General features: G+C 49.5%; 5 protein-coding genes across 19 annotated transcripts; 1 reads left to right on the forward strand and 4 right to left on the reverse strand.

The window, feature by feature from the left end:
- Window positions 1–19,737: 19,737 nt before the first annotated feature.
- Window positions 19,738–30,813, reverse strand: Atet (ABC transporter expressed in trachea). 3 transcript variants are annotated; one of them, XM_033379591.1, is made up of 7 exons: window positions 30,452–30,813; window positions 27,934–28,570; window positions 22,499–22,801; window positions 21,164–22,428; window positions 20,969–21,069; window positions 20,607–20,895; window positions 19,738–20,542 (listed from the first exon to the last, which is right to left on the reverse strand). In XM_033379591.1, exons 2-7 carry the CDS (start codon window positions 28,248–28,250, stop codon window positions 20,331–20,333), a joined length of 2,487 nt encoding a protein of 828 aa, XP_033235482.1. In that variant the 5' UTR covers window positions 28,251–28,570; window positions 30,452–30,813; the 3' UTR covers window positions 19,738–20,330. The 3 variants fall into 3 exon arrangements, with proteins under 3 accessions (XP_033235482.1, XP_001357116.3, XP_033235481.1); XM_001357080.4 differs by having other exon boundaries at window positions 30,335–30,813; XM_033379590.1 differs by lacking the exons at window positions 27,934–28,570; window positions 30,452–30,813 and adding an exon at window positions 22,879–23,294.
- A 1,974-nt stretch (window positions 30,814–32,787) lies between these two features.
- bdl (borderless) lies at window positions 32,788–39,541 on the reverse strand. Of its 2 annotated transcripts, none has more exons than XM_015180172.2 (6): window positions 38,884–39,541; window positions 34,929–35,436; window positions 34,415–34,824; window positions 33,974–34,202; window positions 33,703–33,915; window positions 32,788–33,637 (listed from the first exon to the last, which is right to left on the reverse strand). In XM_015180172.2, exons 1-6 carry the CDS (start codon window positions 39,232–39,234, stop codon window positions 33,063–33,065), a joined length of 2,286 nt encoding a protein of 761 aa, XP_015035658.2. In that variant the 5' UTR covers window positions 39,235–39,541; the 3' UTR covers window positions 32,788–33,062. The 2 variants fall into 2 exon arrangements, with proteins under 2 accessions (XP_015035658.2, XP_001357115.4); XM_001357079.4 differs by having other exon boundaries at window positions 33,703–33,909; window positions 38,884–39,540.
- A 3,390-nt stretch (window positions 39,542–42,931) lies between these two features.
- On the reverse strand, window positions 42,932–85,051 carry tutl (immunoglobulin superfamily member turtle). Of its 12 annotated transcripts, none has more exons than XM_033381071.1 (14): window positions 84,903–85,051; window positions 82,477–83,000; window positions 70,613–71,118; window positions 67,049–67,170; window positions 61,824–62,106; window positions 60,503–60,744; window positions 60,162–60,236; window positions 57,978–58,248; window positions 57,040–57,903; window positions 53,217–53,300; window positions 50,310–50,723; window positions 45,938–46,067; window positions 45,713–45,783; window positions 45,409–45,523 (listed from the first exon to the last, which is right to left on the reverse strand). In XM_033381071.1, exons 3-14 carry the CDS (start codon window positions 71,046–71,048, stop codon window positions 45,495–45,497), a joined length of 3,021 nt encoding a protein of 1,006 aa, XP_033236962.1. In that variant the 5' UTR covers window positions 71,049–71,118; window positions 82,477–83,000; window positions 84,903–85,051; the 3' UTR covers window positions 45,409–45,494. The 12 variants fall into 12 exon arrangements, 9 of the variants coding, with proteins under 9 accessions (XP_015035652.2, XP_015035645.2, XP_015035653.2 ...); XM_015180163.2 differs by lacking the exon at window positions 53,217–53,300 and adding an exon at window positions 56,468–56,551 and having other exon boundaries at window positions 45,713–45,742; XM_015180165.2 differs by lacking the exon at window positions 53,217–53,300 and adding an exon at window positions 56,468–56,551.
- A 3,687-nt stretch (window positions 85,052–88,738) lies between these two features.
- On the forward strand, window positions 88,739–90,209 carry Art2 (Arginine methyltransferase 2). The gene is made up of 3 exons (XM_001357077.4): window positions 88,739–89,003; window positions 89,070–89,299; window positions 89,366–90,209. Exons 1-3 carry the CDS (start codon window positions 88,782–88,784, stop codon window positions 90,012–90,014), a joined length of 1,101 nt encoding a protein of 366 aa, XP_001357113.2. The 5' UTR covers window positions 88,739–88,781; the 3' UTR covers window positions 90,015–90,209.
- Window positions 90,210–109,849: 19,640 nt separating this feature from the next.
- LOC4817760 (uncharacterized) lies at window positions 109,850–110,903 on the reverse strand. Its single transcript, XM_001357076.4, has 2 exons — window positions 110,183–110,903; window positions 109,850–110,128 (listed from the first exon to the last, which is right to left on the reverse strand). Exons 1-2 carry the CDS (start codon window positions 110,794–110,796, stop codon window positions 110,038–110,040), a joined length of 705 nt encoding a protein of 234 aa, XP_001357112.3. The 5' UTR covers window positions 110,797–110,903; the 3' UTR covers window positions 109,850–110,037.
- Between the last annotated feature and the right edge of the window lie 21,261 nt (window positions 110,904–132,164).

Genomic DNA, 132,164 nt, shown 5'->3' on the forward strand with positions numbered 1-132,164 from the left:
TCCAGCAAAAAAAAAACCAAAAATATATATTTATAATAGAACTATTACGTACCCAATTATCATCACCTTATTTAAATATTCCTTGTGCCCTTGCGAAAAGGCAGAATTCGGCTTACTCTCTTCCACTCTCACGCTCTCTTTCCCTTACGTCGCAGGCCTCTCTTAACTTTTTTCCCGCTCGCTCGTACGAGCATAGTATTTTTTTCCAAGATTTGTTTACGCGCGTTTACTATGTTGTTTTATTCCAATATTTAATATCATCGCACCAGAACCGCACTCTTCTGAACCACCAAAAACAAAACAAAACACAATATGCAATCCTCAACAGAACGCACTTCGGCATTTTTGCACTTGCAACAACACAGAATTAGCTTTCTCTCTTCCACTCTCATGCTCTCTTTCCCTTGCATCGAAGGCCTCTCTTAACTTTTTTCCCGCTTAATTCGCACAAGTATATTTTTTTCCATGATTTGCTTACGCGCGTTTACTATTTTGTTGTTATTCCAATATTTAATATCATTGCACCAGCACCGCACTCTTCGGAACCACCAAAAACAAAACAAAAAGCTATAAATACATATAAATAATTATATGTGTATGCAATCCTCAACAGAACGCGCTTGGGCAATTTTGCACTTGCAAAAACGCAGAAATCGGCTTTCTCTCTTTCACTCTCACACTCTCTTTCGCTAATATCGCAGGCTTAATCGCTCAATTTTTTCCGCTCAACGCGTACGAGTATAGTATTGTTAAATATTTTACTTTCCACCAATTAGATTTTTTCAAGTATTTGTTCGCGCGTGTTTACTCCTTTGTTGTTATTGCCAATATTCAATATCGCTGCACCCGCACTATCGATATGCGGCCTTTCGGCCTTTCGTATCGATGTATCTGTATAAGGTATCGGCATTACTGATCTCGTCAGCTGAGCATTTCAATCAAATGAACGCAAAAAGAAAAGTGAACAAAAGTGGAATAAAACGCGTAAAATTATATAGTTTGTTGTCAGTGCATGTGTCCGGTTAAAGTGTCTAATATTCATGGCAGTTTCGAACGAGACGATACAAGTAAATACCTGCAAACAACTCGCAAAAAATACGCGCCCGAAACATTTTTTTTGGTGAATGAAAAGGATTGCCTGTTGGTTAAAATAAAGTGAAAGTGAAAGGAAAGTGTTAAGTGATTGTGATTGATGTGAATGGAAATGCTATGCCCAATCAAGGCCTCAATCAAGAAGCCGGCCGCAAAGTCGCCGCCGACAAATGACCGACGGCACTTGCCACGCACCCACGCACCAACGCACACCTTGTGGCAGGCAAGCAAAGAAGGTGAGTGGAAAGGAAAAAACACAGAAACAGAAACAGAAAAGAGATAAACAGACAGCTTCTTATAAATAAGAGCGGAGAGGGGGTGGGAGAGAGAGAGGGCACATCAACAAGTAGCAGCTAATCTGACAGCAAAACAAATAACTGTGATTTTTATATGAAGAGAGAATGGAAAGGGAAAGGGAAAGGGAAGGGGGAGGGATAGAGTGCTAGCGAATGCGAGCGAAAGGGAGAGACTAATGATGATGGGAAATAAAATGAAACAAAATAACGGGGGAATCGGGTTAGTAAGTCAGGCCATCGCCGCCCCCCCCTGATCCGGGATCAGGACAAGTCAGGTCATGTCGAGTCGTGTCGAGTGGAAGTCGTGCTGGAAGAATGGAAGGATGGATGGATGGCTGGAAGAATGGGCGGTCGCAAGGGGGCGGGTGACGACACGCTCTAATCAAAATGTGTTTATTAATTAAACAAAATAACGAAATCAGCAATGGGGGAGCGGAAAGGGGACAAAGAAAAGAGAGCGGGAAAGAGAGAAACGCCAACTAAGTTTTTCGGCCTGTTAGCAAAGCTTACTCTTCGGTGAGCTCCTCAGTGGCACACAGTGCAGGACATGCAACAAGGCTGCCGCCCAGCCCACCGCGTTGCTGCAGCAGTAATTTGTGTGTACACAAAACCCGTCGAGTGGCAAAACGCAACAACACATGCGAGCGCGTGAGGCAAGGAGTGGCCGAGGAGAGGGGGCGACCCCTCAGAAGCGCCCGTGCAGGTCGCCGATTTCTAATTTATTCACTTGCCCCGACACCGGACCCCGCCACCGGACTGGCTCCTCGTTCTTGTTATGTTGCAGCCTGACGCCGCTGCTACCCCTCGCCCCTCGCCCATCGAGGCCAGCAACAATTAGAAATTCTCGCATGTTGCATGCAAAACATCAAGGGATGGTGTGAGGAGGGGTGCAGGGGTGCAGGGGGGTTGCTGCACGAGGAGGCGCTCGAGCGCAAGCTGACAGAAAAATTAAAACGGCAACAAATTTGTTGCATACTCCGCGGCAACGCGCTTCAAGTGGCACAGGTCCCGTCCGTCCGTTCGTCCGTCTTTCCGTCTGTCCGCCCGTCAACTGTGCCTGGCGACTCTCGACTCTCGAGACTCCCGCGACTCGACTCTTGCGACTCTCGAGGCTCATGACTGCGGCAAATTAACACAATATCTTAGAGCCTGCTGCTCCGAGGGGGGTTTGAGTGTGTGGCAGGCAGAGTGGGGCACACATGTGGGGCAGGGACTGGATTTTAATAAATTGTCGCTGTTAATTGGCCTCGAGCCTGGAGCCCTATGGCGGGGGTCTGGGGCAGAGCCGAAATCAGCTTAAATTGCATTGTTTATCGCATTTGTGGAGCATTTTTCAGCTTACAGGCGGATAAGCGCCCCTCCTTCGATAATAACTTTATAGCGAGGGTGTATCGGGGGACTATGGTCGAAAGGAATCTTCAGGCATCCATCCCCCTAACGAGGAGGAGGAGCCAACGACTTAGTCGATATATTTACAGCTAGATCATCTATATCTTTATATCAATACATACATATTTACCTACTATATATAACTATATCTTTAAGGAATTGTTTGAAAAATCTTGGGTGGAAAAATATTTGTAATAATAATCTTTTCTACTGGATGTACATGTATGCATTTTGTTTTACACATTTTAAGGAAGCGTTTCGATCCTCTTGCATTGGGAATATTTCATCTACATCTTCCCGTCGAGGGGTTAGAGTATCTATACAGTCCCATTGCTGCCGCTGCGAGGGTCGTATGCTCAGTTTGTGACCATTATTTCGATGATATTTCCATTACACATTCTGACATTGAATCGTGGCATCGGTGACTGCAACAGAATTTCTGACTTGCGGGTGCCGTAATTTTTACCGCACACAATGGCGTGGATTGGGAGGGGGAGGCAAACATTTCAGTGGCGCACACACACACGCACGCACACACAACACATGTGTGTGTGTGCCCCTCTCTCACTCAGCCCCCTGTTCACCCACACCAGTCCGCAAATAAACTGATAAACTGATTGCAACCGCATCGTGGTGTGACATGAAGAGAGGGAGGGGTGAGGGGGGGTGCGGGATGCAACGCGCATTCAACCGAAACCGAAACAGTAGCGAAATTTATAACCAAAAAGGGAATTACAAAATCGCGTATAAATTTATGTACGACGAACGAGTGCAGGGGGGGGGGGGGGGCGACTCCACTTTCCGACCGCTATCCTTTAACCCCTCTGTAACCCTGTGCATGCACCCGCCGGAACAGAGCAACAAAAGCAATAACGCAACGCTGATAAAACAGATTTCGATATCAGCGACAAGCGACAAGGAGAAGGCGGTGAGGGGGGGGTTGAAAGAAGGGGAAGGGAAGGGTATCGCGACAGTGATGCGATTCGATGCGATGTGAATGCAGGATTGTGGATGCGGATGCGGTGGCAGGGAATGGGGATGGGGATGGGGATGTTGAATGGAGTGCCAATATGATGCGGGGGTCTTTTTGCATAAAGTAGTACTCGTATTGTGTGTGTGTGTGTGTGTGGGGGGTGTGGGGTGTGGGTGGGGCTAGATCAATTCTTCGATTACAACTGAATATTGTTTGGAAATTTTCGATCGCTATTGAGTAAGAAATATGAAAGATCGATGGATGGGAGATACAATTATTATTACACAAGGATTATATTTTTCGGTTTTCGTCTGAAAAATTCTGAGAATGGGAGAACTCAATCGTTTTCAATCGATCGAGTAGATCCGCTGCTCTGCTCCGTTCAAGACTCCGTCCCCCCCCCCCCCCCCCCCCCCCCCTGTGGTGCTACGAAAAACTCTAGCCACCCATAATTTACTCGCTTTTCGGAAAATTCGCCCTTTGGGATACACCAGATACAAAGATACTCACCCCGCGACGCGCACTCCTCCTGGCTGCCACATGCCACATGGATACCCATATAAAAATATCAATTCCACCGAAAATGCAAATTCTGAGAGACAGAGAGAGAGCGGATAGAAATGCTGCTAGATAGAGGGGGAGGGAAGGGGAGGGGGAGTCCTGTTTATGGCTGCTGCCTCGACGCGTACCCAGCAGATTGTTTCCGCTGCTGTAGATTTTTTGGCATTCAGACACATACTAGAGAAGGAGAAAGAGAGAAAGTGATAGAGATAGAGGGGGAAAGAGAGAGAGGCAGCTCCAATGACTCGGAAGTAAGTACGAGAATGTCTATGCATCGCATCTCTTCCTCCCACACACTCCCACTTCGACTCTCTCTCTCTCTCTTTCTCTCTTAGTGAGTTTCACAGCTCAGTTCCTTCTGTGGCGCCTCCAACGGCCGAAGTGTTAATTTACGAAATTGCAGGAGAATTCATTGAGTTAAGAAGTTCTGGGTCTCTGGGTCTCTGGGTCTCTGGGTATCGTCTCCTACTGCCTCCTCTCGCTTATTTATGCATGTAAATGTGTGTGTGTGTGTGTGTGTGGGTGTGTGTGTGTGTGGGAGGGTGTATCCCCCTGTCTCGCACCACCCGCGTGCACACAACACGTTTATTTCCACCTCTAAATATTCTTTAGCCCAAAATGCCTTTGAACCTTTCCTCACCACTAGTTTTATTTAGTGCAAAACTCTCTTTCTCTCACTCTCTTTACCCTACTCTTTCCCACACACCCTACTGACCCTGCCCTGCCACCCACCCACTCCTGCCGCCCTGCCCCACGCCCACTGCATGTTTATAGTGTCTGCCGCTGCCGCTGCCGTTGCCGCTGCCGTTGCCGCTGCTGCTGCTGCTATCAGAGCGCTTCGATCTTGGTAAATGGAAATTTACACGTTAACACTTTTGGCCGCTTGTAAGTGATTTGGTTTTAATTCGCTTGATGGCGTCTGTTGGCTTTCTGTCTGCCCCTCCGCCTCTCCGCCTCTCCGTCCCTCTGGCCCACTCTGGCTCTGGGCCTGGTTATTCCGAAACATTTGTGGCAGCAACATGGTACGGCCCTCGTCCTCCGGGACTCTGGGACCCCTCTGGGGGCATGTGTGTTCCGTACCGTACCAAACCGTGTTGCAAATGCTCGTAGGCGTGCCACACACCGACGAGTCTTTAGTCTATGTTAATTTTTGCTTCTATTCTCATGTTCTCCTTCTCTTTGCCTCTCCCCACTCCCCACTCTCCTCTCCTCTCCTCGCCCTCCCTCTGGATTCTCTCTCTTTTGCTGTTGTTTATGATGCAAAAGAATGGTAGATAAAAATTCCAGATTGAGGCATCTGCTTAGAAGTGTAGTCCACTTGCAACTGCAACTCTGCTTCCTCCGGCTGCAACCTAATCCTTTCGGCTGCCTCGAAGCGCCGTCGAAAAAAGAAACCCAACCGAAACATGGCCCACATTTGAAATTCACATTTGAGGCTCCTACGTACCGTAATGCCTGTGGATGCCACATGAAGGAGCTGCACTAATTTGCATATGCCTGGATAGGCCGGGGGGACAGAGTCGGAGACGGAGACTCCATCTGCGGCCACGCCCCCTGCTATCCACAGTTGCGGTTATCCTGGCAGGCCATCAAAGGAGCTCTACGTACTGCCACCCTAGAGTCATTTTCGCGCGCCCAACACCCGCTGCTGCCCCTCCCACTGCCCCTCCCACTGCCGCTGCCACCCCCACTCCCACCGCCACTCGAATGTCCTGTCGAATCCCTGCTCTGCTCCAATTCCAATCGCAGTCGCTTATCTGACGGACGGAACGGGTCCTTCTACGGGTATTTGCTGTGCCCCGTGGGCCTTCGTTTGTTTGTTTGTTTTCACAGCATAAGGCGACAATCATGCGAATTTCATTGCCCCAAAGGGCATGCCACTGCCACACTGTCACACTGCCACACAGGCACAGCCATCGACGGACCATCGAAGAGACATTTCAACGTTTAACTAAATCAAATCGATATCGAATTTAGTTGTCAACACGGCACAGCACAGCACAGCAGAGTAGCAGCACAGAAGCAGCAGCAGCAGAAGTTTTTGCTTCTTTTTCAGTATGTTGGAAATTGGAAGCGAGAAAGGGGAGCAATGGGGGGGTGGTGGAGGAGGGAGGTGGAGGTGGAGGTGTAGATGGAGTGGAGGGGCTTTGGGTTTCAATTTGGCCTGAACTCGTGGCCTAAACCTCAAAGTTGGCAATGAAATGTGAAGCAGAGAAACAGAGCGACCCGAAGACGGAACAACAGAGCGACAGAGCGACAGAGAAAAGACACTGTAACCGAAACCGAAGGCGAAGGCGAAGGCAAAGCTAAAGGCAAGGGCAGAGGGAAAAGGAAAACTTCTCCGTGTGGCAGCAGCGTCTCCTCGCCGTTTGGCAAAGCTTCAACTTTCGACGATTCCTGGGGGTTGCGTGTCCTTTCCGTGTGTCCTTTCCGTGTGTCCCGTCCCGTCCCGTCTGTCTCCGAGGCTGTCTGGTGCGTGTGACCGCATGACAAAAAGCCACAGGTTATGAGTTTTTCATTACATTCGTGGCATGCACCCTTCCATGGCCCATTCCCAGTCCATCCCTTATTCCGCATTACTTTTATGCGACTTTTGTTTCAGTTTTCGGGGTTCTATTCCCTTGGCAGGCCACCAATTCGTAATTGCACGAATTAGTCGTGCAGTTTATGGAAAGTGTCCGATTTGATGAACTTTATGCTGCGAATGGGCACAAGATACGATTGTTTTCCTGCTTCGAATGGGGGCAACCTATGGGGAGAATTCATTTCGAGTCCCCAAGAAAACCTCAGGCTTCGAATGCTTAATGCTGTTCAGAGAATATCTCTTATTTCTAGTATGTATTTATTCTCGAGCATTTTGTGGTACGAAAGGAATGTCATGGCGCGCCACACAGCCACAACGGAACGACTATTGGCATACCTGAGGCATGCGACTGGCAGAAGATACGACTTACGGATGGGTGCCGCCTCCTCCCGTGGCAGCGCCTGCTATCCCTGGACCCCCCCCTGGAAGAGTCATAATTCTGTTTAGATTTCGGGGACAGTTTCGATCGGTTGGGGTGGAGTGGGGTGGGGTGGGGTGGGATGGGGTGGGGCTAGGTGCTCTGCACTCCAAAATCCTGGGCCACAACTCATTTTCCATGCTATTGCCTCTGTTTGGATGCGCAATTAAAAGCGCTGCCGGAATTACCGTTAATGGCCGCAGTTGCAGTTGCAGCAGCGCCAGCGGAGGCATCCATGATTGTTTTTTCGTGCCGGGGCGCCCCGTTGCCCCGTTGCCCCGTCGCAGTCTCCGTTCGTTGTTTATCCATTGTTGTTGTTGTTGTTTCTATTGTTGCTGCGCTCCCTAGGACCCAAATGCCGATTTCTGGCGATTCGAGCGATTTCGTTGATTACATTGTGGATCTGCAGCAGCCTCCTGCCTCCTGCCTCCTGCCCCTGCAGCAGGATGGGGCATGCATTTGTGGGGTGGGGGGCATGCAGCCTCGTGTGTGTGTGCGTGCCTAATGAACAAAATTCGACGGGGAGGCTGCTGCAACAGCGGCAACAGCGGCAACAGCGGCTGCCATGTGCATGACCAGAAAATTGAACTTCGGCCAAAAACTGAAGAACGACAAATGACCGACGGGGGGCAAGAGTGGACTGTGGGGGGAGTGGGGGGGCGGGGGACAAGGGGCCGCTGACCATTCACTGTGTGCGCGCAGTGTCCTGCGTCCTGGGCCTGTGTCCTGGCGGTTGTGTCCGGCGGATGAAGGGGGTCCTTCCCTGCGTCCTGCGTCCTGCGTCCTGTATCCAGTGCGTGGCTTTGCGGCCCTGTCACTTCTAATGACCAAAACCGGCCATGCAACTCGGGCAGAGAGCAGGAGAAGATGCAAGGAAACGGATGGAGCGGCAAACGCCGTTAATTTTGTTTAGTTTTCTTTTTGGGTTTTTTTCTCCTGTTTTTTTACTGCTTTTCATGCAACACGCATTCCTTTGTCGGATGCAACCGCAGCAGTGGGGCGCCTCCGCGCGGGGCCCCAGTGGAATTTCAATATACCCCAAGCCTCCTCCATCGACATATCCGGGGAATCGGGGGCATCGGAATCCGGAATGCGGAATCCGGTATTCGAAATCGCCGGCAATTGATCAGACGAGCAGAAGAGCAGAAGAGTGTGTGCTGATTGCTAATTCCAGACGGGAGCAGAGCCGACTTAAAGCCGCACCTTAAAGTGGATGCCACACTTGGGGCAGGCACCAGGAAGCAGGCGCTGGGGGCGGCCACTCAAGTCGATGGCCATCCAGCGGCAGCAGCAGGTGCCGCACAACAGACCACAAAACACAGGCATCGAAGGCAAATGAAATCAAATAGAGAATGGTGAATGGTGAGTGGGGCTCCGGCTGCATGCTCCACGGCTCCTGCCTGGCTCTTGGCAATTCATTTTTTATATAATTCGGATGTTTGTGAATGCAAATGCCGCACTCCACTCGATGGCTGCCCCAATCGATGCATTCTGGCTGTCAGGAGGAGATGCTGCCTCTGGCATGGCCAACAACTAATAACACTTTGAGTGTGCGGCTGCTGGTCCCCTGGCTGGCTGTCTGCTGGCTGGCTGTCTGCTGGCTGGCATATTTGGAAAAATTGTAAGCACCTTCGGATAACTAATGATGTGGGGCATGCGGCAGCTCAGCTGGAAGGGGGGAGGGATGGATGGGACCTGCAGTTGCAGATGGAAATGATGTGGAATATAGCGATGAATGGAATGTTCGAAGGGAGAAAAGTTGAAGAAAGTTTCGGAGCCTTGGACAGCCATTGATACGCTACTCAAAATCCAGAGACAGCTCGTTAAATGTCCTTTCCGCAGGACCAGAGATGGAGAGAGAGAGAGAGAGAGAGAGAGAGCAGAGAAAGCCGCGGCAAATCCAAAAAGTTTCCCCGTAATTGTGTTTGAAATGCTGGGAACAATTAACTGTGGATGCAGCTCCATTTGCAATCTGCAGTCTGCAGTCTGCAATCCACTCTGCCGCGATTCAGCGCAGATGCAATGCTGCAACGCCGGGGAAATCACGACCGTGCCACAAACACAAAACTTTTCCACCTGCCTTCTTCCACCAGAAGAGAGGGGGAGGGGGAGGGCGAGCAGGGAGGGGCGGCGAGTGGTCGCTAAGCCGCGACCGCTGCAACAATTACAGCAGCAAATGCCGCAGCATCTGCAGCGCTGACCAGCCACTGGGTTTTGGGGCAAGGACGGACTTCTAACAAGCGGCATGCGGCATGCGGCGTGCGTCGTGCAACCTCCAAACTTGAGCAACCGGAAACACGTGAATTGGCGCAAATCGCAATGCGGCAGCGAGAATTGAGAAGCAGTCAACTGCAGCGCCGCGACGCGTCGCCAAGCCATCTGCGGCTTAAACTTGTCCAAAACTACGCTTGGGGATGTGCCCCATCCGCGCTGGGGCAGTGGCTGGGTCTAGAACTAGGATTTGGTGGCAAGCAGCAGCTGCGTAAAGCTCATTAAAGGAAGCCAACACGAAGCCACTGGCTGGAGCCGGAGCCGGAGCCAGAGCCCGAGCCGGCGCTGGAGCCGGAGTTTCTTTTGCTCCTCGAGAGGTTTTCATATTTCAGGCCCCTCCCCCACCCCTCTGAGTACGCGCCAACACGGAACAGACGTCGCTTGATCCCCTGCTGCATGCCCCTGCTGCATGCCCCTGCTTCCTGCCACTTGCTTTCTTTCTGCTTTCTGCTAAACTCCGAGGAGTCTCGGGAAAGTTTTTCGGCTTCAGTTCAGGAGACGCATAACTCTTGCGCTGTCCCATCCGGCGGGGCACACGCACCGCCCCGCCTGGCGGTAGGTAGGATGTGGCAGGGTGTTGTTGCACGTTGATCTGGTTGTACGGTTGGATGTATGGGCCAGGCCACGGAGTCGCATGTAAAACATTCGGCCAAGTGATACGCACCATAAACTCCACAATTTATAGCGGAAGTGCAAAATACGAAAATAGTTTTGTGCACCGCCCCGCCTTGCCCCCGCCCCCGCCCCTGCCACGCCCCGACAAAAGGCGGCAAAAAGTTGCAGTAAGACGGTGGTGCCAGCTTTTTGCTGCTTCTCCGCTCTCCGCTCTCCGCCCTCCTCTCTCGCCCCTCCGCTCGATTCCCATTTGATAAATGCGGTTAATTTCAACAGCTATTCGGGTGGCAATTATGCAAATGATGGGCGCTGCAGCAGGGGCTTTCGAGGGTTAAGCCTTGAGCAAACAATTCATGAAAATCAATTTAATGCCCCCACCCCCCACGAAAATGTCACTGGAAAAAAAACTAAATATTTGCAAGCAGAAAAAAAAAAAACATTTTAAAAATGTTTGAATTAAAAGGAATACCCTTACTATTTGCTAAGAAAAAACTTGGGATGAAATATGGATCTGTTTTGCATCGAAATAGGGTATCAGGTATCTCAATGTCGAGCCACGTGTGCCTCGACACGGAGAAGTGCCATGGGATTTTATTTCTCTATTTTTTCGATTTTTTGATAGTTCTAGGATGGATTTTGGGAGTATCGTTGGGTGAAAAATACCGACCGAGGGGACCAGTCGCACGACGCGTGGAGGTTTTCCGATAGCTGGACTACCCTTTGATTCGAAGGTACATTTTGAATGGTTCCACGAAAGATCTGGGGAATGCATATGGAATTTCGATCCATCTAGATCTCTCCCGATCGATTAGTTCGTTCCGTAGAGCATTCCGCTTGTGGATGATTCGGAACTTTATTTGTTTTAAATTGGATTTTCATGGAATGTGCGGCTAAGCGCCCGCCGATGGGTAATTGCATTTCCATAACGAGGAACTTGTGCCATGCCCCCAAAGAGCGCAGGGAGGGGCTGTTCTCGGCTCCAGGCGGCGGCTCTTGGGTTTCATGTATTTACTCAATTTATTTATGGCTGCATTTCTATAATAAATGTTTAATTTATTTAAATATGATTAATAACGCGTAGTCGCGGTGTAAATCAAAACGTTTTTGCGCATTTATTATTCCACGCGAAACGAAACAGAGCAGGGTGGAGTGGAGTGGGGCGGAGGGGAGGGGAGGGGAGAGGAGAGGATCCCCTTCTGTGGAATAAACATAAAGTATTAAGTGCGAATGTGTACGCACATATAGGAAATATCGGGTGAGAATTTATGTGCGGTCAGATTACTGCATTCGGAGCAGGGTCCTGGGATGAGCGGCTCGGCTGGGTCCGGCTCGGCTCGGAGAGGGTCTCATCTCTGGAAAACTACGAAAACAACTTGAAAATGAATTTGCCTTTGGTTGGGCTTCGGCTTCGACTGCTGCTTTTCAGCCGGCAGCACTCCAAAAAGTATGCTACACAAATGCGCAGCGACAGGACATGGAAACGCGTGAGGGGGAAAGGGAAGGGAAAGACGGAGAAGGATGGATGGGGAGGCAGCCACAGCAGCAGCAGCAGAAGTAGCGTTGCGGTTTGCAGCATATCGTTGTGGTTGAGTGCATCAAACATCAATCAATTCAATGGTACTTGAAGCACACACAGATATTCGCACACACACACACATAGACACGTAGACACATAGACACAGAGACACAGAGATGCGCATGTAGATACAGATACTATGATGAAACCTTGAGCCATTGAAATTTAAGAGAGAGACGAGAGACGAGAGCTCGTAATGAAAAGTGGAAGACACATGCAAGCCACAATATTTAGTACATGACAGAATACACACAGATACCCATGAGCCATGAGATACAGATACACACACACACACACAGATACAGATACAGACCCCTGGGAATACCACAGACACAGTGCCACCAGACAGACGCATCAACAACTTTTGTTCGTCGGCCTTCCATCATAGCAAATCCATAATGACAGCTTCTCGATGGCTTTATCGTTCGGTTCGTCCTGCTGTTCGTTCAGTGGGAAACAACACGGTAGAAAAATTCCACTCTCCTCGTGTGGACCAGGACCAAGAGCAGGGGGAGAGCAGGCGAAGAGCAGGCGAAGAGCAGGGCAGCAGGAGGTTGCATGTCAAGCAGCCGGTTGACCGGTGGAGTCTGAACTCTGTGGAAGAGGGGCACGGGACTGGGACTCGTCCCGTGTACAGCTTCTGATAAATGTTGTAAATATGCAAGTGGCCTCTGGGGAGGAGGAGGAGGAGGAGGAGGCGGAGGAGCAGTGGCATCCACAACACATCTTTTATAATAAAACGTTCCATGATTGCCGTGTGCTTTCCTAGTTTTCCTTCGATTCGACAGCAACTTGAGAGATGGTCAGGCATTGGGGGATATGGGGGGGGGGCACAGGCAGGGGTAGTGTGGATAAGTGGTCTCCTGAATGATGGGAATATTGTGTTTTGATGAGCTGTTAAACAGCGCCTTGCACTGGCCCCACCTCCCCCTCCTCTCTGGCTGCTGCCCCAGAAATCACGCGGCTAATCAGCGAGGCGTTGCAGCGCCCTGCCCTGCCCTGCCCTGCCCTGCCCTGCCACTTGAGTCGCTTCTTGGGGCGGTTGACAATAAATCTACCCCATTACGTTGCTTGCAACACAATAAATTTCCGCCATTGTCTCATAAACGAAACGAAATGGGCCCGCCGCAAATCTCAACGAGCCACCGCACGGCCTTTGGTTTCTCGGGATCTCCCAACAATTTGTTTGCAAATAAAATTGTGGCGCAAATTAAGCGTATAAATAAGGCCACATAGAGCCCTGCCCCAAGACGCACATCCGGTCGCCCAGTGGTCGCCCCCAATCCACCGGATTTCCTACGACATGGCACCGTCGCTCATCATCAGCATCATGTCGGCTCTGTTGCCATGGCATCCTTCGAGCATCCTTGGATCCTTTGGAACTTTGGCAATTGATGCCACGGCGTGGCCGCCATTCCCATTCCCACTGCTATTCCCATTGCCATTCCCATTCCGGCCGGGGTGGGCTGGGCGGGGGCTGTGGACTACTCGTAGAAATGGACCCAGAAATCGGCCGCAAGGTCGAGCTGCGCCTGCCGCTTGTCGTTATTAATTTATTATGAAAATCTAAACGACTTAAGTGGAATAATATGGGATAAATTATTAAAATTTATGTGCTTTCGAAGGAGCAGGAGCGAGAGCGGGAGCGCTGTCTACTAGTGCTCGACGGAGCGCCATCCGGTGGAGCGATGGAGCGATGGAGCGATGGAGACACCATTTGAAAGGCAGCCAAAAGTTTTTCCTGGGGGGCATACTTCACTTTAATTTCTTTTGGCTGCGACGAGGCCTCTTCCGTTCCCCAATGGAGCCGCCGATGGAGCCACCGATGGAGCCGCCGGTGGAGTCGCCGGTGGAGCAGCGGAAACAAGAAGTTGAGTGATTAAGTGGGCCGCTTTTTGCACTTATGCTTTTTGCATAATTTGTCGGGGAGCCTAATTTCGGGCTGGGAGTCGCTCGAAGGTGGAGTCGCAGCAGAAGCGCAGAAGGATTTCCCCCAGAGACGCCTCGCGGAGGCACAGAGTACCTGTCGTAAAACTTGTGTCTGACTGCCTGCCCCATCGAGTGGCAACTTTTAATTAAAGGCCCACGGACGGGGAGAGATTTAGTGTCACATTCGGGGCACAAAGCAGTTTGTTGCTGCGACAAGGACTTTTTATGTGTGTGCCAGGGAGCCCCGCCCCGCCTCCCCTCCTTTTCCTTTGGGGCGGAGCACTTGAAATTTTCGATTCGTTTTATTGAAATTAATCGAATAATGGGCCAAATGCCACACGGAGGCGCGGACGGAGGGCTCCCTCTGACAAAAACAAAAGGGAACGGATCCCGAGACGAGACTCTGTGACTTTTATGGGGCACTTGTTTCGCGTTAATCGCAAATCGTAAACTAAGCATTTTTACGGCACCTGCGGTAATGGATTACCACGGTGGAGGAGGAGGGGGAGGGATGCATGGGGGGTGTACGCACTCGTCATTGGTTGGAAAATTAATAAAGCTAAGTGTGGAGCAACAATAAAAATGGAATTTCAGTGGAGCCTCGAGGCGGCTGCTCTCCGGCTTTGCTTTCTCTGCTTTCCATCTGTCACTCTGTGAATGTGTGTGTGTGTGTGTGTGTGTGTGTGTGGGAGTGTGGCAGAGTGGGGCCAACAAGTTAGCGAGGCGTGAAACATTCGCCCCGAGGCAATGTCAAGCACATGGGTGCCGTTCCGTTCCGTTCCGTTCCGTTCCGTGCCGTGCCGTGCCGTGCCCCAAAGGCGGGCTCTGGGATGGGGTCCGGTTATGGCTTTGGTTTGCAATAATTGCAAAAGTGCAATAAATTTCTTTTATTTCTCGGTTTAAACTCAAAATGGAAGTACAGGCAGTAAAAACGAGGCCTAAGAGCCAGGAAGGAGAGCTTCCAGAGCATCAGAGGTGGGGGTATCTTTCCACACCGCCACGATCTGCCTCTGATCTGCCTCAAACACAGGGCGTGGCAGGCCAGGGCAGGGCGTATGCGTAATCGTCGGTTGCATGCTGATTGACAGTCGCTGTAATCGCGGAGGCAGTGGCCGGAGCGGCCCTCTGATTGCGATTTATGGCACGTTCCCGAGTCGATTGTTGCTGCCACATAATGCAGATGCATGCAAGATGCAGGGGCACATTAGCGGGCACCCCGCCGCCTCGCCGTCTCGCCGCTCCATATCAATGACTTCACACACGTGCGCCTTCCGCTGTCAATTACCGGGACAAGCCCGTGCCGCCAGACACCAGACACCCGACACCCGACACCGACACCACGGAGACCCCGGACTCCCGACATGGACTCGGACACGGACACGGACACGGACATGGCCATGGTTCCTCCGCGAGAAGTTGTGCGGAGGAATTAAATAAGTAAAACACGGTCGTTCGTCGTTGGTCGTTGGTCGTCCGTCGTCGTGGATGTGGCGGTTGCACTCTCCGGCAATAAAAACCGAAGGCAATAAAAAAACTTGCCCCACACCCATACCAACGCATTGAATGTCCCTGCATACGTGTGTGGTGTGTGTGTGTGTGTGTGTGAGACTTAACACGCAGTCGATGGACACATTTCCGGCGTAAAAATCTCCACTCGCCGCAACGAAAAGTCGTTCCGCTGCTCTTTTCCGTCCGCCTCCGCCCTCCGTCTCCGTCTCCTCGGCGCGGCGCGTCTCGCGTTGCAAGTTGCGTGCGGCGTTGGCCATTCGTTGGTCATTCAGCGAGCGATGCATAAATCACACAATAAAACCCATAAATTTCGTATGCAGCGAGAAGTCGGGCAAGAGCGACAAAAACTTGAGCGCAAACTGTAGCCCGTGGAACCGAAGCCGTGAAGCCGAAGCTGGAGCTGGAGCTGGAGCTGCAGCTGCAGCCTGAACACTGAGGGAAAGGGGGAACAGAAGCTAGCGAAGGGAAGGCCCTATTCGTATCTCGCTGGGACATGTGGATGTGCCACAAATCAGAGATACTGCGGGGCATATAGTAATCCCCATTAAGGCAGATACTTTTAAGGGAGACAGCCCCACATCTGCAGCCATTACTCGTGGATCTAGGGGAGTATCCTTAAAGAGCAGATGCTTTAACTAAGGTGGCCCAAGCGACACCAAGTCGATGCTTTCTGCGATCGGCGGGCAGACAGGAACGCAGTCCAACTGACCGAGGGGCAAGCCGATCCGCTCAGTGGCCAAGTCCAGAGAGATCTGTAGCTTACCATCGATCCGCTAGCTCCCAAGGATACATCCTGAATGCAGAGTGTGCCGTAGCTGCCTCTACCTATGCCACACGGACACTGCAGCTGCTTAAAGTTTAAGTTGCAATTGCAATTAATACCCGAGGAGTGGAGTCCCCGAGCAACAGGAGGAGCTTGTGCTGGCCCAGATACTTGGCCATGCATTGCATGCATTTCATTTGATTTACTTGTCCTCGTCACCGTCTCAGCGGCCGAGGGGTGGAGGAGGGGAGCCTGCGCCAGAGCAGGTGGAGGGGCCTCGGATGCAACTGCCGTCGGAGCTGCAGTTACTGGTGTTGCTGCCACTAAACACATTGTGCGCAAATCCCAAGCCAAATCCCAGACGTGCTGTTGCCTGTTGGGCAGCAACGGAATGGATGCGAGTGGCTGCTGGAGAGGATCGAGGGGGAATGGGGGATGGGTATGGGGCCGGGGCATGGGGCATGGGGCATGTGAATGGAATTGCATTGGCATCTGAACTGCATTGACAGCATTTTAGAGTGGGCGGCGGAGGCCGAGGCGGATGCGGAGGCGGGATGGCTCTGAGCTCTGAGCTCTGAGTGGAAGGAAGCCTTTAGGGGACGGTGGGCGTGCCATTGCACATTTTAGTGGCATGTTTGTGCTAATTTATTACGCCTGCGAAGCATAATGCCTGCCGCCTGCTGCCTGCCACCGATGCCATCCGGTGCTGGTGCTGCTGCTGCTGCTGCTGCTGTCCAGCGCCGAGGGTACCGAGTGCCGCCGTTGCATGCCACATTACAAATGGACAAACACACAGAGACGGAGAGACACAGAGACACACAGGACAAACAGAGAGAGGGATAGCGATGGAGTGTTAAGCAGAGACTGCGACAGAGACAGGCCTCGGGGGCATGCTGCAAATGAATGTCTAATTAATTAAAGTGCGAACTGCTCGTTGGCGCTCGTTGGCTCTCGATTTTGGCAGCGGGCATTAATTGCCGGGGCACCGGGTACGGGCACCGGGCACCGGGCACCGGGCACCCGAGCAGTAAACATATTTAGCATTCTATATCCTTCGTCCTTCTGCAGTCCCGTCCCCCCACAGTCCCCCTGCCACAGATCCAAATGATTTGTTTGATTTATAGATACTGTTGTGCTCTCCCGTGTGCCCCGTGCTGCATGGTGCATGCTGCATGCTGCAACAATTTTCTGTGCACACACATTTTTGTATTTGTATGGAAAATGCAATTTTCCATGGCGGCTGGTCTGATATTTTTACCCAAAAATATTATCATTTGCCTTTGGGGCACAACCGAACGATGCCCCGCTCCTCTGCCCAGCGCCCGGCGTTGTGGCGCATCTGCAGTGCTCCCCACGCAGTGGGGGTTCTGCCTCCCCCTTCTGCCCCTATACCCCTCTGCCGCTCTGCCCCTCTTCATCTATGCGCACAAAGCTTAGCGGCATATAAATAATATATTTGCAACGTTACATTTTCCCCCATCATTCTATCAGTGTATTCTATATGTGTGTGTATCTATGCCTGCCTCCTCTATGGATGTGTGTGCGTGTGTGTGTGTGGGGAACATTAACAATTTATCAGTGAATCGAAAAAGCAACAAGCCAATAAAAATCACTCCGTTTGACCGGTGACATTGCAACATTGCAGCATTGCCCCAGCCACTCGCCGATTCGCAATCGTAGCCCGCATTCCCTCGTGCCCCCATTCGTTATCCACACCCCTCCCCCCCACAAATGTATATGCCGCACGCGGGTAGTTTTTTGCTGCCTCCAACATCATTTTTGCGCCCGTTTGGCGTTGCAAATGTCAAATGGCATTGCAATATTGATGTTAGAATACATGGAGCGACATGCGAGTGTGTTTCGTGGGTAAATTCTAGCGTTCTAATGGAGGGGAGGCGCAGGATGGAGCTGAAGATGGAGAGGGAGTGCACTGCAATAAACGGTTGAAGGATATGGGCGTATAGAGATGGATTGCAATCGATCCCAACGTCATGAAATATGAGCTTTAGACGCAGTTTTTCTCAGGGACCCAGAGTAAAATGCAATTCAAACAAAAACCTAATCTGGAAACGCGATTCAGTGGGTGTACCAAGAAATCTCATTATTTTACAAACTATCTACGATATCTATCTGATTACCAGTTTTTCTCTGATTAGGTTGAGCTTAGTCGGTATATCGGGACTATCAGATGCATCTTATAACTAATTACCGAAACATGAATCATAGCAGAACACGATCCTTTTTAGAATAAATGGAGCGTATCAGACCAACTGCGAACAAAAGCTAAAATGTATTAAACTATAAAGTTCAGACTATCACATAATGGAGCGCCACTGCGCCGCCATATCGGTTCTATAGTTCTCAAATAAGGCGAAATGTGATGGTCTGGCGCCAGTTACCAATTTGCCGCGTCATCTATCGTGGAATTCTGCAGCAGCGCCACCTTTGGCAGATGCGACATCTAGCGTAATATCCAGTTTTTCAACTGATGAAAAAGATACTCTAGTTGTCTCTCTCTAACAAAATGTTAAATAACATTATGTTGTAGCATTTAGTGCTGCTAAGCGCATCCCAGTTACATAAAGGTAGTCTGGCAAAAGCTCGCTGCTATTCAACTAGAAATTGGGCGCGAAGTTCTAATTGTGATAGAGTTCCTGCTCTATCACCTGCAGCGCGCACATCCCGGTAAGCAGCAGAGGTCCCACTTGTGGAGGTGTGGTCACACATCTTCCCTCTTTCTTATTTATAATGGAATTGGTTACGCCGGGCGCCACTGCGGGAGGAGCACCCAGGTTACTCACGGCCACGGCTCCAGTGGTTCGGGCCCTACTGGTCCGTTGTAATGGAAAACTGAGTTAAATTACCTTCTCCGATAGGTGTATGATGATATTTTTGGATTCTTTATTTATAAAAATCTACAGGATCGACGGTCTTGAATGCACTGTTGTATGTGGTACAGTAGTGGTAGTGTCTGTTGTTGCACATTAATTGATAATATCGCTACGAACAGCGAAAACTCATATGTATGTACATATACCTGTATATCTGTATATACAGGGCTTATTTAACCAATTGCTTACGATATAGATGCGCTCCTCTGAGAGGAGGCTGAATATGTTGCCACAGATTTCCGTTTATACAAGTTTCAGTTTCGTTTTTGCCTTTGCTTTTCTTCAAATATCACACCAGTAGCCAGCACCCCACAAATCTCTGGATCGAAAGAAAACATAAAAGCAGAACTGCGACTAAAAGAGAGCAAGGAGAGAGCAAGGAAAGAGTAAGGAGAGAGTGCGGAGAGCGGGTGAAATGATAATTGCATTTATTTTGGCATTGATAAATGTAGTCGGTATAAAATTAAACTAAACAATTACTAAATTAAAATGTAATAATCACAAATACGCCGTAAACTGTACAACAAATTCTGATCTGTTACTGATCTGTCCCGATCCCCCCGATCTGGTGCCCCGTAATATTGCTCTATATGCCCCCAGAAATCCCCCCCCCCCCCCCAACCCATGCCCACACCCATACACTTTACTGCACTGCAATGCACTCTTTTGTATCACAAGGGAATGATAATGTATCCGTTTGTTTCTTGTATCCGTTTGAGGGGACAACTTCTGTCCAAGAACTTAGTTTCTAAAAGTAGCCAAAGGGGGTTCCCGGAAGGAGGAGAGGAGGGATACAACGTAGGGAAGGACGGAGTGAAGAACGTTGGGAGTAGGTTCGGTTTCTGCTCTGAAAGTATCTGTATCTATCTATCGGGTTTCTACAAGAGGTGTGTTTTTCAATCTACACTTAAGTTCAGACTCTTTTCAGCTTTTGGTCACAAGAATACTCTGCTTTCAATGCAGGAGGAGAGGGTTTCCGTGCTCGTGCACGTGTACGTGTACGTGTACGGGGGGAACCACTACGTGGGCAAGCCTATATATAGATCGGTATGTAGAATATAGTATCTATATCTACGCCTATGTCTCTATGTAAATTTAAATTCCGTTTTGTTTTCCTTTCTGTGTAGTTCTGAATGTTTTGGTATGCAGAACAGAGCTACAGCTACACTATCTATGTATCTATCGGGTGTCTCATCTATAGATATATAATTAGAACCGTGTTGTAGTTGTAGTTGTTTTTGTATAATACCCTCTGGCGGTAAATGTATCTATCTATGTATCTGTCTGTGTGTGTGTGTGTGTGTGTGTGGTGTATAAACGTACAAAGCCTGAAGGGAGGAGAGAAATTGAATATCTACAATGATCCCTGATCACTTTACGCCTTTTTACATACAGTCCTGGGCTCGTCAATAGTTGGTATCTAACAGATGAACTAGAGATACGGGCCACAGGTGCAGATCCGCTTAGCGGATCATGTGCAGCTTCCACCGCAGCACGAAGTATGCGATGATGCGGAGGGCAAAGAATATCCCCGTCAGGGCCACGGCATCCACCCAGAAGTGGGCATTGTCCATGGACATCTCCTCGAGGAACTTCTTGGGCACTCGGTAATGGCAGTACATTTGGTTGCACTGCAGCTTGGCGCGGTCCATGCCATAGATGGCCACCATGGCGCCTGAAAGGAGATTTTCCTCTATTATAGGCGACTCTCGACAGGAGGGCGTGGGGTCACTGCTTACCCTCAAATCCGTAGCGCACATAACTGACGTACGTGACCCACTGCAGGTAGCCCGGGATGGTGTCGAAGTTGACGAAGAACCCGGAGAACAGTATCGTGGGGATGGTGGTGACGGGCCCGAGGAACACCCCCGTCTCGATGTTCATCCCGGCGCCGATGAGCAGCCCCAGCGACTGGGCCACGAGGGAATTGAGCACCTGGATGAGGACGAACATGGAGACGCGGTTCCACTCCATCGGCTGGGATGTCAGGTAGTACACCACCAGGACATAGACGCTTGAAAAGACTATCTGGCAATGGAACGGGAGAGATGGATCTTTTTGAAAACTGCGAACCGAAGAGGACTGTAGATTGAAGACTCACCTGGAAGGGCATGTCCGCTATCGTCTTGGCAAAGTAGAACGCCTTGAGAGAGTACCAATAGTTGAGATGCTCCCGCACGAACACGGACATTTCAGTGGGAACTGGGGATCGGAGAACATAAATAATACGTCAGCATTGCGGTCATTGCAGTGCATTGCAGTGCATTGCAGGAGCCTCGAGGATATGGACACTTACATGTCAAAATGGTGGGCATCATGGCCGTGAAGGTGGTAAACAGAGACACGAAGAAGATGCATCCAGCATTGCTCATGATCTTGGAGGCCTCGTTCCCCACATCGTAGTAGATCATCCCGATTATGGCCCCCACAATCACGTGCGAGAAGAGGCGCATGTGCGTCAGCATTCTGTCTCGTAGGATGGTGCGGAAGGAGCGCTTCAGGAGGATCCAGAACTGCGTCCAGCCGCTGGTGGGGAACCCCGTCTTGTTCGGGAGGGTCACCACGCTCTCGTGCGAGTCCAGGAGCGAGGTCATGCATCCGACGACGCCGCCACTGGGCGGCCCCCCGACTGCATTGTGGGCGCCGCCGCCCTTGGAGGAGCTGAAGCTGCAGCTGTCGTCGTTGGATTGGGGCATAAGAATGACGGCGCTGCAGTCGGAGTTCTGCGACTGTTGCGCCTCCAGCTTCGGTGGTTTTAGATCCGCATCGGCTTCGGCCTCGGCTTCCGCATCCAAAGGATTAGAATCTCCTGAGAGGAGGGGGGGCTTCTCATCCTCCAGGTGGAGGGTGGCACTCTCCGCGGCCTTGGTGGGCAGGAGCGTGAGGCAGTAGTCCTTGTGGGCGTACTTCTTGCACGCCCCGCCCTTGACGGCCTGCACGAGCTTCGGCACCGCATCCCCGTACTCCCCGGAGGCCACTTCCAGGACGTAGTCCGCGGGATTGTGGTACGAGGGGCACTCGAACCCGAGGGAGGACAGATACGGCACCAGGCCCCGCACACGGCCCTCGTAGACGCACTGCCCCTGGGCCAGCAGGTACAGATGGTCGAACTTCTCGAAGAGACGCGCCGACGGCTGGTGGATGGTGCAGACGATGGTGCGCCCGCCGCGGGCCAGCGATCGGAGCAGCGAGATCAGCTGGAAGCAGGTGGAGCTGTCCAGCCCGGAGGTGGGTTCGTCGAAGAACATCACCGGGGGATTGTTGACGAGCTCCAGAGCGATGGAAAGCCGCTTCCTCTGCCCTCCCGACAGGTTGCAGGTGAGCGTATGCACCGACTCCTTGAGGCCGATGGTCTCGAGGATCTCCTCCACGACCACCCGCTTGGCGTAGGATATCATGTGCTTCCCGAGCTTGAGATTTGCGGCCACCATCATGGCCTCGCCCACCGTCAGATTGGCGATCAGGACATCGTCCTGCATGATGTAGCAGGAGAGCTTGCGGAATCTGCGGAGGTTCCTCTCCTTGCTGTTGATCAGCACCGATCCGGAGAGTTGGGCAGTCCTTGAAGGAGGAGGAAACACGGAAGGAATTAATAAATGTATCTTCCAGGAGCGATGTATCTCAGACTTACTTGTAGCCCGCCAGGATATTCATCAGCGTGCTTTTCCCTGCCCCCGAGGGACCCATGATCGCGGTGATCTCTCCATTGCGGAACTTTCCCGAGACGCTCTTCAGGATGGTCTTGCAGCCGCGCCTATGGCCGACGGCCACCGAGTAGGATATATCACAGAACTCAATGTCCACGGGAGGCCGCTGGGGCAGGTGGGAGAGCGAGATGGTGCCCTTCTTCTGGTCGTTGGAGCTGCTGCTGCCATTGTTCATTACCTTGGGGGCCAGTGCCACGCCCACGCCATTGCACAGGTTGTTCTGCGACCTAGAAAACAGTTCAAGCAAAAGGATGGACCAGGATTAGTGGGGGGTTCCATTCAGAGGTCCTTTGGGGTGGGTTACTTAAGCCAGCAGGGAGCTCCGTCCTCGCACCGCTGCAGGGCGCTCACGCAGCTGCCATTTTTCGTGAGCTTCGTCTGCACAAAGGACATGGAACGCTGCCGCTGCATCTCCTCGAGCGCCCCCAAGTGGGCGGACCTTCGACGTTCCTCCGGCTTCGCCTCGAAGCTGGAGTTCTGTATGCCACCGCCGCTATCCGCGCTGCTGCAGCGCGTCAGTGTCATTTCCATGTTCATGTCTCTCTCTTTTGTTCCCTTTCTCTGCCCGTAGACCCTTAGATATGTGCCTCGTTTAGTGGCACATGATGTGGCACCTTCCCTAACGACCTGAATGGGGGCAGTCAATCGATCAATCAGCAGCATTTGGCGGCAAGCCACAAGGGGAAATGGAAAGCCCCCACAACCGACGCTGCAAAGGCCAGAGTTCGCCACTCGCGTGGGTTTCATTCATGAAACCATCCCCATCCCCATCCCCACAGCTCGGACGAGGGGAGGGGAGGGGGCAGTGGTCTCCGAGCCGAGTGCGTTTTCATTAGTGTGGGGCTGATGGGCCGACGGCCGATGGCCATTCGATCCGAGTGCAGCGCGGGGGCCAATGCCAATTAACATTACATATCTTTCGGGTGCAAATTCGTTTAGCCAAACGGGGGGCTGATTGATGGATTGATTGATTGGATTCGGTTAGTAGGATCCCGCCAACAACAGCCAGATACATTCTCCCAGAGACGTGTGCGAAAGGTGCACAAAATATTTGTATCTGTATCTGGAAATAGCTGCTTATCACCTCAGCAGCTGCGGAACGAGTACAAAGAACAATAGACGTATCTCACAGATACGCACGCACGACAACGTCCGCGGCAATCCATCGGGGTGGGGGGGGGGGGGGGGGTCACATAATTCAGGGAATGGCATCCCAGCAATTTGTCTCTAATTTCGTTGCCGTAAGCGGATTCGAGTCGGTTCAGGCATTAAAATTGAAATGGAAATTGGTTGATCGGCACGGGCGGGAGCGGTTTCCCAATCAGCTGTTTGGCTGTGAGCCATGCGAGCCCGCTCTCTCTGCTAACTGAGTAAAGATACAGACACAGCCGCGCGAGCGAACACAGCCACAGATACGGATACACGGGGACAGCTACCACTACCAATAAATAATAAACAATTTCATCGTCATCAACGTTACGACGGGGCTCTTTACTCCGTGCTTTGGCGAATGGTCAATACACTTGCCAGCTCAGGGCTATATTGCTTTCATTGCTCCCATTGTTTCCAAATGAAGCAGCACAAGCGAATGCTTCAATGGAAATGCCCGTGGAAGCAGTTGGTGATCGTTTGCCAGAATCCAGTAACAAAACTCGCAGTGATTGGCGCCTGCGCACACAGTAGACTGCTTGAAACTCGAGACCTATCGTATATCAATAAACCATATACATTGCGTGTGCATGACGCAGAAAATGAATGACGAAACCCACAAACCAGGCACAATTTACATCTCGACTCAAGCACCGCTTCTAAGGGCTATTTCCTGTTGTTCTATGGATCCCAAAAGACTACTGAATATTTGATTCTCAATAGATACGATCGGATTACCATATACATATGTATGTGTGTGTGTATCTGCCAGCTTGGATCCCCTGAAGAACACCTTTTCTTGTTTTTCCCGATCTTGTCCCAAGAAAACATTGGAAATTCGATAAAGCTGCCATGTGGCAAGAGTATCTACAGCTCGCCTTTGAATCTATATTTTCTTGATTGTTTGGCCTCTTTCGAAGTACGATAAATATGAAGACCCTCCCCCTGCTTGCCGCCCTCTCCTATTCCGCATTTCCCATCCGCCCATTTCCGAAGCCGAAGCAACTTCAGCTGTATCTGTATCTGTAGCTGTAGCTGTGTCTGCGGTTGTGTATCCATGCGAATGGTTTCCCGCGAATATCTCGGTGCTCGTGCACCCAAAGTTGGGTACATTTTAGGTGCGCATGCACTCGCTTGCACTCACTCGTGAGGCGGCGATTCGAGTGAACGAACCCAACGAAACGAGCGAGCGAGCAGCTAAAAACTGAACGAAGAACGAAGCAGTTTCTGTGCCTGGGGGAACGGGGGCGCAGGGAGGTGGTGGGAACGCCTTTGCTTGGTCTTTGGCTTGCGAAATGCACGCGATACTTGCACTTGCAATCGCATTCGAAGAATAAAGAAATAAAGAAAGAGAATGGCAGCCCCTGGGGGTGCATCATGAGGGTGCATGGAACATGGCAACTTCCAGGCAGAGACAGAGACAGTGGCAGAGGTGCATGCACCAGCAATGGATATGGATATGCCAGTGCACCAGTGCAGCCACAGGTCACAGTTCAGAGTCCTCCCAGGCAATTAAGTCGCTCAATTGGATTCGAAATTCAAGAAAGTCACGCAATCCTCCAGCCGGCAACTTGGGAACTACACGTATTATCAATCTTAATGCGAGGTAATTGTAACATCGATTGTTGGCCCCCTACTTTAATTGATTGATTGCTGTTCGTAGAGTCCATAAAAGCACTACCGCTGCGGCAGCTACTGTTGCCTGCCACAGTTCACATGGTTTTCCGCACGAGTCTCGCATGAACCTTGGTACCATGGAAGAACGCGAGTATGGGAGAATGGGAATGGGGAGAAGTTACATTGTTTTGTCCGCGCACTGATTAAAGCTGCTAACCGGAAATATCAGCACTTGACTGAGGGATTAGATCATCCATCGCTTAACGACAATTAAACAGCTCATAAATGCCACACACAGGAAAGACAGAGGCAGACGCAGAGGCAGAGGCAGACTCAGAGGCTACACTGCGGAACACAGCCTGTGAGAGCGGTTAATCAACGAGAGTCAACGCATTCATTGTGGCTAATAAAAGCATTAATCCCCCGGGGAATCGGTGAATCGGGGAATGAGAGCTGAAAGCTGATGTCTACCTAAAGATGAGACCACTTGCGGGGCAGCAATGGGTCCCATGGACAACTATTAAGGATATTCGTGGCTGTAGATAGCTGTAAAGGACACTGTCGAGGAGAAGGCCAATCCAATAGGCAAGCGGATGTGGGCGGCAGGACTGCTTTCCGTTGCCCTCGAAGCGTAGGAGAAGGTCAGTCAATGTATTCCTTGAGTAGATTCACAGGTTGTAGGGCGTCCCACAGTCTGTCTGACTGGCACACAGTTCCACCAGGCACACTTGCCGCACTTGCCGCACCGTTCCCTCCGCTCTCTCCATTTCAGTTTTGGCCGCAACTTCGCATTACATAACTGGCGGCAGGGCACAGGTTCACTTGCCAAAAACAAAACAAAAAGTGGCACACACGTAAAAAGCGACTGCGGAAACACGACTCCACTCCTCCCAGTCCTTCTGCTCCTGCTCCTCCTATTGGGGGCGCATTTTTTTTTTTGTTTTGTCTAATATTCCTATCAATATTTAAAGCGAAAATCGGAGACAGCCGGCGCCCCACACAGAGGCAATGTTGCCACAGAACTAAATGCCGCACGGCGTCCGACTGCAGACTACGGCACAACTCTGGACAGAAGGCTGTCGTGGCGCGGCGTGGCGTGGCGTGGCGTGGTGTGGTGTGGCGTGGGGGCTTGTTCGATTTTTCCACCAGACCCAAAGGCACGCGGCGCCGCGAGGACCGATGTTCTGTTTCTGTTTTCTGCCCTAACATCCGGAATGAGTACTTTTCTAGGGGGAAGAAGTTTGGGAGTTGTGGGAGCGGAAAGAGGGGATTGTTTGAGGGAAACTCCATCAGAGAAAAGCAGGAATAAGGAACATTTCTTTCGAGAATATCATTCGTAGAGAGTGTCCTTTGTTCGGTATTCCAGAGCACACCCAGAAGGACGGGACCCCTTTGTGTATGGCTTTTGCTCTTTAGCGGCATTTCATTCACTGCTGTTGCTGCTGGCGCTGCTGTTGCTGCTGCTGCCACTTGCCCCTTCGCAGCCCATTCACGGCCCTTCCCCCTGCAGGGCCTGTCCCTCCCTTCCCGTGTGGACACATTTGTGCGTTTGTTTGTGGCTTATTATTTATGGGGCAGCTAGGAAGGGGCGGGCACTGGGTGCCTCGCATTTAAAGCCCTTTCTCTCTATGGTTTTCCCTAGTCACTTGATTGCTCCGATTGTGCCACACATATGGAGGCTGCTGGCGTGTCCTGGAGACAGGACTGGGGACAGGTTGACCTTCCATTTTAATTACATTGTGCAGGGCATTGATTTCCACGTGGAAGGTGGCTAGTGGGTCGTGCCTGGGGCTGTGGCTGTGGCTGTGGGTGCATTTTCCACTAGATCTCCTATTAGCATTTTAATTACGCTTCTGCTTCTGTGCGACGACAGCTCAAGGCTGCTGCTCGTGCAGCTCGTGCAGCTCCCTCCTGCTCAAAGCCTGCTTGCCACCTGCTCGAATGACTTCTGAAGGATTCACTCCGCTCCCCCAATCCCCACTTGAGCACAGTCTAAGGAAATGTCTAAGGAATGAATTTTTAAATGAATTTCCACATTTGTGCATAATTCTGTGGCAATGCTCCACTTGGGTGGGGTGGGGGCGTGGTTGCCACTATTACCTTGCCGACACGCGATTTGTGGAGCCCCGGATGTCGGATGTCGAGGAGGAGCCATCGATTTTTGAGGCGCTTCCTTCCCTCCTCGCGGCGCACCTTGAATGGCGTGTCTGTTGCCTGTCGCGTGGGTGCGTGGCAAATAGGGATATTACGGAATGTCCCCAGTCCCAGATCCAGTCAAAGCCAATTTTGAGTCGTGTCCCATAAATGGAGCTCTCTCTCCCCCTAAGGATCATTGCTTCCTGCCCTCTGATTTGTGATTTGGCTGGACAGCGGTGGGGTCGGTGTGGAGGCGTTATAAATGACCTGTGGCTATGTGATTAAGTTGGACAATGCCATTGTTTCCCCCCCTATGTATCTCGTGCATTGTTTGTGTTGCATAAAGAGAAGGAATTCCCCCTCGTAATCCTTGGGGAGCACAACCCCCGACTCAAGCATAATCCCAGATAATGCCATTAGAGGGAATAGAACGAAAAGAGGATAGCTCAGGACTCACCCGTGGTTCGCATTGGTATTGCACTGCTTCAGGTCGTTGGTCATCTTCTGCAGCGGCGTCAGGAGGGGCACGGGCTCTGCCCTCGGAGTGGAATTGGGATTAGGATTAGTTGTGGGACTCAGGGAGAGCGTTGACAGCGTGGCACTGTTGTTGCTGCTCTTGTAGAGCACGGCATTTGGCTGTGATGCTGCTGCTGCTGTTGCTGTTGCGGTGATGTCTGTGTCTGTGACTTTCGCTGCTGTTGCTGGCAGTATGACTGCCTTCGTGGCGGAGCATTTGTCCACCAGGGGCACAATGGAGGCCTGCAGGTCGTCCATTGTGTGTGTGTGTGTGTGTGTCTGTGTGTTTCAGAACTGAGTATCCGTTCAGTTCGTGCAACTGCAATTGGCATTCGGTTGCGTCAGCATTTGGCTTTCTTTCTTTCGTGTTTCTATGTGAATATTGATTTGTGATTCCGGATTTGGTTTTACTTTTTGGTTTTTTGGTTTGTGACTCTCTGGGATTCTCTTGGAATTCTCCTGCCTGCTATTCACGCATCACATTCGTTGCTCGGAATTGGCATCTGCTGGGAAGTACTACGAATAGGTATCTATTCTCGGGTCCGCTGTGGGCTTCTGTGGCTCTGGCGCTGCGGCAGCTGTAAAGAAAGGGAAATTACTGTAGTCACCTCTGGCGCTGATCTCTGTGGCACATAATTTGTGTTGATTGATTGAGCATACACTCAAGCCCAGACAGAGCGGAGGTCCATTCAGTCTTCAGACTCGAGTGGGCGATTATTACATCACAATTGGGGGACGGACTGGGAGCTGACATTCTTTGGGCACTGGAGGGATGGAGGTCTCTTACAATACGTTTCTCAATAGCAGCTATTCAGCATGGGTCTATCTCTAATTGCCACACAATGGGGCACAGGCACACGAATAAGAGGAGGCCACAACATGTAAACGATAGGCGATAAATTCAATGTCAAGCTTTGAGTACACTCTTCTGCCTGCCCCTGCCCCTGCCCCTGCCGCTGGCCCCTAGGGCAGATCAGCTGCTAAAACAGCTGTAGCTGTAGCTGGACTGTGGGACGTTGCAAGTGGAAATGCACTGCAAACTAGAACTGAAGGCCATCAGACCATTCCACACCACACCACCCGTAAAGCGTGAGCTCGGTTTACCTGCACCCAAGACAGAAGCAGGAGCCGAGGAGGATTGTGCAGGTGGCCGGTAGTCCGATAAGATTTCATGCGGCTAACGATGAGTATTCAGCGTGCTGGGAGCAGCGTATTCGCGTATTCTGGGAGCACTTTGTACGAGCGTGTAGTACGAGGTTTTATTACAGATTTGTTTGGAGCTCGATGGGCTGCGATAAGATAGGCTTTCTTTGGCTCCCTTACGCGTTAATCGGCGATGTAAGGGACCGGACCGGACCCCTAATCTGCCAATTATTGCTATATATGCTTTACCATCTGTCGACGGATGAAGGCGGCGGCTTATCGGCGAAAGGCGCCGGCATTTTGCTCAGGCCACGCCGCACAGCTGCAAAAGTTGTCTAATCGGGCAATCGACGGAATCAGCGGAAGGAGGACCGATGGACTGATGGACTGATGGGTTGATGGACTGACGGGTTGGGGAATTTCGCGGGGTCCAAGAACTCGCAGAAGAGTTCTAGAGAAGTGCGGATGGCATGTAGTGTGGAGTGGCGGCGGCGGTTGGATGACCTACGCGAAGAGGTCCTACCCTAACGCCAGTCGATGTAGGTCATGACTGGCAGCCGAAGAATCTGCTAGCTGCTGCTGTGACCTATCTTTCGAATGCTCCACTTTGCTCCACTGCGAAAGACACATTCGACCCGCTTTTGCTCCACGGCTGCTCGTTTTATTCGTGTGTTAACGAATCGCGGGCGATGGAAACATTTAAAAACATTCATCGCCAGAGAGCAGATTGCGATTCGCAGCACGAGGTCTGTCGGGGGCGCGAGGGGAGTGCTGCGGGAGCAAGAGAGAGCGCACGCGCTCTCGCCAGATAAAGATAGAGGCGGCAGGAAAACATTAAAAGATACATATGACTTTTCCCCGTAGAGCGGACTGCTGTGGTTCTGTGGGGCGGTGGTGCGGCGGTGCGGGCGTGTGGAAGGGGAAGCGGTACGACAGCTAACGGCGTGCTATTATTTACCGCCTCCGGAGTCTACAGAGTTTCGGGGTGGCTTCGACGACAGCGGGAAAGTGCGACTGCAAGAGTTTTGAGGGTTCGGCTCGGAAGAACGGAAGCTAGAGACCTAAGCCACAATGAGTACCATTCGTTCTCGTATGAGTATGTATATTCAATCACCAGCGACGCAATTTCCGCACCATAAACGCGCACTAGTACTTCAATTTCTATTCGAATTTAAATGTAATTCTTGATGTGGCTTCACCTTTGGATGATGGCGAATGTTTTTTCCGAGAACATCAGCGGCAGCAGGGGCACGGGCACGGGCACGGGCACGGGCACAGCACAAAACTTGTTTTCGGTTTTATTAGCATTATACTACCTATATGTTTTTTTTTGGCCACTGCCAGAGATATTTATTTCGTTGCCGCCTCTCTTTTGGGCTTGAGGAACACTCGATCGCGCGTTTTATATGTATTTTATATATTACGCGTCTGGCTCTCAAACAAACAACGCCCGATATTCACGGATCTCACGGATACGTTTATGTTTGTTGTCTTTTATTCTCAGGAGGGGGAAGGAGGAGGTTCTGAAATACAGCTGAGACTCGGGCTCCAAGGTGGTATGAAACGTGTTTTTTTTCTTCTTCAGCAGCGCGAGTGGAGTCCGATCCGCCCCAATCTGAGGCAACAACCAGCGCGAACGACGAAGAACTGTGAAATGCGGGAGCTGCTGTTTGGCTGCGAGACGAAAACGACCCCAACAGCAGCACCAGCGGCAGCAGCGGCAGCAGCAGCAGCAGAAGCAGCTGAGAAACAGTTGCCTCTCTTTCGATATCTCTCTCTGTCTCTCTCTCCTATGTCTGTGTGTGTGTGTGTGTGTGTGTGAGTGCGGCATAGAGCGGGTACGATACTACTTGGGTTTCGTCAATGGGCAAGTCGTCGTCGCATGTTCTCTCTCTCTCTTCGTCTTTGTCTAGCGTTCAATTGTAATGTTGCCATACAATTTACTTGCTCTGAGCTCTCTGGGAGTGTGAGTGTGTGTGTGCGTGTGCGTGTGCATGTGTGCTTATCTGTGTGAGTGGTAGCTGCGCATGTGAGGCATGTGCGTTGGTGTGGCAAACAGCTGACTGTAAACAGACAAAGCAGTCAGCCCCGTGGCCAATGCAGCAGCACCAACGAGTGAGTGACTGAGTGCAGATGCACTTCGCAGTCGCCACATTCCCACTCCCCCTGCTGCTGCTGCTTGCAGTTTTGCTTGGAATTATCAAACGGAGGGGCCTGGGCAGGGACGGTGTATACGGGGAGGAGGATCAGTAGCAGTTCTGCTTGTTTTCCTTCCCGTCTGGAATAATTGTGACCTTTGAACCGACACGATCACACAGAACAAAGCAGAACAATTCAGATTTCTGAGTAGCCCGAGGAGCAGTAATATCTGCGAGTGAGCAATATGCCCCACCCCTGAGAGACACATCCCGTCCCCCGAAAAAGGCGGGCGGGGGGCCTTTCGCCATTCAACTTTTGCAATCAGAGAACAAAGCTCAAGTCGGAACGTGAGCTTGTGCTGTGTTTTCCTCCATCTCCCTCTCCACCTCCCCCTCCACTCCTCCCTCTCGTCCGTGGAAATGCGCAGTGCAGGGGACTAATCGTCTAATCGCAATGACCTTAATATAATATAAGCCACTAAATAGTTTACACTCATATCAGCACCAGAAGCAGAACCAGTGGCAGCAGCAGTGGCTGTACATTGTTTTATTTTCATGGGTTTCGCCTTCCTTATTATTGTTTTTGTTCTTGTGCTTGTTTTGGCTTTAAATCGGCGCAAATTCGATTCCACATTATTCGACGTCAACGGACGATAGGCGATGCCGAACCCCCGATATCATTTCTGACGCCTCATTAGGCCGATGTGTCTCATCGAGTTTGTTGACTCGTTTCGCTTTCGTCTCGTTTCGTTTCAGGTGCAAATTCTAATTCGTGCCACACGACCTCCTGAAAATTGGGTCGTCTCATGGGGCAGGCACTGCTGAATGGCATCAAAGCGGTGCGAGTGCAAAGTAGTTGGCGGCGGCGGTGGCGGCTTTACGCGGGTTATATCAATTGAACCATAGGAACGTCTTAATGGGATCCAAGTACGATGCAAGTTTCTTTTGGGTGCATTCCAGGTGTTTTCCCCTCGATTCCTAATCGGCCAAACGAATGAATGAATTGTCGGAACGACAGTTGTTCTGGCTTCGTTCTGGCTGCACCGACGGATGCACTCGACGAACGCCATTTCGGATGCAGCCATATCGGATACGTACGGCCGTATCGGATACGAGCTTGTCAATTGCCCATTAAACGATGTGACGCACAAGCTCTGCCGATTGCGTGTTCGATGGAGCGATGGAGTGATGGAGCGATGGAGTGATGGAGCGATGGAGTGATGGAGCGATGGAGTGATGGAGCGATGGAGTGGGAGGACAGCTGTCCTTGGCGGACCTCGTAGGGTCGTTTGAATTTTGAATGCAGCCAACCGTAACGTAACGTTCAAACCTTTTAACGCTGAAAGCTCGTCCCAGCTCGAGAGCAACATGTTTTCCCGCCAACATTTGAACGGCGAAAGCTCTTTCAACCGGAATGAGCTTTCATGCGTGCATACTGCTGTCCTGCTTGCACGCGCCAGAGAGGGATAGATAGCGCTTGAAAAGTGCTACCCATCGGGCGGGCTTTTTGAAAGTTTGATTCTTTTTGTTGATTTATTTATTTTATTTCGAATTTCGGCTCGGATTCGAACCGCATTTACAATTAGTAGAATTTATAGTACAGATAGCAGCTAGACATAAATTAAAAAGTCAGTATTTTATGGGGTAATGCATTATTGGGGCAACGGCAACGTCAACGTCAACTGGCAACTGGCAATCGGAATACGAAACGGAGCACGGCGCTCACGGAACATCACTGGGAGGAACCCTCGCTGGCAATCGCATCGAAGCGCCAGCGGATCTGTAGCATTCAGGAGGCCTGGCGGATCTTGACGCTGTCCTGCTCGTCGCTGTCGCAGTCCCCGCTCTCGGCAGTGTCCTCATCGCAGGCGGCTGCTCCGTCGCTGTCCCGGGCAAACAGGTGCCGCAGGCAGCTCCTTTTCACGTATAAAAAAGCGCACAGGGCGCAGAGTAGAAAGAGAATGCCGACGGACGATCCGATGATCAGGGCCCGCACCTTCCGCTGCGATGGCACATCGATGAGCAGCTCGGGGCTGGGGACCTGCTGCTGGCTGCTGGCGCCCACAGCCACCACCTGCACCTTGAAGGTGGTGTCCTCCTTGAGGTGCCGCAGCTGGTAGAAGTTGTCGAAGGTCTCCGCCTGGCCGATGAGATAGTGCTCCGGCTCCTTCCACCACCGCACCGTGTACAGCCGCAGGCCATCGAGTCCCTGAGTCGGGTGCTCCCAGTGGAGCAGCCAGCCCTGCTGGTTGCTGATGGCGCTGAGGTTCGTCGGCGCTCCCAATCCCCCGCTAAAGGTCGGCAGCTGTCCCAGCTCGTTCTCCAGCTGCTGGTCATCAAAATCCTCCGCTCGAATAGGAGACGCTGCAAGAGAAGGCAACGGCATTATGGCATAGCTATCCCTCGGGAGGAAGCCGGGATGGACTCACGCTGGGTCTGGAAGCGGAACTGCTTGCTGAACATCCCGTCACCGTATTTGTCCTGGCTGAGGACCATGAACTCGTACTCCTTGCCCGGCACCAGGTGCTGGATGGTCGCCTCCATCACGTTCTTGTCCAGCACGCGCATCGTCCGCCACTCGGGAGCCTCCGTCAGACGATACCACACCGTGTACTCGAGGTTGGGCCGCAGGTAGCCTGCAACTGCATCCATTAGACCCCTTCTGCCACATTACCAGTATCGAGTGCTGTAATCTCTCACCTGGCTGCCAGCGTATGGTGATGCAGGTCTCCGTGCTGTTGGCCGTGAGGTTGTACGGCGGCCGGGGGGCAATGTTCTCAATCATTAATTCGGCCTCCGTCGTTATGGTTGCCGCTTCATTGGTCGCCGCGCACTCGTACATGCCACGGTCCGATTCGATTAAACTCGTGATTGTGAGATTCCCGCCGCTTAGGCTGTGGCGATCCGGCGGCAACGGCTGCCCGTCTTTCTGCATGGCAAAAACCCACAAAGAGAGAGAGAGAGAGAGTCATGTACAGGTAGAGGTAGAGGTAGAGGTAGATCCATGCATAATTAAAAATGCAATCAACCAAAACTGCAGCCAGACTCCACTGTACAGTGTTCCAGTGTTCCGTTCTATGCCATTTCTGGTCGTGGAAATGGAAACAGTGGACACTGCCGGAGCTCTCCCTCTCCACTCACCCGACTCCAGACAATGGAGGGCCGATTGTTTCCGTCCCGGTCGATGGCTTCGCAGGGCAGGTCGGCCGCCTCGCCCAGCTTCTGTATGTAAATGGCCTTGGGGGTGACGCTGAAAATGGGCGGCCGCAGCACAATTACACTAATGATGGGCGAGGGCCCGTCCGTGCCGAGGTCGTTATAGGGTGTGCACGTGTAGCTGCCCGCATGGTTCTCGTCCACCTTGGCGAAGAAGAGGCTGCCATTCATCTTGTAGAACACGCCGGGCACATTGTACGAGTCGAACAGGAGCCCATCCTTCTCCCAGCGCAGGTTCTTCAGCGGCGGATTAGCCCTGAAGTGGCAGTCGAGTACGGCCGGCTGGCCGTACGGCAGATAGACCTCGGGCGGGGCATAAATCACCTTGGCCTTATCTGTTTCGGATACCAAAGGGGAAGAATTTGCCAATTACAGGGATTGCATGATTTTTGTACCCCGAGTGTCTTGATGTCGAGCCTCTTCCTCGGCATCTACTCACATTGAATATTGAGAAAGGCCTTGGCCGTCTGCAGTTCGCCCTCGTTGTTGCGCACCTTGCACTCGTACTCCCCCAGATCGCTCATCATCGTGGGATCGATGCTGAGGCTGCCGTCGGGGCCCATGAAGGAGCGCCTCACCAGATCCTGCACCTCCTGGAGCAGCACGCCATCCTTGTACCAAGCCGCCTGCGAGTTGTCCGGGTACTTCATGACGCAGTGGAAGAAGGCGGTCTGCCCCTCCTGGATGGTCTGATTCACGGGTGGAATGCGGATGAGGGAGCCGCCCTGCACCGCCAAGTGGTAGCGGGTGCCATTGTTGCGGATGCTGGGCGATCGATTGGGGAAGATCACCTGGCAGTGGTACCAGCCCTGGTCCGACTCCCGTATGGCCGTGAGGTTCACGGAGGCCCTGCCATACTCCGGATGCTCTTCGACGAGATGCAGGCGCCCATTGAAGAGCTCGTTCGTGGAGGTCTCCTTCTCGAACCACGTGAAGATTTTCTTGTTCTGGAAAAAGGCATTCGAATGGCATTAATGGAGGTGGAGGTATCTGTATCTTTATCTGTGATTATGATTATGATTGCGAGGGTCACCTATCTTCTATCTTCTATCCACATGGCAAATGCAGTAAATCCATTTGTCAGACACGCAGATACACAGCCTTTGCCAGAGCCTTGGCTGTGCGAATGTCGGTGTGTCTTTCTCTCTGTACGCTCCATTATAATTTTCGCATACTCCCGCTGAGCCTGTGACATCGCCTCCTCTCTCTCTGCCCCTGCCCCTGCCCCTGCCCCTGCCAGTGCCACTGCCACTGCAGCTGTGTGGCCCTGATGTGACGTGGCACAGCGGTGGCCAAGGCCCCCGCTTACTCATGCCCCAAGAGTAACAATAACCAAAGAGGAGCATTGGGGGAGGAGCAGGGGCTGCCCTGCCGCTACTTTGTTGACAAATTTAAATGGACTCACGTGGCGCACGCGGCGCACTTGAAGTGCCACCAATGCCACCAGCCACCGCCCGTTGAAAGATGGAAGCCGACGGGGAACAGTACCCTGTAGACCGTGCCCCAAAACGGGGATGGCTGCAGCAGCATCTGAGGCCCAGAGGAGGTGCAGCACCATCTGAGGCAGGCAATAGATTGTCGCAATAATTCAGCTCGGTGGCGGCTGAAGCACACATTAAATTATTTCTGTTTTAATTAATGCTGAATATATTTGTCAATATTTATTAAATATATGGCCTGGCAAATTATATCTGCTGCATAGGCAAAAAACCAACAGAAAGAAACAAAAAACCATATTAATAATCGCCGGAGAGTAAACAGTGTCGTCTGTTTTGTTTGTGTTGCATCATGTGCACGGAGCCATGGAGGCACAGCAAAAAGCTGCGGCAACACGCGTTAAACTTAAATTATTTAAATGCAATTGAATCGGCAGCGGCATCAGCAGCGCCATCGCCATCGGCATCGGCATCGCGGCTGCGGTTGCATCCTCTCTAATTGCTTTGGCATTAAACAAACGCAGGCATTTTTATGCTCGTTTTGTTTTTGTTTGTGCACTTGACTTTTTATCCGTCGGTGGACTGGTGGGTTTTAGTGGGTGGCACACACCAACGCACACCATTGAACAGTGAGGCACTAGGAAAAACCGCATGCTACGGATTTAGTTCGCTCGGTTATTGATAGCCGGTGACCGCAAAAGTGGCAGTGCCAAGCTGCTGCTGCTCCTGCTGCTGCTGCAGCTGATGCCGATGCCGATGCCGATGCAATGGAATACGTTTAATTGTGTGCCCCACCGCTTGAGACTTATGACTGCCAGTGGTGTTAGTTGATCTATTGACATTCGCTTTGTGCCTTAATTGAGATCGGGAAATAGTCATCAAGACGCAAACATCAGAGCCCAGTCGCTGGTGGCTGGTGGCTGCTGGCTGGTTCTGTTGCTGTGACCGAAGTGGGCGTCAATGTCACACACCGACCAATCACAATCTATACATCCAGACTGTGCGAACGTGCGATGCCGCCTTGCCTTGCGATGCATTATGCGATGCACTCAAGAGAGCCCACCCCACCCCACCATTCCACAGCGCAGGCAATCCCATCCCATGCCTAATACCATCCGATTATGTACACCCAACTGTGTGGTGTGTCTGCCACAGACACACCACATTTATCAGCATTATCCAACAAATTACAAACGTAACTTGATTTATCCGGTAATTTTTTTGTGGACAACGTGCGCGAAAATTGTGCAAAACGGCCTCGCGACGGCCGTGAAAGTCACGCTCTCTCGCTATCTCTTTCTCTCGACGGGACAGCGGTACAGCGGTACAGCGGGAAAGAGCTCTCTCGTAGACAATCCTCATGGATTATGCATATTATTACTGGATGGACTTTGACCTTGTCTACGATTTTTTTTTAATTACTTAGCCGCCGAAATACGAGCTTATTTTCCTTCCGCTGAGATACAGAAACTATACGAGTAGATACACAGAATTTGAAGCGCAATTAAAGTGAATCTATCAAAATGACATCATGACCCGCTGACCGAGTGGAATTTTCTGCAATAATACAATGCGAGGGCCCCAGCAAAAACACAGAGACACACACAGAGAGAGAGAGAGAGGGAGGGAGGGAGAGAATGGCAAATTAAGCAAGCGGCTAAATAGTTAAAAACATAAGCTGGGCAGCCCCACGACCGCGCCCACGCCTGTGCCCCTCGCTTGAGGGTGGATGGAGACTGGGTATTGGGCATTGGGTATTGGGGGTGCGATGACGAGCGTGGGCGATGAATTGTAATTCACTTTGATTTAAATACAAACGCGCGAATATTTAACTGACGGATTGACTGATTGACTGATTGACTGACTGAATGACGGACTGTCTGGCTGGTCGGCTGGCTGCGAGCCTTGCGTTTGCTGCAATGAATTTGCAATTGAATTAAATTGCATTACTCACAGTTGTCAACAAAATGCCAGCCATTCAATTCGATTGAATCCAATTGAAATTGATTTCAACTCTGCCGCTGGATCTGCGTCCCCCACTCTGTCTCTGCCCCCCTCTGTGGCCCGTGTGTCTTTGATGTCACACTTCACTCTGACACTCTGCCACTCTGACACTCTCCCTGCTTTTCTTCTTTTATTTTCAGCTTTGTTTTCTCCCATGATGTTGGTAATTTAAAGTGTTTGTGATACTGAAATCAGTTTTTCGCTTCAAATTAAATTTAAATGCCGCGCAGCGGATGGCAGGAAGGAAGGAAGGAAGGACATAGGACAGGAGCCAGGATGCCAGGATGCCAGGACGCCAGGATGCAGCCTCGATCGACTGCATGTGGTTGCGCTTTAATTAGTAGCCAGGGGTCGGGTCACCCTGCCACCCTCCCTCGCCGCCCTTCTGTGTGTGCATTTAACGTGATGCAATCGCTGCTGCTGCCGCTGCTGCTGCTGCTGCTGCACTGGCAGAAAGCCCCCTGACCCACCCAAATATTTTCTTCCCTTTCTTCTGGCTGGCGCTTCCGCGTTTCTCCCAGTGCGACGGCCATAAAGTCCGGGGTCGCGTAGCCCTTTTAATGAATGTGAGAGTCTCGTTTCACGCTGTGCCCCGGACCAGAGTCGGCGGCTGCATGCAGCATCCCAGCATCCCAGCACCCAGCAGCAGCAGACGCAATTAAGGCTAACCAAGCTTACATATGTATGCTGGCCCCTGCGTGCCAACCACCCAGCCACCCACAGGAGCTGGTCATTCGTCGGTCAGTCTGCTGGAATGTCAGTCGTTCGGGCCAGTAGAGGCCAGTCAGTCCAGGCCACCTACGTGTCCGATAAATTAATAATTTGGACAATTTCATTTAAGAATTGCGTGCGCGTTGGCGTGAGCCATGAATAAGTGAGTGAGTGAGTGAGTGAGTGAGTGAACGAATGAGCGAATGAGCGAATGGATGACTGCTGGAAGGGCAAGTGACTTACATCCTTGCTCCAGTGCACAACATACGGAATGGGGGAGTCGAATGGGAAATCGATGTAGCAGCTGAAAACCACGTGGGAGCCCACTTTGGCCTCCAGGTTCGTCTGTCGGCGGTGATCGCGGGCGCCCCCCGTACAGGATACACTCATTAAGAATGCCAGCCAAGCGACGATCAGCGAACCGCACGCGGCTTCCAAAGTTCTTCTTGTGCCTGACGATGGCATTTCTCCGTCTGTCTGGTGTCTGTCGTGCCTCGTGTCTGGGGATTGCACTTGGGGCAGTTGCACGAACACTAACTCACACACACACGCACGCACACGCACACACGCACACACGAACGCACGAACACTCATTCACTCGTAATATTCATTGCATAATATTTCCGCGTTGTGGCAGTGGCAGCAAAAACAAAGAATGAAAATCAAATTAAAATCTATGCCCCGAAATCAGGTCAATTGTCGTCGCGTCTGCTCTTCTTTTCTTTGCACGGACTTCTATAGCATATCTCGTATCTCGTATTTCTATCCGCACCAGAGAATATCTATTGTATTGTGCGCAATTCCCTCCACCGAATCGACCGCGAGTGTCTCTTCTATCTGCGGACTGTTTTTGAGGGTCGCGTACTGCACAGAACGACTGGAGAAGCGCTACTGAAAAATGAAATGCGATCAGACTGCAGAACGAGATCGCAAACTGGGGCTCAGTCAGAGCTTTGTGTCTGACTCTGCTGTCTCTGACGGGAATGATGATGATTTCTATGCTTCTTATCTGTCTCTCTCTCTCTCTCTCTCTCTCTCTCTCTCTCTCTCTCTCTCTCCCTCTCTTTCCCTCTATCTGGCTTGTCAAAGCAAGACTCTCCCCTTCTTTTGAAAATTTGACATTTGACACACGCCCACGCCGCCGTCCATCCATTCATCCATCTATCCATCCATCCATCTGTACAATGCTTACGAATACGAGCATGGGGTCTCCTCTGTCTCCCCCACAATTCGTTTTCGCAGACGTTTATCCACTTAAATAATTAGGCGATCGCCAAAGTGTTGCAGAAATCATTTATTTGGAGTCCATGAAAGGGGATACCCTCTGTCAATGATCGAGTCGATTCTCCATTGGAATCACTTCAAGAAACTTCCATAATTTCTAGCCTGCTCACTGCAGGGTGTCACCTATTCGATTGCATTCTCGTGCTGAAAATTAAGCTATTTTTATAGCATTTTCTGGTAAATTTCATTAGTTTAATTGCCCCGAGATCAGGCGGCCATCGCCTTCACAGTGGCCGCGCAGGCGTATGAGTGATATTTTTGTGGATGTGAGAAAATAGCCATTTTTCAATTAATGGCTTCCCGTGGCTTTCCTTGCGGATTCGGATCCCGATTCCGATTTAGAGCTAAATGAATGAAAGAAAGAATCCCATTTTCTTCGTTTTATTTGATCAATTTCAAGTTTTTTATTTTTATTCGTTTTTTGTTTGTTTTTGGTTTTTGTTTGTTTTTTTTGCTTTTGCTTTCGTTTTTGTAAGTTTTATTTGTTTAAAAATTTTGTTCATTTTGCTAATTTCTCATTATAATTGTGTGTGTGTGTGTCGTGTGTATCGGGTGTGTGTGTGTCGTGTGTGTGTGTATGTGTCGTGTGTCGTGTTAATTACAATATATTTCGTTCTAAACTGATTTATCCTTGTACGATTTATATATATGCTGAATTGGAAATTGCAATCAGTGTGGGGGAAATGCATTGCGGAAATAGGGGAAAGTGAAAGGTGTTCGGAGGAAACGTGAAGCGAACGTGAAAGATGGTCTCGTGTGTGGGCTGGAGGGGGAGGGAAATGTTGCTGTCTCGAAGTAGAAACAGAAGTAGAAGTAGAAGTAGGAAGTGCAAAAGTATCTCGTTTGTTTTCGTTTTGATAGTTCCTAGTTGTGTTCCTATTTGTGTTCTTCTTTCATTCCCATCGAAAGTCGATTCGAAAAGTGAACGTTAAAGACTGACGGTCTGTCGCACCTTGTCCAAAAATCAAAGTGGCAGACGACTAAAGCGTTAGATTTACTTAACTTAGTTTTGTTTTAATCGGTATTCCCTTTACTTAATGTACATGCCGTTAAATCCGGTAATCCCATAATCCAGTTATCCAGTAATCCAGTATCTATATCCATAAATATATAGAGAGAGCATGTACATAATCATATATCATATATCATATATCATGTGTATATGCCTTAAAGTCCTTCATCGGTCCTTCTATTCCCTCTATCATCTTCTCCTTCTCCTTCCATCAATTAAAATTCAATTTATTCTGCCATTCTCTGTAATTACTCTCGATTCGCACTTGGCTTTTCCTTGCTTTCCATTCCATTTCATTCCGCTTGTGCTTTCGTTTCGTTAATGCGTCAATTAATTAAATTATTTATTTTCATTTCTAGTTAAACCTTTAAGTGTGTGTGTTTTCTCAGTTGTGTGTGTGTGTGGGTGTGGGTGTGGGTGTGGGTGTCTGTCTATATGCAATACAAAAAAACCAACTTAATTACTTGAATACCCTCAACATTCACAAAGTACACAAGTAGGCATCGACTATGCAACATTCTTGATTCCGTCCCATCCCATCCAATCCCTTGCTATCGCTTCAATCATCCCAGCCTTTGATTTTTGTAATCCTAACCTTTAATGCAAATACAATACTTTTACTCTGGGGTATCTGGGGAAAGGTCAGAAGGTCGGGGAAGTGAAGTCCGGAAACAAAACGGGGAATATATGCTCGTACATACAATATACATATATAGAAATTCTTGAGATCATTCGAGTAGTTCTTCTTGGCTGATTCGTAGTTGATTTGCTTTTCTTTCTCGCTCTCTATCGAACCCTCCCCCTTCAAATCTTTATCGTTATCGTTATTCGTATTACCTTTATGGATAGTATTATTATTATTATTATAGTATTTTTTGTTATTCTTCTTTGTAATTTACATACGTTATACACACACACATCTTCTATACGCTTCTCTCGCTCTGGCAGTGTTTTGGCGTCAAGTTGTGTCAAACCATCATTCCGTACAATTTGATCGTTTATCATTTATCGTTTATCGTTTATCATTAACAAGTACCTAAAAAAAAACAGAAACGCAGCTGTATCTTCGGGATCTATGCACAACTGTGACCCTAGGCCCCATTTCTCTCCTCTCTATCTTGTATCTTGTATCTTGTACATATAGATATTGTATCTGTATCTTTCACCTTACCAACTTATTCAACTGTCGAGTGGCGTCGCAATTGACCAAGTCTTGGGCTGTGTGTGTGTGTCGTGTGTCGGGTGTAGTGTGTGTCAAACTTTGAATATACTATATCGTACCGGAAAGAATCGATTGGTTTTTGTTTTTGTTACTTAGTTTTCGTTTTGTGTTTTGCGTTTAATAAATATTCTTGTTCGAGATAATTATCGTGTGTGTTTGTGTGTGTGTGTGAGTAACAGTAAACATATATGCAGCTGTTATATTTCATTTAATTCGTTCGTTAAACTGTTTTTTCTTTCGTTTCGATTCATTTTGTTTTGCTTTGTTTGGGTTTTTCTGTAGGTTCTCTTTGTCGTTAAATAATTTAATTATGAAACAATTTCTCTATATGTGGTTTTTAAATACGTTGTAGCATTTGTTTTTGTTTTGTTTTTATTTTTAACTTCGTATCATCGTCTCTCGTCGTCGCTCAGCTATCGATAGTCGATAATTTTAACAACTAAATGCTTAACAGCTAGCATATTCCGTATTCCGTATTGATTTTACTCGTACTTTTAGTGTTTTGTTTTTTAATTGTAACATAATTTAGGCTTACGCTTGTGGGGTTTGTTGGGATTGTGGTAGTGTTTAATGTTTAATGCTCTCCCTCTCCCTCTTAATCTCTCTCTCTTTCTCTGAATGTTTAACATATCAATCAGTGTGTGTGTGTGTGTGTGTGTGTGTGTGTGTGTGTCGTTAAATATTCAAATATCTAATACACTTGTAAATAATAATATTTAATTGTAATTTGTTCTTCTTTACTTTGTTATTTTTCTTTTAATATCAATTCTTTATCTTGTATCTTTTATCGATTATAATTGCTATAGGTTTTAAATATTATACTTAAACTTTCGGCTCCTCTCTGCATCTGCATCCCCCTCTCTATCCCTATCTCTATCTCCATTTCCTGCTCCTCCTCCTTCTCAAAGTATTTACAAATCTCGCGTGGAATTCACTTGGCTTCTCTCTCTCCCTCTCTCCCTCTCTCTCTCTCTCTCTGTCTTCCCGTAAAATCTACTAATTGTTTCATTGCTTGGGTTCTCTTTGGGGGTAGGTAACTTTTAAAGTTCATATCTGAGGGATCTCTATGATGAGGGTGGGGGGGAGGGGCATGTGTGGCAAGGGCATGGCTGTACGCGTGCACAGATGTGTGGCCTGATCCGATGTTCATCTATGTATCATGTATCATGTATCATCTACGTATGCGGTTGAATGTTGATTGCAATGGCATGCTGCTTGCGGCTGCTCATCCGTCTCCCGTATCCCCTGCGACTTGCATATGATGGGTCTGTCTCTGATGGGATGGATGCATCGTAGTTGCGGTGCTTGCCGTTGCATTGTCATTGAGGCGCATTTCATGGGTATGTGCATGTGGGGATGTGTTGATGCCATGTGGGACTTAATTAAATGCTTGACTGGACTGGACTGGAGTCTGGACTCTGGAGTCTGGGGCCGTCACTCAGCAAACGCTCTCCATTTCGGGCGGCACTCCCGCCTGCTGCATGGCCTGTCGCTTGCGGTACGCGTAGAACTCTTCTCGCATCGCCTGCAGGCGCACCTCCACGTTGTCGTAGCGCGCCGGTAGCTGGTGTTGCAGGGGCAGGGTGCGCAGCTTGCGATTCCCGGAACCCCCGCTATATCCAGAGGGGGCGTGGGCGTGCAGCAGGCTGCCACTCAGAGGCCCCAAGGTGTGGTGATGATGCAGATGTGGATGGAACGAGTGCGGATGCGATTGCGTATCGATGTGCAGATGGTTGAGATCTTCGCGCAGCATTCCCATGCCCGTGGGCGTAGAGGCGCTAGGCGTGGGTGTGGCGGGGTCGAATTCGTAGTGGCCATCGACGCTGCCGACGTCCACGGGGCACGGTGCCTTGGGGGCAGGCAGGTTGCTGTCCGTGGCCGCGTTCAGTCTTGAGATCATTTCCAGCCAGTGGGCCATTGTGTACGGCGGGGTGTTGGTCCGCGGATAGGACGAGTAGGCGGAGTGCGGCGTCTGGCCCTGGGCCTGCTGGCTGCCCTCCAATCCTCCCGCCCCAAAGTACCCCAAGTGCTTGGGCGGCGAGGGTGGGGCACGGTACGGTGGCAGCAGCCGCCACTCGCTGGTACTGCCCGGGTGATTGGAGGTGTTCTTCGAGCCAAAGCCACTCGAGCTGCTGCGGGACTCGGGCGAGGCCTCCAGTCCTGCACTCCCCCCCACGCCCACGCTGTTGCGCAGGGAGAGATTCAGATCGGGGAGGGGCGAAAGCAGCTCGTGCTGCTGGCGGCTGAAGAGGCGGGAGTAGTGACGCGGATACCAGCGCGTGCGCGGCCTGTAGCTGTGATACGGCAGCTGTCCGTGGTAGTAGCTCCTCCATGACGGCGGCGACGGGAGCTGCAGCGGCACGAAGTGCTCCTCCAGCGGATGCTGTGGCTGCTGCTGCTGGTGTTGCTGTTGTTGCTGTTGCTGTTGCTGCTGCTGCTGGCGGCGGGTCTCCTCCTGGATGGTTCTCAACGAAGGCAGCTCCTGCGAGTAGTAGCGATAGCGACTGCTGAGATTTCCTCCCACTCCGCTGTTGTGGGATCGCTCCGCGGAGTTCGGCGGATAGACGGTGCTGAGGTCGCTGAAGTGCGTCGGGTAGCCGCTGCTGCCGCCGCTCAGCAGCAACTGCTGCTGGTGGTGCAGGTGGCTCATCGCCGGGGAGCTGGAGAAGATGCGCGAGATCCTAGAGGGGGTGTAGTGGTGCGGCGAGAGGAGGTGTTGCTGCTGGCCCAGGCCCAAGGCCCCACTGATGGTGTTGATGTGCAGCGGACGGCTCCTGTCCGCATTCCCGTACAGATTGTGGCTGCCACTGCTGTTGTATGCAGGCCGCAGCACGTTCTGGTAGCGGGCACCGCTGATGGCGTCCTCAAAGTGCGCTGGCTGGTGCTGTGGCTTGCCCCCGATCTTGAGCAGACCGCCCAAGCCCTGGAGGAAGCCGCGCGCCGAGTCCGCCGCCGACTGCAGGCTCAGCTGGCTGGAGGAGGCCACGAGGGGACGACGCCAGGAGGCCCGTGCTGTGATGAAGTTGCGCCGCGAGAGGAAGCCGCCATCGTCGCTGGAGGACTTCTGGGAGACGTTGCTGTTGCGGCGCTCAAAGAGCGCTCCATCCACTACGTCGATGTTGTTGTTGTCCAGCGTGTAGCCCTGTATCTTGGATCCATCCACATCCAAGACAAAGCGGCCATCGAGGCTGCGCTGAATGCGGCTCACAGAGCGCCTCCCAGTGGCAGTTCCTGTGTCGCAGTCGTCGAGGGTCGTGGGGGAGCTGTAGATGGAGTGGCAGTTGGTGCAGCGATCGGGTGGCCAGATCCAGTGGAGAATGGCAATCAGTATGGCGGTTAGACTTGATATTCGGGTTTGTTTGTACCTAAGGCGTGGATTGATAGAGAGATTGTCAGATTGTTAGATGCAGATACTCGTAAAAGACGAACAAAATATGCAAAACGCAGATACACAACTAAAGGTAAACTCTGAACAAAAATGGGAAATAAACATTGAATGAACGGAAGGTGGAACCAAAAAGAGAGAACTTTTAGTTAGAGAAATGTTTGCTTACGATTTTGATTATGACAGGATGGACCTGGAACTATAAAAACGCTTTCATAATCACGGTAATGTTCAGTATTGCTGGGAATGGTGCATTCCAATCAGAGAGAGTGTAGATACAAATAGATACAGATACACGCACACAGTTGCAGGAGGGAACAATTTAGATTGAGATTGAGATTCAGATAGAGGGCAATACTCCTCTCTTCGGTCGATGGATGCGGGGGATACTCACTTTTTTAAAGGCACTTGACCAGAGGAAATTGAGCCCGTACTGCGATTGTGATGCAAATGATGATGATTATTGGCTGCATTGGCTGCAATGTTACGAGCGTCCGTTATCCTGCAAGCTACCATGTTGAACTCTGTAAACGTATAATTTCTACAATTAATTTTGGCGTGCAGCGTGAGCCGTCCTATCCCGGGCAAATAAAATACAGTACACGACACACAGGACACATGGCACAGGACACATACACAGATATAGATGTATCTATACTACAGTGCACTCTACATATAGACGTATACACATATATATGTATGTATATGGCAGATTCATCCGCTTATACTCGTATCGAGGAAATGGACTCATTTGCATGCACTCCCCTGCTGTCTGCCGTCTGCTGTCTGCCGTCTGCTGTCGATGCTAATAAGTTGAGATTGTTTAAATTTTTAGCCAGCTACTAGATTATTAACTAGGGGTAACAGAGGCAGAACAGAAAGCGTTTACCACCAGCTATATGCTGGCCACCATTTAGTAGTTAGAGCAGTCACCAGCTACCAGTTACCAGTTACCAGTTACCAGCTACCAGTTAGTGCTATGACTATCGCTATGACTAAACTAAGTTGTTGTTAGTTGTTCGGGCTGATGTTGATTATAGTGTGTGGCAATTACATGTAGCAGAACACAAGGAGGCGCCAATTAGTGGAGGCAGTAGGCAGGGGCAGGAGGCAGGGGGCAGGGGGCAGGGGGCAGGGGGATAATTTTGCAGTCAGAGTAAACGGTAATTGGAACGAGAGTCACTACATGGAATACTTGGAATAAATGGCATATCTAATGCCCAACTAAATCGAAACTTAATTCTCCCCGAGGCCCCCGAGGATGGGATTTCCGAGAAGGGGTGGGGGGCTGGAAGGTGGAAGGCGGAAGGCGGAAGGCCATTGACATTCGATGTCAATGACAAACTAATTCGAGACGCGGACCCGGGGCATATCCTGGCACGCACACACACTCGTGGAGAGACACATGGACTCATGGAGGACCCTCACATACAATTACAATATACACACACACATATACGCCTATATGTAAATGCAAAAAGTATATACACAAGTATATACACATATATGTACAGCCATGTGCTCTCTCTTCGCAGTATTTTATTTGGGATATGGCTTCGAATGGTTGGAAAAAAACAATGACACGTGAAATGGCTTTTGAGAGAATGGTCAAGATACGAATTGAATTGTGCCACAACAGAAAACAGAAGAGAGACAGACAAGTGGATGAGGAGTAGGATGAGGAGGATGATGAGGAGCGCATTCATGAAACGAAACAAAACAAAACAGAACAGAAGAGAGAAACAGAGAACAGAGTGAGCAGAGAGGAGGATAAGTTTAATGAAAATCGAAAACCAAATATTGCTGATTATGGGACGACAACGGAAGCGGAAACAAAAAGTTGGGCGACACAAAAGTTAGTCCGCCCGGAGAACACTCTCTCCTTCGAGGGCGGGAGCGAGAAAACGTAAAAAACGAACAAGTGATTCAAGATTCAGATACAAAAACGGAGAAACGAGAAACAAGAAACGAGAAGTGGTATTGGTTTTGTGGTGTGTGGTGTGTGGATGTGTGAAGTGTGGCCTTTGAGTAATTATGAAATCTGTGTGTGAAATGAGCTTGCGCCGCAGCGGCTGATTGAGTGAGTGAGTGCTCGGGTGCTTGAGATACTTTTCAGAGAGAGTGTGGAGCTGCGGCGGGCACTTGATCTGCCTATGCATAACCGACATAACAGATGGCTAGATAGATGGATAGATTGTATGCATATGTATGGATTGTTAATCGATGACACTGTATGTATGTATGTATGTATGCATGGTGGATTCAGTACAGTTGTGTCAGTGTGATCTAGTGGTTGATTGATTGATTGACTGTTTGATTGTTTGATTGATTGATTGATTGATTGGTTGTTAGATTGGTTGTTAGTTTGGTTAAGTTGGCGAGGGACTGGACGCGTCTGAAAATAACCTTTTAGTTTTGTTGTCAGTAACTTCAGGATCGGTGGTTGCACACGACATCGATTTTTAATATGATAACAAAAACTTACCCTTGCGCGCTGTGTCGTTGTTTTTATTTCTTTTTTGTTTTTTGCGAGGGTCTTGGGGTTCGGGTGGGGCCTTTTCTGAGTGCATTGCGTCCACATGTTGTATGGAGACATGGCCCTGCCACATACCTGCACAACGAGGGGGAGGATCTTGGGCAGGCATGTGGCAGGACACAAGGCAATCTGCACAGGGCGGACCGATCATCAGTGACTTTTGTCGGAGCGATCATTTTATGCTTGGAAGAGGCCTTTTGAGCTTTCGACCTTTCGGTCTTCCGGCTTTTGGCCATGTTCAATTTCTACGTGGGATTGCGGGCCTTTTTTACCATCTTTGTGCGTGAATTGTTTACAAAAAACGTCTGCCCAGTATTGTGCCCTATATAAATGAGCGCCTGTGCGCCATGTACATAGATGTAGATTGTATTTTGTACATCTCTGAAATACCTTTATCCAGCATGAACTCAGCCCTGGGCAGAAACAACGACGATTTGGCCAAGAACATGCTTTTGTCAATATAATTCGCGGATAAAGGTATTTTGTGGTATTATTTTTTTTATCAGATTCAACGTTAATTCTGTATATATGTACGTATGTATCTCTGAGAGAACTCACTCTCACTCTGTCTGTGGCTAGTGTGTGTGTGTGTGTGTGTGCGTGTGTGGGTGTGTGGGTTGCCACAGCGTTAAAAGAACAAAAGAATAAATCAAAAAACAATGTGTTTTCTATAGTGGAATACGAGTGTATTCGTATGTATCGCACATACATAATATTTCACAGCTAATGGGGCTGCGAAATTGTCCTGTTTTTCTGTCTTTTCCGTCTTTTTTTGTGTGTAAGTGTGTGGTGGCTCCGAAAAGAATACATAAATAATTGATTTAAACAACGCAACATTAATTAATCCACTTAAAATACAGATTAAAGCAAAAACCAATGACAAAGGCAGAGAGACAGACGAGGAGCGAGGGCTTGGTCGGTTCCATATTCCATATGCACACACGTACGGCACGAGGCTCGATTCGTTTCGATTCGATTACATTAAACGCGTATATCCAGCGAATATCGAACATAATGAAGGCCCTGGCATATTCAATTTCCGCTTCAAGAGGGGACACGGGAGAGAGAATAGCCCGGGGGTCTGTTGGGGCCTTGGCCGTGGGGCGTGGGCCGTGGGTGGAGCTTAATCGATTTATCGTCTTTCTGCTGGCGGCTGAATCCTCCTTAATGCTTAACTAAAGTTGCAATAACTATTTATATGTACATGCGTTGAATTTCAGAAATAAAATGCACTATGAAGTCAGAACAGAAGAAAAGATACTCAGGTACTCCCGAACAGAAGATCCGCCAATGATGCGAAACTAAAACATAATTTAATGGAATGCAAACGTAAATGGATAACTTGAGGATTGATGCGATGGCCAATTTCGAACTAAGAGCTGGGGGAATGCATCTTTTTTTGTCTACACTCTGTACGGGCGGGAGTCCTGGACCAGCGGACCAGTGTTTCGTCTTGGGTTCGTCTTGGATTGTAGGGGAGGACAGGGGAAGGACCCAGACAGAACTCAAGATAACAACCAAAGAAAACCAAAAACCAAACAGGAAAAGCAAACATAAAACCAAAATCCAATTAGTATGTAAATATTATATACAGAAATTTTGCAGTAACGCTCTTTTTTTTGCCAAATTTTGCCAAATTGCAACTGAATTTTACTTGCAACAAACTACAACGAAAATATGTACGAAAATATTCGCTCAGACACAGGCATAATTTATGGAGAATTTCCGATTGTTTTGCCACAAATAATTTACTTTTACTTTTACGATTACTCTTCAGCAAAACAGAACAGAACAGAATGGAACATTGGTCTCAAATGCAAGTCTCAAATGTGTTTTTGTTGTCGAATAAACCGAGTAACCCGAATGCCGATTACTGGAAGGGGCGCTTCCATACTCCAAAACTGTCGGCGTCGGTGAAAAACTCAAAAGGCAGAACTGATAAAAGGCAATGCACTGCACTGTACGGCTGTTGGCCATGTTAGTGGCTGTATTTAGTGGGTTCATTAGACAACAACAAGAACACATCATCAATCACTATTCTGGTTATTACTGGTATTAGAGAGTATATCGTAGGGATCAGATCATCAGTAAGTATCATCTTAGTAGTATCATTAGCAGTAGGCAGTATCATATCATTATCATTTATCAGTTATCAGTTATCAAAAGTTATCGGAGAATGTCATCAAAAACCATTTCAAGTGTGTGTGTTAGCTCTGGGCCTCAGTGTTACCTTTTTCCTGTTTTCGTCGTTTACGTTTATTGCAAATTTTTACGGCACAAACCGATAAAATGATCGCAACAATAAAAAACAGGATGCCCCCAACGACGCCGGCGGTTATAGCTTTATGCTTGACACGTGCCGGCACGGGGAACTTCACCTCGTCGCTGGACTCGTACGATTTCTCCGAGTTGGCCAGCACCCGGAAGTAGTAGGTCCGTCCGCCCACCAGGTTCTTCACTAGATACTGCGTCTCCTCCGGCCGTATCTGTCCGCGGTTCAACGTCTTCCACTGGGCGTCCGTGCGGTACTTAATCGTGTAGAACTTGACGATGTGCGCCCGCTCCAGCGGCGACTGCCACGTGATGAGGAATCCGTTGGACACCTCCGTGACGGACACGTTCCGTGGGGGGCCGGGCTTTGGACCTGCAACGACATTTTGGGTTCGGAAGAGACACAGGGGAGGGGAGAGGACGGGAGAGAGAAAAAGAGAGAATTAGTATGTTACAGGAAGTGGAAGTGTTGAAGGGAATTCCCATCCCGTGTATACCAGACCAGACCCCATTTTCAATTTCAAAATCCAACACACTCGTACACCTTTCCGAGGGGGGGTGGCTAAATCGTTTGCATTATTTTTGATTTATTTGCATTTCATTTTATGCTTTGTTTATTTACGCGAGGAATTTTCCGAGTTTCCGCGGAGTCCGCGTTGCCCTTTTATTACCTTTCCGCATTGCCTTCGCCGCTTGGCTGGGTTTTCCCTCAGAGAAAGTACATTCATTCGGATCGAAAGCTTGAGTCCCGCACTAACCTTCTTCGGGCGATAGATCTAATAGCTATTTAATTCCCTTCTGAAAATATTATCATCCAACTAATTCCGAAGGATGTGTCCTGCACCGGCTCATCCCCGGGTCTTGCTTTGTTTTAGATTCTTTTATTTATTTTATTACATTTACTTTTTTTCCTCTTTCGTTTCGCTTAAAAGCTTTATGAAATTTCCATTTGGCTTTTTGCAACTCTTGCCAGCGCACAGACAACCCTTTTACTTTTTTTTTGCGTCTTTTTACTTTCTTTTTGCACCATGCATTTATTCATGACGAGGAAAGCGGCAACAAGAACAAGAATGAGGAGGAGGAGGAGGAGGAGAAGGAGTCATGGGAATGGGATTTACTGGGCGAAAAGGGATTGACAAAAACACATTTTAATTAGCATACACACATAAAACTTTCCATTTTCGTATTTGAATACTTGTCCCCAAACCCAAACATCCGTTCGGCATCACAACGGAAAAATGATAAAAATATACGAGTACATGTCCATGCAACAGCAACAGCAACAACAGGAACAACAACAACAACAACAACAACGGACGAGGACTACACGGACATGGAGACGAACACTCTGGTGTCTGTCTGTCTGTCTGGCTAGAGCCTAGGCCATGGCCAGATACAGATACAAATTACGGGCCTAGACGGACAGGCCATGGATAACCTGAATTCTCAGTGAGTTCTCTCTCTCACTCTCTGTCTCTCGGGTGGCAGGACCTCCTCTCGCTGGTGATTTGTGAGAACTCGTGCTCGATGCAATTAACTGCCGGTCGGTCGGTCGATCTCCAGGGTATCGGATCGGGTGGGGGATGTCGCACATGCAAATGCAAATTAAAACAGCTTGGAGAAATAAGAGACACAATACGATATGTCATGTAAAATGTCCCCCAGGTTACAGCTGCTCCTCCTCTTCAGCGTCCTCCTTCCGACGGAGGCTCCCAACGGCGCTTATGAAATTTTCAACAGCATAAACCGATGTGTGCCATGCATCTGTGTGTGCGTTTGCTTGTATCGGTGTGTGCTAGCTCGTATCAGTCTGTCATTGTGTGCGTGTGTTGGTGTGGGGATGGCTGCTTAGATGAACGCTGACGCTGACGGTGCAAATGCGAGGGAATTTCGTTTGAATTTTTTGGGGTAAAGCGCAGCAGCACAAGCGGAACAACAGCAGGAACGGGATGGGGGCTCCCCCAAAAAGCTGCAGGATAACAGATGAGGTGGAAGGGGGGAACGGGGGAATGGGAAAACGGGAAAACGGGGGATTTGTGAACGTGTGGCAATAAGTGCAAGCCATTTATTATGAAACGCTAACGAAAAATGCCACGCTCATTATATATGTATGTATTCTAATTAAAAATGCTTTTAAAGAGCTCTCTCGGGAGATTTGAAAGCGCATATACACTCTACACTCTGTCTTGCATATATCAAAAGTTGATTATGCGAATGGCGGCAGAAAGAGCAGTAGCTGGAGGTGGATCCTTGGAGTGGGGGAGGTGGGGCGCAACGACAACCCTTTGGCCCATGGCCCATGGCCCGTATAAAAAATGTGCGCAGATTTGACATAACATAAACGAGACAAGTGACAAACATAAAAAGACATAAAATGGGGACGGCGTACGGCAGGGAAAGGCGCACGGACCAAGGAAAGGCCTAAATGAGATGGGTAGACACAGCAGACGGCCGGACGTACAAACGTACAAACGGACTGACGGACGGAGACACTGTAAAAATGTCAAGGGTAGACACGACAGGGTACACAAAGGGTACGGGACTGGGCATCGCGACCCTGTGAGGCGCCGCACGGTTAAATGTTATTTATGACTGCAGCAGTGGCAGTGGCAGTGGCACTGTGGCACTGTGGCACACACTGTGTGCTGTGGATGGTAGGTGTGGCACCCGCAGAGGCAGTAAATCTGCAGCTGCAGGAATTGTGGAATTACAGGCTGTGCCGCAAGACAGAGACATTACTTAAGAGGGACCTGCAACATGTTGGCCAGGGGAGGGGGAAATGCTGTAAAATTATTGACGGGTATATATGCGGGGTATAGTGCGCGATATGGGATATGGGATATGTGATATGTTTTAATACGAGTACCTTTCACTCTCAATCTGGGTGGCGAATAAACTAGCTTGCCCCGCGAATCGGTGTGAAAGAAAATGTCAAAATATGCTAAAAGGTCTGCAAATAAAACGGAAACAGAACAGAAAACAGAACGAAAATGATCACAAATCAAATCGAAAAATCCAGTAAGATGTTTTAAAGATTAATTACAGAGAGTGCAGCCCGAAATGAGGAAAAGTGCAATAATAGAAAAGTGCAATCCAAGAACCGAAATACTAAACTACTAAAGCCCTCTGTTGTGGGGTGTACAGTGGGTGTGTATTGGGGGGTCAGGAGCTCCAAAAGGTCGGGCCACACCGGCTTGCGGGTGAGAGGCAATCACTCAAGATCCAGCAGTCAATTGGTTTACCTTGACGGAATGCAAATCAGAGACCGAGACCAGAGGTCGACCTCCAAGAAGGAGGCACATACCGAGCCCCAGCTGCAATTATGACAGTGAAATGCATTGAATATTCATAAATGCTCAACGTACGTACATATGTATGTACATCTGTACATATGTGTGTTTCAGTCAGAGAGCGTGTGTGTGCGTGTGTGTGTGTGGTTGTGTGTAATCAGCCTTGACATGCATTTGCTGCATGCTTCAAGCTCCAACTTTTGCCGCTGCTTTAGGAAGGGTATGCCTAGTCCGCACTCAGAAGAGAGTTCTGCACACTGCTGCTGGGTATCGTCTAGTCGAGCAGGCGATAGCTGCTCCACTTGGTTTATTTTGTCGAATGTCAGTGGCGGAAATTTGCAACTGTTCAAGTAGCGTGCTGCTGCTTCTGCTGTTGCTTCTGCTGCTGCCTCGCATTGTTGTTATTAATTTTTAAGCGCTGCGGCGCAAGGATAAAACAACAAGCCCAACAAGCCCTGCCAGCAGCAGCAGCACGCACCGAACACTGAACACCGAACTGTTCCACATGCCACCGTGCCACCGTGCCACCGTGCCATCGTGCCAGCGTGCCAGCGTCAGGGTCTACATGGCGTATGAAAATTGCTTGACATAAACAAATGCGGCACGGACACACACACTGACATTCACGTGCACGCACGTCCTTCCGTTTGAAAGGAGGGTATGGGAGTGGGTGTGGGTGTGGGTGTGGCGGAGGGCGGTGGCAAATGGTTTACCGTTGATGTTTTATGCATGGTTTAAAAAAAAAAAAAGAGGAAAAATATTATAAGAAAAATAAAGCACAAAAAAACGAAAATAAAAGCCAAAAAGAAATACAATTTCTGCTGCTGCTGCTAGTTGTATTTGTTTGTGTGTGTGTGAGGGCGGCTGAGAATGAGGATGAGGCGGGGGTGGGGTGGGGATGGGGCGCGTGGTGTTGGTGTTGTGTCTGTAGAGTAGTGGGTGGCTGAATCTGAATGGGCGGGCGTTGCGTTTGCGGATGATGGTTGTTTCTGAAGGTGTTTCGTTACAAGCGCCAAAAAAAGGTACACACGTACACGAAATCCAGGGTTGCATTACACAACACAGCGCACATTTGCCGCTAGAGTTGCCACCGCCAGAGTTTCTACTGTTCGTTCGTTCGTTCGTTGTTGTTGTTGTAGTTTTTTTTTGTTATTTTGTTGTTTCTGGCGTTTTTCTGTTGTTGTTATTTTGTTGCTGCTGCTGCTGCTGCTGCTTCTGGCTCTGCTTCTGCTGCTGTTTCCCTTATTTTTTGAACATACGCGTGCGCCAAAACACGCACTGATACACACACATATGCTACGAACACACACATCTATACCCATAAACACACACACAGATACACACAGATACTAATGCAAGTAAATTAAATACGCTAAATGGGGGGAAAACATTTATTTGTGTGTGTGTGTGTGTGTGTGTGTGTGTGTCTGTTCTTATATACAGCAGGCGGGGAGGGTACAACTAGGGGGTGTATGTAGGGGATAAACTACAGACCAAGAGAGTGAGGGAGAGCGAGAGACTGCTACTGAGCGGGTGGGGGAGGGGGCAGGTATGGGGGGGGAGTATAAAATTAACTATTATCGCAAAGCGGTTGGAAAAACACGCGGCAACGTCGACAAAGGCATTCAAATTGCCGCACCTACTGCGCCCGCAATGGGCGGCCAGGACAGAGAAGAGGGGGAGCAGGAGGTCGGAGGTATCCTTGTTAAATGTGCCTCGGCATTTGGTAATATGGTTGTTTAAATTATACCACCCTCATGGGGCATGCGGCGTGGGGCGTGGGGCATGGGGCGTGGGCGTTGTCATATCGACCGCACGACCTGCAAGACACGAAACACGACAACGAAGGCAGCTCCACGGCTACCCGCCTCGGTCGGGGCACAGTTGTAAAAACAGTTCAATTAATTTAAATAATTAAATGTGGGACAAACTGTTTTAATTACGCTGCGAACGGTTCGCTCGAACGCATACACACATAGACACACGTTGTGTGTGTGTTTGTGTGTGCGTGCGTGAAATGTAATATTCACAGCCAGAGCAGAGTCCGGACATCGCATCCTCCACAGCACAGCACAGCACAGCACAAAACAAGCCGTGCCCCTGCCCTCTGCATCGCACATGTGGCAGAAATTATGCCCCGTGGGAAATGGCGCGAATTTGGGGCGTGCTTTGGCAGCCAATAAAACCGTGGAGCAGGGCTCCACTGAGCAGATTGAGGGCAGATCATCCCCTAATCCCCCAATCCCCAATCCCCTATCCACTATCCCCATTTCCTACTTTCCTGCGTTGTATAATTGGTTTGAATATTTAATTGTTCCCGAAATGAATATTGAATATTTTTTGGGACTCTGCGTGGGCGGGAGGGGGAGGGGGTCTGTGGTCTAGCCTTATCCCTTTTGTACTTAGTTCTCGATAATTTAAAAATATACGCGTATATTTAGACACTACACTCCACTCATCAGTTCAGTCAGGCAAGGAAGGAAGGAAGGAGGGAAGGCAGATACACTGCACCACACATGAATGCCACTTTTGCGGTCTCCCCGAGGGCTCTTTCATCGCATTGTCTGCCTCTTGTTATCAGCAAAAGCATTCCGTTATCAAAAGCATTCGTCATTAAGTTCATTCATAGTTTTAATCCTTGTAATTGTGGTTGGGGTCCTCGTGTTTTGTTTCTTATTTACATCTACAATGCATACGCATACGCATACGCATTCGCATTTACTTGACTAAGGATTTTGGTTTTTGGTTTTCGGTTTTTAGTTTTTGGTTTTTGCTTGTTGGGTGTTTTGGTTTGTTGATTTTGGTTTTTGTTGGTTGATTCTCTTACCAGCTTCGTCTGGCATTAGCTGAAAGAATGAGTCGGGCGGTTGTGTTGCAGCCTTGACATTACGTGGCGCTGCCGGAGCGTCTTCTATTGGATTGAATTCGAATTTTTCAATGGTGGCATCCAACGTCAGCAAGAAAAATTCGAGATTCAATGCGCGAGTGAGAGTCGATGTTGAGTTTTGGCATTGCATTTTTTGGTATTGCATTTGATTGCGGCGCATGATTAGTATGAGAAAGTTAGAGATCGAGTAGCGGTTTGGTTTTGGTTGGAGATCGATGGAGATCGTGAGAAAAAGAGAAGAAAACGAGAGAAAAACAAGAGCGTTATGTTAGAGCCAATCCAAAGTAGAGAGGGCCTCGACCCCGAAGCCCCAACTGTGGACTTGTGGGCTGGCGGGCTTGTGGATCGAGTCTCCTCTAGTGCATAGGTTTTTCATGATAGAACAATGTGCATACGATGCTGGGACGATTGCAGCAAAAGGAACCCAAAACGAGCAAAAGGAGCAAAAGGAAAATAGCCAAAGCAAAAAGTACTAAATGCAAAGGAGGATCTGAGGAACAAGCAAAACTCACCCAGCGTCCGCACGGTCATCACTTTGCTCATCATCCCGTCGCCGAGGACGTTGCGACCCACCACCTGGAACTCGTAGGTGGTGCCGGAGGCCAGGCCGTTGATGGTCACCTGGGTACTGCCCGAGGGCGTCACCGAGATGGTCTGCCAGTCGTTGACGCCCGCTTCGCGGAACCAGATCGTGTAGTCCTGCTTGTACTCGGAGCCCCCGCTGTAGCCGGGCAGCCACTGGAGCGTGATGGAGGACTCGGTGGCCTTGCCGGTGATGTTGTAGGGGGCATGCGGCTGGGTGCCCTCGATCACCAGCTGCGTGACGGCCATCAAGGTGGCCACCTCGTTGGACACGACGCACTGGTAGTAGCCAAAGTCCTCGCGCCGCAGGTTCTCGATGGTCATGTTGCCGCCGGAGATCTTGATGCGGTTGCGCTGCGAGTCGGCCAGCTGCTCGCCCTCCTGGCGCTGCCACTTGATGGTGGGCCGCTCGGTGCCCTCCGCCTCGACGGCGTCGCAGTGCATCTCGACGCTGTCGCCGACCTTGCGCTGGTAGAGCGTATCAGGCTCCACAGTGAAGGCCGGCGGCTTGCGGACCAGCACGTCCATGAAGCCGGAGGCGCCGTGCGTGCCCTGGGCATTGTAGGGCGTGCAGGAGTACTGGCCTTGGTGCTCCTCGTTGACGCGCGTGAAGAGCAGCGACCCGTTGGCCATCACCACGATGTCCTTCATCTGGTAGGGCTCCAGCAGGCGCTTGTCCTTCGTCCAGGTCACGTACTGCAGCTGGGGACTCGACTTGATGTAGCACTGGACGACTCCTGCCAGCCGGAAGGGCAGATATTGCACCGTTGGCGTGAACGTGACCTTGGCAGGATCTGTGGAGGGTGGAGTGTGTGAAGGAAAATTGATAATGGCCGGAATCGAGGAGCAATGCGATGGCTGCACTCACATTCGACGCTGAGGTAGGCGGAGGCACTCTGCGGATCGCCGATGCCGTTGGTCACCTCGCACAGGTACTGGCCCGAGTCGTCCGGCTTGATGGGGTTGATGATGAGGGATCCGTCCTTGCGAATGGTGACACGGGTCTCCAGCGACGCGACCTCGCGCACCGGCGATCCCTCGCGGAACCAGCGGACGGTCACGTTGCCGGGCATCGCCTTAGCCTCGCATGAGAATATCACTTTTTCGCCCTCGAGCTTCGTTTGGTTGGTGGGCGGCACCTGTCGGTCGATTGAAAGGAAAGAGAGACAAAAAAGAATCCCTTTAGACAAATCTGAACCGTGGGATGACCTGCAAACTTATGACGGTTGACTGTTGACTGTTTTTTGTGGACTGTTTGACTAATTCAGATCATGAGCGCCGTAACTTTAACCCTAAATCCCCTCTTCGATGGAACAGAATGAGTTCTGGAACTTGTCATGGAGCTTGACAGCTAATTTTTGGCTGTCGCCGTCATCGATATCCTTTGTGTGTGCAGTCGCTTTTTCACTCCACTCCACGTTTCGCTTCGACTCATGAGAAATAACATTTCTGCTGTCACAACTATGAAATGCTCCCCTTTTCTCCACGGCTCCACTGCCCCACTGCTCCTCCACTGCTGACTGCCATTGACAACTTGTCAGTCAAATGTCAGAAGCGAACATTAGGAACCCTCTTTTCCCTCTCTCCCCTCTATTCCCACCATTCCCCCACTATTCGATCCGTGATGTCCTGGCTCCCAGCCCTACTCTGGGTCTGGCTATTGCTCTGGCTCTGGGTAATTGCATGAGTGCATTCTCTGCCTGTTGTTCGTCCTTTCGGTTATTTAATGGGCACATTTGCGTTTGCTTTGGATTTTGATTTTGCTTTTGGGCAATTTGCTTACAGAATGTTTCATTTGAATTAGTTTTAGTTATGGCAGAACTGCTGTGATGTGGGGCTGATGTGGGTTGACTGCGGGCCGGAATAGGCTCGTAAATTGAATTGAAACCCCCCATATAAGTGTGTGTGTGTGTTGGCCATCTATAAACTGTCCACCCGGCCTGTGGCCACAGATACAGATAAATGTTATTGCAATATTTATGCGAAGATTGCCTCACAAAATGCGGCAATTGCAGTAATTGAAGTTTGCTTTCGAGGTATGTCCTCGTCTTGGTCTTCGTCTGCCTCTAAGCTCCAAGTGCCCCCCAATAGGTCACAAAAGGTCAAAGTTCAAGCCAACGCGAACGAAGGCAGCAAGAAATATGAGTGGGAGTAGTGCAAGTAGTGGAAGAAGTGGCAGTGGCCTCGGAGTAGCGTATGGCCAACTGTAAATAACCCGAAATGCAAATGCATTAGCGGGGAGCGCACAAAAGTATGCTATGGTCGTACGTACCACTGCCGACTAGTACCCACACACGCGAGAAGGGGAGAAAGAAGAGTGTGCCAACGTAGAGGAGGGCATGTTGTGTGCTCCATTGTAAATAGGGGGATCTGCGGAAGGGTAGCCGGCAATGAGAGATGGGCTGGGGATGCGAGACCAGACCAGGCGAATGACCATGTTAAGAGTATGCCTGGCGCACACGGAGCTCTCTGTTCGAGGAGTTGCTACTCTCCTGGTGCTTGCAACTATGCCGTTCCGTTGGGGTCACAGTTTTGCGCGGACTCCCTTTTTCGCTTGTAAATGGAGAGACGACGGAATGGAGATGTTGCATACGGGGCACGAAGCATCCATCCACTGCGTTTTAGGGCCACGAAGGCACAAAAAAAGTTTCACGCTCGTTACAATTTTTTTCTTCCCGTTTCTGGGGCTCACGCTTTTAGCCGCGTTTTCGGTTGCCGCGTTTTCTGGGTTCTAGGAATCAGATCTCAGAATCGGACTGGAGTGGGGGAGTGCTGGGGGGCTCTTCACGTCCTGGACAGGGTTTGGTCTGGTGATTTTTGAAGCCCTAGCCCTGCTGCTGGTTGCAGCCGCAAAGCCTTTGGAGTGATTAGTTTGCTTTGAATTTGAATTTCGTTGAGGATGGGATAGGGATGGACTGCGAGGACGCAGAGGAGAGTCTTCGGCTACGGTTAATGGAAAAGCGTTGAACAGATTATATGCAGTATATGCCGTATATGCAGTATATGCGGAATGCAAACAGAAGATGAGAGTAGAATAGAGTTCAGCACTTACTCTTATAGCAAATCTCTCATTGATGGCATTCGCCTGGGACTTGGTGCGTGCGTGCTTGTCGGGCGCGGCCTTATCCTTTTATCGCGGAATATCGGGGAAATCAAGAATTGGGGTGGCGGGAATGTGGTGGGGAGGCGGGAAGTGGTGGGTGGAGAGAATATACATAGAGACTATTAGCAAACCTCAAAGCGAGACTCATGGCCAATGACTCCCCAGTGCACGGGCTCCCTCTACCCTGCTCTTCTTTTGCATACGAATTTTGTTGTACTCAAGAGTGTACGACTTTCAATTCAATTCAATTATGTATCTCAAAAGTAATTCATTTGTATTTAGGTTTTTACCATGATTACAGCGCCGCCCGCGATTATAACACGGGCCGTATGGGAGACTTGCCCCTCACCATTGCGTGCAATGCAAGTGTACTCTCCGATGTCCTCGTGCCGTATGGTCGAGATCCGGAGCTCGGTGCCGTCGTTGAAGATGCCCACCGTGGGCGAGGGGTCGACGGGATTGGCATCCTTGTACCAGAGTATTTCCGGGGTCGGTGTGCCATCAGCCTGGCAATTGAGTATAATTGAATCACCTGCAAGGAAACGCCAGGATCAGGACCATGCCATCCATTGAGAGAGAGAGGCAGAATGAGAAAGAGAACGAGAACGAGAAATTAATAAGGTAAGTGGTGGCAATTGTTACGCTTTTTGGTTTCATTTGATGCGAAATGTGGCTAAATGTGGGGTATGGGGTAAGGGGTAAGGGGTAAAGGAGCAGTGCATGTGCATAGCTCCCTGCCTCCTTCCGGTTAACTGTGGCACACGGCTTTGTCTCTGTGCCTCGGCTAACGGTGATAGCTGCTGCCGCTGCCGCCATTTGCAGCAGACAATGGGATACCCGGTCGAGGCTCTTTGTTGCAGTTCGTCCTCGTCCTCATCCTCGTACTTTGTGCCGCCTCACTGGGCTCGTTGTTATTCCTGCCTCTCCGTTGTGTGTTGTGTGCTTGTGTCTGATTTATGCGCTGCAGCGCCATTTTCTCTCGACGCATTTCCGGCAACGTCTTTTGTTTCGCTTTCGCTGGTGCGGGGGTAGCCTCGGGGACTTGGACTGCCACTTGGACTTGTAAACATTTTAACTTTGATTAAGCGACGGAAATTTGATTTGATGCGATTGCGAACATAAAGAGCTTATCGATTTTCATGCTCTTCGGGCGAGCGGTGACCGGCAAGCTGCGAGCAGCAAGCAGCAAGCAGCGGACCTTGCCCATTCAGAAGATGACAAATGGCGGCACATAACTCCTTGGGGGCCGCCCCGAAAGTATGGCCTGGCATGGCACACTTTTTACGACGCATGGGGACTGGGACCGGGACTGGGACTCGTAATTCATTCTTGGGAATGGAATGGCATTTCCAAGGTGACAAACTCATTCGGGCCCTGCAACAAATTGCCGGCCATTTGACACAGTCAAAAGTACAGACTAGGAGGAGGGTGGGCTCACTCCACACTCCACTTAATCTGTGGCACGTTGACAGCGGGGAAAATAGGAGAGCGGCCAAATATGAGAAGTTGATGTTCGGCTGCTTTTCGAGAGGAATGATTTACTGTATAGAGGTGGCTGGGTGGTAGGTGGACAGGGGGACAGGGGGACAGGGGGGGCAGGCATTTACTTACCTAAATTAACGTATATAATATCCTCGGGCGTAACACTAAAGCGCGGCGGTGCATGTACGTCTAAGTGGAACCATGTACCGTTCTTGTGCTGCTTGGGATCGCGGTTCAGGAAGACGACCTTGCACTCGTACCAGCCCTGATCGGACTCCCGGATGTTGGTGAGGTTGAGCGAGGCGCTGCCGAAGGGCGAGTCCTGCGAGACGCGCGACACCCGTCCCTTGTAGCCCTCCTCGATGTGCTCCGGATAGCTCTCATACCAGATGTATATGGGCAGATCGGAGCCCTGTGTTTTGGATTGTGAGAATGAGAGAACCATTAGCCTTCATCAGATTCGATTCGATGCGCGGGGTTTGGTTTGATTCGATCTTCGACTGTAACGACGAATGCATATGCATTGAATGGTGCTATATGGCATCTGTACATACGATACAAACGGAGTCTGAAGAACAGTTTTTACATACACTCGTACACTGGGACATGTTACGGGATAAACGGGTCTCACGGGATACAGAGGATAGAAGGGATACACGGGATTCACGGGATTCACGGGATACAAGGGGAATGGGGATTGCAGACAGTTTTTGTTTAACCTAAGGTTATGGATTTGGGATGAGATTGAGGCTGAAGCTATAAAGCGGCTATCTACAAACAGATGCGAACTGGAGCATGCATTATGTATGGTATTTGTCTCTATATTCTATATATGTTCTCTGTAAGTGGCAAGCAGGTGGGAAAGCTCATAGTACAATATACGAAAAACGAAAAGAAAAACCTGCGTACGCTAATCGGAAATTCAAGTTTCTCTCAACGCAAACAACTAAGCAACTGTCAGAAATAAATTGAGTTGCGACACATAAACACACAGATACGAACAGTTACATATACAGATACAATGACATAGCTGGGTCCCCGTACTCTGTCTGTGTCTGTGCCTGTGGAGGAACGGTTGTGAAAGTAAAATCTACAAACAGTCAAAACAAAAACTCATCACGTTAACGTGGAGAAATTGCGCTGCCGCATGGTAAACATTCCACTACACACACAAACACACGCACCGAACACACACAGATACTCGCTCGTACACAGACATGGCCACACGTTTTCACTGTCAACACGAACACTCCCCAGTCTCTGCGCTCAGCGCAGCGCTTCCTTGCCTGTCCCTTGCTTCCGTGCCTCGTCGCCAGCAGTTTGCATGCTCATCAACAGCCCCCCAAAGGCAGGGGCACACACAGTGTTCCAGGGACACGGTGGCAACAATAAATCATCTGTCTGTGTGTGTGTTGGTGTGTGTGTGTGTGTGTGTGGCGGCAACTAAAACAACGACGGGGCCAAAAGAGAGATACATTTGAAATTCTAGCTTGTGCAGATAAAAAAAATGTGCATGTAAAATATTTTGAGGCGAGGAGCAAAAATTGGGGTTAACCTGCACTCGCCCCCAATCCTCGAAAAGGCAGCCTTCAGCCCTCAGCCCTAGTCCCCCCTGGCTTGCAGCATGTCCTTTGTTTATTTTATTCGTTGGCTCCACAGGCCACAGGGGCAGGGGTGGAGGTTACGTTGGGGAAAAACGAATGCATTGAACCGAATGCATTTTCGATTCGAATTCTTTCGCATGACCAGAAGTTGGCCAAAACCCGGCCAAGCATTAACACTTGGTAGAAAAAAGGATTCTTTACTGTCTCTTTCCCTCTGTCTCTCTCTCGCTCTCTCTGTTACTCAAATATGAAGAGGTGCCATTAGCACGAGAGAGTGACGGAGACAGAGAGATAATTGCGTATACATAAATAATTGGTAAGTAAATTGCTCATACGCCATGTTATCACCAGGCCGAGCTTAATCGATTTATTTCCGTAATTAGACCGAGGCCTGCTCCTGCCTGCCATCTGGCAAGGATAGATAGGAGGCGGGTTTCCAGCTCTCCAGCTCTCCGTCTCTCGCTTATTAAAACTTATAGACGTTGTAATAATTTCCTAGGCTGACGTATGAAATAATTTGCTTTGGCATCCGAGGCACACGAGCATAGCTGAGCAGAGGGACTCTGTCATGTTACATTCAGGGACTGGGACATACACACAGACAGAGAGACAGACAGACAACAAACGAGGTCCTGTTCCCTGGTCCCTGGTCCCTGGTCCCTGGTCGTGGGCCCAAAATTAATATTCGCACTCGCAGAAGCGTCATAAGTTGGCTTGGCAAACATTTTTCCGCTTAATTTATTCAGTAGCAATTAATTTAGATTGCAACTAAGGCAACGCCAGACTCTGACGCCTCTTCTCTGTGCCGTCTCTTTCTACTACTTTCTCCCTCTGTCCCTCTTTCTCCCTCTAGGGCCATTTTCTTTCTTTAAAGAGAGAGAGAGCGCACAAAAGTAGGCAACATTTAATGAATTGCCACACGAAGCAGATGTAGAGCGACTGTCGAAAGCGGGGGGAAATTCTTCTATTTTTTCCACTTTTATGGTCCAGCAATGCATGTAATTATATGTGGGGGAAAAAAAGGTACAGAGCGAGTGCGAGTGCGAGAGAGAGAGTGGGAGATATACGAGCGCATAAATTAAAAGCTAAAGCCATGTTAATCCATTTAATTCGGCCATTTACTGTTTTCTTTTCCCTCGTTTTCCCCTCCCCCCCTCCCATTCGATGGCGAATGTGTGCGCGTGTGTGCATTTTTATCGCGACAAAACATAAACATACTTTTTGCAGTACTTATAACTTTGTTTGGCATTAAAATTGCTTGTAAAACTTTTAACTTGGGCAAAAAAGGCAGAAGCAATAGCAGGAGCAGGATCAGGGCAGGAGACGTTATCTGCCACACACACATAGACAGAACTTTTTGCACTGCATTCTCCGCGTGACTTTGACGCCCATCCCCATCGCATTCTTATCCTGGCCACAGCGTCGGCATTTCCACTTTATTATCCTTGCGGTTTTTCTTAGTTTTTGCTTGGCTTGAGCTTCGCTATCAAGCGGCAGCAACAATCGCCCTAGAACTAGAGCAGCAGAAGCCCCTGTCCCAGTCCCAGTCCCAGTCCCAGTCCCAGTCCCATCCCCTAAGAAAGTTAGTTTCCTAGGCTTAGGCGTGCTTGAAATTATGGAAAGTAAGCTGTTTGAGGTTGAGGTTGAGGTTTAGGTTAAAGTTGAAGTTGAGCTTGAGCTGGGGTTGCCCACGTTAGTTGGCTTCATCAAAGTTTACACTGCAGACTGCAGCTACAGCTGCAGCTGCAGCTGCAATGTCTCCCGAGAAAGAGCAGAGATAAACGAGAAACAAAATACTTGGTTTTCCACTCACTAGAGGCATGCAAATAATTACACAATATATTACAAAAATTCCAAATGAAAATGAAAATTCATCAGAGTATGAAAAGAATGAGGCATGACAAAGTGTATTGCTGTGGGTGGTGGGTTGTGTTTTGGTGCTGGCTATTTCGAGGACTAATACGAGGATTGGATTGCCTCGTTTGCTGATTTGATTGGAATACAATTTGCTTATCCTACAGGAATTTGCATTGGTGGCAAAGTTTGGCAGTGGCAAAGGCAACGGCAAAGGCAGAGTCAGAGTTAGTAATATGCTAGAGATGCTGGGAAAGTCCTGCCACCAATCCGTCACTAACTGATTGTCCTGATGGCCAGTGGCAGAGTAGCAGAGCGGCAGAGCGGGAGAGTTGAAAAGTTTTCGCATTCATCCTCATGGAATTCGGAATAAATCTTCCGTCTGTTTATCTACGGCTCAACTTTCCCAAACATTAGCATATTCCTGCAAAACTCCGTCAAGCATTTCTCCGACTGCGACTGCGACTGCGACAGTGCCGCCCGCCTGTGAGGGTGGTCTGTGCGGGTTAAGAGTGCAATAGGTGATGGTTTCCGAGTGGAGAAAATCTTGAAAATTTGTGACTAATTCGCTTTCAATGCGAGTACGAATGCGAATACGAATGCGAATACGAATACGAGTACGTGGACTAGTATTTTGCTCAGTTATGAATAGTTGTGGCTTATTGTTTTGGATTTTTGGATTTTTGCATAGATGAGAGAGGAGAATAACAAGAGCGGAAAATGCGGAAAATGCTGGAAAATTGTTTGGTTGTGTGTTTTCGTTGCAGTGAGCCGCTAAGCTAAGGCTAAATTTCTGTGTGTACATATGTTTCGAGTCGAACGATTTGCGAACGAATTTCGATACGATTTTTGATTTTGATTTTGGTTTTGGTTTGCAAATGGAATTTGATATTTTCGGTTTTTGGTGGTTTGTGAATTTTTTTGATATATTTTGATCGAGTTTCTTCTCTTTCGCTCTCTTTGGGGTCCGGGTGCTGTGAAGCCCGTTCAATGCCCTTCAATTGACAAATAATTTCATTAAAATTTCATTCGAATGCCGCAAAAATAATCATTTCAGAGTGTGTGTGTGTGTGTGTTCAGAGTGTGTGTGTGTGTGTCTGTTGTGTGGGTAAACTTTAAGAATGAGAGTCCGATCCCAAGCAGAATATTCGCTTGCGAAGCTGAAAGAAAGCCTGCTGCTTAATACGATCACCATATGGCGTGTAGGTGTGTCTGTGGGTGAAAGGTCAAGCCAGAGAGGCAGATGGAAGATATAAACTGAACTGAAATCGGAACAGAAAACGGATAACGGAAAGCTGAACGGAAACCAAAATACGATATGCAAAATACGAGTACCAATCGGGCAACACATAAACACTTATATCATACATGATCAATACACGATAGTAATCTCAAGCATGGGACTATGGACTGGCGTATGCATTCGAATACATCGGATCACAAATTTCTGTTATTGGTCTGCAGCACTGTTAGCCGAAAGCCGAAAGCCGTTAGCCGGAGGGAAGCTTTATGGCTAGCAAAGGGAACAGAAAGGATGCCAGAACAGAACAGAAGAGAAACACAAAACGAGAACTAAAGAATGAAGACAAATGCTGATTCGAGAAGGGATGTTCTCATACGAGTACGTGTACGGGTACGAGTAGTATAATGGTATGTTTTTTGTACGTATTGGTATTAAAGAAACACACACTGAAGAGTAGAGTATTCATTAGGAGTAGTAGTAGGAGAGTAGTATTCATTTAATTCGTTTACTGTGTCGCCTCTTACGTGCGTGGTACGGGTACGGGTGGTCTGTCTTTTCTGACTGTTTCTTACTTTTTCTTGCTTTTTGCGTATCAGAACAACGTAATGTAAAAAAGAGAGTTTAGAGAAGAAATGTTATCTGTGATATCGTACCGTTTCGCTCACCTTCTTGTCCCACTGGAGGACATATGGCACCGGATGGTCGTTGGGGAACTCCACATGGCAGTTGAAGATGACGCCTTCGCCGAGTATGGCCGTGATGTGCACAGCATCTTCTGCAATTGGACAAAAAAATAGATACGGATATTGCATTACTTGTTGCGAGTATTTGTTACAGGAATTCCCTTCCATTGCATTCCATTCCATTCCCGAGGGGCACTCCGGCCGAGCCTCGACGTGATGCGCCCATAATACGGCCAATTCGATAAAGCCGCAGTCGATGGCCTCCGCCCCGACTACTGCGAGTCGTTATTGCTTTCTATTTAGACGTGACATTCAGCACGATTTCCCATTCCCATTCCCGTTCCCATTCCCATTCGCCAGTGCTGACATTCCGTGTGATGTGATGTGATGACAGGAAGAATAAGGACGAACACTAACATGACCCGGGGGTTACTTTTAAATGGATTTGTTGATGGCTACGTCGGTCACATGTCAAGAGCTGGTCAATGACTGATGTGTGTCCCCAACCCAGGAGGGAGAGCCTTGTTCCAAGGCGACGGCCATGGAATCAGTTATCCCATTGAACTCCAGTGAATGTGCCCGGCCCCGTAATATGCAAAGGAATGCAACGTCGACCACTCGACCACAAAAGTTATTGGACATACGGATACGGAACTCTCGTGGGCGGACACTCGACTCTGATTGACGAAAACTAGCTTCCCACCTTTTCAACTGTCTGTCTGTCTGTTTTTCCGACTGCCTCTCTGCCTCTGACACACTCCCGACTCTCCACTCTCAACGGACAGTGACATTTCATTAGCGTTTGTCACTTGTCCGTCCATCCATCCAACCATCCAACCATCCGACCGACCCGTCGGTGTTCGGTGGAGTGTCCGTCGGACACTTGACAGTCGCTGATTAGGCTGCTTGTTGAGCTGGCGAGGTGCGAATGTGTGGGGGTATTATTTATGCAGGCTCCCGCCTCTTCCTACTGACCCACATTCTACCGCATCCCACCCTCCGCACAGAAGTACGAGTGCGTGTGTCATGGTCGAAAATGAAGTTGAAAATTTCGCTTGCAATTGGGGAAGGAGATCAAACGGCAGCAGAGTGGCAGAACGGAAATGCAAATGAATTGTCGGAAACAGCAGGACAACAACTAAGAAGCAATGCAATAACGGGAGCATATCCTGTTACGGACACGGGCTCCACTTGAAGATGGAAGACTGCAGATGCTCCTCTGGCTTTTGCTCCAGGTCCTGGCCCCTGGCATGACACTAAACTTGTTAACAAACAACTTTTGACCTGCACATGTGATGCTGCTGCCGTTTCCATTCCCATTGCCGTTGCAATCGAGTGGATGGAAGTCCGGCCCCCTCCCTCTTCAGTCCCTGCCTGTATTGTGGCTTGGCTGTTTGTACCAGCAGCAGGGACAGGGGCAGAGGAGGGGGCATTGGCATCTGTGGGGCAGACGTATCCGAGTTTACATCTGCATATGCATCTGAATCTGAATCGGAATCAAATGTGGAAGAGGATATGCCAGAGGAAGCTGCAGCTGAAAACTGATTGGTCGGGATAGAACTGAATGGAAACAGCAAAAATCATCTTAATGCATTTTGCATAATTTTCTTTCAGTGTGAAAATGGGAAAATCGAGAGAGGAAGCGGCAGAGGAAGAGGCGGAAGCAGGGCAGAGGGCAGAGCCTGTCAGGACTGGGGTACGAGCCCCGACGTCTTTGTTAGCCACTCTTGACAAGACACTTAACCAGTCACTCACTCACTCACGCACTCAGCTGGCCGACTCCCCCCTTCATTCATCTCGTGCGCCATCTCATCTGCCCCTGCCCCTGCCCCTGCTCCTGGGCCTTGCTATTGCCTCGTTTTATGCACTGCACGCTTGTTGACTTTGGCATTTGCATAAATTTATGTTAACTTGGCCAGCAGCTTTGGCAGACTATTTACATCGCCACTCCACAGCCTCCACTATACTGCGTTCCGGCCTGCCCTGTCCTGGCTTTCCTCCCAAAAAAATAAAGAATGAAAACACAACATCAACGACATTAGCATCAACGTTAACATTAAGAACAGGAGGAGAAGGCGAACGAGAACGAGAACGATGATGATGATGATGATGATGGAAATGAGGAGCGTGTAGTCGTATAGTCGTCGCACTTGTTCGTCTATTGCCCTTTGATAATGTTGCAGACATGTCGCCAGGGCGGCACTCGTCTAGAGGGTAGCAGCAGGATGCCAGGAAGTCAGAGTCTGTGCCCGCGTGTGTGACGTCTCTGTCTCGCGCCTTTTGATGGCGTTAACATGCAAAAGTGGTTTCATTATTCCATTTAGAATGTCCTTCAGCCAAAGGCAACGGCACAGACAGACATTTCCACTCCTCCACCTCTCATTCGAGCACTCGAGCCCCGAGTTCAGCGATCGGCTCTCAGCGACTGAGCTATTCAACAGAGCGCCGCACTTTGTTTTCATTGATTAAAGTTAAGTTGAGTCGTTTTCCAGGAACTCATTTCGGAATTTTCTATCTACGCCCAAGCCCCAGCCCCCGCCTCTGGCCGCGCCTCAGAGCCACCCTCTTCTGTAGACTGCGATGGTAAGGAGTCCACTAGCGTTGACCTTTCGACCGTGCAGCAAATTGGCCATCCTGGCCATTGCTGCCGAAGGCGAAGGAATCTCAAGCGGTTTTTCCAATTTTCGGCTAAATTAAATTGAATTAATTCACTCGAAGAACGTGGAACGTGGAACGTGGAAAGTAACGGTACATTGAGCGGCGGCGAAGGAAGTAGCAACTTTTAATGTCCTGCGGATGGGGGAGGGGCCTGGGTTATTGAATTCAGCAGAACGCCTCCCCAGGACTGTCTTTTCGTGGGGCAGATAACCGGTGACATTCTCGACGTTTTTGATGGGAAAACGAGGGACGGAACTGTCGGCCGCGCACCATAAGCCATCATATGCCACTTAGGGCCACCGTAGCACTAGAAGTGGTACCTCCAGGTACTACGATGACTCTGCATGAATCTAAATCCAAAACCAAATCAAAACGCGGCCCATTGAGAGCCACCCTCTCTCTCACTTTCTCTCTCTGTCTCTTTCTCTCTATTTTCATATCCGTCTTTCCGTCAGCCGACTGTCAACTAATTGCCAAATGTAATCTGCTTTGCCCGCACGTAAGCCGCTTATTGTGCACCATTAAATTTTCCTGAACACGGAATAAAAATCTCCACCGGACTTGTGCCACACACACACACACACATGCCGCGAAGTACCGGACTACGTCACTAGATTGAAGTGGACTCTCTCGCCCTCACTCTCTCGCGTAGATTGAAATATTTCCTTCAAAGCTGTTCTCCCACTCCAATCAGTGGACATTTTTAGCGGATTTTCAGGCCAAAAGAAATCCTTTGCTATAATTTTTGCCGCGAATAGTCGAGGCTTTGATCCGATTTTCCCAGAAATTTAATTTGGCTACGACTTGGAATCGGAATCGCGATCAGGAGCAGGATCGGGACTGCATCCCCGGGATGGCTTCAGCTTTCCCACTTACCTGGAATATTGTGCGCTTGTGAATTTTCCGCTAGTAGGGAAAGCAACGAAATCAGCACAAATTTGAAAACTTGTATCGATCTGGTGGCAGGTCCTGAGCTCGAGATTGGGCTCGATCTGGCGCTGGGGTTGGAGTTTGAGCTGGCGATGGCGGCATCTACTTCCTCGTCCCCTCCGCCGTCTAGCCGTCTTCGTCCTCTTCTCCTCGTTGTTTTCACTGTGAATGCAGCCGTTTTCGCTGGCGATGCCGTCAGCGTCGTGGTAGATGGAATCGTGGCTGAGTCTGCTGCTGCTGGTTCTGGCGCTGCTGCTGCTGGAGAGCCCTCGCTTATTGGGAGCTGGTATGGGGATTGTTGTTGCTGCTTTGGTGGCTGTGGCTGGATGTGGCTCAATGCCCGACAGCATCGATGAGACCCAAGGTCCGCACACACGCCCATGCCTCTGTTCCCATAGTCAATGCCGCCGCCACTAACGTATCCTCCTTCTCACTTGTGGCAGTGGCGTCATCTGTTGCAAAAAAGAGAGGTAGAGAAAAAGGAAAAGAGAGAGTGGATGAGTGGATTGTTGCAAGTGAATTGCGGTAAATGTTTCCATCAATGAACGGCGAACGCGTTGCAGTTGCACCTGGCTGCACTTGATGAAGCTGTCACTTGCCCCCAGCCGTCATCCATCCATCATCCGTCAGTGTCAGACGTCAGAAGTGTCAACAGACGCATTGGCCATCTTGCCACCCCTTAAAATCACACAACCTGCCCTGCACCCTGCGCCCCTTACGAAATGCAATATTCTACGATTAATGGCACGACGACAGGGAAAGGACCGAAATCTCGAAGAAAACTTTAACATCGGTCCTTACAAATTAATAAACAAAAGTTTTCCATTTCGACACCCATCCTTGGAGCCCTCCTATTCTGAAGATACACACACACACACGTCCGTAAAATTAAGCAGCTAATATGTTGTATAACTACAACTGATAAGGCGACAGTGCCCCACGTGCCACACCCACCACTTAGCGGAGATTGGGCGCCCAGAAACTTACGATACGAGGCGAAGGCTCTTTCCTATACAAATAGAACAAACTTTTCCTCCGCCTCTGCTCCTCCGCTCATTGTTTGGCAATAAAACTTTGCGTTTTAATGTAAAACTCGTGTCGCCTGTCTATGTGGCATGGAATATGGAATGGGGCATGCCGACACAGACAGAGACAGGGACCCATTGTTAAAAGATAGTTTTCAGCTGGTAGATTTCTACGGATCGGGATCTGGTTCTGGGTCTGTGTCTGGTTCTGTTTCGGGGTTCTGCCGGATCGGAATTGCTGTACTGTTGCATTGTTAATTGAATTGTGGCATCCACCGGAGAGGTGGATGCGAGGCGAGCGTGTTTTATGACTTGGCCACAAGTATGTACGTATCCGCGTGGGAAAAGAATTAAGGTAGAAAACGAGACGAGAACAAAGCCAAAAATGTGCTTTTAATTAAATTATTCGGGAATGCAATGCTTTAAGCGGAATTCGCTTAATTTGTACAAAATGAGAATTTGCTGAAGGCAGCAGGGCAGGGCAGGAGGGGCGAGCCCACAGACAGGCAGACGGGGGTCCGTGCGTCTGTGTTTTTTAAATTGCAAGCAAAGCATTTTTGTAGCGATTTTACACATTTCATAGAGAGGGAGAGAGAGGGAAAAGCTTTCGCTGTCGTGTTGTCACTGCAATTAAGTTACTTGAGAAAAGGATACTGGCGGCACAGGCGGCACAGGAGCCTCCTTTGGGTGGCTTTTGCGGTGAAAAGTTACATTTCCGTGGCTGACAGAGCTGTATAAACGTCATTAGTGCCATTTTAATGCACAACTTAATACATCCTGCTTGAGAGAGAGGGAGAGCGGGAGAGTGGGAGAGAGAGAGAGAGAGAGAAAGAGCTAGCGGGGAGCACACTGAACAGAACAAAAGAAGACAAGCAGCAACAGCCACAGCAGAATGTGTGTGTGTGTGTGTGTGGGTGTGGGTGTGCGTGCGTGCGTGTGTGGCATGGCTCTTCCTCCTTCTCCTCCTCCTCTTGCCTCTGCCTTGTGCTTTGTGCGTCCCGTGAATTTAATCCTTTTTGGCATGACATGTAAAATTTTAATAACGTCAAGGTTTTGTGGAGCGTTATTAAAACTTTTTTGCGCTGCAGCATTATGACAAGTTTATTAAAACGAAATTTATTTATAGAGCGTACTCGAATCCCTCAGCGGAGGTACCCCAGTCATAGACTCCCGACTCCCTGCTCCCTGCTGCCTGCTCCCTTCTCCCTTTTGGTATCTGACACAGAACCACATCAAAACTAAAAGCCCACCATCCAGCGAGGCAGCAGCCAGAGAGGGCACCAGAGAGGCAGCCATCCAACCAGTCAGGCATCCAACAAGCAAGCAGCAAAAATCGCATTAAGTGTGCGGCGGTGTCTGCTCGTCCTGTCCAAACCCAGGAAGGATGCTGGGGGCACACAGGCAAAAGGAGAGGCACCGGCACAGGCACAGGCACAGAGCTAACTAAAATAGAACAAAAGCCGGAAAAATGATTTCCCTTATGGCTGAATTTTCATTACCGAAATGCCCGCCATGGCGTATGATTTCATTTGTAAATCAGCTCAAGTTGAGACTCGCCCATCGCATAATGTGCCTCTCTCCACCCTACCCCCTCCCACCGAAAGCAGCAGCAGCACCACATCCTCCGATACACCGATAGGGGTTGCTGGTGGGGATAGGTCGGTAGGTGGACAGCAAACAATGACAAATCAGCAAACGAATTGCATTTGCTGATACACGTAGACCCCACAACAACCCAATGCAAAGCAGGGCGAGGACAGCGACTAGGACGAGGACGAGGGCGAGGACGAAAGAGATGCCCATCGAGATGTGGATGCCGTGCACTAAATCAGTTGATTGGTTTGCCAGAGCTCCCTGCCTCCTGCCGCAATGCCGCCCTTTGTTTGTGCCTCGGGTTTTTGTGTATGGAAGAGGTGGCGGGTGGGGGGAATGGCTATGCCATGAGACCCATAACTGAATTGTCGTCCACGTCGTTGTCATTAAAATGTGTGTGTGTGATTGTGTGTGTGTATCACACATCCATCCATCCATCCATCCATCCAGCAGCAGCACTCGGCATTCGTTCTGATGCAGATCCACATGAGCGTCCATTTTATTTTCCGGCTCTGCTGTCTGCCGGTGGTGCGGTGGCAGCACTTTATGGCATCCGCTTCCGCTGCTGCCTCTGTTGGACTGACGGACTAACGGACTGACGGTGTCACGGACTGAGTGGCAGTGGAGGAGGCTTTTTGGTTGACTTCACACACGGCACACAGGATTCACCGCATGATCTTCCACGCGGCAGCTACTTGGCGCTCATTTGCATTACTACGGAAAGGAGAACGACGCACGAGGCAGGGGACAGGGCAAAAAGGCAGCCACTTTTAATTAAAAATCCTCCGTTTGGGCCAACCCTAACTTCATCGCCATTCCGCAACCGAAACTGAAAGCCACAAATTATTTTCCCTTCCGTCCCTCCCATCCCACACGCGGGATGGCCAGGGCTCCCGCCTAGATTCAGAAACTAATTAAGCATGTTGTGCGCCACAACTTGCGGGCCAGAATGCCCGAATCTTGCCAAGGACTCGCTCCGAGGAGTCCTCCTGCAGTACTACAGAGCTACAGCCCATTGCTCCCCAATAACTGCGAGTGCCTGCCTCAGAACCACTCGACCAACGTACTTGTCGCGGCTGCCACACCCCAAGACATTTCGACAGGTCCTTCTGTAGTACATGTGTGTGTGTGTGTGTGTGTGTGGGTGCTTGTGTATGTGTTTCCTTAACAAATTTTACAACTTTTGCACATTGTGCCCCGGCAACGGCTACTGCTACTGCTAGAGTCCATACGTGGCCTGGGGAAGAAGTCGACTCGTCGGGTCGTCGAGTGCCCAGAATGTGTCCCATTTCCCAAGCATCCGTGGGATTGCTGTTTCTTCTTCATTTTAGTATCACTCATACGCCGCGTTGTACGCCTTGAAACTTTAATGAAATGAAACGCCCCTTTCCATTCTCTTTCTCTCTCTCTCTCTCTCTCTCCCCAACGGGCTTTTCTCTCTAGCTAGCATTTGGGGAATGAGCCCGTAAGCCATCTGGTAGTAAGCTTGTTAGCGAAGCAGCAACAACAGCAACAATGCCACCGGCCCCTACAGAGGAGCATAAGGGCAGCGACAGCAGAAGGGAAGTCCTATGTAGGCCAACTGCAGAACAATGGACCTGGACCAGGGCAGCTTTGCATTGACAACGCCTAGCCTATCCCATTCGACAAGATATGGCCCGGTCCTTGCCTGAGTCCTGAGTCCTGAGTCCTCGCCAATTATTTTAAAACGCAGCCTCCTGCTCTTCCTCCCCTGAGCATCTTTTGGGGCCAACTAATTTCCAATGATGTTCGGCGGCAAGATATGGCCATAAAGCGGAATGCTATCACTTAATCTAATGAGTTCTCCACCTTCCACCTTCCGACTTCCACAGTTCCAGCGAGCAATTACGTGGCGAACGTAGAGTCCATTCCATTCCATTCCATTCCATTCCATGCTCGCTCTCTATCTCTGCCCCGCCGAAAACTTTGGGCCATTAGGAGGGAACGTAAACGTAAAAGTTTGAAACATAACATTTGGCACTGGAGCGGTGGAGCGGTGGAGCGTAGGAGGCTTTGGCCGGCAAAGTCAATATATCATTAGGCACTTTAGCGTTAAATGATCTAAAAAATGCGGCCAAATAGACCCGTGCACTGGGCCTGTATTTGGGTTCGTGTTGGGGCCATGCAAAACGGCCAAAAGCGGACCAGACCAGACCAGACCGGACCGGATCGGATCGGACCCGAGCATTCGGCCATTGTACAATTTTAATTGCTCTAAAATGCTGTAATACAACACGAACCACAAATAAATAAAATTTGCTGACATCAACAGGATGTTTGCGGGTTCCTGTCCAGTCTGGGGCCCAGACGAGACCCGAGAACAGGGCCATAATGGCCACAACCTAATGGCTGGCCAGGCCCTCGGACTAGGCTTTTGAAATCGTAATTTCACTCGAGGGCTGTGGCTGTGGCTGTGGCTGTGGCGGGGACTGGGTGGTTGGGGGCTGGAGACAGGGCAGGAAATGAGACGAGCATTGCTTTGTGCCCCTCCGTCCATTCGTCCGTCCGGGGCCAGGGGATACGTTTATACTTTTTACAATATATTTGTGTGCTTCTGTCTCATTTAGTTTTCACTTTCTTATCGGCTTGCCCCATTACGCAACAAATTTTCATTCATTCACTCATTCATTCATTACCGGGAGCCGGGAGCCGGGAGCAGTGCAGCCGGGGACAGAGTCACAGCATCTCGCCTTTGTTGGGGCTCAACGGTTCCATAATGGATTGTTTCACTTGACGACGGGCCATGTGTGAGCGTTTTGCGGCAGACTTATTTATTGGTCATTCATTGTGTATTGGCCAGGCCAGGCCAGGCGGGGCGGGGCGGGGCGGGGCCAGGTCAGGAGAGTCTCCCCCCGAGAGTACAATGACAGCAACAGCGCCACAGAGTCGTGACGGGGCACAAAGCGGTAGGTCGGTCCGTCCGCAATTTCTTATTTCAAATGATTCTCACTTATTCGCTTTACAATTTCCAGCAATTATGCTTGATGCTGCTGCAGACGGGCGTGGCATGGCGAAAACTTCTCGCTTTGAAGCAATTAAATTCTTAATAATATTTCGGAAACAAAACTGCAGAAAAGTTTGCTCTCTGTTTTTTGTGGCCGCTGCAGCTTCGGAAAGTTTTTCTTAGAAAATATTTTGCTCGTAAACTCGCACTCGCCCTCGCTCCCGCACTTGGGCTCGTTCGGAGAAGTAAAAGTGCAGAATTATTTCAGAAACTAAAGTAACAGCAGATCCGATGGAACGCAGAGACGCAGGGAGGCAGTCCTGTATCAAGGGTTCGCCTGCGCGTCAGAGCAAAAGGAAAGGCTGGACAAAGAGCAAAACGAGGAAAAGTTTTATGCTTCATGCTTAATTGCGGCATTTCGATTAAGCAAAATTAATAATAAAAGTTTGTGTTATTATTTATGCAGCCGGAGTGCCAGGCCCAAGACGAGTGAAATATCAAAGACAGGGGTAGGTGGCAGGGGGCATGGGGGCATGGGGAAGCGAAACGGCAAAGCGGAAGGGACGCCATGGACGGCGGATGTGAAAATTTAGCCTCCGTCCTCCGTCCAAGGCAAACTTTTCCATCTTTTGGTTTGTCTTCGTTTTTCCCGCTGTAGCTGTTGCTGTATTCATTTTCATTTTCTTTACTTTTCTACAAAGTCTTGGTCAGGCGGAGGCGTGGCAAGGCAAGAGGCGGCTGGGCCAGGGGCGACGACTCTGTCTCTTTCACATAAATCCCGTAAAGTGCTTCAGAAAACTTTTCCACCACAATTTGAAAGCAACTGAAGATGAGGTCTAATAACTGCAGACATGCGTGCAACAGAGAATTTTCCTTTGAATCTGGCATCCCCCTCCTCATTACTTCCCCTCTGCCACGCCACCACACCACCCCACCACCCCACCATTTCTCCTTTCTCACAGTTGCATCATCTTGGCCTCTTCACTATTATGTGAAGTTTTGTGTGTCTCATTTAACTTTTTTAAAACTTGTTCAAACTTAAGCTCTCACACTAACTAAAGGGGGCTTTAGTCTTTAGTCAGCAGCGGCTCTAACTTCCACTGACTTCTCGGACGCACTGTGGGGGAGGCCCCGCTATCAGAAGACATCCTGCAGAGGGCAAAACACAGAACGGAATGAAGAAAAATAAATAAATTTAATGGCAACGCTAATGAACGGCCACGCCACGCCACGCCACCCAACCATCCAACCTTTCAACCATCCATCCGTTCAGGCAGCATTCAGAGCTCCGAGAGAAGAGCTACCCCCAAGTCGCACTCCATCGACCGCTCGACTCCTTGAGAGCGGACATGACCATAAACTTTGCTGCGTTGCTTGGCTCTTTTGCGCCTGCCGCTCCTCTCGCATAAAGTTGATTTCGAGCAGCAGCGGTGGAGGAGGGAGGGAAGGAGGGAAGGGAAGAGGCAAACGGGATTCGGGGAAAAAAGTTTAGCACTCGAGAGTCGACTTTGCTCCGTTCGAGGCAGCTCCACGGCACCCTGTTTACGCACGTCTTTTGGCCGCTGCATCAAATGCTGAAATGCTGAAATGAAAGAAGGAAAAGGAGGGAAAGGAGGGAAAGGAGGAGGAGGAGGAGCACAAGAACAAGAGCAAGGACGAGCAGGAGGACCGCAGCGAGTAGAAGGGAGAGGAGAGGCAAATCATGACTGAAGTGCAAAACTTTTCCCATTATGCAATAAATAAATTTCCATGCTTTAAAGTGGCAATCGGACGGGACGGGATGGGATGGATGGGGGGTGCCACGAAGTGCCGCGGAGTGGAGTGGAGTGGCGTGCCAGCGACAAACGTAATTACGTATATGTCATGTGCTGTACCTTATAATGGGCATATCAGCGCCGTTCAAACAGCTTCAAATTGAATAAGTAAACAACACAACGACGCCCAAGAGCAGGCCATAGAGGACACGACGCTGCCTGCGATGCCTCGCGAAACTTGGCCAAGTTCTGTAAACAGTTTCGCCAATCGGCGGCGTTCCGTTCCTTTCTTTAGGCCAGATGCAGATGTTCTGTTTGTGTGTGTAGGTAGCGGGCCACTGGCACGGATACTTCTTTTTTTTACCAGAGAGCGAACGAGCGAGAGGGAGAGAGAGAGAGAGCAGCACTTTGGCAGGTTATTGATTTTTCAGCGCGACTGGGACTGTAACTGGGACTGGGTCTGGGACTAAGCTGCGTCTTATATTTCATACAAAAGCAAGCGAAAAAAGGCACACTCGGGCGGAGCTCTCTCTCTCCCACCAACACCAATACCAGGAGCAGGAGCAGGAGCAGGAGCCAGAGCATTTGACGAGTCCATTGAACTATTTGCTGTTGTGGCCTGAATGTCCTTATTAAAAGCTGGTCCTCGCTCCCTTGCTGCCTCTCCTCTTACTCTGGCTGGCTGGCTAGCTGGGGCTGGCTGGCTGGCTGGGGAGTCCTGTCGATATCTCAAAACTAATAAAAAGGGTTCGTGCATCGGAAACTTTGGCAACTTTTTCGTTGTTCAAATTGATACTCGAGTATACTCGAGTATCGGGGTAGCAGGGGGAAGGACCTTCTGGTCAAGGAGAGGCCTTTGAGAACGTGGGCGGGGAGCAAGATTTCTGATTGCGCTTTAATGGGGCCTAATGGCCGGCGACAAGTGTGGCAAATTACTTTAATGGCCACTACGAAATAATGAACACCGAACACTTTACAACACAGAGTCCGCTCTAGACGGCCGGCTGGATGGGGTGGGAACGGGAGGGGTGCTGGATGTCGTCGTGCAGAGTGGGTCTGGATTCCCATTTGTGGCCGCTTTTGGTAGTGGTTAACCCTTATGGCCGGACCCAGTGACTCCTTTTCTGTTGCCCTTTTTTTTGTATGAAATCGCAGTCTCAAAAGTCCTTAAAGTCCGTGCATTTTTGCAGTATGGAAATATTTTAATTTCCCTGACTTTCCACTTAAACATTTTCACATTCCGCTGTTGCTCGCCCTCTCTCTTTGGCCACGCCAGAAGTTTGGGCCGTAGGAAAACAAAAGAAGAACCCGCATAGTTATTAAAAGAGAGGCAAGCTACAAAAAGAGAGACTTACACGGGGAAGAGGGGCAGGGAGCAGGGGCAAAGTTGTCTCTGACAGTACTTTGCTGCGTCCTCTTGGGGCAACTCTCGTACTTATTTTTATCGCAAGCGAAAAAATGCAAACAATTTTCAACTTTAACTACAAAGTTGCTGCATCCCCCTGCCCCCGCGCTCTGCCCCAGCTCCCTGCTGCCTCCTCCTGCCATTCCATTCCATTCCCTCGATTCCAGGCCGGAATTTCGCCAGCAAATTGAAAACGCATTCGTGCACGGCCGCCGCAGCTGTGTTGTGGCAGGCTGCGGACCTTAAAGCGAAACGAGTCACAAATCGTGCAGCCCGCTCGCTCAAATATTCAGAAATCCAAAATTCATGCATATAAATGGAAATTGAAAACGAAAATTCGGTATTGTTTTTCATGTTGCAGTTGCAGGCGAAAATAAGAAGAAATGCCACGACACCATCACTCTCCCCCCTTACCACGTACCTCCGAAGGCTCCCTTTTCGCAGAGCTGTAAAAATAAATCAACAACTGGGTCAATTTTAACGCTTCACTGCCAATGGAGTGTAAAAACACAACAAAAGCGAAGCCATGCCCCTGCCACTACCTTCCTGATGTGTTGTGGGTGCACTACTCGACCCGACTCGACTCGAGAGTATGCCATGGATGGTGCAGCCTGCACCTTCCACCTTCCACCATCAGTCGAAGCCCTACATCTGTGAAATGGTTTCCCTGGCTACCTGTCTGCTGATGTCGCTGCTGCTGGATGTCGCTGCTGCTTCACCAAGATCGTCGACAGCAAATTGCATTTTCTGTTTTCATCCAGAGCTCAACATAGATACACACACCACACACACATACACACGCTTCGAGGAAGAGTGAGCGACTGCTGCAGGAAATTCTGTGTATCTATCGGACTCTTGAGTCGGGAGTCGCATTAAAAAAGAAAAACAAGTTCGAGTCAAGTAGAGTTGACTTGAGCCCGCGCTCTCTTATACAAAACTGAAGTTCGACGATGCTGTATATAGGCCCACACACACTGATACAGATGCGATACATAAGACATAGAGATACATAACTCCAGTGTAAGCCGATCTCCAAGACTTGAACTTCTCCCTCTATACACATCTACGCCTTCTACGTCTCTGGCTTTTGTTTTGGACTCAAGTTTCAGCTCTCCCCGACTGCGACCCCGACCGCTCACCTGAGGCTCAGGCCTCTCCTCATTATGTGCGCCAGTTTTTTGGGCGCCAACTTTGGATCCAACAGAGTGTGTGTACGCTCGTACCCAAAGCTCTCTGCGGTTCTCAGACTTCCGCGCATAATACGATCGCTCGAGCGTCCGCGCTCTGGTTTGCTCTGGTTATTGGATAACAAACGATGCTCCAGACCAGACCAGACCAGACCTCCATCCTCCCTCCATCCACGAACAAAATTCCAATAAACCACGAATCGTAGACATACTTGAGCGCTAAGGCAGACTCTCTGACTGACGACTGACGAGTGACCAGCGACCAGCGACCAGCGACCAGCGATCCCCCGTGCTGCTACGATCCGAAGTTTTGTTTAGAGTTTTCTCGCATTGTTTATGTTTTGTTCCACCGATTTGGCTGCATTCGTGAGAAAATATCGTTATCATTATGGGGCTGGCTGTGTAGCCAAGCGACGTCATCATAAGCCATAACCCGTTTGAATGGGGTTTAGGCTTTGGTTTTTTATTGGACTCTGACTCTGGATCTGGCTCTGCTCTGCATATGACCTTAGCTGGCAGTCACGCAAGCCGCCCACTCCTACAGCCTGAAGTCGTATGTAAAGTTGGATGGGCATGGGGGTGGGGATACAACTCCGTATGTAATGAGAAATCGATTTGGTGATGATTGCTGCCGCTGTCATGCGACTCCGCTACTCAGCAGCAGCCCATACAATAAATCTTTCACTCATGTGAGGGAGTGGAAATGTCTGGGGAATAATCCTTTTTTTTCCTTCTTTGAGGAGAATCATCGATCGCAGCGAGACGCCTTCATTTATCATTATGAGCCATGTGAAGACCCGCCGAGCTTTGAAGTACAAATCCATACAGCTTGTGCTCGGAAATGAGGCCTGGGGCCGCCGACGGAAAGTGGAAATTCGAATAAATGATTGCAGAAATGCCAGAGACACACACACAGAACCGAAAAAATCGAAAGAACCGACAGAACAGAGACAGAGAGTTTAGTGAAGCGAAAAACTTAGTTGTATCTCAGTTTCCCCTTTGCTCCGTGCTGTGGCTCCGTTTATGGGAATTTCAATTTCCTGGGCCCATCTCTGGGCCACAGTCCGCATCCACATCCACAGATGCTACTAATAACTCTGGCCCTTTGTCGTTCTAGTCGTCGTCGTCGCCATCATCGGTTACACATGTTTGTTGCTTCGTTACGAGTATTTCCAATTGCACTGACCATCTGTCCCATCAGTCTTCAGTTTCTCTGTCTCTCAGTCTCTGTCTCAATATCATTCCCCGGGCTTGAAGACTGAGGAGGACGTCCCCTCAAAGCCACAAAACCAATCAAGCTCCCTTTCCTTTCCATTGCCTCTCACTGTCCGGCAGCCAAACATGTTGCATTCGGACAAACAGAGTACCAATCCCCGGCTGGCTGGGGCAGCCAACAGAGTACTCGGAGAGTACTGGCTGGCCGTCCGGTATTTTCCCTGACGTTTGTTTTCTGGCCCAGTTTTTATTAGTTGTTGTTTTTCCGGTGAGTGCGAGTGTGCACTCGTGTTCGTGTGTTTTTTTGGTCTCAAATATATTTTGTAATTGAATTGTGCCATAATGCTCGCATTTGCACTTATTTACACTTGCCAATGTAATTGAAAATTTCATAAATTTTAATTAAATTTTAGCCTCCGGACCTCGGGAATATTTGATTGCCTTGTTCAGCTCGCCCGTCCGCCCGAGTATTGGCAGTATATGCTTTGTTCTTCCCCCCAAATTTCCACCCCTGTGTCTAGCTTTTGTTTCCCCTGCGGAGTAGAACATAGTTTTTCTTCTGGCCTCAAATTTGTGCATCGTTTTAGTCTCGTTTTCCCCCGGGCAGGACTGGACGAATATTGAAAATTGGCAGCATGTTTATGCGGTGTTCCGAGTGTGACTCACCTCACTTGGGCAACCATTATACGATGTGCTCAGATCCAAATTCCAATAGTGCTGTTCTCGTGGGTGGGGGCGGATACCAGGCGGAAGGGAGGTCCCTTGACCAGCAGAAACGCACAACTCAGCAGAATTGATTGCTCAGGTCGTAAAAATCCTGAATCCGACAGGGGTTCCCGTTCCAGTTCCCGTTCCCCTGTTATGATTCCGTTTTCGTTCGCTGTTTGCTTTTGTTCTTTCCGCTTTCCCGCTTTTCATGCAGTCCAAATGGTAAATGGGTTTTATTTGGAGCAGGACCTGGCGCTGGAACTCCTGGATGTGGATGTGGATGTTGTTGTTGACGCGGGGGGATGCTGTTCTGTTGTTGCTCTGTGCGCGTTTTACACTTTGTTTACAGGATAATCGCACGCTTTATGACACTTTCCCTTCAAGCATTCAAGCATTCACTTGGATATGCGTTTGATGAAGGATGAAGGAAGAAGGACTTTGAAACCGATGCCGTAGTCGTGGCCGTTGACTTTTTACGTGGGCTGCAGCACAAAGGAAGGACCATTTTTATGTTATTCTTTGGTTGATTGGGGGCCAGGAGGGAGGCAAGATGGGGAGAAAAGGGAGAGCAAAGGGAAAACATAAGACATAACACGAGGCATAAACACACAAACACACACACACACACACACACACACACACACCACACACAGAGACGCAGAGGCGGCTGTGGAGAGGCGCGGCTTTTATGCACAACAAAAAGAAAATCAATATGGCGTAAAAATAAGAAAATATACGAGTATTCGCTTTTGATGTTGTAATCGCGTCTGGTCCGACGTCTAGGGTCTGAGGTCTGGTCTTTTTGGTCAACAAAAGGGCTCTCGACGCCTCGATTGTTTTCGATTGTCTGGCACTTTTGATGTCCTATTCGAAGCAGGTCCTTTGGCACTCCGAACCACACACAGAGACTGTCACACTCACACACTCACACTTGTACGCACGTGACTCATGCGGCGGCATTGGGGCGCGAGGGTCACGCCTTTGTCTTTGTAATTTCTGCCGCCACATCATCGAGTACGTACATTATATAATTATGACATTAGGACACTTTATTAGCCTGCTCCCTTCGAGAGGACTGACGCCTGCTGCTTGCCTTTGTTCTTGGGTGTTCCCTTTACTCTAAAGCACGGTCCCCCAGAAAATCACAGTAGCAGCTCCTCCTCACAGCTGTGCCACACGTCGCACCGCCACACCAATTGCCGTTGTCGAGACTCGCGACTGTTTGGCTGTCGAGCCACACAAACAGCTCCTCGTGCTGCTTCCTCTCAGCGTTGGAAAAGTGCTGCACAGAGCAAGAGCCAGAGCAAGAGCCAGAGCCAGAGCCAGAGCCAGAGTGAGCGCGAGAATCACAGGCAGAGGCAGAGACAGAGAGAGACAGAGTGGGGGGCAAAGGCAGAGACAGTCAAGTACCAGTTTTCCAGGGGGACAAAGACCAGTAAAATATTGGGTATTATTTTGGCATTCCCTTCCCTGGTCAAATTCTTTCACTTATTTTGGGGCTGCACGAAATAGATACTCATTTCGCAAGCCACAACGAATTTTGGATATCCTTTGGTGGAGAATTTTCTCAGATTTACGCAGACTTCTTTCAATGTCATTCCATTTCGGAAAAGCCAACAGCTGATGCGTAACGGTTTTCGTTTAGCGAAAATTCCATAATAACGGGAATTTTCCCACTTGCGCAACTGTCGCGAAAATCCTTGCCACAGCTCCCTCCCCTTTTTCGGTGGGAGAACTTCCAGGCAACTCTCGAACTCTCTGTCTCTCGCTCTCTTTGGGCACAGTGCTCTTGCTCTCTCCCGCTCAGCCGCTCTCTCGTTTTGCGATCCTTACGAAACTGGAATTTTTCTTCTACAGACCTCTGTTCTGCTGTTTTTGCTGTTTTTCTTGGCTCTTCTGCTACAGCGGCTGTAGTTTTTTCCTTTTCTCAGCCTGTGCACCCGCGCGGGTGTGGTCCTGGCTTTAGCTCTGGCTCTGTCGCTGGTTCTGGTTCTGATTCTGGTTCTGTTTCTTGACGAGGAGCGTAAAAACTGCCAAAAACACACTCAAATATCCATGAAATTTTCGCTTTTTTTACAGTTACTATCGAGTGGCACGGGCACATATGTACACTCACTCACGCACACTCACTCCCGAGGGGTGTTCCCACCCCTTTGGCACTGGGCAGGGCGGGGGGTTGCTACTGATGCTACTACGTTCCGCTTGATTGCCGCTCCGTAACCGCTTTCCTCAGCGGATTTTATTAATCCATTTCGTATCCATATTTTGTACAATTTTCCGATTCAAGCACAGTCACACACACACACAGACGCAGGGACGGGTGAAGAGAGAGAGAGAGAGCGAGACGGGGGCACACATAAACAGAGACAACAAACAGCACTTACAACAACCGACAGAGACACTAAACGCTGCGATTCAGATTCAGATACGGATTGAAATTGAGATTCGACGATGCTTCAGTCCGCGCTCACGTACGACGCCGCAGAACAACAATTGAGGAATAAAGCGCCTATGGCCGCGTCGCGTCGGCAACATTGCAGCCACCATAACTTCCGGAGAGAGAGAGAGAGAGAGAGAGCAGGAGAGAGACTGTGACAGAGAGAGAACGTGCGCAAAGAGCAGGCAGGCGGCATCTCTTATACTCTGATGCTGGTCGGGCTCACCTTTCGCCGCGGACGACTAACCTGTCTGGACAGTCGGGTTCGTGGTTCGGTTCGGTTCGGTTCTCTCTGTCTCCGTCTCTCTCTCTCGCGTTAACCCTTTGGCTATGCCCTTTCTGGAGCGCCTGAATGCGGGCCTGAGAACCGAGAGGGCCTCGACTCGCCATCCATTGAATAATTATCTCGAGTTTACCTGTTCGGGGCGGCCGGCCCTTTCGCAGTGACCCAAAAACCAGTTTCAGTTTTCAGTTCTGTTTGGTTTGGTTCTGGCCAACTCGTTTCCCTCTTTGCTTTGGGCGCACAGAAAACGCGGCAGGCGCATGCGCAACCCGTTGAAAAGCCCAGCTCAGAGTAGCGGCCTCTTCTGAGGGGCCACCTCTTCAGCCATGTGGAAATGTGTTAAACGCCAAACACCACCACTCGGAGTATTTCTATTTGAGTAGCCGTAGAACCGTAACAGTCCCCTGTCGAGGCAGATAATTGGATAATTTGAGGAGCGATTGCTGGCCTCTCGCACCCCCTCTCCCTCTGATAAATGGGTTTTTAATTATGGCCCGCTATGGGAATGCTGTCCAGCATCTGTGGCAGAGTAGAGCCTACGAGTGCTGCCTGCACTACCTGCAGTTCAGAGCTCTCCGTTGCACCAGCCTCAAGCCATGCACTGCTGCTGCTGCTGCGGACGATGATGATGGACCTTTTGTACGATATTTTGGCAAGTCATAAAGTTCTCACGACTTGACCTACGATGCAATATTTAAATTAGCGAACATCTGCTGTGAGTGTTTCGAAGAAGTTTCCCTGTTTTCGACTCCAATATTTCCCTTGCAGACGTGGACGGAGAGCGGACTCTGGACTCTATTTCAGAGCGGAGCAACTGGAAGGCGGAGTGCCAAAGCGCCTGCGCTGGGCTACACGGTTCTCTTGGGGTTCTTGCTCTCTCTCTCTCTCTCTCTCGCTCCCTGCCACAGCAAGGCGGAGACGTGATGCCGCCCCAAAGGCATACCCCCACCTACCGCTTCAACGAAGACCTCCGACGTTGCCAAAATATTTCGTTTTCGTTGAATTTCACTTGGTTCACAGGCCAGCCCGAACACAGGAACCCAGGTCGTATCTAGTCGTCGCAGACACGGGCCCAAGGAGCCCAAGGATGTAGGCGGAGGCAAAGGTAGAGGCGGGAACTTGGTGCAGTATTTATGCCCAATTCAGGCAGCAGTATATGTTGACTTAAGCAGGCTGATTTATGCATTATATTAGCGCTGATTTTTAGCTGCAATAAATCTGCAAATACTGCCATAAACCCATCCGCCCTCATCCGTAATCATAATTCACTGGGGACCCCCCGTAATAGGTCTGGAATAAAGTTCCTTCCTTGATGCATCGTCTAATTTGTCCCTGGCTCGCTGGCAAAGGAGCCGAAGGAGCTCGAAGGAGCCGCCAGCCGAAAGTTGTATTCGTCTACAAGTTGATGTTGATGTTCATGTGATGTTCGTTGCTGTGAAGTGTTCGCTCCTTAAAGGTTAAAGGAGTAATGCCATATGTTCTACCTGTCAAGGGATGACTCAAGCTTCTGCAGCTGTCACTCCGATACAGCCGACACACCTGAGACCTGGGGCCTGGGAGCTGGAGCTGGGACCGATGCGAAGGCAACTAATTGGCAATTTCATAATCGCCAAAATCACAATTTTGCTTCTAACAAAGCACTGAGAAGATTGCCTTGTTCTGTGCCACCAATCTGGGGGACAGTTGCACAACTATTAATGACCACACGCACGCGGACAGACAGAGACAGAGACGGAGACGAAGAAGGAGACTGGGACATAGAGTGGGATACGGGCTACTATTGCCTGTCCGGAGGGAATCGAAGGACGTGTTCTGCCTGGCCAAGAAGTGTCCTGGCAGCCATGGCAGAGCTTGAATTATTGTCTCTGATCTTCTTCTCTTCCTGCGGGAATCTCATAATTTGCTCGTGGCTCGTGTCGGTGCTGCAAGGTGTTCATGTGGCCATAAAAACAATAAAATATTTAACACAAATTTTAACTTAATGCTCGGCTCGTAAAAATGTATGAGTGTAAAAATGGTTACCTATGGCATCGTGGCACCGAGGCACAAGCACAGGCAGAGGCCCAGGCGGAGGCAAGTCCATTCCAATGTCGCCTCATTAAACCAGAAATTACACAAAGGATAACGCGCAGCTTGACGGCAATGGCCGCAAAGTGTTTGTGTTTGCTTCTGTGTAGCCGTGGGTCTCCTGTACCCCGGTTTCCTGCATCTGTGTTTGCCTCTGCCTATACCCCGTTGAAGCCTCCTTTTTGACTGGGGCCTCCCTCTAGCTTACGGCTGGTATACAAATAAAAAATTATCGCCCAAGTCCAGGACGCTGTCTCGGTCTCCAAAAGAGACTCTGGCCTAAAGACTGCGTTGCCATTATATTTTATTTTTACAATTTTTCGTCACTTTTGATGCCTGGTCGGACCAGGACCAGGACACACACACCCAACCGACAGTCAGCCAGCTTTATATATATATTTTTTTATTATTTTTGTTTCGTATTTTGTATTTGCTCTCGGCTTAATATTCCCCAACCCCCAGATGTTGTCCCTAGTCCCGGATCCAGTCCCTGTCCCGGACCCATCCCCGGACCCTGCCTCGTCATTGTCTTTTGACGCTGCGAGCGTTTATCGGCCTTTCTCTCTCACTCTTAGTGTGTGTGTGTGTGTATCTTTTCCTGTTCGAGCTCTGGCTGCTTCCTGCTTATTTCTTATGTGTATTTTTACCGACGCTGATTTTTATTCCTCTGCAGGATGTGATATTTCATTCAGGGCCGCTAACAGAGCAGCTAAATGCTGGAGAGTAACCCCGCTCCACCGCCACACCGCCACACCATGACCAGCACGGACGGAACAGAAGAAGGAGATAATAATTTTTCATCTTTATGATGTTTTCACGCTTTGCTGTGCCCTGCTTAAGTCAAGAAACCAACATTCTCTGAGTGCGATTGCTCCCAGCAGTCACCAGTCAGCGGGGGCGGGCGGAGGCAGGGCAGTGGCATCTTTCACTTTTCACTTTCTTTCCCACAATCGAATTGGGGAATGTCCGGAAGCAGTGCGGCGGCCATAATTGCGAGCAAAGACTAGACGAAGACATTGTTTTCGAAGGGATAGCAGGCGGATGATGTTGTGAACGATATCCCGGCCCCTGCCAAGCCCTGTTTGCCGCGACCCCGTTTCGAGCAATCTTTCGCCATCTCATCATCATTCGTTCCCGGCGCAGTCTCCATTGTCCACTGTCCATTGTCCGTGGCAGTAGGTCAGGGCGATGGTCTGCCCCTCTCCTCCGCTCTGTCTGCCTGGATCTGGATGTACTCATCATAATACAATTTATGTCCTGCATAACGCTGATTTATGCACGCTAATGAGATTTTTAATTAGTTAATGCACGTGCGGGTGGGAGAGGGGCTGCAACGGGGAAGGGGAAACGCCCGCCATTTAAGGAATTAATTATGAAAGTCAAGACTTCCCCAGAAATGATACCTCTGCCTTTTACGTCAAAATAAGGTTCGACGTTGCGAAAAAATATATTCGGTTCAGTTGTAGAAAAATTAGGATGGAGGCAACTTCGACAGGAAAAATATTTGATTCGCAGGAAATGGGAGATAATGAAGAGATGGCAGATGGTGACTGCGTGCGCGATTATCGCCTACAGGAGGCCCTCTACTTCAAGATGTACGCCCGCCTGGAGGTGCAGGAGTGGCTGCTAAAGGACTCCGCACGGAACAGGGCCTACCGCTCGGCCATTCGTTGCAATGCAGCGGCCTTTAAGGACAAGGTGAGTGCGGATGCGAGACTCGGATGAGATCTGGACCCGACTTATTAGACCCAAATCCCCCTCAAGACGGTTTTGGACGTGGGATGCGGCCTGGGCACGCTTTCGCTGTTTGCTGCCGAGTCAGGGGCACACAGGGTGATAGCTGTGGAAGCGGCAAGCATAGCGGAATATACTCGCAGCATAGTGCTGGACAATTCATACGCGGCCGTCATCACGGTGATCAGAGGCAAGGTTGAGGAGATAGAGCTGCCCGAGGGCATCGAGAAGGTCGACATCATACTCTGCGACTGGATGGGGTAAGTGGTTCCCGAAAAGTATTTCCTTTTCCCACTAACCAACCTCACGTTCCGTGGCATCCGCAGTCACTGCCTGTTCTCCGAAAACATGCTAGAATCGCTGATATTTGCCCGGGACAAGTGGCTGGCACCTGGGGGACTAATATTCCCGGATTCCGCACAGCTGTACCTGGGCGCCATCTCGGGTCAAGAGGGTGAGGTTGACCAGGACCTCGACCAGTGGAACGATTTGTACGACATCGACATGGGGGCCATTCGTCGCAGCTGCGAGTGCACTGCCGTGGTGGCGCACGTCGATGCACGCCAGATGATGAGCAAGGTCGTCCTGGTGAAGTCGCTGGACCTGTACACCGCCCCCCGCCAGTCCTGCTTCACTCGCTGCCACTACGAGCTGAAGGTCACGCGCAGCGGGCAGGTCCACGCCTTCTTCGCCTATTTCGATGTGGGTTTCGGGAAATCGCCAAATCGCGTATACCTCAGCACGTCGCCGCAAGCCCCCTGGACCCACTGGAATCAGACCGTCTTCCATATGAAGTCTCCACTGACCGTCGGCCCGGAGGAGACCATCAGGGGAATGTTCAGTATCAAGCCAAGCTTGAAGAACATTTACGGATTGGAGTTTGACATTAATTTTGAACACAAGGGCAAGGAAAAGTCCATGCGAGCCAAGCAATCCTTCTTTCTGGACTACTTCCTTCCGCAAGGACTATCCTAGAGAGGCCTATGCTGGACTGATACTGGCTCTCTCCTGCATAGAATATGAAACAAGAAAGACCAGCAGACCAGCAGCAAAACCACATTTTGAGAGCAATGTTTATCTGATTTTACTCTGTGTGTAGGCATACTCGTATATGCACACGTAGTGCTGCAAATATACATATACTTTATTGCTCAAAGAGTATCGGCCAGAGCGACCACCCAACACTGTACTTCTGGAACAAAGAATAGTCGGTAGGGTATTAGAAAGTGCGAAAGTCTAGGTAAATGAGTCAAACTATCGTTTTTCCTGCACACACACACAGAGCCCGGACTCTGTTTTTGGTAAATGGTGTAAATAAGTGCAGAGCCAGCATTTAATTATTTAAAACAATTTTTCGATGTGTGTGCATCTTTGTGTGTGCTGGGCATTTCATACACGACCCGTAATTTATGCGCCATGTTTTCATTTTCCAAATTTTTTCTGGTTTCTGTTTTCTGTTGTTTCCATTTCTCATTTTTTCGCCACAGTTTATTTATGTTTGTTGGTCAACTAAAGCCATAAACTAAGGCATTAAGCGAATGCTTAATATCGTTTGCCCATAAAATTGACAAAATATTTGGAACGTTCGACAACACTCGACTGCCCCGCGGCGTGATAAATGCTTTTCGAACTGTAAAAAACGCGCTCTGGCAGCCAGTTGTCAGTAGTGGGTGAAGGATGCCCCAAGGGCGTACCATCTCTGGGTCTGGCTGGTGCATCTCTGGATCCCTGGATCCAGCTCCTCGCGCGGAGTTTTCAATCAAATTATAAGCTGTTGGCCCAGTTCCTCTCGCTGGCCGCATTTCACTCACAAATTGGCCCACAGAGCGCTGCCTCACTTGGCGTGTACTCACTGTGGCACCGCACACTGCCCTGCCACACATACCGACGCGTCGACGGTTATGCAAATGTTAGGTAAATGCGCATAATAATAATTTCAAATAAATTTAATGTTCTCTCCGCACACACACAGCCAGGGGCAGAGCCAAAGCTAGAGCCAGAGCTGCAGAGCGCCTAGTGCCAGACTTTGGTGGGTTTAGCTTGCCCCGAACAGAAGGTACGAGTACGAATACGAATACGAATACGAATACGAATACGAGTATCTGTGTGTCCTGTCTGTGTCCTTGTGTGTGTATGTAAACGGCGAACGGAACGTTAGACATGCGGCGCCACCGTCAAAGCTGAAATCTTCCATCGCTTCCATCACTGCGGCGGCTCCCGAGTCCTTCCTTCCTTTTCCTTTGGTGTATATTTAAATGTGTGTTAGTTCTGGTTAGTCCATGTGCTTGTGTGTGTGATGGGGGAGTGTGTGCTTGTGTGTTTTTGTTTGCATAATGTGCAACATTTTATGTTTTTATTACATCTGAACGCCAGAGACAGCGACGACTACGGCTAGGGCTACGGCTGCGGCGACTGCCAGGCGTGTCTAATGGCTCTGTGGATATGGGCCTTTTGGCTCCCCTTTTGGCTTTTACTCGTACCATTCGCCTTTTACCTTACCGGCTCTTACCTATTCCGTCCCGCTGCGGAATGATGTGCGGACTATTTGCGCTATAAATATAATAGTTCTAATTTCGCACTAATGCACGAGGGCACATAGTAATCCGCAGATAGTTGAGGCTTAGTGGGTGCCGAGCCCCGAAATAGATCACACGCGGGTCGAGGGCGTGTCTGCGGCGGCCATGTTTGAGTGTTGATTTATCGCGAAAGAAAAACAGAGGCCCACTGCAGTCGGCGGGCAAACAAATCATTTTCCACACGCCAGCCAGCCAGCACGACAGCAGGCGGCGGTGCAACAAGGAAGGGGGATGCAATGCTCATGCCGGGATCTCCTCGCATTACAAGCGTCTATCAGTAGGCACGACAGGACAGGACAGGACAGATGCGACGAACGCGGTGGACTTGGAGGCCACAGCGATGACAATTGGCAGCTATGCAGAATGTTGCATGGGGAATGTACCGCAGAGGCTGGCCCGATAAAATAATAAACTGGACGACATGCAAAGCGGCCAGAGCGGAGAATTTACGACCACCAGGCGGAAGCGGATGTGGAAGTGGAAGTGCACTGACCACTGCCTCTCACTGCCACTGCGCTGCTCCGGAGTCCAGTCCGGACTCTGCACTGTTTCACTGCCAAAAAATACTGAATGACAGAGTGATGTAGATGCAGATGCAGTGCTCCTCGGCACACATCTGGAAATCCAAACTCCTGATTTAGTGGCATATAATGAGCTGCCTGGCGGGGCAGGAGCCTAGGAGGAGCCTAGTGCTTCTCCTGCTCCTCCTCTCCGTATAAATCATGCAGCATTAACAGCTGCTTGGCCACATCAAATCCGAGTTAAGTTTTCCGCGCTGTCGGGTGCAGCTGAGCGTATGCCGGAAGCGGATGCGGAGCCCGAGCTATAGAGAGAGAAAGAGAGAGATCTGGAAATGCTGCACCATGGTGCCAGCGAAACAATTCTCTAGCTTTTCGGCCATAAAACAAATCGCTTTGAAATTGCAGTTTAAATATTTCTGCACAATTTTTCACTGCTCCCTCCGCCGCCGGTCAAAGTGGCTGTCTGCCCCATTCGTCGTGGCTCCTGGCGCCTGCCCCTGCCCATGGGCAACGTTTCTATCCTCACATGTTTTGCCATCGTTGCATTATTTAACTTTTACTCGAGAGACGAGCGCCGTGAGGAGGCAGGCGGCAGGAGCTACTCGTTGAGGAGGCTGCTGCTTGATGCTGAAATAATTTGCAGTTTGCAAACCGAATATTTATGACTTTGGCAGTTGATTTCTTTGCAGTTGGAGTGATTGTACCAGCGAATATCTGGAGATATTCGAGAGAGAGAGTCCTGGTTGACTGGCCACAGGATATGCTCCTGTGTCCCTCCAATATATCCATCCCCTCTCCTCTGCCACACTTGAAGTTGTGCACTCGTACTATACACTCGTCGTATCTGTCGTATTTGCAATATCTTCGCTTTGTGCAAACGCATTCACCAAGAAAATTGCTTCCTTTGGACGGGTCTCCGTCTCCATCTCCGTCTGTATCCTGTGTCCTGAATATGTGGCTGTAGCTGTGTCTATGGCTATGGCCCCTGACCTGCACAGGTCTTTTGGTTTTAACATACCAAACGAACACTTCCGATTACTTGAGGGCTGCTGCTGCTGTTTCTGCTGCTTCTTCTGATGATTTAGATTTGCTTTGCACTTGCGTTCGTCCTTGTGCATGCACAAGGCTTGTGCCGGCTGTCAATGTGTGCGAAATTAATTACACGAATTGCCATTTAAAGTAACTCGAGTGTTGAAAACTAATTAATTTGTTGGCTTACGAGCATGAGAGCCTTCTCCCACAGACCGACAGTCAGACGGAAGGAAGGAAGTCTATTTAGCGCAGATTACTATTTCGAAGTTAAAACCAGAGGGGACTCTGGGACTCATCTTTAAAAGATACGCCTCTGCTCTGCCTCTGCCCCTGTGTCAGCCTCTGATGAGGCTTTAATTCAAAGGGAAACTTTCTCTCCGTTCTGAAGTTCGAAGGAGGTCTTCTCGGAGGAAGGGAGACCCTTCTTTGGTGCGGGCAAAGGCAAACAATATATGGAGGGAGCGGCATTTAACGACCTCTTTTGTGCCGGCAGCTCCTCCGTTGTTTGTTGTCGCTCGTAAATGCTGCTGCGAAGCCTTAGAATTGAACAATTTAAGGCCGCGTACACTCTCCCTCTCTCTCTCTCTCTCTTTGCGTCTGTATATGGTAGCTAGCTGCCATTATGGCTGCCGCAGTGGCTTTCGAATGGAAAATATTCTTTGTCGTTTTTTTCTTTACTGCTTTTGGTTATGAAAACTAAAAAACATGGACGATACACACGCACACATGCTCATGGAGGGCAGCACTTTGCGGTAAACTACTACACTTGGCACTTGACACCTGCAAAAGCATCGTGGACACGGACACGGACACGGACACAGACACAGCTACCGACACGGACACGGACACGCTCACGCATACGCATACGACACGTTGTCCCCAAATTGCCCTAAAAGCGTAAAACAGCTAAAAACATCTAGTAGTAGCAGCAGCAGTCTCAGATGCGTCTGCCACTTGCCACTTCAGCTCCCTTCATTCCCTGTGCCGCTCCATATCCTGACCAGCCCCCAGCCGAACCCGTTTCTCCGCTGCGGTCGCCCATTGTTTATTAGCACGGCTTCTCGGGCTCCTACTTTTTCAGAAGCAGCAGCGAATGGCATAAAGCTCACAATTTCTGTGTGTTGTTTGTTGGTTTTCATTGTGTCGTCGTTGGGGCTGTGCCCCTGCCTCTTCTGCCTCTTCTTCCTCGTTCTGCATGCGGCTGTTGTCGCCTTTAGGTCACCGTGTCAGCTCTACTGCAGCGCCGGGCATGGGCCATGCTCGCACGGCCTTAACCTGAGTATACCCCCATCCTGTATTCCACACACACAGCCTTTTCCCAGGACCTGACCTGGAAGCTGCAATAGGTTCGCCGCGCTTCCTACTTAGCCACGAGCTGGTGGTCGTAGATAGTTTTTATTACGTTGCTGGTGCTGCGGCTTTTGGTGCAGCGAACAACGGGGCAATTAGGGAGCTCTGATAATTAATTTGGCTGCTTCTTTGCATGCACTCCTATGTACAACCTATGTACATATGTACATATGTCCTGCCCTTCGCAGTTGTATATCGCAGATATCCTGCACACTGGCCAAGTATCGGAGTGTTGGAATTTGTATTTCCACTTTTAATTGAAGCGACAAGCTCTGGAGGTACCCCTGCCCCTAAGAGACGAGTTTCCGCCCGCTCCTACTTATTGGAGCGAGGGGAACGAAGAACAGTGTATTCATGGAGCGAGCGTCGAAGCACAACAGGTCAAAGCAAATAGCCAAGGTAAACAACATGGGCAGGAGCGAGGAGGCCACCAGAGCAAACTAAAATCGATATGCCACCCGCGGTGCAGTCCTAAATGTGGACTCCAGCCCCCTCCACCAACCCCCCATGGCAGTCCGCTGTGCGCTTGTGGGTTTTTCTGATAGCCACTCTTATTGCCGATTTTTTCTTGCGGTGCGCCGTTAACTGATATCTCTCTTTCCATTGACATCAGGCGACGACGGATACTTGGGCCCCAATCTATTCTCTTTTCTGTTTTCTGTTTTCTTTAGCTCTTTAGTTCCTTAAGCTGCTTGATGCTTGACTCTGTAGTTTTTCAGGCCACGCTACAATCGCCTTAATGGCCGAGATGTCCATTCAGTCTATTGGAACGCTCTTCTGAACTGCCGTGGTTCGAGCCACTCACTTGCTGATTTTTCACACAACAGTACAGTCCGCACTCGTGGGGCGTGCATCAGGGGACTTTTCTCTCGGTCGGAGTAAGCTTCATTCGCTTTGGCAGGCTTTTATTCCCGCTGCCATGCCATGCCCTGCCATGCCACGTCGCTCTCTCTCCCTTGAACGGTTTGACAATTTATGTTATTAGGATATATCAATACTCGTACTCGTGCGGGGGTATCTGTCTCTCCAGTCAGTCAAAGGATGTTTTGCGGTTGTTGTCTGTGGTCCCCAGTTCATAGCAGCACATTCACTCGTAATTTAATGAGTGGTTGAGTTTAATCCACTTACATGCTTTATTGTGGTCATTGTCACCCATCCCCTCACATCTGCCATCTACCACCGACCAACCGGAGGAGGTCGGGGGTCTGCTGTCTCTCGTCTGACCCTCTGTCATCTGCTGCATGGCTGTGATGCTACGACTGCAATTGATTGCATTGCGGTTCACAAATCTAAAAACAAATGATGTCACTACATTTGATCTTTTTCGGGCATTAATGTACGGATTGTGCGTTTGATTTGTGTAATTTTGTGGTAGGTACTCCTGCACAATCACGAAAATAGCTCCGATAAATGCAACGCGGTCAATTAACACGGGCTCCCATGGCTGGAAAGCAGTTAATGAACTAGCGATTCTTCACTCCATGACAGCTCGACAAAATTGAAAGTACTTTGACACCACAGCATACCACAGTCCATTCCATAGCTCATTTCACAGACAGGCACACTGATAGATGAGCAGGGCAGGAAAGTGCGAAAATTGGAAAATTCGAGCCCAAGTATTTTGACAAAAGACATAAAACTTGCGGCCAGAGCTAGAGAGGAACCATCTGGCGCGAGAGAAGCAGAAGAACCACTTAAGAACCGAAGCCAAAGCCAAAAGCCACAGGAAAATTAATTAAACTTTGCTTTGCCTGGCAGGGAGCTAGGTAGGTAGCGCAGGGAAGGCGAAGGGTATTACCCGTAGGCATCCTTAGAACCTCCTCCCGAAATGCATTTAGCGCCGGAGCCTGAAATGCAACACCCGAAATGAGGAGCGGAAAGAGATGAAGAGGTCGAGGCCGAGGTCGAGTAGCATCGACAGATAGGCAGAGCAGAGCGGAGCGTTAATGAAGTTACGCGGCATCGTTGCGGTGGCTTTACCATATTGGAGCATCACTTGAGAGTGCACTTAGCGAGCGAGCGAGCGCGCGAGTGAAGGGCGCCAGGCACCAGGAGCTGCACGACAGGAGCTTCCATCGAAGAAGGACCAGCGACAGCCGATTGTCGACAGTTCAAGTGAAAGACGAAACTATTTGGGCTCATCGAAGCTCATTTCTGGTTAGTGGCAAAGACGCTTCTGCTTGGAAGGCGGCGAATATATGTATGTATATTTGGTAGCAAATTAAGCATTTCCAAGTGTGTGGTTCGGTTCGGTGAGACAAGGACTCTTTCTCTGTTGAGGTGAGCAAAGGTGCGTGGCGGTGCGGTGCGGTGGGCTCAGGCACTTGAATTTATTCGTAATCCACAGCTCAGTCTCCTTTCGCGAAGTGTAGTGTGTGTCTGTGGCTGCAGTTGGGGAAACTTTTGAAAAGCACTAACTACAGAACTACAAAAGTTTATGGTGCGGGCAGAGTGTTCAGATACGGCTGCGAGGCTGCAGCATGGAGATAGACAGAGACATTGCCTGCCACTGTCTGAGCCGGATCCATTGTCGAGCAGCTGCTGGCAGCCTACGAATCAGTCAGGATCTGGGATACATCTTGGCTCTAGGCGCTCGATGCGCGATGCTGCCAAAGTTTAGTTATTAAAAAATCACAACTTACGGGTGCGAGTGCGAGGGCGAAACGGCGCATTCATAATCCGCTTAAGTGTTACAGGAACTTGCAGGCTCAGATGGTGCCAGGAGGGAGTGCATCGCTCTCTCGCCCATGTTAATTGAGCAAACATCAAACGAGCAAAGGAGCAGAGCTGCAGGGGACCTCCTCCTCCGCCACACTAAATTGAGATTCAAGCCGACAGTGGGATGAAATTTGCATAACTTCGTTATATGCGAACCCGAAGAGCCCCAGAGCTGATTAAGCAGCCCTCCCTCCCTCCTCCGGTGACTAAAAGTTATGAATGTTTCAAACTGCAATACAAAGCAGAGTCAAGAGTCGGTAGTCGGTAGTCGGGAGACCCGCATATGTAAGTGTTTGCACTATCGAGGAGCCAATAACTCATGTGCACGCCTCGGGGGCAAACCAGAGCAGCGCAAACCAGACGCACAAGCACAGGCACCGGCAGGGCCGGGCCACAGAGGCAACGGAGGCCACAGAAGCAAAGACTCCGAGCCTCGCATTGAAATGACAGCGCTTTCATGGCCCCAATATGGCAGTGTAAAAAACTAACAGCGCCAGCAGTAAAAAGAAATCGTTGGCATTAATCTCTCAATAAATCAATCGGGAAGGCGTGGGATGGAGTGGGGAGGAGACGTCGGAGTGGGTGGCAAGTGGAAAAAATATCTCCGGTCTTCAGTCTTTGGGTTTCCCTTCGGTTGGGGGTTCTGTTCCACCAAAGTATGCAATGCTTATTTTCATTTTTGATTATGCCCCTCCGCTGATTGCGCGAACGTCGCACTTCTCTCATTCGTCTTTGTCAGCAGCTCCACTCACACACACATATACACAGTCACTAGAGGCTCCCCCAACTGTCAGCAGTATCAGTAGGACAGACAGGTGGAGCAGGGGGCATCGATGATGCTAACAAATTGCAAGGCGAGGCAGGTGCTCTCGAAAACATATTGATCACAAAAGCTCGTGTCATAACGGAGGCAGCAGCATCAACAGCAGCAGCAACAACGAAATGCGGCCAGATTCTGATTGCATTCGCATGCCAAAATCGAATCGTCGAATAGTCGAATGGGAGCTTCGTTATGCTCCAGATATGGATTTGTGAGACCGGTGACCCAGCGCGCGCCATGGAGGAGCAGACGGGTTCATTTCATTTGTCATGGCTGCAGTACTCCTCCCAAGGTTTGCAGTCTGCAGAAATTACTTTCGCTCTGGCAAAGAACAAACTTTCACAGCTCAACACTTTTTACCAATGAAAGCCGAAATGTTTGCGGCCCAGATAAGCTCCGGCTCTGAAAGCGAGCAACAAGGAAGCAGAAGCAGAAGTAGCAGCAGCACAGGCGGCACTGCACCAGCAAGCGCCAGGAAGTGGGGAAACCGGGAAAAGACGGCAAAAAATATCCAACTTTTAATTCAATTTGGAGCGCTTTCTGGGCGGCATAGGCGAATGAAAATAAAAATGCCTTTGTGCAAGTTTTGCAATTGTGTTAGTGTTCGCGATTGCGTTGGTGTTGGTCTTAGAGGGGCTGGCAGTCCACTTGCCTCTGCTCCACTTTCATTTCATTTCATTTCATTTTTTGGTTGCGCCACAATTTGATACAAATAATTCTATTATGGAGTCCGAACGTAAACCCACACGTATCTCTGCCATAGAAGAGGGCGAAGCGCGAAGAAAACGCCAAGACAGACACCAGAAGCGAAAACTTAACGAAATTGAAATGGAAAATAAAGAAAGAAAAAGCCACAAAAATGACGAAGGAGAGTCCCTGCTCGAATACTCTTGCAAGTGCATTTTTGGTGCTGGATGCTGCTCCGAAATGCCTGGCAGCCGTAGCGACTGTGGCCCTTGGAAGGGTATCGCGGTAGGAAAAGAAAAGGAAATCAAGCAATGAAATCAGCAAAGTTGCAGACAGTCCGGAGAAGGGCTGGGCGGTCAACAAAGTAACACCAACAACAAAACAATCAAATGAAATCATAAAGCAGGCAGGCAGCCAGGCAGCCAGGCAGGCAGGCGGGTACTCCATAGTCCAAAGTCCGGCGTTCGAAGATGCTGGACGGACGGACGGACGGACGGACCGACCGATGGACAAATGTGGATGTGGCAGAAATATCAAACGCCGCCCGCCGCACCACTGAACAATGGAAAGTCGCTGGTCCGTTGTAGCCTCATGGAATCAGCAGCAGCTATCGCAGGAAACACTCATAGTTTTTTTATATTCTTCAGTTGATGGCAGGTTATTCCTAAAGGCTGCTCCCCTTGAAAGGCTCCATGTTGTGGAATTAACCGAAGATCACAGCATGTCGGGGCTGTGGATGTGGATGGCCAATGGCCTTCGATTCCACGATTTACGATTGGAATCTTTTGCACATTTATCAAAAACACTTTCACTTGGCGCAAATTCGCACATTTATCTTATGCAAGGAGCAGAATACTTGCCAGAGAGAGGAGGGAACAAAACCAATTCTATTACAGCTGCTGGCATGGATTTGGAATTCTATGGCCATGGCACACAAAGTGTCCACGGACACGGACAGCGACACGGACGCGGACACGGACACGGATGTGGACAGGGGGCAGGGGGCAGGGGGCAGGGTGTAGAAACACAACGAATATGGGCAGTTTGCCACTTCTATCCGTGATACACAGGATCCACCCTCTCCTCAGTCTCTGACTCTGGGACCCTCTGACTCTCCTTCTGCTCTGTGAATATACTATTTCATTTGCATTTCGTATAAGTCACATGGCTACGTGACCCACATGTAGAAGACTCTGAGTTTTTGCCAATAACAGAGTACAAACGAGTGCAGACGAAGTCGGAGCAGAGCCATGGGCCATCGGCCAGTGGGCCGAGAAACGAAGTAGGAGCTGAAGCTGAGACGAAGGATAGGGACGGGACGGGACGGGACGGGACGCTATTGTGCAAAGACAAGCACAAATTTGTATAAATTTTCAATAAATTACATCAAATCAAGCTGCAAGCACTTGAAAACTACCAGACACGTGTTACTGCGAGGGCTACTGCCACTGGCACTGGCACTGCCACTGCGAGCGAGCGAGCGAGTCTGTGTGCAGAACGAGATTAGAGTTTAGGGCATGCCTCACGCCCATACACTCACATTCTGATGGCGAAATGAAAAGAGAGGAAAGGAAGGGAAGGGAAAGGAAAGGAAAGAAAGGAAATGCCAGACCAGAACAGACCACATCAGACCAGGATGCCATGCCGCTGGGGCGCCAGTGTATTAAAAATGTGCCAATGGGCACGAGGCGGAGCACTTTGCTTGCAAATTTGTTTGCCGGGCCTGCAAGGGCGAATTTCAGAGAGAACGTTATGCATATGAGGGGAGCACACAGGACCACAGGACCACAGGGCCATGGGCCATGGACAAGCCTTTGGCCTACTCATTGTATACGTACTCTTAGCAGGCCCATACGAAACTGCCGGCTTAGGCTTGTCCAACCTGATCGCAGATAGTGCACGTACTCTTCTCGTATTGGTTGTTCGATTCGCACGCAGCCCCACAGTCAATGTATCTCAATTGGTATGTTGTATGTTGTATGCTCTGGCTGTGGCTGTGGCTCTGGCTCTGGCTGTGGCCCTCTGTCGGTTCTGTCTCTGGCAAGAGCAACTCAAAAGCAACGCCATTTGACAAAGATTAATTCTAGTGTAGCACTCTCGATGATGGCCACAGGACGAGCACTAGCTACGAGCCAGCGATACCCTCTTGCAGCTGCTCGACTCGGCTGACCCTTTGCCACCATCGACCATCCACCATCAGCCATCATCCGCCTCATCCTGCAAAAACACATCAGATCCAGCAGAAGCAGCACCGCCACCAGCTCCAGGACCAGCACCAGCACAAGCATCGTAGCAACGTAGCAACGACAAGGACACACAAAGCGTAACGACAAAAACATCATCAGCAGCAGCAGCAGTCGGGGAAAGGGAAAAATAAAGAAAGAATTCGAAAAAAAAAAAAGGAAGAAAAGGAGAGAAACCGTTCAGTATCTGTGTGTGAAATTTGGCACCGAACCAGCTCTTGCACTGGAAAAAGCTATCTGAATCCACAAGCGAAATGTATTCATCATTTCGGGTGGCTTCTGGAGTCTGATTTTCCATTTAAATCTTCCACTGAAATACAGAAAATACTGATGACTGAAAGCTTAAAGAAAGTTGAGGAGCCTAAGGTCTGATGTAAGAGTGGGTTTTTTGGTTGCTTTTTCCTCAGTGTGGAGGGCCTTGACAGCCATAACAATCTGCAGTTTTTGCTGCTGATTCTTTGCACTGCCCCCTAGAGTAGAGAGAGGGGAGAGAAGTGAAGATAGTGGAATGAAGGGCATAAAGGGTAAAGGGTAGAGTAGCGTATGCGAAAGACAAACTCAAAACTTATTTACACTGAGAGCCAGACACACTCGCATACTTGCTCGCATTTCTTCCATTTACAATGCATTTTGGCATGACCGCAGCATAAAATTTGTAAAGAGCCCCTCGACGCGGGGGGCTGATGCTAGCTCCCAACCTGAACAGAAAACACCAGACCAGAAGCCAAGCCCAATCTGATTCCCGAAACAGAACTCCAGGATCGCAAGGCTTTGCGAATAGGAAGGAATAGTTGGCCAACGCCAAGCAGAGGCAGCGGCAGAGGCAAAAAATGCAAAGGGGAAATGAATAAAAGGCCGGAAGCAATATGCATTTCCGCTGCCAGAAAAATGTAAGCACTTTCCACTTGCCAGACCGATGTGTTGGCAACGAAGTGGAGGATGGTCGCAGTTTACTATTGGGAGGGGGGAGTGTGAACTAGAGCCAGGGAAAAGTGCAACTGGAAAAACTGAAAACTGAACTGGCTGACAAAGCAGAAGGATGCAGGACCGCGCATGTTTATGAATGAGTGTATATGTCTGTGTGTGTGTGTGTGTGTGTGTGCTTTCCCTTTCTCTCGCTTTAAGCAACGATTTTGGGCAGCGAAAGGAGCAGCACGAGCACAAGAAAAAGCAGAAGCAAAGGCAGACCCAAGCGAGTCACTAATATACTAAACTGATAAATACATACAAACGAAAACTGTTTTAAATTTTTGAATCCTTCCAGCAACAGTGGCGTCTGGCAATGTGTCAAGCAGCATGGCAGCCCGGCAGCCCGGCAGCCCGGCCAGAGCTCTTGTTGGGTCTTTCGGGTGGCTTTTAACTTTATTAAAATAGATGAAAGTGGGCAGAGCTGGAGGAGCACTTTGCCCGGAATTGTTAATACAAAGTGAGAGAACACACAGCAGCACCAGCACTAGCACCAGCACTCACTCGAGGCACGAGGCAAGCAAAGAGAGCGATGTCGAGCGAGGGCGACGCAAGTGCAACAAAAGATTTACAACGTCCACAATGAGAACTAGCAAATGGTCGTTCTGTAGTGCAGTTGACACACAAATGAATCAATCGGAATTTGAAATTTGGCTTCTGAAATGCGGGTCACAGTCTATGGAGCAGACGCTACGAGTGAGGAAGCGATGGAGTGGGGATAGCTCCAAACCCAAATTGAAAACTTTCGAGCGCAGGGCCTCCTGTCTGGTGCTACTGCTCCACTTTTCGGCATCTCGAAATTGAATTATTAATTCTGAAATAATGCGCAAATAGAAGTCGATAAGCCAAGAAGTAAAATGGCAGCTAAGCTTCACGAAATGCCCCACAATCAAGCGGCAACACGACCCGGACGCACACTCACAAACACACGCAGAACTGCGAAGTGCGACGGGCTGTCGGGTGTCTCCTTTCCTTGGTTGCGTCCGCTCGTCCGCGTGTCAGCCAGAGTTGAGCTCCAGTTGGGATCCAGCGAAGGAGCCTTGGAGCCAAGCGATACCTAAAAGCATGTCGATATTAGGCAAGATAAATTGAAAATGAATTGCGAAACAGAGAGTCGGTCGAGGGAACAGCGGACTTGAAGCCGGAGCCGGAGCCGAAGCTGAAGATGGAGCTGTGGGGAGGTCGAGGGGCGTGTTCAGTCGAAAATTGCCGCATAGAAATAAACATCCAGCCGGAGTCAGAGTCTGAGAAAGAAAGAAAGGGAGAGTGATAGAGAGAGAAAGAGAGAGAGAGAGAGCAGAGAACAAAAACGTAGTAGAGCATTTAACGCAGGATACAGACCACGGTTACGGTTACGGTAACGGTTACGGATTCGGGGTCGATGTCGAAGTCGATGTCGATGGCATTAAGTCAGTGGAAGCGGTGGCAACCGGCGGCAAAGGCATCACGAGAATTGAATGAAGCGGAAACGGAAAGCAAGCTAATGAATGAAGCACAACGAACCAAATGAATAGCTGGCTATGGGTCTCAGGATGGGAATGGCTGGATGGGGGTTCGAGTTTGGGCGCCTGGTCAGGAGACTCTACGCTTGGATGGCTCCAGGAGTAGACCGGGACGGAGGGGATCGCCGCTGCGGTTTAGCTCATGAAACGACCTTCACAGTTTATATACAAACGAATATTTGTATTTTGGCAAGGATACCCACTACAACGACAGTACGACTACGAAGACAATGTCCCTAGTCAGTCAGGGATATACTCGTACAAGACGTGGGCATGAGGGACGAACACAATTGCCACGTTTTCCGGATTTGTGCGGGTTTGTTTTTGACTGTTCTGACCATCACCCATCAGCATCACCCACGTCACACTTCAGATAAGAAGAGCCTTTGCATATTAGCCTCCGCCTCCGTCTACTTGCGGATGGACCCGTTACCAGTTACCCGACAGGATATCTGACAGGATATCGTTCATTAGAGAACTAGAAGTCGAAGTAGAAGTAGAAGTAGCAGTAGCTCTGCGAGGTCTGGGCCCAATGAACTGTTACCAGAGGAATCATCCAATCACGATGTCGAATCATTTGTTTAACAAACCCCCAACCCCAACCCCAAACCAAGGCCCAAAGCCAATGCCAATCCAAATCCCAATCCCAACCACGGAGCAGCGGCCTTTAAAGTGCCCCCAAAGATCAAACACAAATCATTCGCTGAGTAATCGCCGCGACACTAATGAAAATGACTTCCACTTCGACCTCGGCTTCGGTTTCGGCCTCGACTCTGGCCTGGCCTGGCCAAAAGTTTTACATTTAACTTTGATTGTAAGTTTGTTGTGGTTGTGGATGGCTTTGTGGAAATGTTGATGTTGGGACTGAGGCCCCCTTTTCTGGTAGAAACCGAAAATATCCTGGGGGTAATTTTTTTGATTTTTGGCTTCTGATTTGATATGATTCAGTCGCTGTTCGGTGCGAGTGGAGGCATGCCCCTGCCCCTGCCCCTGCGCCTGCTCTTGTCCCATGCAAATAAATTTCAACCGACTCTATAGGCCCAATTAAATTTATGCTAAAACGGATGGCGAAGAGAGGCCAAAGGGGCAGCTGGGCCTGCCTCTGCCTCTCCAACCGAAAAGCAGAGAAAGTTTTCCGCACAACTTTTGTGTAATGAAAACAAATTATGCTTAATAGAAAGTTGCTGGATTGGAAATGGTTTAAGGTTTAGTTTACAATGAGGGATGGTTCGCAGATGTTCTAGTGGAGGGGATTATCGAGGTGTATTCCCCCAGTGAGTTCTAAGATCTATAAAAGAGCTCCATCTACCTTTTGGGAGAGTGAGCATTCCGTTAAGGGATTCCAGATGTTACGAAAATTGCAATCTCCGAGCCTCGTTATCGGAATGAGAGTGAGGTAAGGAAAGGCCTTTCCTTTATTGACTCCATATTTCTTTATTTTGCGGATGCGTTGCACTTTACGGCTGCCGCCGGGAGCCGCAACGGACGGGTTTTATATGATTTTCTTGTCATTCGGTGGCGCTGTTTATGGCCGTGCTACGACTCAATCGCATGCACGGACGGCACTCGTACGTGTGTTTGGTTTATGGCGTACACAATTTTCAGAGAAACGGAAAGGAAAGGCTGAGGCCTCGGCATCGGCATCGGCATCAGCATCAGCATCGGCCTCCGCCTCATCCTTATCCTCATCCAATGTACATATTTTGGTCGAGTTTACGCACTTTATTAACATATACTCGTGCTCTTATTCCTCTGGCAGGACGCATCGTCATCCGCCAAGGATGCTGCTCTTCTGCGAGTACATAAAAAATGAATCTGCCGCTGGCCGTGAGTCGTGCGTCGTGTGTTCTGTCGTTCCTCGGAATTTAATATAAAAAGCACAATGATAATATTATAAAATGCTTAAACAGAATATTGAAATGAGCTCAAGGAAACGATTCACTTTATTGCGAGTTTCGCAAAAGTCTGCCATAAGTCTCTTGTCTGCAGAGAGAGAGAGAGACAGAGAGAGAGAGAGGGGGCGACAGGAACACAACACGGGGGACAAACCAGCCAGAAGGGTCCGCTCTCCGCTGATGATGTTCCATTCAATCATCTTCGTTTTCCGACTCTTGAATATACAATTGACTTATAAAGATGTGGGCCAGGGGTTGGGCGACCAGCACAAGTGTTTTCCGAGTATTTTCCATATTTTTCCCCTATTTTTGTCCCCCTGTCCAACTGTGGCAACAAAACCCTACTCACCCTTTCTGACATCAGGTTTTCCACTGATGGCAAAGGCTTAGTTCGGGGAGGAGATTCCTGAGCAACAGGGTGCAGTGTAGAGCCCGCTCTCCAGTGCCCAGCTCAGTCTCAACTTTAATTAACTGCATTCGCAGGCCGTTCGCACAGTTATAGAGTCGGAGAAAACAAATTTCACAGTTTAATTAAAAACTTCACAGTCCGCGTCAGCGTTCGAGATGATGCCTGATAAAAAAACTGTTAGACAGCTGCTCTGTTTGTCGCTGCTCAAATGCACAAAGCAAACAAAACCTCCTCCCAGTAAACAAGCAACAGAGCAATGGAGAAATAACCACGCGAAAGAAGTACGGGATGGATGGGGTGGACGCGGAGCACTGTGAGGCAGTGGCAGTGGCACTGGCATTGATGATATTTCTGCTGTCCGGGGGTCTCGTCTCATCCGAACTGAAGCGCTCGCTACGCAAAGTGTCAATAACAATTTACACTTGAGACGATATCTCAATATTGTTGCACGACAACAGCAACAGCAACAGCAACAATAGCAATCAAACGGATGGGGCAAGTGTATAGGGAGTATAGAGTGTGGAGAGCAACAGGAGGACAATGCCACAGGCCACACGATGAGCAGCTGCTGAATGCTGATGACACGGTAACGACGGTACGATGGCTGCTAGTTTGTTTATTTAGCCACACGGCTACCACGCAGGAACCCCCCATCGACAAACGCTCGAGGAGTCACCGCCGTATCTTCCGTTGACCATTCTTCTTGAGAGGAAGGAAAACAGACTGGGGTGGACTGCCTCCTGGCTAGAGACCAGGAATCGTGGCACAGATTAGCAGATGTCAAGTGCCTGAGAGACAGCGAGAGAATCTCCTAGAATTTGTATGAGTACAATATTAAAATCACAGCGCGCTCCCTACAATGCTACAGTGCGAGAGTAGCGCATCGTAAAAGACTCGCTCTCAAGGGCCGCAGGAACTGCAGGAATTCTCTCACATCCCAACACTGCACTACATAGTTGCTCCAAAGTGTATGAGGGCCAAAAATTAAGTTTTTATTTCCGCTGCAATGATTGCACTCGCGACAATGTGTGTTTCAAGGCAAAGGCGTTGGTGAAACAAGACTTCCGCTGCCCCATTCTCCAGTGCTGCCCCCACATTCTCTAGGCGACCCTTGAGAACCCGCCCAATACAGAGATTCGAGTGCAAATAGCGCGTTTCGCTAGGGGGATACAGACACAGGATACAGTATAGAAATGGAGAAGGGCGGGTAGATGGGTCTTCTCAATGAGAATGAGTAGTGCTCATTCGCCGAGTAAACACGATTCTTTTTCGACATTTCTGCTAAGCTTCAAGTGGACACACATTCGCCAAAGATAAACAAGCTCTGCTTTGAGTGCGGAGTGTTGTAAGCACACAGAGCCGCCTCAGAGAGGATCAGAGGACTCGCGCGAGGTGTGAGCATTTGATGTGATTGAGGATTGGGGATTGAAACGAGTAAGACGAAAGGGAATATCCCAGGTAGAGTACGTCCATAGGGTCATCCCACGCCTCATGCGGATTGGGTATTTATGCCAATTAGCTCTACCAAATGCTAATTCGGAGCGAGCGAGCACTGACCGACGGGCAGAGGGACAACTGATAAATTAGCCATGAATATTCAGCACCCACGCGCAACATTATTTTCCACAGAATTAAATTATACATTTTTAAGTTGTCCGAGACCCAAAGCCCAATGGAGGGCCCCAGCAGCAGAAGAGCATCCTCATAATTAGCCACTTGAATATTTACCCCATCGTCGTCTTGATGCCGCCTCCCACCCGCTCCTGGTTATGATTATGATGATTTGCAGCATGTTCCAGCATCCGGCGTCAGGCATCCAGGCCAAGCGTTTGCTTTACCCATTTCCCGTTGCCCATTGCCCAAGCAGCCGTTGGTCAATTGAGGGGTACGTTTCCTCGAGGATGTCAGCATCCACGGCACGGCTCTCGGGCTCTCGGACTCTCGCTCTGGTCTTTTCTGGTCTGCAATGTTCCGGCAAATGTATTGCGCAAAACGGCGTGGAATTGCTTTTAAAAACGCATCAAATTATGCTAAAGTGAATGTATCCACTCTCAAATGGAGCGGCCCCCTTCAAATTAGTGCACACAAAGCTGTTGCCAGCTCTGGACGAGGATGGGGCGGGGCAGGGGGACTGAGCATGGGGCTATTGGCTACTTGGCGTATTTACCAGGCGCTTAACCGACTTTCTGCACGCACAAGACTTCTGGCCCGTCCCCCGATCTGGGCTATAGAGGACGCTATAGAGGCGTAGCAGCGGTGGCAAATACATATATTGGCAATGCCGCTGCTCTACTCTTCGAGCAAAGTGCTCCACAATGGCCCTCGTTCAGACAATGTTAAATGCGCGCTCGTTGCGAGCTGTCTGTCAACTTGGGGACTCAGCTCAAGTGGCCCCACAGTCACACAGCCCCATAGCACCATAGCCCAGTGAAACCAGCCAATAGTGCCTCCTCCCGCTCCCGCTCCATCCACTCGATCGATTCCTGCCTGACAGTGGCACAATGCGGACGCGGATGCGGAAGCGGAGTGCACTTGTCGCCATCATTGACATCAATGCGTCGTAGCTGGCTTTTTAGCTGTCGCGCCCAATGAGCAGCCCCACTGGAGAGTGAAAGAGGCGTGTGGTATGGCGCATGGGGCATGAGGCAGTGGCTCGTGGCACGGGGCATTGGACAAACACTTTACCATAATTCGCAGCATGTAACCAATGGGCGTGGCCCGGGATTTTGGCACCACCATGCCGAGAGATTGCCTCTCGATCAGCAGACACAAGGAGCGGGTCGAACCTCTAGGCAGGGAGAGGCCTGCAAAATCAATCCCTTCATACAATCTGCATACAGAGCCGCCACAGATTTCTTTGTGCGGAAATTGATTGCATATTACGTATACGCCGCAAAAATACGCCACGCACTCGCACCCGCACCTGCACACTCACACGCACACGCACAGCCTCATCAATAACTAAAGGCGACATCCGAAGGATTCATTTCATTTGATGGTGTCCCACCACACACACACCTGCCATCTGGATGAACGCAGAGAGTAAGGACAGAGAGGCGAAAGCGGAAAGGCGGTGAGGTTGTTAGCACGCTCGACTGATATTATTTTTTCCTCCTTTATGAATTATTCGCGAACGCACATTGATTTTGAGCTGAATTCAGTTTAATGCTGCCCGTCAAAGGTAGCAAAAAAAAGGAACGAAAGGAGCAGGGAAAGCAGCAGGGAATGGCTGGAGAGAAAGGCGTTTTGCTGTGAAATTTTCATTTGGGTTTTATTTACGTTCAATCGAGTTTTCGCGAAATTAGTTAAGTTTAGCGTGAATTTTATTATTGCAGGAGGAGCAGGCAGCAGGCAGCAGAGAGCAGGCAGAAGGAAGCTCTCCTCCACCTTCGAAGAGCGAAGTTTGTCGCTCGCAAAGCTGTCGGCTTTCACTTCGTGCCGTCTTTGGGGGAAAAGGGAAAAGAGAGGTAGGCAAACTTCTTAATTAAAAGATTTGGCCACTGATTGCGTATTTGCCGTGTTTCGGGCAAAGGACATGCCAATGGCAAAGCCCTTTTGCTGAAGAAGCCCTAAAGAGAACGAGAGCCCATATTCAATTTGTTAAATGCATTCGAGTGCCTTTGTCTGCAGCGGTAATTGCCAGAGTTGAGGTGCGCTCTGCAGCAGAGGATTTCAGAGCCACACACACAACCAGACGGCAAGCAGGGGTCAGGGGGTATGGGCCAGGCATAGCCATAAATCTCATTTCATTTTTGCACTGCGAGCGGCAAATAAATTCATAGATATGAGTCGAGTGACCCTAACTGAACATTCGACATTGCACTTTGTGCGAATACGAATCCGCATCCGAATCCCAATTTATTTACAGCAGGCAGTTGTTAGTTTTAAGAGAGAGAGAGAGAAAGGGCGACGCAAAATGCCAAAAATTGTTGCATTCATGCCACAGAAATTCCAAATTTAATTTGAGGCATAGCTCTGCATCTGCCGAATCAATGTTGCATGTATTTGCATTTGAGGCCACACAAATGATGAAGTTGCAACACCGAAATACGAGAATGCATACTTGTACATATATGCGGCGGGCTGCGGGATGCGGGATAAAATATGTTTATTTACCGACATTTGTCTTTCAAGTTTTCCAATGCCATAACTCGATTAATTTACCGGTGAGTCAAGCCATTGATTGCTATTGATTGATCAATCAAGGAGACCCTTTGACTTAATAAAAACATCTCTAATTGCAATTTATGACATGGCCAAAGGACAGGACAAAGGTGCTCTAGGTGCTCTTAATTTTCAGTTGGTTGTAGTTGAATCTGCTCTTCCGGGTGGGACCCAAGGGGCTGCCGGTCCGCGCGGGTCCTCGTTTGCTGTGGAAGAATAATGTAATATAATCCTCGAATATCCCGTTTGCAGGCACTCACCAGGCGCTGTAGAAATCGCTTAGAGCTGCGTTCTGCTTGAGCCCTTCATTACGACCATTATTGGTGCACTTCCACATCTGGCAGTCGCACTTGCCATTGCAGTGGCCTTTGTCTTTTCTGGCATTCTGCAGCATCGAGCACAGTTTTTGGGTTATTTCGCAGGGATCCTGATGATCAGGTCCGTGCTGAACCAACTGCACGAACATATTGGCCATAACTTCCTCCAGCTCCTCCTCAGGAGTGCGTCGCCGCCTGCTGCCGATATAGGGATTCACATAGTTCATCACGTGCTCCACTGTGCGCTCGTAGTCGAGGGGCAGGCCGGTGCGACGGTCCGCTCGAAAGAGTCTTGGCAGCTTGGCCTCCTTCTTCGGCTTGGTGCGGACGATCGTCTTGCGCCACACGCGCTGGTTGGGCGGCACCGGCGCCTGACGCTTGACAGGATTGCTTTGGGGCGTGGTCTTAAAATTTGAGGCTCTGAACAGAGTCTTAAGCTGGCTCTGCTGCTTGGAGCTTGACTTTGAAACCTTTTGGGACTTCTTCTTGGACACTGGGGCAGTCTTTGCTTTCTTTTTGGGCATCACCCTGGTCTTTACATTCTTCTTGAGAGCCATTGTACTACAGTGCAGAGCGTGTGTTAATTTCAAAGTAAAATTTTGTTCATAAAAATAAGGATTGACGATGTAAACGGATTTGTGGAGTATAGCCTGCTGCTCCACTCCACTTCACTCGATTGGAGCAAATTTCGAGGATGAAATATGTGAAATGTCGTTTTTAATCCTTTTTGGCAGATGCAACTATTTAGTGTCGACCTCTCGGCCACTCGGCCTCTCGTTGGGGCAAAACATGATTACAATTGCAATTCCAGATTTATGATTTCATTCCTCAAACACGTACACACACGCACACACACACACACACACACACACAGATGCACAGATACAGCACAAACACACATATACAGATGCACACAAGTTGTGAGCTGATGTGTGGCCACAGCCAACTTAACTTTTGAAACAATGTCAAATACAATAAACGTGTGTAGCCATTGTTGTTGCCGCCGCTGCTGACACCCACCGACGTTGCAGTTGCCACGCGAGTGTAAGAGTTTACGTCTGTGTGAGTGCGAGTGCACAACCGCATTGTTTGAATGCTGCGTTGGCGAACAATGTAAATTGCCAGCAGTACTATATACATATGTACATAAGTTTATATGCATCATATGTGAGGCTGTATGTATAAGTTATATGCGTTGGCTGCAGTACGAGATACGGGCTACGGGCGAACAACAAAGTTGAAACATTCGCAGACACAGATACAGATACACACCCACACACACACACACAAACTCTCTCTCTCTGGCAAATGGAAGCATACTCAGTTGTATTGCAAAAGACGCAGCAGCAGAAATACAGAGCAGCATGCAGAACAAAAGCAATATAATTAATCATCGAAGAGCAGGCCAAGCAGAAACAGCATGCTGTTTAAGCAGCAACACAACAGAGGCAGCAGGCAGCAGACAGCAGAGGCAGTAAGCAGCAGGAGGCGCATAGTCAGGATCACACACAGCCAGGGATTAGAGTACCGCCCCTGACGCTGCAGGAGGACATTTGCGTAGCAAATATTGTTGCAACATTGCTTAAAACATAATTCATATTAACAGTTTCTCGGAGTCGAGGACCAAATGCCCTTAAATCTAAGGATATCCCAAGACCTAACCATTTAACCAATCAAGGAATAGATGCTTCATAGAAAAGGAGTAACCCTTCGGATACAATCCATTCAGGGCAGCTGTGGCAAGTGCCCCAACTGCAGGTCCGAATGAAGAGTACTAATGGCATACTCTTGTTCCTCTGGCTCGGCCGTGGCATGGTATAGGCGTGGCCGCTCGAAGTGTCGAGTTTATGTTTCAGATAGATGCACTGTTGGTCTCGTATCTGCAGCCACTGTGTATAATCAATTATGCTGCTGCCCTGGCAATGATACCAGAGACTGAAGACTCCAGGCTCCAGAGTGCGGCAAGCAGGAGTCACCATCCCATCATCGATGGCAGACAGACTAGATTTCGAGCACTCTTATAGTCTTATCCCAGAGCTAAGTTCAATTAGGGGACGCTCCGGCTCCAGCTCCGGCTCCAGCTCCACATGGGGCAGGATGCTCGTAATGCGAGTGAACGCAACGTGAAATTGAAAAGCATAAATGTCATTTTCTATAAGAAACGTCAAATTTGATTTTTTAAAGCATCCACGCAGACAAAGCCGAGCTGCGAAGGGAATTTCTATAGAGCCAAGGAAATGACTTTACACCTTCTTTCCCTTCTTGCCACCCCTTGCTGCACGTGTGGCAGTGTGTATGGGCGGGAGAAAGAAAGAAATGGATCAAATATAGATTTATGTGTTTCATGTCAAAATAAATGGATTTTACATGTTGCCACAAACCGTTCGATGCTCGCTCGCTCGTGTGTGTGGTGGTGGTGGGGGACGATGATGGCGCTGGCAAGAACAACAATGGTGACAAACAGCAACAACAATGAAAATATAACGTGGCATTAAAATGTCATTTCATACTCGTACAAACAAGCTCCCATAACGAACGTCCCTTTTGTTGGATCCAGATCTAGTGATGGTGTTTCGGTCGGCAGCAGGGAGTGCAGGGGTAAAAATATTAAGTTAATATGTTTGGGCAGGCTTCGCATTGATCCTTCGAAATTTAGCAAAGTGCAGACAGGATATTGGCAGCTGCTTGCAGCCGTACAGGATATTAAAGCCATAAAGATGAAATATTTGTACACATTCCCTGCCAGCAATCATCGATGTCGCGTCCAGCTATGATAGTCCATCCCGCGCACGAATCCGCGAATCAGAGCCCGGCAGCCATAGACAAATTCCACCGTAACGAAGATTATTCAAATTATTTCCCACTTGCGCTGCCACCGAATCTGACAGCTCCGTCAACTCCACAACCTTGCACGTCTATTTGTGTTTGTGCCCCCGATTCGGGACGCCTACTTTCGTTGCTGCTGTGGTTGTTGTTGCTGTTGCTGCTGTCGGCACCCCCCCATGTGACACATGATGCCGTGTCATATAATTTATCAAGGAATTTTTAACATTCAGCTCTCGTCGTGACATTGCCATGAAAGGCCAACAAAAAAATGTCTGCTCGCTCGCTGCCCTGCAGCGCGAGGTGGAAGAGGGCAAGGGGCAGGGAGCAAGGGGCAGGGGACATCCCGTTCGGATCTCCCTAGAGCTTTGTTTTCTCTTCATGCCTCCTCGCACTCCCACTGGGGTCCTCTCTGGATTCCGACTTGGCTGCTTTTCATTTTGATAAATATGTGGAGAGTAGAAATCTATCATTTCGCGTGTCGCATAAATAAATACATCAAGCGGCAGCTCCACACACACACACACACTCAACACTGCCACACGTACAGTGGTGGGTAGTCTAAGGGAGAGGAAAAGCACACAAATTGTTAATCAACGGCAAAAAGAGCTCCCACTTGCTGATGCTGCTCTTGCTGCTGCTGCTGCTGCTGCTGCTGCCGCTGGTGTTGTTGTCGTCGTCGCAGAGGAGTTGGCAATTTGTTTTGTCGTTAAACTTTTTTAGCGTTTCGTTATTTAATGCAAATTGATGATAACGGGCACCACGCTAATGAGTATACGAGTATGTGCAGGAGTGAGAGAGTTCTGGAGGAGCTACGAGTATTATAACCCATTCCTGGGGGTAACCGTAACCCCAAAATAGAATGTACCAATTTACCAACCGACAGAAGCTGCGCTGCCCGAGAGGATAGCCCCACACTCGTACTCATACACGCGTTTTGGGGCCTATACTTGTATACTACAGAGTATACAAATTTAATGAATGTTCCCCGTTTTCCGGGTTGCCCCATAAATAATCAACGAGCATTCTTTTGGCCACACACATAAAGACATTCACACACCCACTCACAGACACACAATTGGAGCATTTGTGGCTGTTGTTTCACTCCCTTTCTGGGGCGACACCTTCTGTTTCATGCGTCCGGGGACCCCGCAGTTTGTTAAATGAAATTCGTTAAAAGTCCTTCGAAACAAAGCTGAGAAAGAGAGTCGAGCAGCTGGCTCCAAGGCAGCGGCAACGGCAACGGCAGTGGCAGCCGTATCCTCGCTCGCGCTCTCCTCGGTTACGTGTGCAGTCAATTCCACTCGGCTGCCCATTGAAAAGTTTTGCACTTCGCTGCACAAAGGACATGGAGGCAACGCAACATCAAGGGCAGCCGCCCCCAACATCTGAAGCCTCTGCGGTCGTGGCCACCATGGGGTAGACTAAGGGGTACTGTAATCCTCCGCCAGTCCGACAGAGTCGTCGAGGCGTGGAGGCGTGGATCGGGCCAACGGACAGCAGAAACTAAACACTAAACATCATAATATAACTTTGACAAACATCCACCCACTGAAAGATGGGGAAATGGCGAACGAAAGGCGACTTTCCTTCTGTGTGGAATAATTTATGTGTGCCATGGATAAAACATTGTTGCAAAGCTCCGTTTCTCCATTTCTCCAGTTCTCAATTTCCGTGTTATCGCTGGAACTTTCGCACTTATTGAACTACAATGAAAATACATCACGGAACGAGCGTTCGAACGTTCGAAGCACTTTCCATATGAGCGAAATTTCCATGCGTTGCACAACTTTGTTATGCTTTGCCTTATCTGAGGAAACTCGTGGAAAATGTATCCCGAATGTTGACCATGCGAGTCCATTTCCTTAACTACCGAATACACTCGATTCCTGAGTCCAGAGAAGGCGCCATTACATCTGCCGGATCTGGCGTATCTGTCGGAGTGGGGGTCGGGGACGTGGAGTGTGGAGTGTGGAGGGACCACGGGGTGGTGGGCGGTCGACGGCTAACGGCGGTGGAAATGACCGCAAAACCAATACGAGTGCCAGGACGATTCGATTTAATGGAAAATCGACTGCAGAAACAGCAACAACTTAAGCGATTCAGAAATTGCCACATACGCTGCCTGCCGCACAGCTCTCGACTGTCGACGCTCGACGCTGGCTGCTGCACACAGCTGACACACTTTCGGGGGACACTTACACACACTTACACTCAAATGCTAGGCGGCACAGTGAGGGGCCTCTGCGGTGTCACGGGCCACGCAATTAGGGGGCTTAACCACGAGCCAGAAGCAGAGAGCCAGAGTCACAGCCAGGGCCAGCCTTGAACTGCGCTGCTTTCTGCTATCTGCAGCTGAAGTATGTGGTGGCCATTGACGATATATTGGAACTTGAAAGCATTAAGCGAACGAGAGACCAAAGGAAAAAGAACAACACCCAATCGCAACCAGCGCAAATGTCGAAGCAGCCGCTACGCGACGCGCAATTACGGCGGAAAGCAGCACTCACAGCAGCAGTCGTATCCATATGCACGGCGAGGACCGATGCTTTGCCGTCTCTTCTGCCGTCTCTCTCTGCGATTCGTACGATCTGTAGAGTCAAACTATTGTTCGAACAGCCCTCGCAGTCCTGTCCTGCAGTCATGTTCTCAGTTAGGCGGAGCCGTAATAAAGCCAGAGAAAACAAAACTAGGCAGTCCGGCAATCCGGGACTTGCCAATGCGCCTGTCGTCGATGCCATCGAAAACAGAAGTTTTACGATTAAGCGAAACGAGAAGAGCCCAAGCCCAAGCCCCAAACAAGCCCGCCGACGAGTGGCTGGTCCTCCGACTGGTCGGTCTCCCTGGTCGCTGGTTCCTGCAGACCAATTCAAGTGTTCCGTGAAATGAGTCGAAAATTGGCATTCGATTTGCAAGACCATTGCACAGAGCCCTCAATCGTCTGCCGCGAGTAGCTGCTGCTGCTTCTGGTCGAGGGCGAGGGCGTGGTCGTGGCCCTGGACGGTGAACAGTGATTAAAGCCGATTTCTGCGGTTGGGCTCTGCTCTGACGCGAATGGCGGCCTTAAAGTCACATAAAAGTATGCAATTAATTCTACAATTGCATGTGAAATGCACATAAAACGATACGGTACTATCCGATGCGAATTCGCAGAAAATTCCATATTCCATATGCGGCACACAGGTCTCTCATTTGTGGAGTCCGTGTGGCGACAATTAAGCATGAAAGTGCCACATGACCAGTCCGCACCGGATTGGCATGGAGTTCCATGAATCCGACTAAATACGAGTTCAATCGATACTGCACTCGAACACCGAATGCACCATGAGGGACATGGTAGTGTCTGGAACAGGGAACTGTAATCTTCTTGCACTTGCCGTGAATTCATTTTCATTTGCATTTCGAATGAGCCAGCCAGCCGGTCTCCAATCGTCACTTCTCAAATAGAGTTCCAGGTTACTCAGTGATGCAGATCGTTCAAAGGAAGCCACTTGGGGCATCCGAATGGCTTGGTCTAAGAGTGGGTGGGACCAGGTTCAGGGTTCTTGGGCCAACAGTTTTGCAATTAGAGTAAAACTGGCCTGAAACACAGGCAGGCAGGCAGGATAACTCCGTCAGTCGCCGTAATTATTCACATCTCTCCGACGCGTCGCTATTGCGATTCTGCCACTAATGAGAGTGCCGCAATGACTGCAAAATGCTGGCGACTCTGCTGTTCCCGTGGTTTTCCCTGGCGCAGCTCATTAAATATTTAATTGCAAAATTAAAAGAATATGCAAGCACTGCATAAATGGCCGCACGCTCACCGCAGGGCCTGCCACCAGGATACTATCTTCTGTCACCCAAATGTGCAGCTGCAGCAGAAGTCGTATTCGCGCCGGAAAGTACGAGTACGCGGGGCAATTTTGTGAGGAGAGACAATGGCAATTATTTACACAAATGCTTATTAAAATTGCTTTTACAACTTGTTAATTTCATAATACAGTTTTATTGTTCCAAACAGGATGTGACGGGGCGTAATTGTGGGCAGGAAGGTGGATAAGACACAGAAGAAAAGGCAGGGGCAGGATAAAAGCCGAAACTTTATCGGCGCAAAAGTTGAAAGGCCATTCGTGGCAACTTTTGACTAAATCGCTGTTCATGCAAATCCCCACTCAGGCAGGACCTTTCCTTGCGCTGCGTTGCGCCTCATTCTCGTCCTCGTCCTATGAGACGCGGCGCCTCGACACTAGACCGTAGCCCCTAGACCCGAAATATACTTGTCCAAGTGCGAGTATACTTTCCTTTATTGATCGCTTGCGGTGGTGCACAATTTAGATCAAGGATATCGATAGGGCTTCCATGTATATGCCAAAAACCGTTTTGTCAATGCTAAAAAACATTTATGCCAATTTGTGTTTTGGCGCGCTGACAACTTGGAGCGAGGCGAATCGACGCGACGCGACTCGACGATGCGGGGCATCGGAAAACTCGATAGCGAAAGTGGAAAAATTATGCGGCTGAGAAGGCAGCCCCAGCTCCAGCCCCAGCTGCCCCGCTCCTGTTCCTTCTGGCTCCCTTGGCTCGTGCTTGTGTCTTTGGCTGCCGTCGTAGCGCCGGCAAAATTACAAAATTAAATTATTTTCAGTCGAATTTATCAACATGGAACCATGGAAGAAGGCGTTGGAGTCGAACGCAGCTACCGGAAATTGCTAAATATCTTTGTTACCAATTGAGTTTTTTCCTCGCGGACAGACAGACAGACACAGAGACAGAGGGTCTCAGGAAGAGTCTGTATATCTCTATGAGTATGATGGGGAGCTACAGTTATGATTCTCAATATTAATGACATAATTAAGCAATAAAATGTTTGGACCGCCGCATATCGCTGATGATTTCGATCTAATGACTTTGTTCGCTCGCGTATCGGGTTTCCGGTGCGTAGAGTTGCCGATAGAAAGTCCCCCTCAAATTCTAATTGAGTTGTGGATAATTGAAGACCCAAGGCGTGGGGCAAAACAAGATGTGGCATCTCGAATTACGGTCATCTCGGTGTGGACCATCGCCCACCGCCCAGTGTCCATAGCTCACAGGCAGCATTAAATCACGAAAACTTTGGGTATTAGATCAGCGGGAATCGACTTGCTCACACACGCACCTCATCAGTAGAAGGACAGTGGGAGGAGCAGTGAAAAGCCGTGAGCCCCGAACTATACCAATTTATTTGCAAAATTTATTTGATTGGCGTATTGTGCGTTCCGTTCCACGTTCCGGCCGCACCACACACTTTCTTTCGCGCGTTCACGTATTTCCGGTCTCAGGCTCCACCTTATGGGACGCCTTATGTGCCTCACGTTAAGCTACAAACTAAGCCTCATTATACGACCCGGACCCAGTCCCTATCCCGGTCACCGTCCTGAATTCGCCCCTTGAGGACTGTGGGCGGAGGACTGACTGTAAGACATAGACAAGCTGCGCAACTGATTGCTAAATAGACAGGCAGCCAATACACATCGATAAGACCAAGATAACCGACAGATTGTCTATAAATGTGGGTGTGGGTGAGGTGGTAGGGATTGGTTGGGCTTGGGTGTAGAGGACTCAGTCGAAGCGGACGCTGCCTGATTAATTAGGGCATTAATTTTGCTAAATTACTCCAATACATTAGGGAGATCGAAGCCATTTGTCAAAATTAACCTGAGGACCAATGTAAATGAATTCACCGTGCGCCGAACGTCGAACACCCGTAATGAAGTCCGGGATATGCCGAGGACGACAGGACGACAAGACCGACAGACCGGAACTCAAGAGTACCGAACAGAATTGAACTGGGGCTAAAATGGGCGTGGATTGTGGCAATGACAACGATTACGAAGGCGTATCAATGACTGATGACGGCACGGATGGATGCAGAGCACGTGGTCTGTTCTTGACGACTTTGAATGGTTCGCCAGCGAGTACGATAGAGCGAGACAGACCAGAACATCAATCTCCTGTCCCCGGACTCAGTCTCTCCACAACTGCATAAATCAGAAGACAGCTGCATCCGCAGCCGTTTTCAAGCTGTGAGATCATACGAATTTCCCACTGGCCATGCCTCAAATGCGGCAGCGGCAGTCAAGATGCCAGCCAGGATGCCTATGCGGCTTGGTCTGCTTGTCTATCTGTCAGTCCGTCAGCACAGGCACTACAGACAGTCCAGACAGTCAGACAGTCAGTCATTCAGCCATATTCCAGGCTCTAACCAGGCACCAGCTTGTTTCCAATCCCGACGGATAAGTTAACAAAGCAGAGCAGAGCAGAGCACACCACACCGAACCCGAGAGATACTTGTAGAGACAGTGCCGCTGTCGCTGTCGCTGAGATGATGACGGTGAAGGGCTAGTGGCGGAGACGAAGACCGAGACGGAGACGGAGACGGAGACGACTGGGCAGATGATGCCTCTGAAAGCGTGCATTTTTTCAGCCCAGACCCAGACCCGAGGCTTTGCGCTAAGCCACTTTTGTGTGGTCACACGGACGACGCACCCGCCGAAGATGTCCCCATCCGTTCCGTTGGCTCCATTAATGTGTATGGGGCGACATTTCCCACTCACAATTGCAGGCATATTATGAAAAATGCACAATGTGCCATCAGCACACAGAGCTTAGCCGAAGATGAAGCAGCAGCAGCGGAACGGTATGGAATGGGCGACAACTGTAACGACGTCATCATTGCTCTCTCTCTCTCTCTCTCTCCCCCTAGAATCCTCAAAAGCTTAAAGTTTTCTAGGAAGCAAGACGAAGACGAAGACGAGGACGCGGACTGGAGACAAGAGACAGAACAGGTAGTCGACGACGCTGCTTTACATTTTTATGTGTTGCTACACGGGTGTACGGGTGCCAAAGGACGGGTCCTGGGCGGCATTAATAATTGAAATATTCACTAACAGGAAGTTGAAGACGTTAATGGCGCTCGACGAGGTAAAGGCGAGGGTTTGAGGGCTGTGGCTGAGCAGCACCGAGAACCGAGCAATGAAAGCTCCTGTCTACTATCACTCCCCGCCCCTACGCCCTACTCCCTACGCCCTACACCCTACTCGTTGTGCTTGATTGAGGTTTACTTTGCTGCTAATGCATAAACCATGCACAGACATCAGCAGGCAGCTCACATCACATCAGACGCGGCATCAGGCTGCTGCGTCTTTGGCCTCTCAAAGTCCTGCTTCTGCTTCTGGTTCTGGTTCTAGTTCTGGTCCTGCTCTGCGTTCTGTTCTGTGCTCCTCTGTTTTGGCCCGGTGTAGGGAACTTATTTTTAGCTCATTACGGGGCAAACGACTCCTAGGGACGGACAGAGAACGAACGCCCACTAAGATGCCTCGGAGCACTGCCCCATTTCCCCGTTTTGACTTGTCCTTTTGCGTTGCTTCTTGCTTGTCACCCTTCTTGGCTCGACTACGGCTATGGCTATGGCTATGGCTATGGCTACGGCTACGGTTACGGCTTCTTCCTTCCATATCCTTGTGAAATTGTGAACAGTATTCCCAAAACACTGGCATGCGTAATGAGGCTCGGCTCGAGTTTCCACTTTCTTCTTGTTTTGTAATTTCAAAATCATCTCGCCCGCCGCGCTCTTTGGCAAATGAGAAGCGAATTTGTGCGCTGTGCAACTTGTGGCTGCCGCTGCGGTCCTTTTTCGTTTCGTTTCGTTTCCGCTCCTGTCCAAAGAGCGCTTGTTCACCAATTCCCGTAGCAGTCATTTGCGTTTATTATCACAACGCGTTCCACTCGAACATAAACTTCAATATACATATACTCGTACCAACTCTTGTATCCGGCGTAAAGTAAATTTAGTATTCGATTTCTTGCATACCCGTGCATACTGCTGTCCGTTCCCGTACCCGTGACGGCTTTAAAGCAGTCCAGCAATCCTCTACAGCTCTTTAATGTGCGCATGTGTAGGGTATAGGCGGGAGGATTCTGGTGGCATACTGGGAGGAATACTGGCGCAAACTGAAACCGCAAAACGCCAAAAGGAAATAAATGTGCGACTTTGCAATGAAACAAGCATTTATGGTGCCATAAAACAAACCAAGCACGAATATTTCTAACTCATCTTAAAACAAATACATGCAAGCACCAGCGAGTATCCTTGTGCATATGTATCCCGTTATGTGTGTGGTGTGTGTACTGGGCACACACACACAAACACGCTTATGTAAGAAGAGAGCGCGGAACCCGTCCGTCCCTCATCCGCATGTGTTTGATTACATGGCCAAAATTTTGTGTGTGTTTTCTGTTTGACTAAGGCTTAGGCGGCGAAAGAGAAGATGGAGCAAAGGAAGCGAAGGACGAGGACAAGGACGACAACGACAACGAGAACGGGAACAAGGATGCGGATGAGTACGGAGTACGGATTGAGGGTAAGACAAAGTCAAGCATAAAGTTGCTCAGATAAAGTTTGATTAGTGCGACAGACTAAAGCCCAACTGCCAGCCATCCAGTCAGCCAGCCTGCCAGAATTGGGGTTAACAGATAGTCACAGCAGCTTTATCCACACTGCCACTTCCATTGCCACTGCCGCGGTCTCCGCATTTTTCGCTGAGTGTATTCCCACGTACGGATGCATATGTGTGTTTTCGAGCATATGTATACCTCAGCAAATTTGGGAATTTGTAAAAAACGAGGGGGAATGTGAGAATGTCGTCACAAGGACCGCGGCTCTGCTTTTATACCCGGTACTGTTTTGAAATACACTTGTAACAGTGCGATATGACAGGAGTCAGTATACAAAACTTTGTTGCTCTGGATCTTATGGTCTCTAAGATCTTGGCCGTCGAAAAGATGGACGGGCAAACAGACATTGACATAACGACTCGACTATTGATGCGGACGAAGAGCATATGTATATACTCTATGTGTTCAGAAACTCTTTCTTCTGGGTGTTACACAAAACCAAATCAATCATAAAACTAAGATATCCCTAAACTCTTCGAGTACCGGGTATAAAAACCAGCGAAAAAAGACGCCGCCGCCAAGCCGAAAGCTGAATTCAATGCTGGAAAATGGGGAAAACGGGAAAGGAGCAGCCGGCGAGAGCGCGAAGGAGCGCACAAAAAACCGCAAAATACAAAACGCAAAATTACTCCCACGGGACATTCGTATGGAGTGGGTGTGGCCCAACAAAATTACCGCCGACCCTCCAGGAATGAGGTGGGTGTTGTTGGCTTGGGGAAATGCTGAAAAGTAAGAAATGACATGTCGCATTTTAAAGTCATTCCCTTCAGAGGCTGCGTCAACGTCAACCTCAGGCCCTCGCCTGAGGTGTAGGGGCAGTGGATGGGGCCCTCCTGTAGGGGACAGGAGCACCGCTGGGTGGTTAAATTATTTTAAAGTGCTTTGTTGGTTATTTGGCTTCCATGTGGCAGCCGCCGCTCTGCTGCTCTTTTGGGGAAATTAAATTTGAATATGTGCGCCTTAAAGAAAAATCTTTGTCGCAATTTCATGGCTCCGAATCTGGTTATCGGTGGCTCCTTTGAACCATCAGCTTCTTCGACTCCGGGACCGACTCCGACTCTTTCTCCATCTCCCTTCTGACCACGACACATTTACGGGTAAACAGTGTTAATGAAGTCGCATTAATTTGAGTGCGTTACGGAGGACAAATAGGGGGCAGAAGACCCACTAAGAGTAAGAGATGGGGCAACAAAGCCGTAACGACTGAATCGCACGACGGCAAAGAGGCAAAGGACAAACAGCACTCTTGCAGTCTCTACCAGAGCCTCACACACGAAGGGGCCACGCTACGGCGGAGAGACAATGACAATACAAACATTGAGTAACAGGGAAAAATGGCTAAACGGGACAAGGACAAGCTCTGGTTCTGGTTCTGGTTCCCGCTCTTTCTCTGGCTTTGGATGTGTATGTGGCTTTTCCAAGGAAGGCGAGCGTGGGGCCCAAAGAGTTACTGCCCCAAGAGCTGCTGCTGGTGCTGCTCGTCCTGGAGCGTCGTAAAACGACGACAAAGGCGAGGAAAACATGGAAATCTTGTCATATTTTTCTTGTTTACTGTCAACATCTTTGTACTTGAAGTCCCATTATGTTAATTATGATGAAGTAAACAGGACACAGTTGTTGTTTATTATAATTACCAACAGTCGAGTCAGTGACAGTCAAGACTCGAGCCTCGAGTCGTGGCACAAGTTGCAAAATGAATTTGTTGCACGTCCAGACGTCAGAAAGTAGCGGGACGGGTGGACGAACTTAACGTATTCAATTAGGGAAGCCTGGGAACCTTGGGCCTGGGCTTGAGCCTGGATTCCACGAGGAAAATCATTGAAGTTTCGCTTCACATGAGTGCCAGATGCCAGATGCTTACCGGCAGCGGGCGAATGATTCTGATTCAGAGCGTTGATATTTGTCGACTGAGGCTCGACCACGCCCACTTTACGCATTAACAGTTAGCAGGCGGTGAACTGCGAACGGCGCAAGGAGATGGGATATGGCTTTTTATTGAAACTTTGTTGTGTCCTTTGTTTTGCGGTTATAATAGAAATTCCCGGCATACTTTGCTGCATTGTTTGCCCCAGACAGAGGCATGCCACGAGGCAGTGGCGACGGTGGCGGCGGGGGCGGGGAGCTCTCAATACAAACAAAAATAATCAATAGAAATTGTTATGCAAACAGCCTTTCAGTCCTTTGTATGCGAGTCGCCGCTTATTTGCCCAAGAAAGTGACGGGATGTGATGTTTGGCAGCCAACAGACAAAAGGAAGGCGCAGGATAGACGCACGCATCCTCATAAGGAAATAAGAAGACTGAAAAGGGTTTCCTTGGCCAGTGCGCCTAAGGAATTTTCCAAGTGCTCACCCAACAACATGGCCTCCACCCTCCTCCCACACACCCACACACACAGCGGGAGAGAGAGAGAGAGAAATGGAGAGAGGAGGGCATCCGGCTGGGCTTCCGCTCCATACCTCCTCTCTGTAGCCTTTGCCGTTTCCTCTGCCAAATGCATTTTTAATAATGCAACGGACGCTGCGCTGTCAAAAAACAATGACATTAATTAGCCGCTCTTTGTGAGTGCAGAACAAAAAGTAAATTTCTATGCAGCTGCGCTTTGTCCATGCCCCATCCCCACTCTCTCCCTCTCCCTTTGCCACGTTTTCCTTCATTTTCTTGCCCTGCCCCCTTCCACCATCGCCATGCCTGTTGTTGTCCATTTCTTTTATGTGCACCAACAGCGGAAAAATTCATTACACTTTTGCACATTGTGCGCGTTTTTGTATTCAGAACAAAAAGACGTGCCGGGCAGGGCTCTCTCCAGAGCGCAGCATGAAAAAGTTATCTAAGAGTGTAGAAAATGGCCGCAGTAGCAGGAGCAGGACCAAGGCAGGAAGGCAGCGGGAATATGGAGGAGTGTTGAGTGTCGAGTGGGAGCCTGCCTGGCTGCCTGCCTGCAACGGGGATGCATATGCCCGGCCCGTGGGATAATGAGTGATGACGGACACCACGGGGCGTATACGTAACAAGGAGCAGAAGTGCTAGGCAGACACACGACGAGTGGGTGCCAATCAATCACACCTCCTGCGAAGGCCAACAGCTCCTACAGCTACAGCCCAGCCCAGTCCAGCCAGATAGATATTGTTTATGTGTGTATGTACGACTGCTCCCTCCCAGTAGCACACCCTGTACAACCACACGGATCAACGGATAACAGCGCCTAGAGTAAGTCTCTCTCCTGTTTTCTAGGTGGGGGTATCTTGTAGTCGACACCCGAGGTCCCGTCGTGGGTAGCATTTTTCCTTGCTATGCTGCTGTCTCTATTTTTCTCCTCTAGAAGGAGCACACTCTCTCCCATTCTGTTTTCCGTTCTGCGTTCCATGTATTATTGCATTCTTCTGCTCAATGTGTTGGCCCTCCCGTTGACTGTAGTCCGTAGTCTCCCCGTAGTCTGCCCCATATACGAACACCAGCAGCAGCAGCAGGACCATCGTTCGACAAGTGGCCGGAGCTCAATGCGAATGGCGACTAATGTCCAGCAGGCACGTTTCAAGCGCACAAAGCTGTAAAATATGTAGCATACACAGAGTGGGGCAGGAACCAACACAACGCCCCGCCCCCTCAGCTACAAAAGCAACAAAAAGAGCGCCAGCAGCCGCACACACAAGGCCCACACACACACTCATGCTACACAGATTCAGATACAAATGCATCTGTGGCCGACGTGTATGAAGGAAAAACAAAGAAAAAAAAAATGAAAATAAACAAATCGCGCCATAAATTGCAACTTTGCAATTTTGAGAATGTAAACAGGAAATGTTTTCTTTCTTTCTGGCTAGATTTTCTAATGGAAAATGCGATGCGAGCCCACTTTTCAGTGAATGTGAATAAAAATGTCATTACCCAAATGAGTGTGCATGCTTTAAGGTACTCCACTCCTTTCCACTCCACTACAGTCCTCCTCGTCCTTAAAGTTTACTCCGTTCTCCTCCGCCAGGAATTCTATTCATGAAAATAGTATGGGCATGGAAAATGGAGAATGAGCACAGCTTTTCCACTCCTGTTGTGAATGTTGCTACAGTTTCATCAGAAGTTTACTTCAAGTATACATAATTGTAGTTTGAGTGCATGCTTTGTACTACCAGGGGGGTTCGCTATCGCTCCCGCCTCCCTTCCAACCTGTAGATGAGTCTCATTTGCGCAATGAACGGGCCCGGCGCACTGTAGGAGACTAATTTCTTTTTTTAAACTTTCTTTCGGCCTGACTTTAAAAAGTCGCGCTTGCTAAAGTTAATTTGTAGGCATCACGACATGGACTTGATGCATCAAGAACTTTGATTAAAATCCCACACACAGACACAGACATATATTTTAGCGCTCTTCATCGGCTATGACCGGATTTACACCTCCATACGAGTCCTGCCACACACACATACAACACACATACGCCAACGCACGAATTGCTATATAAATTTGCACATAAAGTGCTCGGCGCTCGGCATTAAACAGGAGGAGCAGCAGAAACGGGAGACAGGTCAGAGAGGCGGGACAGAGGTTCTTTGCCATGGAAAAATATATAAAACAAATTTATAACAAAAACGTGATGTGGTTATTGATGGATGGGCTGGTAGCTGCTTGGAATTGTTTTGGTCGGGTCAAAAGGTAACGCAGCAAGCGAGGTGAACACCTCAGCTCCGAGGGCTGGCACTGCCCTACACACATGCAGATAATAAAACGTTTCCAATCCCATTTCCCCATCCCCATTCGGATGTCCATTCCGTATCCCGATTTCCCCCCACCCACTTCATCTGTATTGTATTCCGATGCACGCGCACGGGTCAGGACTCCCTCCGAGAAGAGTCACATATGGATACGGGCATGCCGAATGCGGATGGCTTGTATCGAAAAAATAATGATTTTCCTTTGGCTGTCGCCTTTAATTATTTTGCGGACCCAATGCCACCGACCACGCCCCTGCACCTGACTCCCTCTCCACGATGGCAGGACTGCCAACACTGGCAGCAACCAGCAAATGCAGGGACGTGTCGGATTCGTTTATTATGTGGGTTGGATTAAGAGCTCTACGCAGCTACGAACCCCAGACAGCCATCCGACTAGATGGGGGCATCACGTGCTGCCCCGTCCGTCCGTTGTTTTTTTGGTTGCGAGTCGCCTACGCCATCATCGTGAAGCTTCTCAATCGATACATGAGTAAGCCGACACACCGAGACACTGCTGGTCACACTGCTCCTTTTTGTTCGCTTCGTTTCATTAAAAGTTCACATTTGGTTCGGCCAGGAGCTTTGCTAATTACGGCACGGGGCCACATTAAGTGTCCCGTTCATTCTTTCGGTACCGCTTTGATCCTCTGCTCCGATGGCTGCTCGCGTTGCACACCGCTCCCATATGGTATAAGGTGGCGGTGACCTCCCCCGACATTATGCCCCGTGGACGGCAGTTCGACGATGCAGCTGATGTCGATGCCGATGCCAGAGGCAATTTCCTTCTCAGCAGCATACGCAGAACGTCCACCTCATCCTTTGGGCTTATTCTCCCTCTCCATCTGCACGGCGAAGGTGCGGCACACATGCACATGCCCCGCTCCGGGAGGGACTGTTATTGTTGCCACTGGCACTCACGGTGTTGGGTTAATGCGTCGACGTCGTCTTCTGTCCCCATACTCCTCGGAACGTTTTCTTTTCGCTTATTCGTTTTATTTTTATTGTATTTCGTACTCGTCCTCATGCCATTACCCTGAGCCTGTTCCTGCTCCTCTTGGTCCTGACGCTGCCGCGTCTTCCTCCTCTGTCGTCGTCGAGTCCCATTTCCAATCACTGAGCAGCAACAATCGAACGCTCCAGGCGCTTGGCAGTCGACTGGCGGCAGTCTGCAGTTGGCAGCCGGCAATGGCGTTGTCGAGGCGCAGAGAAAGCAAAATGCTTTTAACTTTTATGGCTCTAATGGAGTTTTATGCAAGTCGGGGCCCCCGTACCCTGCACCCTGCACCCTACCTCCTGCCTCCTACCCCTGCTCCCGCTTCTATCGTCGTGTCCCATACGAGTACGAGTACGAGTGTATGCGAATGCAACCGAAATGCCGGATGCGTTGATTCTTTCACGTTTTTCAAGTCACCAAAACGAGACTGCACTTTAACCCGTACTCATAAGAGCATGTGCACCACCGGCATGTTATCTGCTTAATGGGCATCATGCTTGCAACCTCCTCTGCTGTTCCGAACAGTTCCGACTGTTCTCCAATTTGACACTGGACACTGGACAGTGGAAGTGGACACTGGAAATCGAACAGAGAACAGTGGTCAGCGTGATGAACTGACCCGCGGCCGACAGGCCGCCATTGTGTCCTGTGTCCTGTACTTATCGAGGTAGCCACGCTCCGTTGCACGCTTGCACGTGCGACTGCAACGGCATTTGCCCCTTGGGTAAGCGGTCGAATGGGGGGATGGGATGGGATGGGGGGGCATCGTTTCACAGTTTGCCAATGCTGTCGAAATTTTGAATTTTGATTGGCATCAGCGTGCGGTGCAGTGTTCCGTGATTATCGCCCCAGTCGAGTACATTGCAATGGCCCACTGTCCACAGTCTGGGTGTGTCCCGGTGTGTCACTGACCGGCTTATGGCAATTCGGTCATCAAAATTGAATACTGCTCATGATGCTAATTGCACAGGACCGGCCTGGCCCCATGTTTTGCTGACTAATTTTGTTGTTTGCCGCGGACGTTGATAACGCAGGCGGATAGAAGGATAAGAGTTGCCATTAGCTGGATGTAGAGCATGGAACCCCACCATGTTCCGCGAGTTCAGTTTCAGTCTCAAATGCCCTCCAGTCTTGATTAGCAGATTGATTATTCCCCCAGCTCCATAGACAACTACGAGCGCCTCATTCAATGCCTCACTGCGTCCAGGCAACTGTCAACAGCCAAGTGACGCGCCATTGTTCCTGCGAACAGAAGAAATCAGTGGAGGAAATTCCTACCAGCCATCCATCCAAAAAAAGTCCGCTAAGGAGGAGGACTCGTCGCCGAATTCAAAATACCTAATTTTATTACAGGACATCAGTGTTCTTTCAGCGAAAAATTTAATTTTCCAAATCACAAATTCTTTATTTGTTTCCACGAGCAGGCCGCTCTGGAGTCTGGAGTCTGGAGTCTGGAGGGCCAGCCCTTGACTAGTGATGGAGCCGAGGGGGCAGACGAGGAGGCGGTCAGGAGGCACTCGTGCTGGTCGGCAGGGTTGTCCTTATTGAATTGCTGCAATTGGACTCCTCCTTCTTTCAATGTGTACATCTTCACTGGGCTGAGAAGGGGAATATGGCGTCCTGTCTAGTCTTCTGGCTTCTCCTGGCTGTTAGCTGTTGGCTGCAGTAAAGGAAAAGCAAACCGAGAACGGAGTAGACTTTTGTGTGGAGCAAAAGAACAGAACGGAGAAAGCCTGCGAAAGCCATGGGAAATACAGTAAACCCGCTTTATTTTCACATTTTATAAATTTTCCTTTTCGTTGCTCGTATCTCTGCCTTGTTTGTGGTCTGCCTCGCTTCGCTTCGCTCTGCACTGGCTTCTGCATTCCGCCTGATTCTATGCTGTGTGTATGTATGTGTGTGCCACTTTACCGTTGAAAGGTAAAAGACACCGACCGCTGTGCAAGGGCCGGACTGAAGCAAAAGGCACGCGATATAAACACTCGCCTTCCCTCTGGCATGGCAGCCTCCGCCGACTGGCACTGGCACTGGCGCTGGCACCGCTGACAGCAGCCAACGAAAAATAGATATATTTCGGAGCATCACCAAGAGGAAAGAGACGGGGGCTAGGAGGCAGAGGGAACGGGGATAGCGTACAGGAAAATAGCACAAGCGGCAGAGCGGAAACGGAAAAGAAAAATATTGTTTCAATTCAATTGAAGTTAAAATTGCATGATTGCAACCAAACCAGACGAAAGAAGAACCGAACCGAATAGAAGAGATGGGGAAGGAAGGAAGAAGGGCAGGGGAAGATGGGGCAGTGAGGGGGAAATTCCTTCTTTCCACACACACACATACACACACACACTCGGAACATTCGAGTGGAAAATGAGGTACTGGAGTGTTTAAACAAAAAACAAGAGCGAAAAGAACACGTATCGGCATACACCGTGTAATCCTGGTTCAGGGCTAAGAGCGTTGCGATACGATGCGTTTCCTAATCATTAGCGTATGCAGACGATAGTGACATTAGATGATCAATCGTTGGATAGTTGAATGTTGAGTAGAGGAGGAGGAGACTGACTCGCAAGTAATCTGCTTACAGCGAGACTGGGACTCTTCAAGGCAGCCAGAACTCCCCATCTCATAAGCCGTGTATATCTATAAGCAGCTTAGGCCTCGGAGGCAGTCAAAGAAGGAGGGAGCCTGTGAAAGTAGAAAGAATTCCAAGTCACCCGGCAAAGTCCTGCAAGTATTCAGCAGCAGCAGCACCAGCAGCAGCAAGGTGCAGATGCCCCAGCCGGATCTCTGGTCAACTTCACCGCCATCCGCGCTCCCCTCTCATAAACTCTTCATGAAGAAATCCCCTTCATGACTCCCAGCGGGAAGACGGCTGTCGGGCAGCGCATAATAATGTTTGCATAGCTTTTGGGTTTTATTACTCGGCTGTGTAAATGCCAGCACAGCACAGCAGAGCAGAGAAAGCACCGTTCTGGTCTGGCCTGGCCTGCCCTGGTCGTTACACTCTGCTGCAGTCTCCTTGACTCTACTACCTCTACCGCCATCTCTACCTTTCTTTGGTGCTGCGTTAGCCTCGTTTTCCGTTGTCCCTAGTCTTGCCGCGTGACAGCGACAAGCCATTTCTCTCCTGCTCTATCCCATCCTTTCCTGTCCTGTGCAGTCATTTACATGTTTCAGTCGCTCCCAATCTTATCTTGTAGCTCTGCCTCTACTTCTGCCTCTGCCGCTACCTTGGTCGCTGTCTGGACGAGCTCTGGACGTCTTGGCCACTTTATGTTTTGCTTTTGTGCATTTTTGAGTTAATATGCTTAGCAGCACATTTTGTTGTCCCCGACGACATCGTCTTGGCCGAAACGAAAGAGAGATGGCTCCCGGAGAGGGGGAGGGGGAGAAAGAGCGAGAGCACAGAAGGGAGCAATGGGAGCTTATCTGCTCGTGCTTGTCGAAATTTTTGGGGCTGCTCCCTCGACTTTCGCTTTAAGAACTCAAACATATTACTCTTGTACTTTTGCTTGTTCTTCTGCCATTTTTCTTGGGTGCCTTTTGTTTTAGTTGAGGCTCTGCTCCTTGGCTGCTTTGTTCTGCTTTGAAGTTTGCTGACGCTGACTGGTCTTTAAGGACATTGGAAATTGCGGTCAGGACAATTAATTTCCGGTTGAAGAAACTTTCCTTCAGTTTTTTGGCAGCCACTCGACCGAACCGCACCGCTCCGCACCCGAAAGCCACCCTCGCATTCGCTTTCGTCTTGGACTTTTTCGTTTGTCGTCTGTCGCCTGGCCCAGGCATTAGGTGGGCATTATTATTGAGCGTAAAGGCAAAGCAAAACTTTCATCTTTCCCGATTCTAATCGACCTTGTTCTTGTGCTTGCTCGGTTTTTCGTCTATCCTTTTCCCTACCTCTTTCTCTTTTTCCATCGTTTGATTTTCAGAATAAATTTCCTCTATCATAGGGACAATGAAACTTTTTGGGATAAGTCTGAGTAGCAGTGGGAATGGCAATGGGAGTGAGAGTCGAAGTAACCGTGGCAGGAAGGGGTAACGAGTAAGTTGATATCTAGCCACAACAACACTTATGCCTTCCACACGGTGTGGCATAAGTTAAAAATCACTTACCGTCGCTGAGGCGAGGCTCACGTTGCGTATACTTAACAAAGTGTCATCAGGCCGTGTTCGTGTGCATTCATACATATGCGGACGTACAGGCACACACACATACGTAAATATGTGGGTACGTATGTTTGTGCGAAAGGTAAAGTGTGCAAAAAAATGTCACCCATTCTATTTAGCATTCTAACGAACGCATTCACCACCACCAGACGGCCACATAACTATTTACAACCCCCCTCCCCACATAAAGACATGAAGATGTGTCCGTGTCCGCATTCTAGCTGTAGATATGCCTCTATCAGAGGCTACAGCCATAGCCATAGCCAGAGCCCAAGAGCGATACGTGGCCTGCTCATTAAAATTTCAGCTCACGTGCACAATCTGCACTTAAAGGACCCTTCGAGGTTTGAATTTTTCACATTTTCGCCAACTCGAGATGATTTCCCCCAACTGCCACTGCTACTGCTACCCCTCATCCTGCCACTCGTACTGTCGCGCCAAGAATGGAAAACTACTCTTACACTCTTACACTCTTACACTCTCCTAAGTGCTATGCCATGTTATGCACGCACTTCCGCTCTTGATGTGTGTGTGTGTGCATGTGTGAGTGTGTGTGGGTATGCGAGTGTCCTAGTGAATGTGGGTGGGTGTGTGTACGCTCAAACAAACAAGCATTGTTAACGCAGTAAGGAAGTTATTTGCAGTGGCCAACACAATACGGCCGCAAATATGCTTCAGTATGGTAGGAGTATGCAACGAAAGGTGAAGGACAAAACAGAACAGAACAGAACAGAGCAAATTTGAGCTCTAAAAAAATGGAT

Source organism: Drosophila pseudoobscura, chromosome 4, assembly GCF_009870125.1.
Source record: "Drosophila pseudoobscura strain MV-25-SWS-2005 chromosome 4, UCI_Dpse_MV25, whole genome shotgun sequence".
NCBI classification, from domain to species: Eukaryota; Metazoa; Arthropoda; class Insecta; order Diptera; family Drosophilidae; genus Drosophila; species Drosophila pseudoobscura.

What these genes read in the sequence shown, in the direction of transcription:
- LOC4817760 (XM_001357076.4), bottom strand. Translation starts at nt 110,796, where the DNA reads ATGGCTCTCAAGAAGAATGTAAAGACCAGGGTGATGCCCAAAAAGAAA. An exon ending in AGCGATTTCTACAGCGCCTG is followed by an intron (nt 110,129 to 110,182) that starts GTGAGTGCCTGC and finishes ATTCTTCCACAG; the next exon opens with CAAACGAGGACCCGCGCGGA.
- Art2 (XM_001357077.4), top strand. Translation starts at nt 88,782, where the DNA reads ATGGAGGCAACTTCGACAGGAAAAATATTTGATTCGCAGGAAATGGGA. An exon ending in CAGCGGCCTTTAAGGACAAG is followed by an intron (nt 89,004 to 89,069) that starts GTGAGTGCGGAT and finishes ATCCCCCTCAAG; the next exon opens with ACGGTTTTGGACGTGGGATG. An exon ending in ATACTCTGCGACTGGATGGG is followed by an intron (nt 89,300 to 89,365) that starts GTAAGTGGTTCC and finishes TGGCATCCGCAG; the next exon opens with TCACTGCCTGTTCTCCGAAA.
- bdl (XM_015180172.2), bottom strand. Translation starts at nt 39,234, where the DNA reads ATGAGTGTTCGTGCGTTCGTGTGTGCGTGTGTGCGTGTGCGTGCGTGT. An exon ending in CCTCCATTGTCTGGAGTCGG is followed by an intron (nt 34,203 to 34,414) that starts GTGAGTGGAGAG and finishes TTTGCCATGCAG; the next exon opens with AAAGACGGGCAGCCGTTGCC. An exon ending in GTTCCGCTTCCAGACCCAGC is followed by an intron (nt 33,638 to 33,702) that starts GTGAGTCCATCC and finishes CTTCTCTTGCAG; the next exon opens with CGTCTCCTATTCGAGCGGAG.
- tutl (XM_001357078.4), bottom strand. Translation starts at nt 71,048, where the DNA reads ATGGGCGTGTGTGCGGACCTTGGGTCTCATCGATGCTGTCGGGCATTG. An exon ending in CGGGCGGCGCTGTAATCATG is followed by an intron (nt 60,237 to 60,502) that starts GTAAAAACCTAA and finishes CCGCGATAAAAG; the next exon opens with GATAAGGCCGCGCCCGACAA. An exon ending in GCTAATGCCAGACGAAGCTG is followed by an intron (nt 50,724 to 56,467) that starts GTAAGAGAATCA and finishes ATGTCGTTGCAG; the next exon opens with GTCCAAAGCCCGGCCCCCCA.
- Atet (XM_033379590.1), bottom strand. Translation starts at nt 23,237, where the DNA reads ATGCTGCTGATTGATCGATTGACTGCCCCCATTCAGGTCGTTAGGGAA. An exon ending in TAGCGGACATGCCCTTCCAG is followed by an intron (nt 20,896 to 20,968) that starts GTGAGTCTTCAA and finishes TTCCATTGCCAG; the next exon opens with ATAGTCTTTTCAAGCGTCTA. An exon ending in TGTGCGCTACGGATTTGAGG is followed by an intron (nt 20,543 to 20,606) that starts GTAAGCAGTGAC and finishes ATCTCCTTTCAG; the next exon opens with GCGCCATGGTGGCCATCTAT.